At 38.7% G+C, this 115,252-nt stretch overlaps 3 protein-coding genes and 1 long non-coding RNA gene across 8 annotated transcripts; 1 reads left to right on the top strand and 3 right to left on the bottom strand.

Annotated features, from left to right (window-relative positions):
• The first annotated feature begins 18,042 nt into the window (after window positions 1-18,042).
• LOC110188919 (lethal (3) 80Fj) lies at window positions 18,043-88,976 on the top strand. Of its 2 annotated transcripts, XM_020958841.2 has the most exons (4): window positions 18,043-18,356; window positions 18,417-18,519; window positions 31,428-32,392; window positions 82,087-88,976. In XM_020958841.2, exons 1-4 carry the CDS (start codon window positions 18,342-18,344, stop codon window positions 88,900-88,902), a joined length of 7,899 nt encoding a protein of 2,632 aa, XP_020814500.2. In that variant the 5' UTR covers window positions 18,043-18,341; the 3' UTR covers window positions 88,903-88,976. The 2 variants fall into 2 exon arrangements, with proteins under 2 accessions (XP_020814500.2, XP_086682246.1); XM_086826120.1 differs by lacking the exons at window positions 31,428-32,392; window positions 82,087-88,976 and adding an exon at window positions 18,759-18,923 and having other exon boundaries at window positions 18,182-18,356.
• Window positions 26,936-30,693, bottom strand: LOC147644604 (uncharacterized). Its single transcript, XM_086826121.1, has one exon. It carries the CDS (start codon window positions 29,902-29,904, stop codon window positions 29,209-29,211), a length of 696 nt encoding a protein of 231 aa, XP_086682247.1. The 5' UTR covers window positions 29,905-30,693; the 3' UTR covers window positions 26,936-29,208.
• LOC147644603 (uncharacterized) lies at window positions 61,553-69,874 on the bottom strand. The gene is made up of 2 exons (XM_086826122.1): window positions 61,667-69,874; window positions 61,553-61,602 (listed from the first exon to the last, which is right to left on the bottom strand). The coding sequence occupies exon 1, from the start codon at window positions 63,013-63,015 to the stop codon at window positions 61,822-61,824; it is 1,194 nt and encodes a 397-aa protein (XP_086682248.1). The 5' UTR covers window positions 63,016-69,874; the 3' UTR covers window positions 61,553-61,602; window positions 61,667-61,821.
• Window positions 88,977-110,369: 21,393 nt separating the features above from the next.
• LOC110183733 (uncharacterized) lies at window positions 110,370-115,246 on the bottom strand. Of its 4 annotated transcripts, none has more exons than XR_015270213.1 (4): window positions 111,553-115,246; window positions 110,691-110,857; window positions 110,587-110,644; window positions 110,370-110,510 (listed from the first exon to the last, which is right to left on the bottom strand). It is a non-coding gene; the product is annotated as an uncharacterized LOC110183733 (long non-coding RNA). The 4 variants fall into 4 exon arrangements; XR_015270214.1 differs by having other exon boundaries at window positions 110,716-110,857; XR_015270211.1 differs by having other exon boundaries at window positions 110,587-110,857.
• Between the last annotated feature and the right edge of the window lie 6 nt (window positions 115,247-115,252).

The following is a 115,252-nucleotide window of genomic DNA, read 5'->3' as shown; positions in this document are numbered from 1 at the left end:
GCTCGGTATAAGATACTTTTTATTAGCGCCATCTGGTGGTGCACCCGTAGCAAGCGTAGGTCGGCTAGGGCACGAAAGATCGGGTGAGAGAGTAACAGAGGCATTTGTCAACGGTCTCCCCGTTTCCCCCACTTTCACATTGGGTTACCGCCACTTTTCCGGCGTCATCTTCCAGCATTCCATTTTTGGCTGCTGAAGTGTAGTGACTCCTATATTTGGCGACTGGCGACAAAATTTCGAAAAAGTAATCGCGAGTGTTCAAATTGCTGAGAATACAATTTTGCTTATTGGCCACTGAGCCACGAATAGAAAGGTGAGCGTACAGATAGGGAAAAGCATAGGCAGCTTGAACTTATTTATGAATTTTAAAGGCTGCAGTTTGTACCGCTCGAAGGCCCGAGGAGAGGCGAAGGGAAGGCAACGAAACGACGCCGGCGCAGCTTCTTGGATTCTTTTAAACGCCTGGATCTGAATTCTAGGAGGAGGACTTCCCCGTCGCCCCGCTCACTAGAGCTGGGGAAAATATTACTTTTTATATAATTTTATGGGGTTGAAGCATAATTAATCGCCGAATGCGGTAGAACGACCTTTGTCCCCTTGGCGAACTGCTCTAGAGAGCACAACTAAGCAGAGAATTCGGTAGCAGTCGTACGAGCTTTTATGCTAGAGTCGACGTAGGCGTAGGCTTCGGCAAAGCATTGCGATTAGTTTAATGTAATTCTTTCGGGCGTTTTGAACTCGCCGCCGCAATGCGATCCCGGCCAAAGTACATTTAATTCGAGCCCCATGCCTCATCGCGACGAACTATTGTAAAGAAAAAGGGAATTTTCGACCCCCATTTTGTTCCAGTGTCAGAGAAGATAATATGGAAAATTAGTGTAAGAAAAAATAGAAATTTTAAGTTAGGTTAAATTTCGGAAAAATTGCAAGGAAAAAAAAGAATGATGTGGAATGAACTTAGGCATATGTAAAGAGCAAGGTGCGGCAAAGAGAAATGTTAATTCGTTGCATTCCGGTGAAAATTAATGAGAAGATCGATTTAAATAGCGCGGGCCGTATGCGTCTTTTTTTTATAGTTTCCCCCCCCCCCCCACCTTCGTAATCTCTTTTAGGGATGTGAATTTCTTTTTTTGCATGTATCATTTTCATCCCAACTTTCAGCTAGCCTCCGAGGAAAGCGCTTTCATCGGTGGAGCTAAGAAAATGGTGAGTGGCGAAGTAATAATTTAAACAATTTCAAGTACAACAAAAAAAAAGAAATGAATTGAAAAGAAAGAAAATGTCCCAAATCTTGAGCCGTTAACGTAAAAGAAAGATCCAAAAGTTAACCGAACCAACGGCAGAAAACGAAGAGGGAAAAGAAAAAAAAGGAACGCTGATACATAAGGCTATTTAAGCTGAGGGCTATTATGCTTCTCCAATCCGAATTATTATTTTTGTTGTTGCAACATGTGGATTGAATCTCAGTCAGCGTAATTAACAATTTCCTCCAACTTGCCCAAAATTGTTTTGCCATTATTTTTATTTTTGCCCGAAGTCGAGTTGAAGGACGTATATTTATTTATCATTGGTATTCTAAGTTTTAATGTTTAATTGTCTATATACGGTTCTTCTTTTAAGTAATGAATTTATATTGTTCTAGTTTTAAATAAAATTATTATAATGTTAAATTTTCCTCAACTTTTATTTATGTGTTGTCTGTATCTCTGTCCCGGTTTAAGCTTGTTGTAGCACGCAGTTATTTCTGTTTAAAATTATGCAAAGGCAACCCGAGATCTGAGCAAGACCATCACTCCCGTAGCCGACGAGCCGAAGCCGGAAAAATATCTGGCGTGCGCTCCGATCTCGAGCTAACAACTTGCCTGTGACATTTGTTTTGAGTGTAGCGATTCGTTACATTTATAAATAATATGTTTATCTTTTTATAATTTTAATAAAATTGGCGTCCAACGTGGGGCCACATACATATAGGATTATCATTTATGATTATCAGTTCATAATTTTAATAAAATTGGCCAACGTGAAGGCCACATATATGTTCAATGTGACTCACACAGACACACACACAAATAATTGTTAAACTTTTCGTTCAGCCATGGGGTGGGCTAAGACTAGGTTGTGTTTACAGGTAGTCACCAAGCCACGGTTGCTCCAGCTGGTAGGAAGGCATGTCAATTCCCACTCACAGTTGTTCGGAAGCATAGGAACACGGAAGAAGATGACTCAGGTTTGAAGCATCAAGCCGGCCGCAGACGACAACAGAGGAATAGGGAGTAGACAAACTCGTGTATACTCTACACCGTGTAGCCCGAGTCGGTGCATATCACACGCATAGGACTAGCAGGTGCATTTGCTTTCAGAAGCGATCACTTGACCACGGATGATAGGCATAGGCAAAGGGACACAACAAATTTCATAGGGGCTTATTAATTTTGTTATTATTTGCATAGGACTTACTGAGCGTTTATCTTTCAGAAGAGAAACTCAGGCCACGGATATTAGCAGAAGGCATAGACCCAACATTGACGGAAGAGTAGAAGCGTGGCCCGATCGGATAGCAGACAGCGAAGCTTTCGTCTGACCACGGCAACACGCTCTGCAGTGTTGTTGTTATTGCCAAATAGCGATAAACAACGCTCGTCATATTTTTTTTGATTCTCTTTTGTGCTGAAACTTTTGTTTGTATATAAGTGCATTTTAATTACAAGCATTGCTATGCTTGCTGGCCAGACTTTTTGTATTGAGTTGTTGATTGTCGATTTTTGATTTGATTTGATTTTCGTTGCGAAACAAAATTTTGATTGCTTGTGTTTATATTTTTCTATATTTCAGGTGTTATCATTGTATTTCTTAAATATTATTATTATTATTAATTACATTTAATGAAGGGATTTGAGTTGAGGCTTCGATCTATATAGATTCCATAGCGATCTTAAGGTTCGGAACTTGGATAAATTCTTCATTATTTATGTTCAATTTTTTTTCTTGTATTAATTTTTAGACTAATTTCTACCTTGTTTATAATTTTTATATAGGGATATAGGATTTTAGAAATTTTTATTAGGCATATTTTGAATCCGGTTCGTTTTGACTTGTAGTCGTCCAGAATTTATTACTTTGCTTTGGTTTTATTTAAGAGTTTGCCATGGATCCAGAGGCTTCGGGATCCACGAAATGCATGCTCTGCGGAAAGGCTTTGTCACCAGATCAAGTAAGCCGTGGGAGTTGTGGGCATATATTCCACAAGGAATGCGCAGACGCGTTGGTCAAGAAGCAGGGCAGTTGTCCTGGTTGCGAGGCCAAGGGAAATTCCGCCAAGGCGAAGACCCCAGCTCCAAAAAAGCAAGCGATGAGCAGCATTGATGCTGAAGCGATCAGCGACATTGTAGCGCAACAGCTAAAGGCAGTGCAGCAAAATTTGCTAACCAAGCTTACGGAACAGATGGGCCAAATAATTCAGGCAAATTTCGCGGCGCAGATGCAGGAGCCGCCAAGGTCAAACGAATCTGTCCATAACTTCGGGACTCAATCAGTAGCAGGGGATATTGAAATCCCAGACAGGCCCACGTCAGCTTTTTCTAGCTCCAATTTAAGTAGTCGTCCGGATAAGGTTGGACAAATTATTAGCAGTTGGAAGCTGCGATTCAACGGGTCTCCAGACGGATTGAGCGTAGATAAATTTTTATATCGCGTGGAGGCGCTAACTCGACAAACCCTCAACTCGCGTTTTGATGTAATTTGTGGAAATGCCAGCGTACTGTTCGAGGGACAAGCGCGAGAGTTTTATTGGTGATTTCATAAAGAATCCGATAGTTCCAGGTGGGATTTGCTTACCGAGGCTTTACGAAAACAGTTCCGAGATACGCGTACGGATGTGGATCTGAGAGAGACAATTCGTGACAGAAAGCAGAGAGAGAGGGAAGGTTTTGACTCTTTTTACGATGCTGTGGTGCAGATCACAGACTGCCTAACAGTTCCCATGCCAGAGAAGGATCTGGTAGAAACTCTTCGCCGGAACTTGCGCCCGGAAATAAGGCACGAGCTGTTGAACGTGAGCATAGACTCAGTCCAAAAGCTTCGAGATATCTGCCGGCGTAGGGAAGGCTTCCTTGAAGATGTGAAGCGTACTTATGGTTATCAGAAACCTGTTCCTTTTCGGAAGCAAGTATCTGAACTTGTGCAGGAGTATCTGTCGGATGATGCAGCTGAATTCTCGGACGTTGAGCAGGTAGCAGAGGTAGATGCTCTAGCATTGGTATGCTGGAATTGTAGAAAGGAAGGGCACCGGTATCAGGATTGTGAGGAAAGACGGAAAATATTCTGTTACGGTTGCGGTACTCCTAATTCTTACAAGCCGTCCTGCCACAAATGCCAAAAAAACGGGAAGTTGAACACACGACCCCGACAACAGCCGTGTGTTCTCCGAAACAAGCCAGCGAATACCGATGTCAGCCAGCAATGAATACAAGCTTAGAGGAGGCAGCTGCTGATGCAACAGTTTTTTGGCATCAGCAAATACAGCACTTTAAGACCACCTATGGGAGTAGCACCAGAGTCCGCGAGGCCTTTCCAAAAACTTTACGTGAATTTTTTGGGCCCGTATCCTAGGTCAAAAGTGGAAATGTGGCCATATTTATCGTGCTAGATCACTACAGCAAGTTCGTTTTTCTGAAGGCGGTGAAGAAATTGACAGCGGACGTGGTTGTGAAATATATGCAGGATGATTTATTCCATACTTTCGGGGTCCCAGAGACCATTGTTTCAGATAATGGATCTCAATTTAAATCAGAAGTGTTCCAAAAGCTATTGAGGGAGTACAAAATTTCACACACTTTTACCGCCGTTTACTCGCCACAAGCTAATGCATCCGAGAGGGTAAATCGATCGGTGATAGCTGCCATACGATCGTATGTACGCAGCGACCAGAAGGATTGGGACGAGCAGCTAAGCAGCATCTGCTGTGCTCTCAGATCAGCGGTTCACTCTAGTTTAGGCACTTCACCCTATTATATGATTTTCGGGCAGCATTTCATCTCATCTGGTGCAACGTATAAGGTGTTGAGAGCTCTTAGTTTGCTTGAAGATAGGTCTTTGGCACTCACGAAAGAGGATTCTTTAGAACTTGCTCGCAGCAAAGCATCGGAGATAATGAAAAACCAATTCGAAAAGAATGAAAGAAGATATAATCGGCGATCAAAGGAAGTATCTTTTAGTAAAGGCCAAGAAGTGTATCGAAGGAATTTTAGGCAGAGCAATTTCGCAACTGGTTACAACGCAAAGTTGGGTCCGCCTTTCATAAAAGCTAGAGTAAGAGATAAGATCGGACAAGTTTACTATGATCTTGAAGATTTGCAGGGGCGTTATGTAGGCCGATTTCACGCCAAGGATATAAAGCAGTAGCCTCGCAAGCTGTTTATCAGTCTTGGAGTGTTGATCCCCAAGCCTGATCTTGCTAGGGGGGTATTTTGTAGCGCTTGCTCGGTATAAGATACTTTTTATTAGCGCCATCTGGTGGTCGATCATATGTCGAAAGGCGGCTTTGCCAGTGTAGCAAGCGTAGGTCGGCTAGGGCACGAAAGATCGGGTGAGAGAGTAACAGAGGCATTTGTCAACGGTCTCCCCGTTTCCCCCACTTTCACATTGGGTTACCGCCACTTTTCCGGCGTCATCTTCCAGCATTCCATTTTTGGCTGCTGAAGTGTAGTGACTCCTATATTTGGCGACTGGCGACAAAATTTCGAAAAAGTAATCGCGAGTGTTCAAATTGCTGAGAATACAATTTTGCTTATTGGCCACTGAGCCACGAATAGAAAGGTGAGCGTACAGATAGGGAAAAGCATAGGCAGCTTGAACTTATTTATGAATTTTAAAGGCTGCAGTTTGTACCGCTCGAAGGCCCGAGGAGAGGCGAAGGGAAGGCAACGAAACGACGCCGGCGCAGCTTCTTGGATTCTTTTAAACGCCTGGATCTGAATTCTAGGAGGAGGACTTCCCCGTCGCCCCGCTCACTAGAGCTGGGGAAAATATTACTTTTTATATAATTTTATGGGGTTGAAGCATAATTAATCGCCGAATGCGGTAGAACGACCTTTGTCCCCTTGGCGAACAGCTCTAGAGAGCACAACTAAGCAGAGAATTCGGTAGCAGTCGTACGAGCTTTTAAGCCAGAGTCGGCGTAGGCGTAGGCTTCGGCAAAGCATTGCGATTAGTTTAATGTAATTCTTTCGGGCGTTTTGAACTCGCCGCCGCAATGCGATCCCGGCCAAAGTACATTTAATTCGAGCCCCATGCCTCATCGCGACGAACTATTGTAAAGAAAAAGGGAATTTTCGACCCCCATTTTGTTCCAGTGTCAGAGAAGATAATATGGAAAATTAGTGTAAGAAAAAATAGAAATTTTAAGTTAGGTTAAATTTTGGAAAAATTGCAAGGAAAAAAAAGAATGATGTGGAATGAACTTAGGCATATGTAAAGAGCAAGGTGCGGCAAAGAGAAATGTTAATTCGTTGCATTCCGGTGAAAATTAATGAGAAGATCGATTTAAATAGCGCGGGCCGTATGCGTCTTTTTTTTATAGTTTCCCCCCCCCCCCACCTTCGTAATCTCTTTTAGGGATGTGAATTTCTTTTTTTGCATGTATCATTTTCATCCCAACTTTCAGCTAGCCTCCGAGGAAAGCGCTTTCATCGGTGGAGCTAAGAAAATGGTGAGTGGCGAAGTAATAATTTAAACAATTTCAAGTACAACAAAAAAAAAGAAATGAATTGAAAAGAAAGAAAATGTCCCAAATCTTGAGCCGTTAACGTAAAAGAAAGATCGAAAAGTTAACCGAACCAACGGCAGAAAACGAAGAGGGAAAAGAAAAAAAGGAACGCTGATACATAAGGCTATTTAAGCTGAGGGCTATTATGCTTCTCCAATCCGAATTATTATTTTTGTTGTTGCAACATGTGGATTGAATCTCAGTCAGCGTAATTAACAATTTCCTCCAACTTGTCCAAAATTGTTTTGCCATTATTTTTATTTTTGCCCGAAGTCGAGTTGAAGGACGTATATTTATTTATCATTGGTATTCTAAGTTTTAATGTTTAATTGTCTATATACGGTTCTTATTTTAAGTAATGAATTTATATTGTTCTAGTTTTAAATAAAATTATTATAATGTTTTAAAATGTCGAGTATTGGCCGCAGCTGGCATGCGTTGTGATGTAGGGTAGCACTTGTCGAAGGGGTCGCTCAAGCTATATAGCTTTGAGGATGGGAGCGACCATAGGAAGGGTGGGCAAACTAGAGCCTCCAGAACACCAGGAGTGCTAAAAAAGGAGGAGTAAGGCGAAGAGAGTTAAATTTTCCTCAACTTTTATTTATGTGTTGTCTGTATCTCTGTCCCGGTTTAAGCTTGTTGTAGCACGCAATTATTTCTGTTTAAAATTATGCAAAAGCAACCCGAGATCTGAGCAAGACCATCACTCCCGTAGCCGACGAGCCGAAGCCAGAAAAATATCTGGCGTGCGCTCCGATCTCGAGCTAACAACTTGCCTGTGACATTTGTTTTGAGTGTAGCGATTCGTTACACAGCGCGGTGTCCACCAACCGCTACTGTTCGAACTGTTTGGCCCACGAACATTCCCAAGGCAAGTGCCGCAGTGGTGACCGATGCAAGACGTGCAATCAGCTTCACCACATGCTCCTGCATATGCCTGGAAGTCCAGTTCCCGCACCCCGATCGCAGCATCGGAAGACTCCGTGCTCCCAATTCGCGTTATTTACTGACCGCTCTTCTAAATGATATATTTTTTCCAGTCCGCTTCGAGAAGATGCCACCGCTTCGCACCACGCGAACGCTCTGATCAGAGGTCCGATTCAACCGATTCCGAGGTTGCCACCGAACTTCATCCGCTATCGACGTCGACGTCATCTCTAGGATCCTGCGTCTCTCCCCGGCCCTCCTCAGCCACTCCACGGCCTTCGTCCACCGATCCTCCGCTGCACTCCGGTGCGAATAAGCAATTTCCGCCGCTAGCCAGGACACCCTGAAGAAAGCGGCAGTGCTAGACAGGACGAATATGTTGCAACCCGAGTGATTGCAAGGGGGGGGGGGGGGGAGAATGTTCACGTCAGGAGGCCCTTCGCGGCGCCGCCTCTGCCCACCGAGATTCCAAAGTTTTGCCGCTCTTGCACTCCCGCAAGTCGGCTCTTGGCGCACTGCTCATCGGGCCAGTCTAAGCGCTCCCGCGCCCACTCTTCGATGTTCGCGAACTCCCGCTCCCAAATTCCCGATCTTCGCTCGCTGCTAAGCGAGCTGAGGGACGGCTAGTTCGCGCTCCACTTCGCGGGCCCGCTCTCTCACTGTTAAGCTTAGCTTATCGGTCGGGAGCGCAGCCCTTACATTTAAGCTAATTAGTACCATGTATGCAGCGCAATAAAGCTGATTTTTGAATTGCCCACGACGCCCCCGCCTTACTCTTCACCTTCGCTTGCGACGTGGCAATTTTCACTTGGGCTACATTTTCCAGGATCTTTAGCGGCAGGATCGCCCCCTACAAACACTATCCAACAAATGGAATAAAGATAATCACAATAAAAGCCGTAGAGCCGCATCTGGATTGTCTTTCCGAGAGCGATCGAATCTCGAGGTAGTCAGTGTATCTGTTTTTTACATCGATTAAATACATAAATTCATATATATTTATAGACTTGAAAAGTTCTGAACCGTTTAAGCCCAAATTTTGACACAACATACGTTGAGGTTCCAGTTCGGTTATTGTCTACTTTTGATGTTGATAGCTTATCTGCGTTTGCGAATATATCAGTTTTTTTCTCGTTTTCCCGTCCCCCTACTGCTGCGCCCTCTACAGGCAGCAAGCTGAATCGAAGCATTTCCTGCCAAACATCCCAAAAATATTGAAAAAGAAATAGGAGACTAAAATTTTATTTTTTTGTTCAGTTTCAGTAAGAAACGAAGTCATGCCACCAAAGAAGTCGAGATTGGGTCGTCGTACTCGCAATACAGAAGCAAAAAGACGTAAGATTACGAATATGACTGACGAATAGCGGGCCTCCATACGAGATACTGAGCGGCTGAGAGCAATGCAGATGCAAAACGCGGAATCAGCAGAAAGACGAGCAGATAGGCTTAAGAGAAAACTGTTAAGAGTTAGGCAGTCGCGTTCTGCAGCAATCGATTTGATTCACTCTCAAAATAATGAACGCGACAGGGCAAGGGCAGCTGAAGCGCGTTTAAAGCTTGCAGAAGATCAAAACCTGCAATACAATCGTCTTGCATTCCGATATAATACAACTGTTGATTATAGCTCGAATCGCAATGTCGTTATTGGCCGGATGCATCAGGTGTGCGTATACCGTCAGGCTCTCAAATTCAAAAACGAACCAAAAGGATTGTGTTGCGCGGGAAAGTGGAATTGCCTCAACTTGAAGCACCACCAGAGCCTCTGCACTCTCTATTCGCTGGATCTACTGCAGAATCGAAGCATTTCCTGTCGAACATTAGGAAATACAACTTTTGCTTCCAAATGACGTCATTTGGTGCGGAAATTATAAATGCGCAACTCATGGTAACTTTTAAAATCAAAGGACAAATCTATCACAAAGCAGGTTCCCTGCTTCCGTTCCCAGACAGCGAACACAAATTTCTTCAAATGTACTTCATTGGTGATGATGGAGATGAAGTAGATGTACGTTGTGGAATCAATACCTCGCTGAAGAGACACATTACTTCGCAGCTACAGAAGCTTTTTCACGAAAGGAACAATTTGGTGCGTTTATTCAAAACAGCAATCGATATGATGCCTTCGGATACCCATAAAATTGTCATTCATGCAGACAAAACGCCTGCTGGATAACATATCAGGAGATATAATGCTCCAACTATAGACGAAGTGGCAATTGTCATAGTCGGGGATCAGTTCCAACCTCGAGGTATTATTCTCCATCGACGAAACGATCGATTGGTAAACGTCGCAGAAACTTACCGTTGTTACGCTGCTTTGCAGTATCCACTCATCTTCTGGGATGGTGCCGATGGATACAATTTCAATGTGAGGATGGTAAATCCAGTCAATGGTGTAGAAACGAATAAAAAGTGCAGCGCGATGAACTTTTACTCAGACCGATTAATGGTTCGGAGGACCGATGACAATCATATATTGAAATGTCGTCAGTTGTTTCATCAGTACATTGTCGACATGTATACAAAAATTGAAACAGAACGTTTGCTGTTCCTCCGATTGAATCAGACGAAACTTCGGTCAGAGGAATATATCCATTCGCGGGATGCTGTGATGAATGACCGTAATACAACCAACGTTGGAAAGCTCACAATTTTGCCATCCTCATACGTAGGTAGTCCACGCCACATGCAGGAATATGCTCAAGATGCTATGGCATATGTTCGTTGCTACGGCCGTTCAGACTTATTTATCACCTGCAATCCAGCTTGGGACGAGATAGTGCAGCTGATATTTCCTGGACAATCGTCTAGGGATAGGCATGACATCACAGCCCGTGTTTTCAGACAAAAGCTCAAGTCACTGATGGATTTCATTGTGAAACATGGAGTTTTTGGATCTGTGCGGTGCTGGATGTATTCAGTAGAATGGCAGAAGAGAGGATTGGCTGTATGATAAAATTACTCAAGACGAAATTGACGATGTGATATGTGCTAAGATTCCACGGGCAGAGGTTGATACGGATTTGCATGCAGTTGTCATCAAGAACATAATCCATGGCCCATGTAGTACCCTCAACCCAAGTTCTCCATGCATGGTAGACGGGAAGTGTTCCTAGCGATATCCTCGCGCATTTGCAGCCAACACCGTAACAGGGGACGATGGATATCCTCTGTATAGGAGACGGTCAACTGAAGATGGCGGGACTTCGGCAACTTTAAACATGAGAATTGGTGATATTGAGGTAGACAATCGTTGGGTGGTTCCATACTCACCCCTATTGTCAAAATCATACAAAGCGCACATCAACGTGGAATTCCGTGAAATCGATTAAATATATCTGCAAGTACGTGAATAAAGGCAGCGATATGGCAGTTTTTGGTGTTCAGGCAGAAAATGGTGACAGCAATGCAGTACGAGTTGTCGATGAAATCTCTCAATACCAGGCTGGAAGATACATAAGCAGCAACGAGGCTGCATGGCGAATTTTTTCGTTCCCAATTCATGAACTCTATCCAGCTGTAGTTTACTTGGCAGTCCATTTGGAGAATGGTCAACGTGTCTATTTCACAGAACTAAATGTGCAAGAAAAAATCATGAACCCGCCTGCGACAACTCTGACTGCCTTCTTCACCTTATGCCATGAAGATGCTTTTGCCAGAACCTTGATGTATTCAGAAGTGCCCTCTTATTACACGTGGAATGCCACTAACAAAGTGTTCGCGCGACGATAACGAGGCGAGCCCCTCGAAGGACAACCTGGCACCTTCAAAGAGAATACAATCGGTAGACTCTATACAGTGAATCCTAATCAAGATGAATGTTTCTTCCTTCGGATGCTTTTGGTGAATGTGGCCGGTGCCAGGTCTTTCCAGTATTTGAAAAATCTCAACGGCATCACGCATGCGTGAAACCACAATATACACCTGCCACGTGGCAGGGTACCTGCCACGTTTCTCTGTGGCATATTATGGTTAAGAGGGCACTTCTAAATACATCAAGGTTCTGGCAAAATCATCTTTCTGGCATAAGGTGAAGAAGGCAGTCAGAGTTGTCGCTGGCGGATTCAGGACTCTTTCTTGCACATTTCTTTCTGTGAAATAGACACGTTGACCATTCTCCAAATGGACCGCCAAGTGAACTAAATCTGGATAGCGTTCATGAATGGGGAACGAAAAAATTCTCCATGCAGCCTCGTTGCTGCTTATGTATCTTCCAGCCTGGTATTGAGATATTTCATCGACAACTCGTACTGCATTGTTGTCACCATTTTCTGCCTGAACACCAAAAACTGCCATATCGCTGCCTTTATTCACGTACTTGCAGATATATTTAATCGATTTCACGGAATTGCAATATTCTACGTTGATGTGCGCTTTGTATGATTTTGACAATAGTGGTGAGTATGGAACCACCCAACGATTGTCTACCTCAATATCACCAATTCTCATGTTTAAAGTTGCCGAAGTCCCTCCATCTTCAGTTGACCGTTTCCCATACAGAGGATATCCATCGTCCCCTGTTACGGTGTTGGCTGTAAATGCTCGACGATATCGCTTGGAACACTTCCCGTCTACCATGCATGGTGAACATGGGTTGAGGGTACCAATTGGGCCATGGATCATGTTCTTGATGACAACTTCATGTAAATCCGTATCAACCTCGGCCCGTGGAATCTCAGCGCATATAACATCGTCGATTTCATCTGGAGTAATTTTGATAAAAATCATACAGCCAAATCAGTGTGTGCGCATGCGGCAATCCTCTCTTCTGCCATTCTACTGAATACATCCAGCACCGCACAGATCCAAAAACTCCATGTTTCACAATGAAATCCATCAGTGACTTGAGCTTTTGTCTGAAAACACGGGCTGTGATGTCATGCCTATCCCTATACGATTGTCCAGGAAATAACAGCTGTACTATCTCGTCCCAAGCTGGATTGCATGTGAAGGTGATAAATAAGTCTGGACGGCCGTGGCAACGAACATATGCCATGGCATCTTGAGCATATTCCTTCATGTGGCGTGGACTACCTATGTATGAGGATGGCAAAATCGTGAGCTTTCCAACGTTGGTTGTATTACGGTCATTCATCACAGCATCCCGCAAATGTATATATTCATCGGACCGAAGTTTCGTCTGATTCAATCGGAGGAACAGCAAACGTTCTGTTTCAATTTTTGCATACATATCGACAATGTACTGATGAAACAACTGACGACATTTCAATATATGATTGCAATCGGTCCTCCGAACCATTAACCTGTATGAGTAAAAGTTCATCGCGCTGCACTTTTTATTCGTTTCTACACCATTGACTGGATCTACCATCTTCACATTGAAATGGTATCCATCGGCACCATCCCAGAAGATTAGTGGATACTGCAAAGCATCGTAACAACGGTGAGTTTCTGCGACGTTTACCAATCGATCTTTTCGTCGATGGAGAACAATATCTCGAGGTTGAAACTGATCCCCGACTATGACAATTGCCACTTCGTCTATAGTGGGAGCATTATATCTCCTGATATGTTCTCCAGCAGGCGTTTTGTCTGCATGAATGACAATTTTATGGGTATCCGAAGGCATCATATCGATTGCTGTTTTGAATAAACGCACCAAATTGTTCCTTTCGTGAAAAAGTTTCTGTAGCTGCGAAATAATGTGCCTCTTCAGCGTATTTAGGTATTGATTCCATAGCGTGCATCTACTTCATTTCCATCATCACCAAGAAGAAATTTGTGTTCGATGTCTGGGAACGGAAGCAGGGAACCGGCTTTATGATAGATTTGTCCTTTGATTTTAAAAGATGGCATGAATTGTGCAGTTATAATTTCCGCACCAAATGACGTCATTTGAAAGCAAGAGTTGTATTTCCTAATGTTCGACAGGAAATGCTTCGATTCTGCAGTAGATCCAGCGAATAGAGAGTGCAGAGGCTCTGGTGGTGCTTCAAGTTGAGGCAATTCCACTTTCCCGGAAGCGCAACACAATCCTTTTGGTTCGTTTTTGAATTTGAGAGCCTGACGGTATATGCAGACCTGATGCATTCGTCCAATAACGACATTCGATTCGAGCTGTAATCAATAGTTGGATTATATCTGAATGCAAGACGATTGTATTGCAGGTTTTGATCTTCTGCAAGCTGTAAACGCGCTTCAGCTACCCTTGCCCTGTCGCGTTCATTATTTTGAGAGTGAATCAAATCGATTGCTGCAGAACGCGACTGCCTAACTCTCAATCGTTTTCTCTCAAGCCTATCTTCTCGTCTTTCTGCTGATTCCTCGTTACTTACTTACTTACTGAACCTGAACAAAAAAATAAAATTTTTTTCTCCAATTCCTTATTTCAATTTTTTTTGAATGTTTGACATTAAATGCTTTGATTCAGCTGGCTGCCTGTAGAGGGCGCAGAAGTAGGGGCACGGGGAAACGCAAAAAAGTTATATATTCGCAAATGCAGATAAGCTATCAACATTAAAAGTAGACAATAACCGAGCTGGAACCTCAACGCATGTTGTCTAAAAATTTGGGCTTAAACGGTTCAGAACTTTTCAACTTTCTTCTTTCAATATGTTTTGAATGTTTGACAGGAAATGCTTTGATTCAGCTGGCTGCCTGTAGAGGGCGCAGCAGTAGGGGCACGGGGAAACGCTAAAAAATTGATATATTTGCAACCGCAGATAAACTATCAACATAAAAAGCAGTCAATAACCGAGCTGGAACCTCAACGCATGTTGTGTAAAAATTTGGGCTTAAACGGTTCAGAACTTTTCAAGTCTATGAAGGATGTAGACACGAACAGAGCATTTTTATATATATAGATATAAATAGTCGTCCGATCCGACCCGTTCCGACATAAATACGAGAGTAATTGAACAGTTTCATTCAGATAGCTTTGATACTGAGAGACTAGTTTGCGTAGACTCGGACCAACGGAGTGACGGACAAACAGACTGACGCACATATCTAGACCGACTCGGCTGTTGCTGCTGATTAAGAATATATATATTTTATATGGTCGGAGGTGCCTCCTTCACTGCGTTGCAAACTTCTGACTGAAATTATAATACCCTGCAAGGGTGTAAAAATATATAATGTTGTTATCTCATTTAGCCACAGCTAAATATAAATTATTGATTTACCCAAATTTGCTTTAATTTGCGTTAATATGATCAATCAAATCGATCGGAGACAGCGTCATCATAAACTACCCCGGTTACCGCAGACGGTGAATTTCATGATGCGTCCAGCACCGACTGCGGCATCATGAATTACACCGGTATGATTAAAAGGGAATGGTAAGTTTTCATTAACAGTATCCCCTGAGCAATTCAGTACGAAAAACACAATGATTCCATACAGAAAAGTCGGACTGGGTTAAGGAAAAGAATGAGATCTGTCCGCTCACTCACATATCTCCCTTTGTAATGATTCCATAATCGCGCTGGAGGGCGATGGACTTCCGTGATAATTATGCTGATTATCTTCGAGGCCTTCTTGTAGAACCTTTTGATTTGATTTTTTTTTTTTACAATCAATCATATTTCACGCTCACTTTACTTGATTTTGTTTATGTTCATCGACAAAGTATTGCTGGTATGTTTATGCCGAGTTCTTAGTAAAATGCACTCAATATATGTACATATAAATTAAAGAATGAATTCTAAGAGTGACTCACCTGTTTCGTTTATGTCGGGGCTTCCCATCACACAGTGGTGTGCATTTGGTTTGAAAACCACTTGTTGATCTCTCGGGATGGCTTCTATCAGGCTGCTTACTTCCTCCGGTAGGGATGTCCTGTCGTGTGCCACGTAGCAGGAAACTGCCAGAAGGCGCGTCTTTCCGCTCTCCAGCATCACATCAGTCAGGTCATCCGAGCTGTAATGAGGCATAAGGTTAGCGTGAAGACCCTTCCGTAAGAGTACGGTGATTCTTTGACCGTCCGTGAATCGTCCTCCATCCGTTAAAACATCGATTCGACGAGACGCGCGTGCACCATCTTTCACCGCGCTTCGGCCATCTTGCCGTTCGGGTCACTTCGGTTTATAAGTGCCTCACCTCACCTCCTGGTTTCGGCGAGCGGAGAATACTCCCTTCCTCATCTTTAGTGAGCTGCACTCTTTTCAGCTCCGAGTTTGTATCGACTACGGCACCCGTGCGGCATAGATTGCTCTGAGTGGTTGTGGTGGTGGCAGTAGTGGTCCAACTTGTATAATCCGCTCCCGTCATGCTAGAGGTTTGACCGCTAGCGACACTCAGAGATGATTGTTCCTCTCCGTACCCGCTGGTGGTAGTAGTCACGCCTTCCACCTACGTTTTGGGCTTACATCCCGGCCACTTTTTTGTTTCGTCCATTCGATTCGTTTCCGTTTTTGGCCTTCAGTCAGGCATCTCCAACCATGGCTAATAATTCATTTCCACAGGCTTTAGGCAGAAGGAATTGCATAGACCCAGTTGAATATCTATAACGGCCTAGATTACCAAAAAGTGCGAAAAAAAAACGACAAGCTGCATACACGACCACGACAACAGCGGTGTGTTCTTCGAAACAAACCAGCAAATTTCGTTGTTAGGACACAGCAGGACACTAGAAACTTATATACATATTGCATACAAATTAATTAGATGTTGAATCGTCGGACAAAACTGTGAATTGCCATCGGCAATTTAAATTCCTCCACGGATGGTCCCTCGAGGTTGGAGATATAAAGTTGGGGGCGGACAACAGGTCATTTGATTTCTTCTAGCCGGCTGGCCGTAGAATATCCAATTAGGTAGATTATGTTGGAGGGATGACTGTCCCTCTTTTTACTGCTGGCCTAGGGACTCAGACAGATTTGCAATGATAAGTGTTTAACGACGGATCGTCGGAGTTTGGTATAGGAGCAATGCCTCTTTATTTGACAAATATTAAATCAGAAATGAACTTGAAAGTTAACAAAACTGAAACTCATAGCGGCCACTCCAACGGGCAGTGCTTGCCGGCTCTGCACTAGTTTGAGCAATTTGGCCGAAGCGAGCTTTCGGACGATCGGTCATTGCCTTCGCCCGGTTAACTTAGTTAACTTACATATTGCAATGCACCTTGCTCTAAAGCCAGGTACTACGATAAGATAAATCCGATTAAAGAATGGTAGCGAAATCGTTATATATTATGCTTGGTAACTAGTGTGACCAAAGAAAATTAAGAAATTGTGCGAAAAATAAATGTTTCTTGTAAACAAACCTTATTAAGTGATATTAAAATGATTTCGAACAGATTAGATATTAGAAAAATATTTATTTATGTATTCGCCGCTATATAGCTGAAGGCAAATAACCAGAGCCACTTACCCCGACGACTCGCAATAAAAGATTATTTTTGTATTCTAACGGTCTTGTGTGAATTAAATGTCATATTATGGGCCTTCATTTTCCAACATTTTCGTCTTGGTTTGAAAAAAAATGGTTCCATGCGAACCAAATTTTTTCTTTAAATTTTCTTTCTATCATGCCTTTAAACAATATATACTATTTACTATTTCGCTCGCTTAATCACTACAGTTTCGTTTGTTAATCTGGCAACGCTTTACATTTTTCGCTCGCAAAGTTTATCCTATTTTAGCACAAGCCCGAGTTATGCATCTTTTTCTTCTTCTTCTTTTCGCTACCTTTTTTTATATGAAGTGTAGCCGCTTAAAGAATATTTATCTTATGTTAGTACCAGGCTTTATGCATGAAAATAGTTTTGCTTTGCGGTCTTTGATATGTGTTGGGAAAATGTAACCACAATGCGATCGCAAAAAGAGAGAAACAACATATAGCAGCCATACACCAACAAAATATTTAGAAATTAAATAAATACGATATTACATTTTTAAAATTTTTTCATTATTCAGAGGCAAAAACCCGGAAAAACTTCTACCAGAAAATTTTTCACACAATCGAGGAGACCACCCCAAAAAGCCTTACAACTCTGCGGTACTCCAATAAAGATCGCCACGTTTACAAGACAATTGACATAGACTTACCCAATGGGATGGGATGACTATTGTAATTATTACAATTGAACCTTTGTACTCTGCCCACCAACGTAGGAAAATAAGAAAAAATTTCTTTAAGGTAGAGTTCGATATTTTTCTTCACGCCTCATTTTCAAAAACTACCACATAAATATACATAGATGTTGATGACGGCACGCGAGGATTGACGTGGCTTTTTATTCAACTATAGTCACCAAACAGGATGCATTGCGTAGATCCCCCTGGTGATGGCTATTTACAGTAATCTCAAGTATTCTGTCCAATTAATTATTTATTGAAGCGTCACATTTTAAATATACACACGTCGTGTAAGTTTTTTTTTTTTTTTTTTTTTGAGCTGAACTTATTATTGTACGTTAATGTAGTGTACAATAGTGAGCGAACAATGTAAGTAGATTTGGCAGTGGAATCACTAACATTCAATATGTGATATATAGCAGTGGAATGGGGATATATAGAATAAAATATCGATAACAAAACCAGCTTGTGTATAAGGAATATAAATTGTATTTTAGTATAATTATTTCATATTCTATAAAGTCCCACAGGTCTGGGCACACTTTGCTGTAAATTCTTCGGGTTTCAATAACGTTAACATTTTCTGTGCTGTACACGTTTTGGAAAATATGGTTGACGAACAGGTTATTGAAAAAATATTGTATAAGAGTCAGTCCAACCATTTATAATAAATTATATTTCAGCTCTCAAGTGCTTTAAGGGACTTGCCCAGTAGGGCACTATGTGTGCCTGTGGAGGAACGGCAACTTCTTTTTAGAAATGTGTCAGCAGTTCTACGAAATCCCGGTAAGCAATAAATGTTCTTGTAATTTTATTTAGTGTTAATATATAAAGAACCTTTTAAAACCAAGGTAGGTAGCTGTTAATATGTAAACAACCTATTGAAAGCAAAGTAGTCAGTCTAATTATAGTATAGGAGACAATTGTATAATTTTTACAGCCATACCTAGAAGAGTTATACATTATTAAAATAAATTTGGATATCCCTACAGGGTATTATAATATTTTATTATTATTTTCCACAGCTGCGAAGGAATAATTTCTCAATAAAGTACATGTATGTACAGTGACGCACTAAACTGTTGGCAAAGTTGTAAACTTGAACTTTAAGTGCTATTTCCAGGCGTATTCAATATTTTATTGAAATTTTTTTTTAATACAGTTAAATTAAATAATTATGTATAAAATAACCCTTTTTTTTATTTTGCTTCATATATTTAAAACTATAGAAACTTTAAAAGAAAATTACCATATTTCGTGACATAAAAATCTTGGCACAGCTATTAGTTTTACTGGATTTATTTTAGATTTAAGGCCTTTATGTTCTTATTTTTTTAAGAAATGTTAAAAGGGATTTTTTTTAAGCACATGGCGTCACATAGTTTTCAAAAAAAGTTCAATTTATCTAAATTTTTTCTGCCATTTGCCTAAATTTTAAGAAAATTGAGAATAAGCGAAAAGAAACCAACGTAGCTCAAAGAAAAATTGTCCTTCATCTGCACAATGTAGTCAAATCGTATGTCGAAATAGCCAAAATTATGGAACTAGTCCGATTTTCCATTAGGAGCATCGTGCAATGCTACGAGGGAGTCGAAAGCTTGGAGAGCGCACCTAAATCTGGGCGTCCCAAGGCTTTAAGTCACCGGCAACGCAACGCGGTGATCCGAAAGGTCAAAGTGGACTCCAAAACATCATCCTCCCAGATCACCGCTGAAGTTAAAACCGAGTTTGGGAAAGATATTCATCCGATGACCGTAAAAAGTGCCCTACACAAAACCAACTTACATTGCCGTGCTGCTAGGCGAAAGCCGTTCATATCTGATATCAATATAAAAAGCGTTTGGCCTATGCTAAAGGATATCTTAGCAAGCCAATTGAATTTTGGGATCACGTACTCTTTTCGGAAGAAACCAAATTTAATATTTATCGCTCTGATGGCCGCCAGAACGTATAGAGAAAACCGAACACTGAGCTGGATAAAAGTGACTTGGCGCAAAAATCAAACACGGTGGCTGAGGCGTGATGGTATGAGGATCTATGTCATCCGCTGGTGTCAGTAACCTGGTGATCATCAAAGGCATCATGGATGAAGCATATTACCTCAATATTTTGAAAGAAAACTAAAAAAAAAACGGCCAACGTTCAAAATGCAAAAATTCGTCACATTTATGCAGGACAATGATCTGAAGCATTCTGCTCACGATGTGCGTATGTTGCTCACTCACTATAGAGCACATGTACCGCCACATCCATGCTGTCATCAACAACAATTAATCAACAATTCATAGATTATTAATCAACAATTCATCGATGTTTCATCAACAATTCATCGATGTTTCAACAACAATTCATCAATGCTTCATCAACAATTCATCGATGTCTCATCAACAAAATTCATCAATGGCCGGGCAATTTTACTGCCGACGACTGCCGTCTAGACTACCTTTGTTTTCCCTGAAATTTTCTTTATTGCGTAGGTTGATCTATGCAGAAGCGAGACAAAAAGGAATTCGAAAGTTAACGGTTCATAGAACAAGGCTATAAGTAAAAGAATAGATGCATCTGGAGAGTAATACTTACACATAATTTGTTTTCGTCTTAATTTGAATGCTATTAACATTTTATATTTTATTTAGTGACAATCTCATATTAAAAATAAATTGCGTATCGATGAAGGCTTTTAATTGAATGGAATTGAGTTTATTAAGCTATAAAAAATTTCATGGCAATCGGCTAACAACAACAAGAATAATAACAAAAATAAGTTTGGCGGTGAAAATAATTGTGAATTTGTGTAAATACTTTGACTACCCCTGTATATCAATGCAGAGATTGGCAGCGGTGCCTGGTTAAGCACTACAAGTATACTCGCTCAAAATGTGGTGGCGGTGCTACTAACAACGCATGCCCCTGTATATCAATGCAGAGATTGGCAGCGGTGCCTGGTTAAGCACTACAAGTATACTCGCTCAAAATGTGGTGGCGGTGCTGCTAACAACGCATGATATGCGGTTGGAGTGTTCTACACAATGAATCTAAATGTATACTAGTCGGCAAATATATTTTGTCATTGTATTCATTTGACCATAAGACTCTCTAACTAAGTACCGGTGCGTTGTTAGAACCAAAATCAAAGATGAAACAGAAGTGCAAATTAACAACTGTAAAAATGTAAAATATTTCGACAATTGTCCTTTGTTTTTTCGTCCTGCTGATAAGAATGCCAGCAAGCAACGATTTTTGCAGCGGCAAATATATTTTTTGTAATTGCGTGATTTAGTTGTTTCTAGGCAAGCTGAAAGTGTGTTCAAATATAATATTACAAGTTTTCATTAATATTGGATAAATTCGATTTTAAAATAATTAAAAGGTTAAAAAATCGGAGTTTAGCACCAAAATAAGATCAGAAATAGTGATCAAAAATAACTTGGGTGTTTCCGTAATAAATTGTAAATAATCGCTAAGGAACATAATTTGTCTCGTCAGACACTTATTATCAAATCAATAAATATAAATAATTAAATGATGTGATCAATGTTCGCCGTAATGGCAGAAATCTAAACCTGATGCAGACCGTCCAATCGTCCGTACTTTTAAAAAGGACCCTCTAAAAACACCAAAGGCCGTGTCCTTGGAGTGGAATGAGACTTCCATAAGTGAGAGCACAATAGGCAGGCGTTTGATAGAAGCAGATATGAAAACATATATTGTAAAGCCAATACCTTTTATAACCCCTAAAAATAAATTAAACCGGTTGGAGTTCGCGAAAAGGTACATTACCAAGCCCGCTTCATTTTGGCGTAATGTTCTGTGGACGAATGAGAGTAGATTTGAATTCTAAGCATCTCAAAAGAAAGTTTTTGTACGAATTAACAAGAATTGTCGTAAAAAAAATTGCTCAAAATTGTCAAAGAATAAGCCATGGGGGTGGAAGCGTAAAGTTCTGTGGTTCTGTTTCATATAATGGTGAGGGAGACTTTGTTCCCATAGACGGATTCATGAACCAGAACCGATATTTAGAAACCTTAAACGAATATGCGTTTCCCTATGGTGAAAGATTAATAAGGAGAGACTTTACTCTTCAACAGGACAACGCTCCTTGCAATAAGGCTAGAATGATTACTAGGTTTTTAAGAGATGTTCAGGTTGTAACCCTCGATTGGCTACCACAAAGCGAAGCACTGATCTGACCAGGACAAGAGAAGAAACCATCACTGAGTTCACAATGAATTGGAAAGAGATTTCTTTAAAATACCTTTAAACCTTGGTCGATTCCGTTCCTAATCGCTTTCAAAAGGTCATAGACACCAAGAGAGGCTATATTTTTTATTAATTTCAAGTTTAAAATAAATTTATAAAAATATTGGTCAGTTAAGATTTAAGCAACAAATTGTCAATATACTTATGCCACTTATGAAATTAATTAGTTTTTAGTTTTTATTTAATAAAAAATCAAAATCAATGTTATGAAGGAAAATTTGTTATATTTATAATTTAATATACTGTAACTAAATGAATTATGTACAACCCATAAATATTTTTCTCTTTAAAATACAAAAAAAAATTAGAAAGAAACTAAGGCATCGCTAGGACAAAATATATTTGCCGACCAGTGTACGTTATACATATATAAAACGACATGAATCCTTGACTATCCTTGAATAGTAAAAAACATTTTTTTTGTTATAATTTCAATATATATATTTCTAATAAAATAAAAACATCAATGAATTCAAAAAATTATTAATGACAATTCAAACGACACCAATAATGTTGGTTTTGTTGCCGCTCATATTTGGTACTGCATAGAAAGAGCACAGAAAAGAAACAAGTAAAAAAAGCACCACATCATTTTTCGATGCCGCTCTTCAAAATACATTGTGTGTAATGCCGATCTCTAGATCTAGATCCAAGTACTATATATACATTATCCATCAGTAAAAGCATTTCAGAAGTAATCTGAAAGTAACAGTGCAAAAATTTATTTTTTATAAATTGGAGCCACCGGCCCTATTGGTGAAGCAAAATTTTTAAAATTTTATGATGTATTTTATACTCAAAATTTAAATAACTTGACATTAACATAAATCATTCCATTCTGCAATTCCGTTTTGGTAAGCATCAACAGCTGAGTCGATCCAGCTATGTCCGTCTGTCTGTTCGTACGCAAACTAGTCTCTCAGTTTTGGAACTATTTGAATGGAATTTTGCAATTGGTTTCTATATACTAAAATAAAAAAAAAAAAACAATATTCTAAAATAATACATAACAGTCATATCTTGCAGTAAATGAAAATATGAAAATCGGCAAAGTTATACTTTACATACTCCTTGGCAGCTTTATAAAATAATGTCCGATCTGGCTTGTTTCGACAATAATATTAAGAAAGGAAGCTAACTTCGGCACACTGAAGTTTATTTACCCTTGCAAATAGAACTTCGATCACTAAGAATTAATATAATATAAATATATATATTTGTGTTAAAAAACAATGAAGTATTGCCTGCTTTCAATTCATTCACCTTTAGATATATAAACAGTTTTTTCCCCTCTAAATCTAACGATTATTTGTATGTAACCTATATAATTTAGTCGTGCGATCCGTCACGTTCCGAAATATGTACGAGTGAGAGTATATAGAAACTGCAAAGTTTCGTTTAGATAGCTTTAAAACTGAGAGACTAGTTTGAGTGCAGACGGACAGACGGACATGGCTAGATCGACTCGTCTGTTGATCCTGATTAAGAATATACATATATACTTTATATGGTCGGAGGTGACTTCTTCACTGCGTTGCAAACTTCTGGGTGAAGAGTATAAAAATAATACACAAAAACAAGAAAGGGAGCTAACTTTGGTAAACACAAGAACAAGCAAGTGCGTAAACAAACATTTTTTTCAAGCTTTTTTTTTGTTATTTGAATTGTTAATTGTATTTAATCATTTTTAACCATACTCATAAACTTTCTTTCTTATACGACCAACTGGGGATTGAGCCATTAACACTCCGGCCGCTTATACATCGCGCCACGTAGGCAACTTGAATTGCGTCGGCGATATACAAATTAATAACTTGTTTAAATCAATTCAGTCAGTGAGTGCCGGTCTTGCTCTTCATCTAGGTGGTTCCTCGTAGCTATAGATTCGCTGTGAGTTTGGGCTCCAAGTTCAATAATTGTTGGCCGTTTGCCGATGAATTCCCAATGCTGAATTAGGATGATTACGGTGGAAGGGTAACTGCCCTTCTTAAGCTGGTGGCCTAGGAACTCAGACAGTTTGTAAATGATAAAGTATTTACGGCGGTTTGCCGGACTTATTTAAACGAGCATTAGCACTTTATTCAGTGAATGTCAAATGAGAACTAAAAAAAAAGGGGACACGCCGAAGGGCAGTGCTTTCATTCAGATACCTTTAAATCTGAGAGACTGAGAGGCAGACGGACATGGCTAGATCGACTCGGAAGTTGATGCTGATCAAGAATATATATACTTTATATGGACGATGACCCTTTCACTTCGTTGCAAACTTCCGACTGAAATTATCATACTCTGCAAGGGTATAAACATGAATTCATGGCATTAATCGGACCAATTAGATATATGATCAACAGTTCAAAGACCGCCTTGTCAAAACGGAGGACTTTTTTGGCTGGACAATCAGATATATTCTGTAGATCAATCGCACCGACGGTAGGATGAAATATATTTGAAATTGTTTGAGGTCCAAATAACCCCAGGCATATTAAAATCACATAGGACGTCGTTAAGGGTGGGGTAAGGTCAAATAATGCGAAAAATTTCATGTTTTTGTGATTTTTTTTTTCAGTCGACACAGTTTAAATGTATTTCTTTAACGAATGGTACATTAAAGTATAACATTCAAAAAATGTCATACATTTTTTTTTAAGAATTATTAAAAAATATGGGAATGGTAGCCATTTTTCGGACGTGCCTCGAAAAAAGGTTGAATTACGGTGCCAATAATAAATACCTCGGTGCCTAATCATCGGAAATCAAAAAATCCAAATTCATTCGTTAGATTATAGAATACCCCAGGTAATGCTGTCGAGTTTTTTTTTTTAATTCCAAATTTTTAATTTTTTCGAAAACTTTAAAGAGAAAAACACAATTTTTTGGGAAAAAATCGACTAATTTGTCATTGCAAAATAAAAATTATGAACAAAAAAAAACTCGTTACCTCGCAAAAAATGTACAGAAATAGTGTTTAAAATTTCAAAAGGATCGGTGCAGTAGTTTTAAAGTTATGATTGGCAGACGAGAGCGGCGAAACAAATATAAGTTTTGTAGGTGGTGCTGGTACAGAGGCTAATGGCAAGACAGCGTGATTATTTATCGTGCTCTTTTCGACCGGCAGTCCCGGGCCTAAAATAACTCTACATGGTTTCCGACTTAACTTTTCCAGTTCAACTTACTTTCATCATATATAATATATAGCTATTTATGTATTATTCTAAAATTACGGTTTAAATTTGATGAAAATCGAGCCACTAATCATATAGCTGCCATAGGAACGATTAAAAATTATAACTTTTGTAGCCGCCTTTTAGTTTTAAACACTTCTTATTCTTTTCTTCTCTTATTAATATTTTCTTTATTATTTAATTTAGAACTTTTTATACCCTTGCAGGGTATTATAATTTCAGTCAGAAGTTTGCAACGCAGTGAAGGAGGCACCTCCGACCATATAAAGTATATATATTCTTGATCAGGATCAACAGCCGAGTCGATCTAGCCATGTCCGTCTGTTCGTCTGTCCTTCTGTCCGTCTGTCCGTCTGTCCGTTTCTACGCAAACTAGTCTCTCAGTTTTGAAGCTATCTGAATGAAACTTTGCAGTTAGCCTTCTTTATACTCTCACTCGTATATATGTCGGAACGGGCCGGATCGGACGACTATATCATATAGCTGCCATAGGAATGATCGGAAAATTTTTACAAAAAAAATTTTAACATTTTCAGTTTTCAATTGAATTGGATCAAATTTGAGATATAGCCATTTTACTATACTTTACAATTTTGTATAAAATTTTATGAAAATCGGACTACTATATCATATAGCTCCCATAGGAACGATCGAGAAATTAATACAATTAAAAATTATAACTTTTTCAGTTTTCAACAGATTTTCATTAAATTTGAGGTGTAGCCATTTTATATTAGTCTTAAATTTTGTGTCAAATTTCATGAAAATCGGAGGACTATATCATATAGGTGCCATACAAACTATTGTTTGATGTAGAAGAAAAATGGAAATCTGTGAATGAAAAGCTGCAAATATAATATGTATAGGTGAATGAAATGAAAGCAGGTATTACTTCATTGGTTTTTAACACAAATATATTTAATTTATATGGTATGGATTCCTAGTCATAGAATTTCTATCTGCAAGGGTATATAAACTTCGGCGTGCCGAAGTTAGCTTCCTTTCTTGTTATACTTGGTTTTATATTTTCTTCACACTTGTCTTTACACTTCTTGTCTTATTTGCGTCTACTCTCGTTCAGATCCTCTCACCAAGTGATCTGCCGCTCTCAGCAACCACTCAAACAACCCCCATTTTCAGCCAGTCGCTCTCTCATGCTCTCTCTTGAAAGAGCGTAACATCTCAATTAGAGTGGCCAGAGCATACTTATCTTAACTGGCCTGCTACAACTCGGCCGTCCTGACTTTGAGATAGCCCTCTATCTCTGCTTAGTGTTATAACTTAATTATAATTTACAATTTGTTTCTTTCATTTACAATTCAATTCTTAGTTTACTATCTTAATTATAATTTTAACCAATGTCTAATATTATTTGCACTCCAAACACCTTGATATGGATTGAGAGACAACTGAAACCCATCAATATCTTTAAGCAAATATCTGTCATTTTTTAACACTTTATCAATTACATAAGGACCTTTATTTTTTGGAATGAGTTTTCTCGAAGCTCCTACAGTGCTATCAAAATTCTTTACCATAACACAATCTCCATCTTTATATTCTGTAGCAATTTTCTTTTTTGCATTATAATATTTTTCATTCTTTATTTGAGACTTTTTTTTGTTCCTCTTCTGCTTCTTTTCTAACATCTTCTTAAGTTTTTCTAACATTTTCTACTTCATCTTTGTCTTCTAATCTTTCTTTTATATTATCCAAAACTTCTCCTCTCTCCCAAATAATGTTTCACTAGGACACTGCTTGGTACTATTATGAATCGTATTATTCATTGCATACTCTACTTTTTCCATAACTCTATCCCAATGTAATCACTTTTCCGGTTCTATCAATTTTGCTATCATAGGTCCTAGACTTCTATTGATTCGTTTAACTTGGCCATTAGCCTGCGGCGACCCCGTCGCTATTTTTATATGCTTCATAACTGCCCCGATCTGATACTATGCATCTAGGTATACTATAAGCTCGAAAATAATCTGTTAATGCACTTATCACCTCTTTTGTATTCGTAGTTTTTGTTGTGTACAACCTAACAAACTTTGTAAAAGCATCTACGACCACAATATATGTTTTTTTGCTCTGCTACTATCTACAGCCCATAATGATCTATATGAATGATCTCAAAAGGTTTGTTGCCTTTTGGTATGCTATGTAAATGTCCCTCTCCTCTACCTACTTTCGGAGCATACGCTATGCACTTTAAACAATTTTGAATGTGTTCTACGACTTTATCTTTCATGCGTGGAAACCAATAGCTCTTCCCAATATCTTCTAACATTTTGTCCCTCCCAATATGACCCAATTCATCATGATACTTGTATAGCACATGTTCCTCCACTCGATTCGGTACGTAAAATAATAATCTGTTTTCATTGCTTTTCCTATAGATCACACCATTTCTCATTTCATATAACTTATGCTCGCTACTTTCTAACATTTTCCTAATTTCCTGAACCTTTACATCTTTTGATTGACAAATTACTAAAATTGTTTCGAATGTATTTGCCTCCACTATCATAATATTGTTGCATCTACTCAATGCATCTACATGTTGCATTTGACTACCTGCTCTGTGCTTTAATTCATAATAATTCCTGCAGTTCTAGAGCCAACCTGCTATTGCTATTCTTGGGTTGAACTCAATCTTATTGAGGGTTAAAGTTAGAGAGTTACAGTCTGTTACAATTTTAAATCGTTTGGCTAGCAAATATATTCTAAATCTTCTTAACGCGTAAATTATAGCTAAAGTCTCCAATTCAAAACTGTGACACTTCGCTTCCGTTGAAGTTGATCTCTTCGAAAAATAGAAAATAGGATGTAACCGGCTGTCATCTTTTTTCTGAAGCCCCAAATCCTAAAGCACTTGCATCACAGTGAAGTTCGAAATCATCTCTGTAATCATATAAAGCTAACACTGGCGCTTCCATTAACTTCGCCTTTAAAAGCGAAAAACAATTCAACTCTTCTTCAAACCTAAAAAGCCTATCCTTTCTCAATAAATCATATAATGGTTTCGCTAATATAGAAAAATTCTTTATGAATCGTCGAAAATACGAACAAAGACCCAAAAAGCTTTGAACTGCTTGCACCTTGCCTGGAATCGGAAAATTTTGTATAGCTTCTAACCCCTTGCTATCAGCTTTAATCCCATCTTTTGAAATTAGAAAACCTAAATATTTGACCTTGTCTTGTACAAATTTGCATTTATCCATTCTCAATTTTAACTTGTTTTCTACTAACCTTCTAAATACTTCTTTTAAAACATCTAAGTGTTCTTCTAAACTTTGCTTGCAACTAAAATTTCGTCCATGTATATGATTACCTTCTTTTCTCTTATCATGTCCAAAAATATGTCATTGACGAATCTCTGGAATACCTGTGGGGCTGTTTTAAGACCCATGGGCATCCGTAGAAACCAGAGCTCGCAAATAACTCACCTAACCCTTTTGTACCTAAAGTTTGTTCCCGTATAACATATGTACCTAAATTATTTTCTATTAAACATTCACCTAAGCTTGTACATAAACCATTTTTTCCTAAATTTGTACCTAAACTGTTCTCACCAAAACTTGTACCTAGACTATTTTCTCCTAAACTTGTACCTACATCTTTTTGATCTAAATCTGTACTAAAACTACCTTTATCTAAATTTTTGTCCACTAAAATTTCACTTACTAAACTTTCGCAATATAATTCTCTATTCTCTCTCTAATCTCTCCCCAGCACAATGTTACAGAGCATAGATTCGCTAGCCACAACAATTAATTTAAACCAAATCTTTATTTAATTTTTTAATACAGAGCATAATATTTTTCCATAGCTTTTCAATAAGCTTTTGTTTAATCCAAAATAACTTTCTCTTAGAGGTTCTAACTTAATGTTTTTCGGTATACAAGGACGTTTTATGAGCGAAACTGGGCTTCCCGAATCTATTTGGCACTCTTTAATAATAGGCTGGTTCGTATTTTCCACACAAAAAATTTTGAATACTCTTACATAGTTGTTTTCCACCTCCTTCTTATTCTGGGGACATACAGCAATTCGGTGATGAACGATAATGATAATGATAACACGAACCAGTTTCTCGCTTTAGCTTGGTGCACTCCCACTTCCAGTGCCCCTTGCCGTTGCAGTTGAAACATCGAGTTTCATTATTCGTCGAAACCGCCTTTGCTGCCGACGCCTTCGCCTTCATTGACGCCCTTGCTGGCAGCTTGATGTCCGCAAACGCTCGCAACATTCTCCTCGGGGCATCAAAACATTGCATTTTAGCCTGCATTCGAAGACTTGGTAATGGAATGCCCTCTACGAGCCCATCCACCAGCTCATCTTCTTCTATCGCCAGATCCCGAGCCAATCTGCACTTCTCTTCAAAGTACATCGCAAATTGTTCATCCGGGGACCAGACGCGTGCCTCAAACTTGCGCCTTAATGCCGCTTTTGATTCAATGCCCCCAAAAGCTAGCTTAAGTTCTTCGATGAGCTCGTCCATCGGCTTCGCCAACCGTCCGGTCTCAGGATGCAGCCATTGTAAGGAATCTCCCTTAAGTTTGCTGATCAACAAAATTCGCCGCTGCATGTCTGTTAATCTATGAAGGGCCGAAATACTGTCCCACTGGTCAATCCACGATCGCACACACACCTTTCTGCCGAAGTCCATTAGCATTTCTCTGGCCATGTTAAAACCAGGTGATGCGAAACTGTCTGTTGCCATTTCGCCATCTCGCTGTACGTCGCCTCTGCCCTCGCCTCGTTGCGTGTTCTGGAAACTTCTGGTAGGTAGCTGTTCAAAGTTCTCGGATCTGGTGTTGTTGGCGTTGTTGTTTCGTCGCCCGCCACTGTCGCCAACTCCAACGTCTAGCTGTCCTGCCTTCTCGGAGCCATGCCGAATTCGAGCATTTTCGTCTCTTCCATTCCCGTCGTCTTCGTTGCTCTGGCTGCCGCCGACATTTGCGCCGATCTGGCGATTCAAATTTGCCAGAATTTTTCTCGCCTTGGCAGTTTCCTCGCGCAATTCTCAAAGAGTTTCTTTGGCGATCTCCAGCTCACCGTCGCTTTCCACGTCCGTGCCACCTAGCTTTTCCATCTCCACACACTCTTCCGGATCACTGCCTCGAATTCCAATCGGGACCTTGGCTAGCCTTGCGAACAGCTCCGCTTTTGTGCCCTTCGTGGGCAAATTAAACAGGTTCAACCACCGTTTTAATTGCACAACCGTTATATCCGCTGTGTTCAAATCCATTATTTTATTTTAGTTTTCCAAAAGATGAGAAAATTTTTGATTCCGAATCCCACTTCTGATGTTTGTAGCCGCCTTTTAGTTTTAAACACTTCTTAATCTTTTCTTCTCTTATTAATATTTTCTTTATTATTTAATTTAGAACTTTTTATACTTGGTTTTATATTTTCTTCACACTTGTCTTTACACTTCTTGTCTTATTTACGTCTACTCTCGTTCAGATCCTCTCACCAAGTGATCTGCCGCTCTCAGCATCTACTCAAACAACCCTCATTTTCAGCCAGTCGCTCTCTCATGCTCTCTCTTGAGAGAGCGTAACATCTCAATTAGAGTGGCCAGAGCATACTTATCTTAACTGGCCTTATCTAATTTGACAGCTATTTTATTATTATATATATATATTATTTCAGCATTTTAGTTTTAATTTTCTGAAAATCCGGTGACTATAGAGAAACTATTGTTAAATGTAAGGGAAAATGACAAACTGTGAAAGTTGAATTTGAAATACAATAAGTATAGGTGATTGTAATTAAAGCAGGCGATTCTTCGGTGTTTTTAAAACATATTTATTATTTATATTATATTAATTGTTAATGATCGAATTGCAAACGGCAACAGTATATGAACTTCGGCGTGCCGAAGTTAGCTTTTTTTCTTATTTTTCTTTTTATTGGACCAAAATGTATCGTTTCGTATTAATCTAATTTAAAACTGGAAAAGTAGTCAAACTTCGGCGTGCCGAAGTAACATTTCTTTTTTTTCATGTTTTCGGCCTGTAAATTATTATTTAAATGATGACAATGGTAATAGACAATATCCCTAATGATATGGTTCTCTTCAAACTAGTTTTAAATCAGACTTTTTGGTCATAAATATAATATGTCACACGAACAAAATGTATTTGTGCGTCTTTTCTAAATACCTAAATTAATAAAATAATAGTAATTAAGAACATAAGTTAAAAATTTAAATTAGTAATAGTATTTATTTTCTTATAGGTATAACTTCAGCAGTAATACGTGGCATATGTAAAGTCATAGCAACAACGATAACCAAATACAAGGATCTTCCATCTCAGCGAATAGTTCGGGAGCTCATTGTTGATCTCTTATGCGTTCATCATGATTTAACCATAGAACATATGCTAAACGTCTTTAAAGCCATTTTATTCAAAGAATTTGCGGGTGTTTCGCCTCAAAAGACATGCAAATCGGCTCTTATTGCTTTGGGATGGATTTGTCTCATAGAGAAATCAGCTAATCGGGACTCCAATATCTACAAGTCAGAAAAAAAAAGGTTAATTGAATATCAGTCATTGTTATTCCAAAGCACTTTACTGTCTTCGTACCAACGAATTACAGATGCAAGAACTAAAATATTATATGAATTATGGGAAAATATTACAATTTTTAATGAAACCTTGGACATTTTATTTCAAATGGAAGCTACGACCAACATTACTATTATTTTAATGACCATGGTTCAGTTTGAATCTAAAAACGAGAAGTCTTTTATTTTAAATAAATATACTGAAAAGTTATCTGAATACTTCGTCAAGAGTATGGTTTCATGCAAATATAAGCCAGATAATGCATTAATCAAGGCATGCCGTCCTCTATTGGAATCGCTTACCGAATCTGAGTTTGATTCATTTATATATCCCCCTTTGCAAAGGTCAATTTTACGCAGTCCCGAAAATACACTTGAAACTATTGGTCTAATATTTGACATGGTTAATTTTGACTGCAGCCCTTATGCCCAGAAAATGGGAAATATTCTAATAAAAAATTTATACAGTAACACGGATACAGCACGCCGCGAGTCCCTTGAATCATTAAAACGAATGTCCATGAAATGCTCCGATTGCATTATAGTAAAAGAGTTATTAGAGCATATCTTTTCTGTGTTAAATGGATCTGATGGAAAAATAAATGTTATTGAATATCGTCTGAATATATTACAGGTAAATAAAAACAAATTGTATCATATTTTACCGTATTGTCATTAAATTTAATTCTACCATTAATAATATACCATTAATACAATAATTTATTTGTCCCTACTTCTCAAAACAGGTCGATCATAAATTAGTGAAATAAATTGTTTAATAAAGTTACCGTGCACGTGTTCCTTCCTAGTTGTTGTTTCTGGTTTACTTTTTTAATTTAACTTACTTGAATCTTTTTGTTTAACAATTAATTATTACTCTATTGATTTTTTTTTGTTCAGTCGATTTCAATTGTGTGCCCTTAAATCTTGTTCAGTTTAATTTCTTTTTTTTTTTTTGTATTGTTTAAGTAAATGTATTTTCATTTAAATGTTTAATTTTGATCATTTAGTTTTTTGTTGCAGATACTTTTTTCCTTAACCACTGCAGAGTGCTGCTGATCACTACAAATAAAGATTTAAAACGCATCATAATTTTCAATTGAAAGTTTAATCATTTTTCATATTTAACTTATAAAAAACAAAAAAGGAAGGTAACTTCGGCATTCCGAAGTTTGTGTACTAGGGTGGGTCGATTTAAAAATCGCTTAGGCACATATGATTTCGGCTTCTGGGGATCAAAATAAGAAAAACAAGGGACATCAAAATTCCTTGTAGAGGTATGGTTTCCTGAGTAAATTTTCTTATTTTGATCCCTAGAATCCAAAAATCATATGTAATCGATTTTTTGACCCCCTAGAAATCGAGCCGCCCTATCGTATACCCTTGCACATTGCAATAGAATCTTCAATCATTAATACAATATAAATAATGTATATTTGTGTTAAAAAACAACAAAGTAATGTGTAATTTAATTATATTCCCCTATAAGTATTATATTTACAGTTTCACAGCTGCAGTTTTAAATTTACAGTTTTGCATTTTTCTCTGCATTTATATGTATTACAACGGCTGTATCTTAAGTTATAATTTTTTTCTAAGATGCTGTATGATATAGTCGTCCGATCTGACCTATTCCGACTTATACAGAAGACTTACTGCAAAGTTACTTTTAGATAAAGCATTTTAGCCTTAAATTTAAGGGGCTAGTTTGCATAAAATCGGACAAACGGACATTAAATCGGCAAATGCAACGGTTATTAATTTTCGGCTTATCTGAACACCTCAGGTAAATAAGTATATGTGTATGATAATTTTTACTGCTTGTGAACTAATATTATATTTTATACCATATTCTTCTCTTGCGTGCAAAATTCTTATATGCTCATAATTCTTAGCACTGCCGGTTTAGAGTTCTTCTGAAAGAACGATATGTGAATCATTAGTTTGTGCGCAATTGTCAATTAGATTGATATTTTTTTTCAGCAAATTGGTGCAATTTGAATGTTTTTTTAAATATTAATTGCGCGGTTTTCTTATGGGATTTAGAGAAAGTGACGGAAACATTTTAGAAATATCTTGCCAAGTCTCAAGACAGCTAAATACGGTTGCAAATGTCATGGAATCTTATGGGAAAGCCGAACGCAGTGGCAGACCGAACCGCAGTTGACGAGAGGTGAAAACGCAAGATTAAGGGGTTATGGTAGGTAGGTTAAAGTGGTGAGGCCCATTGCTGGGGCCTCCAATTAGAGCTAAGCTCCTATTTGTTCCACTCCCTCTGTTTTTTTTTGTTATTCACTATCAGTACCATCTAGAGTCAGCAAGGAAACCTAGGATTGCTGAAATTTTCAGCTTTCCTATGTTTCTCAGTGACTCCATCTGGTAGGCACCGAAGTGGCGAAATCTGATGTGGTTTAACGCTGGGCAGAAGCAGAGCAGATGTTCCGGTGTCTTTTGCTCTGTAGGTTGCTTACAGCTTCTACAGGTTGCGTTGTATGGCAGTCCCAACTTCATTGCGTGCGAACCGATCGCCCATTGTCCCGTGGTGAGTGCCGTGAACCTGCTGATATCCCGCTTGCTGTTGGATAGCAGTTCCCTGGTTCGTTTCTTGTCGTACCTCGGCCAACATTCCCTTGACCCTCTGTGATCGCTCTTTCTTTGTCATTCTTTATTAGCTATCTGTCTAAAGTGGTCATGGATCCTTGTCTGGATCGCGTTTAGGGAGATTGGTAATTCGAAGTCAGAACTTAGCCCCGCCGAGCCTGCACGGGCTAGTTCGTCTGCCTTCTCATTACCTGGGATCTCGTTGTGTCCCGGTACCCATGTTACTTGTACCTTATTTTTGTCGGCAAGTCTATTAAGGGCCTTTTTGCATTCTACCACTAGTCGTGAGTTCGTTTTCAAGGCAGATAGGGATTTTATAGCCGCTTGGCTATCCGAGTAGATTCGAACTCTTTTGCCCCTGAGGTCCTGCCTTAAGGAAAGTTCGACTGCTTTCCTTATGGCTAGTAGCTCAGCCCGAAAGACCGTTGCTGAGTTAGAGAGATTGAAAGCCTTTTCAATTCCCCAATTTTCAGCGAAGATCCCAGCCCCTACGCCGGAGCTCATTTTTGAGCCATCGGTGTAGAGGGACACCTCGTTCTCCACTACTACTCTGCCCCTACTCCAGTCATCCCTTGATGGGTATGATGTCGAGAATGCGTTCCCGAATTTCATTTCCGCGATCATGTAGTCGGTCTTAACGTTTGTGTTAATTAGAATTAGAATTGGCCGTACCAATGCAGAGTGAGCCATTAAATTATCTTTGGGTGCAGTCCCCAATTGTTCCCAAACATTTTCCTGCAGGAGTAGAATGCAATGCTTGCTTTCCTTACTCTTTCTGCAATGTTATCTTTTCATGAGAGCTTTTTATCCAGAATAACTCCTAGATACTTCGCTCGCTCCGATAGTTTTAGCTCCATGCCGCTAATGCTGGGCATGTTGAAGGGTGGTATCTTAGTTCTTCGTGTAAAGAGCATAAGTTCCGTTTTAGTGGGGTTGATACCTAGTCCGCATGTTTCTGCCCATTTGTTTAAGCGACCTAGCGCACCCTCATTATTTCGCTAATAACGTCAGGGTATGGTCCTGATACTAGCAGTACTACGTCGTCCGCGTATGCAACTGCTTTGACTCTACCCGTATTAAGATCTGTCAATATGGCGTTCATATTTGTGAGCCAGAGTAGGGGCGATAGTACCCCGCCCTGAGGTGTGCCTCTCTTCACAGTCCGCGTGAGGTGAGTGCCACTCAGTTCGGCTGTGATCGTTCTGCTCTTTAGCATCACCCCGATCCACTCTCTGATGCCTCTCTCAATACCTAGCAAGTTGAGGGAGCCCAGGATAGAGTCGGGGTTCACGTTATTGAACGCGCCTTCGATGTCTAGGAAGGCTGCCATCGTGTATTGTTTGTGTTGTAATGTCTTCTCGACATGATGTACAACTACGTGTAGCGCTGTTTCCGTTGATTTTCCCCTGCGATACGCATGCTGCGCATCTGAGAGTTGATGTCCTTCTAGAGACTCTCGGATGTGGACGTCCAGGAGTCTCTCTAGTGTCTTTAGGGTGAAGGAGGTGAGACTTATCGGCCTGTAATCCTTTGCTAAGATGTGCCCCCTTCTGCCCGGTTTCGGCATAAAAATGACTTTAGCCTCTCTCCCTCACAGCAGTGGGACGTGCGTTAGTCTTAAACAAGCTTCGTAAATGGCTTTTAGCCATTTGCAAATACCATCCATAGCTGATTTTAGCATTGCCGGTATTAAGCCGTCTGGGCCCGGGCTTTTATACTTATCGAAAGAATCTATTGCCCACTGAATGATGTCTTTCGTAGGTGTGTCCATTTGAGAGTTCGTTCCCTCTTCGGGTTCCGAGCTCACTCTTAGGCTTCCTGGGAAATGGGTGTCAACTAGTAGCTCTAGTGACTCCTCAATTGTCGTCGTAGCAGAGCCGTCTGTCCTGTTGATGAGGGTAGGGCTTATGTGCCCTTTGGCGAGAATTTTGCTTACTCTTGCCGTGTCCTTTATACGTTCCAGTCACTCGCAGTAGTTTTGCCACGACTCTTTTTTGGCCTTGTATACTGCCTTCTTGTAAATTTTTTGTGCCTCTTTGTATGTTCCCCAATCCCGGGTTACATAGCTGTGGTTAAAGGACTTTCTCGCACTCTTCCTGAGCTCGCTTAATTCCTTTGTCCACAACGGTGGGTATTGCTTCTTCGAGAATGTTAGCTTACAAGTCTCTTTGAAGGCGTTGTTCAGAATATTTGTTAGTTCCTAAACCTCCTTGTCGAGTACCTTTGCAGTGGATATTGTCTTGATCCTCCTGCCGTTTACTTTAGATTGGACAATTTCGCTGAAATTGTTCCAATCCGTCTTACGGGGGTTTCTTCTTGGCACCTTTTTCTTATCTGGTGTCGTTATTTCAAAGAAAATGTATCTATGGTCTGAGAAGGAGTGTTCTGTTGATACCCTTCAGTTCTCGACCCTGTAATTATTTTGTTCTATATGTAATGTGAGGTCTAACACCTCTTCCCAACCTTGAAAATTTTTCGTGCTCGGAAAGATAAAGCTCGGGGTATTACCCTTATTGCATATCGTTACGTTCCTACATATAAGATTGTCAAAGAGTGACTCACCTCTTTCGTTAGTCTCCGAACTACCCCAGAGCGTGTGCCTCGCGTTCGCATCACACCCGAGCACCAGGGTCGCCTTCGTCGCTTCCGCCCATTGCAGCAGCTTGACTACCGGCTCAGGCGGGGCCGGCTCGTCATGGGCCATGTACGCAGATGATATGGTGACTCCGCTCCCATCCGCCGCCACGAATCTGGCCACTGCTAGGTCAGGTGTGCTGAGATTGGGACAGAGAAAAGCGTTAAAATGATTCTTGATTACAATGCAAGCTCTCGACCTACCATTCGAGTTTGTGCACAGTAGTGTGTATCCTTGGATTCTCAGTCCAGCGACTTGCCCGTCCCTGGTCCAAGGCTCCTGTATCAGACCGATGTCGATGCCGATGTCCCTTAGAAGAATCGTGAGATTAGCTGAAGCGTGCGAGCTGCGCTTCAGGTTAATCTGCACGATTCTCGACATCGATGTTGGTGGGGGTGGCGTCAGGAGATTTGTCGTCGATGACCATGTCGTCCAACAATTTGTTAGTGTTCCTGATGCCGTACCGGACCTTGTGGTCGTTTGCCTCCAGCTGGGGCAGACAGTGTTGGTTAATCAGCAGGACGAAAGGCTGGCTCGCCTTCATTTCCTGCTCTGCCCTGAGGATGGTCCAGTCCTCTGTATGTATATCTGGGTTCTGGGCCTTCAGACAGGCAATCACCCTTGCATGGTCAGTTTGGCCCTTAGGTAACCAGATGCGAGCTCTGGGTCTCGATGGGATCTCCCTTGCGTGGACTAGCCTAATCTTAAGGCCAGCCCATGTGTCGCTAATCTTAGCCACACACTCCGCCAGGAAGCTTCGGGAGAACCCGTCGTCGCACCTGATGACCCGGTGCCCTCTGTCCACGTCTGTGGGTCCTTCGCTCTCTTAGGTGCGCTTTCGCTCACTTCCTGTGAGCGAATTCGCTTTGCCTTCGAGGGCTGGAACGCCGCCGGGTTTGCCGCTTTGTACTGCTCATATTCCGCGATCTCCGCAAGGAATTTGGCCTTGTCCTCGGCATCCCGAAGGTCAGTTTTGCCCTCAACCTCGTTCTTTGCTATCTTGCCGAGAACGAAGCGAGCTCTGTTGACTCTCGCTCGTCTCTGATGGTGAGACATTTTCGCCATCTCTGAGGTGGTGCTCAGCTGAGCCCCACCTGTGTGTTTCGATTGGGGAGTGCTACAATGTGAGATGCAGCGCCCAGTCTCGGCCTCTGCATCTCCTTCTCGTCCTTCGTTGACATTGTTTGGGGTTTATCCTCTCCCGGGAGTTCCGAAGCTCGGTTTGTAAGGAATGTACCGAAAAGAAACTGCACACTTTGTTTCTACTATAACTTTCATGTTTTTGATTCGATTTCAATTTTTCTTTTTGTTCTTTTTATAGCCAAACTTAAACTTTCAATTTTTATAAACAGAATTAAAAAAAAAATTAACTTCTTATTTTTAAGCGAATTTTTCGCTTAACTCCTCTCATCAGGTTCTGCACACCCTCCTTGGTGACCTTGCCGGCTGCACGCATCCAGTTTTTTTTTCATTTCTTTGTTATTTTGGGAGAGACTACCATTTTTTATTAAATTTCGCTTAACGATGGCCCAATATCTCTCAATGGGTCGCAGCTCTGGGCAATTTGGTGGGTTCTCCTCTTTTGAAACAAACTTGATGTTCTCCGCCTCAAGGAGCGCCAATGTTGACCGGGCATAGTGCGCTGACGCTAAGTCTGGCCAAAATATTGTCGACACGTTGTGCTTTCTATAAAACGGTATTAAACGTTTTTTAATGCACTCTTTTTGGTAAACCTCTGCGTTTATTGTGCCATTTGTGAAAAATGGGCTGGTTTTTAGGCCACATGTGCAAATTGCCTGCCATATCAGGACTTTCTCCCCAAATTTGTCCACTTCTATTTTGGTGTCCGAGTCGCTAATTGTTTCACCTTTGGCTTTTGTGTAAAATTGGGGGCCTGGTAATGTTTTTGAGTCCAATTTTACATATATTTCGTCGTCCATTACGACGCATTCCACTGCATCAGTGAGCAAGCGATCATAAAGTTTGCGTACTCTCGTTTTGCCGACTTCTCGTTGGCGCAAACTTTTTTTTGGCACTTTTTGTTTTTTATAAGTCTTTAGGCCCTGCCGTTGTTTTATGCGCTGCACCATACTTACACTCGTTCGCGCTTTTTTGGCCAAATCTCGAACTGACGTCGTGGGATTTTTCTCAATTAAAGCTAGCACCTTCTTATCGACGCTGGCATCCCTTGGACCTTTTTTTCTGCCAGTTTTTGGCAAATCTTTTAGAGAACACGTCTTCCCAAATTTGATAATAATATTCTTAACACTATTAACGCTTACTTTATAGCGTTTGGCTAAGTTTCGGTACGAAACACCGTTTTCTGTGCAGTAATTGTGCACAATTTTTTGACGGACGTGTTCTTCAATACGAGGCATTGCGAAATGTGCAAAACAAATAGTGAAAAGAGAACATGCAAACAACGCAGAATTAATAGAGCTTTCTAACGGTGCACCGCATGGCATGATCGACAGCTCCCACTGGGAGCTTTTCACAATTGAAAGTGTGCAGTTTCTTTTCGGTACATTCCTTAGAGGTCATTTCAATACATAAGCGCCCACTTTGCTCGACCTGGCAAGCGCAGCGGGCCAGAGGGGGTTTGGAGCTTTGAAGATAGGTCGACCGCAGCTTCGCCCCAAAACTGCGGCAAGGCCACTTACGACCCAGGGTTGCCTGGCCCTGGGAAGGCTCCGTGCAGACACACCTGGCTTAACCCCTCAGCTGCGAACCTGGAAGTCAGTGTGCACGGGTCGCATCACACACCTGACTTGAGGGGAGGCTGATTAAAGACTGCCTAAGTCCGCCCGACTACAATTGGTCAGTATCCCCGGTCGAGCCTCGACTGGGGACCTGCTAGTGGTCACCTCAAAACCTCGTTTTTAAGAGGAGTTCCCGGAGTACAGGTGTAACTCTTCCATATAAATATTTTTAATAGTTCTAAGTCTTAAAACACAGTTAAAAGATACATTAATATGTGTGTAAATTTATGGATCAATAAATTTAAACTTTATATAACCCTTTAAGGGTCAAGCTGTTATCAAGCAAATGTCTTTTGACGATATTAAGCTTCATTCGAAACTCAAAGTATCCAGAAGAAGGGTTCATCAGCTTTAGGCTGAAAATACAACCGTTAAATATAGTTCACTGGTGTCTGTATCAATACAATCACTACGTCACATAAGGACACGTTAGTCACTTGCCGAAAAATACAAATTTTGGTCCGATAAATTCCGTAGTGTTATGTTTTCGGATGAGAAAAAGGGAATTTAAACGGCCCAGATGGGTGAAATACAAAAGAAACTTTGGCGGCGATCACTGATGGTTTGGGCTGCTTTTGGATGTGCTGAAAAGTTCTGCATTGTTTTATTTAAACCAAAACAAATTCCGACATATATGTATACCCAGTTGCTATTCAATACAATCACTACGTCACATAAGGACACGTTAGTCACTTGCCGAAAAATACAAATTTTGGTCCGATAAATTCCGTAGTGTTATGTTTTCGGATGAGAAAAAGGGAATTTTAACGGCCCAGATGGGTGAAATACAAAAGAAACTTTGGCGGCGATCACTGATGGTTTGGGCTGCTTTTGGATGTGCTGAAAAGTTCTGCATTGTTTTATTTAAACCAAAACAAATTCCGACATATATGTATACCCAGTTGCTATAAGAAGAATTAATAGGCTTTGCAACAGAGCTATTCGCTGATAACTTGTCTTTTCAGCAGGACAACCCTACATCCATACCTCAAGTGCTAAAAAAGCATTTATTTTTTCTCAAAATGTAAACCAGTTTTAGAGTGACCAGCGATCAGTCCGGGCTTAAACACTGCTGAGGATCTCTGCGGAATTTTTAAAAATATTTGACTATGTTAGATAATTAAATGACGCTTTGATTGCAGAATGGGAGCTAATAAGCATTAAAACACTTCAAAGTCTAGCAGACTTTATGTCACATCGCATTCATTGGCTTTTTATACTACTTCTTACTAATACAGAAATATTTAAATACAGAAATAACTTCTAATATTAAGAGAAGAAAATTAAAAAAAAAAACAAGAAAGGAAGCTAACTTCGGCACGCCGAAGTTTATATACCCTTGCAGATAGAACTTCTATGAATTGGAATCCATACAATATAAATTATATATATTTGTGTTAAAAAACAATGAAGTAATACCTGCTTTCATTTCATTCACCTATACATTTTATATTTGCAGTTTTACATTCACTGATTTGCATTTTTCCTCCACATCAAACAATCGTTTGTATGGCACCTATATGATATAGTCGTCCGATTTTCATGAAATTTGACACAAAATTTAAGACTAATACAAAATGGCTATACCTCAAATTTGATGAAAATCAGCTGAAAACTGAAAAAGTTATAAATTTAATTGTATTAATTTCTTGATTGTTCCTATGGGAGCTATATTAAATAGTAGTCCGATTTTCATAAAATTTTATGCAAAATTGTAGAGTATAGTAAAATGGCTATATCTCACATTTGATCCAATTCTATTGAAAACTGAAAAAGTTAAAAATTTTTTTTTGTAAAAATTTTCCGATCATTCCTATGGCAGCTATATGATATAGTTGTCCGATCCGGCCCGTTTCGACATATATACGAGTGAGAGTATATAAAAGGCTAACTAAAAAGTTTCATTTAGATAGCTTCAAAACTGAGAGCCTAGTTTGCGTAGAAACGGACAGACGGACAGAAGGACAGAAGGACAGACGGACAGACGGACATGGCTAGATCTACTCGGCTGTTGATCCTGATCAAGAATATATATATATATATATATTGTGCAAGTACAAGTCAAGTGCAAGTACAAGTGCAAGAGAACTGAAAAAACTACCAACGGTACAAGTCAGAGTCGTAGGGATGAGAGACTCCCCCGACCCCGACCCAGCAAATGCTGTAACAACTGGACAGCTCCTGAAATCCCCAGGACCTAAATATCTAATTGTCTCCAGATCTGACCCCGGCCTTGACCTCAACAACGTCAACCCTTTCCTCTTTAAAAAACAAATTGATTTTGCCTGTGGTGGAGAAATTGAAGAGTGCAAGAAACTCCGCAACGGATCACTGTTCATAAAAACAAAAACAAATGTACAAGCGTTGAAACTCATGCAGCTCAAAGCTTTCGCTCCCACCATAAACGTCACAGTCACACTACACAGCTCTCTTAACTGCACCAAAGGTGTAATATACTCCAACGACTTAAGAGGAATTGAAGAGAACACCATAATACAAGAACTAGCGGCACAACAAGTAACTGACGTCCGGAAGATATTAAAACGAGACAACGGCTCTCTTAAAGAGAATGGACTTATTATTGTCACCTTTACACACACAACCTTCCCGACTTCATCATGATTGGCTACCAGAGAACTGCGGTTAGGACCTATATCCCTCTGCCGCTAAGATGTAACAATTGCTACAAATTCGGTCACCTTAACAAATTCAGCAATAACAACAAAATTTGTTACAACTGCGGATCACTGCAACACCTAGACCCATCTACAAACGAAAAATGCACAAGACCCCAGAAATGCACCAATAGTAACGAAGAGCAACAACAAACAAGCCACAACTCTAGCAGAAAATGCCGAGTATTTCTCACGCAACAAGAACTTTAAGCCATAAAAACGACACACAAATGCGACAACAAAACAGCCCACGCAATCCTCAAGGCCCGCACCTCAGATAACACACCGCACTCCTACTCATCTGTCATCAAGAACCAAAATTCCCAGCAAAGCCGGAACGCAGATGGACCTCAACAACTCAAAGGACCCGGACCCAACAACCACGAAATAACCAGATCACCGCCTATATCATACGCCGACATCTACCCCAGCTCCAGTAACAACTTAACCAATAAGATTACACCCTCCACAACCACTAAATCCACAAACAAATCCATAAAAATACTACCCCTAAACACACCTAAAAGATTACTTGCTTCTATGAAAAAAGATGCTAAAAAAACCTAAGCCAAACACCAAAATTAACTCTGACGCATCTAGCGACTCAGAACAAATCAAACAACTAGTCAAACCATGTTAAAAATACTACAATGGAATATCAAAGTCTACAAAAACAACTACCCAGAATTACAAATCCTCATTAAACATCACCACCCCCAAATCATAGCGCTCCAAGAAACCCACCTCACCAATACATCTTTCCTACCAATCCCCATAACCTTCTCCCTATACTGCAGTGACAGCACCAACGCTTTCGGAGGAGCTGCACTATTGATGCATAACTCCATCTCACACTCCAATAAAACCCTCAGCCCAGACTTTGAAGCCACTTGCGTCACAATTAATTGAAAAAGAAAAATAGATCTCATATCCACATACATTTCCCCTGCCAAACAATTCAACATTAAAAACTTAGAAAATGTTCTAACCCCGACATCCCCCTCTACTATCGTACTAGAAGACTTTAACAGCTGGCATCCATATTGGGGCTCCCCTAGATCCAACTCCAGAGGCAACACAATTGCAAAATACATTGACAGATTCAACTACACATTACTAAATGACAAATCACCAATACACTACTCGACACACAACACATTTACGCACATTGACCTCTCTCTCGCCACAGCCAATATCTCCCCAGAAATCTACTGGAGAGTCCTCAATGATCTACACGGAAGTGATCACTTCCCTATTCTAATCTCAATATTCCCTTCACTTTCATCCCCAACGCTCACATCCAAACCCTCCTTCAATCTTAAAAATGCCAATGGGGACCTTTTTAGATCGCATATTTCCAAACACTCCACTCATACCCAACCCAGTAGCAATTCAAACAAAGAAGCAGCTACACTTAAAAAAGTCCTAATCCATATGCCCACCTATCCATTCCTCAGAACACCACCTTCTCCCTCCCCCACACTGTTCCCTGGTGGAACAAAAACCTTGCACTCCTGAAAAAAATAAAAACCTCAAATGGCGAACTTTAAAAAACAACATCAGCATTGAAATCATAATAGAATATATAAAAGCTAATGCCATATTCAGAAAATCCATTAGGGAAGCCAAAAAATCCTCTATCTCAAAATTCACCTGTGAAATCCACACATATTCCGACCCAAATAAAATGTGGGCAAACATCAAACGTCTCTGTGGAATGTACCCTTCTAAACACATACATAGCATCCACAACCCCACCTCCCTAAAAACTACTGTAGATCCAACCGAAATAGGCAACACACTTGGAGACCTATGGTCAAAAGAGGCAATGGACTCCAACTTCCCTGCCGAATTCTGCACTAACAAAACTCTCCTTACACCACCCTGTCCCTACCCCTTATCCCCAACAGCCCTTGAAATTGAAAAAAAAAACATTACACTTACTGAATTTAACGTAGCCATAAACTCTCTAAAAGGACACACACCTGGCCTAGACCGCATCTCCTACCCAATGATAAAAAATGCACCCATATCCTTTAAGCTTCGAATCCTCCACCACTTCAACAACATCCTAGACTCTCACATCCCCCAATCCTATAAAATCAGCCTCGTACTGCCCATCCTCAAGCCCAATAAACCCCAAACCAATCCCAACTCCTACAGCCCCATCTCACTCAACCTTTGCATGGCCAAAGTTCTCGACAAAATCCTAGCGAAAAGGTTATGGTGGTTTGTTTTAACAAACAAACTCATACATAACAACCAATTCGGCTTCAAGAGAGGCAAACCTGTTCTAGATAGTCTATTTTACGTAGACCATCTTGCAACCAGATCCTTGTCACTAAAAAAACACTTAACTCTACTTTCTCTCGACTTCGCTAAAGCTTTCGATAAAATTGGCATCCACACCCTTATCCGCCAGTTGGAGGAATGGAAACTAGGCCCCCGCATAATAAAATACGTCCACAACTTTATGTCTAACCGGAAAATGATAATAAAAAACGGCACATGCCTCTCCCATAGCTTCCCTCTCGATAACGGCATCCCTCAAGGTTCCCCTATCTCAGTCATCCTTTTCCTAATTTCCTATAATTCCCTTACCAATATTATCTCCCTTTCAAAACAAGTCAAGTTCACTGCGTGCGCCGACGACTTCCATCTTATCATCCAACACAACCGGAACAGAAACCCCCAAAACTATCTTACAACCCTATTCCAGCAAATCCGTGAATGGTGTTCTTCCTCTGGATCATCCCTCTCTCTTGAGAAATGTCAAGTCCTACACATATGCCGTAAAAGAAACTGCACAGCAAAAATAGTCACTGGCTCAATCAACATTCCGACTCTACAAAAATCCTTGACCTGACAATCAACAACCGGTACAACTGGTATTCTCACATAAACAACCTAAAAACATCCTTCTCCCGTCCCCTTAACATCATTAAACACCTCTCCTCAAGAAAATACAATTGCAACACCGCCTCCCTCATCCAAATCACAAACTCCTTCCTCATATAAGGGCAGCTCTTGGTGCCTTCAGAACAACACCAACATATAATTTGCTGACTGAATCAAAAATAAGCCCTATTCTAATCAGACAAAAATACCACACTGGCAAACTAGCAACTAAACTGATCCACTCGCATGACTCCCCAATCGGCAAATTCCTCAAACCAACAATAAAATAATACAGGTACCCCAGCACAATTGATACAATAATTGACTCCTGCAAAACCCTATCCCTCCATCTCTCCCCTGCTAAAAACTACCCATCCAAAAAATACAACCCAGAAATAATCATAAAAACCACAAACACATCCCTATCCCACTACAACAAAAACACCACACCCCCTATAACCTTCCACCAACTTTTCCACTCTATAAAAAACTCCCTCCCCAACCATCAATTCCTCTACACTGACGGCTCAAAGACTAACGACATTGTTAGCTTTAGCATAACAAATGACCACAATACCATTAAAACCGGACTCCTACCCCAATACTCCTCTGTCCTCACAATCGAAGCTATAGCAATTCTTGAAGCGGTCCAAATCTGCAGCAAAAACTCTGGGAAATTCGATATATGCTCTGATTCCCTATCCTCCTTAAGCAATAACCAACTCCAACAACCACTCATACTACCCCGCCACAATCCGATACATAATCACCAAACTCTTCCCTAAAATTATACTTCTCTGGATCCCAAGCCACATAGGCATAAAAGGGAACGAGAGCGGACAGAACAGCCAGGAAGCTTACAATTATCCACTCATTCTTACCAAAAACCTCAACTCCAAAGATATCACGCAACACCTCAGAAATTACTACAATCACATACAAAAAGATCTGCAAAACCAATGGAACCATTGGTACAAACATATTGCACTCAACACCCCTTCAAACTACTCCCTCAAAACCACAAACCTTAGCAGACAACAACAAATAATAATCAATAGACTACGTCTAGGCCACACACAAATCACACGCCCACTATATGAATAGAACGGTGCAAAACACTTGCCCTTTATGCAACAATGCGACAATAGATATAAAACACATATTAATCGACTGCACTGCACTTTCCCAACACAGAACCTCATCCTTCTCCCACGAAAACCCAACCCAACTCCTCGAAAACCCAACAGAAAACTCAATGAAAATCCTCTCCTTTCTCCACAAAGCCAACCTCATTCACAAAATCTAGCTATTAAGTCCTTTGTATAATATTAAAATCTGTATATATTTAATCGAGCGGTAGGCCACAGCAGCCAATGCTCATTATCCTAAGTTAGCCTTTAGTTTACAACCAACCGCTAGCTTTATATAAATAAATAAATAAATTATATATATTTATGTTAAAAACAATGAAGTAATACCTGCTTTCATTTGGTTCACCTATACATATTAAACTTAAATTTTTACATTCACAGATTTGCATTTTTCATCTATATCTAACGATCGTTCGTATCGCACCAGTATGATACAGTCGTCCGATTTTCATAAAATTTGACACAAAATTGTAGAATATAAAATAGCTATAACTATATTTAATGGCTTTGAAACTGAGAAACAAGTTTGGATAAAAACGGGCAGCCGGACAGATCGACTGGGCTATTGATGCTGATCAAAAATATATATACTTTATATGGTCGGAGATGACTTCCTTCCATAAAAATTTCAAACTTTAGAAAATTATAGTTATTTTTTTATGATATCTGTTATCTGTTATCGAATAATTCTTTGGCAAATATTGCATATCCAGCATTACTGCTAAACTTTGCAACTTGCACCGCACATGCCAAGACTGCCAAGCACAAGTCTTTATCATATTCATATATAGTACTAGCAAACCCAACGAACTCCGTTTCGCCAGATGGCTTCGTTTTATGTAACATTTCGTTTAAAAGATGAAAAATATATTTTTTTATTTTATATTTGAAAAGAAAAAAATTGTATTTCATTTTACAACTGTAATGTAAGGCCAGCATTCAATTCATCTGCAGGCGTTCCACTTGGAATTACTGGCAACATCTGCCTAAAAACGCCTGCCAACAATATCATCAAGCCGCCAAAGATCCTTCAGTGTGAAGTTAAGTGCTTAAAGTGATTTCTTATCTGCCATTGTGCACTAATCCCAAACAAAGAACTTGCATTGCATCAACAATTTTCCCATTGCACTGGATCGGGAAATACTGCATGTTTGAGTATCAATTGTGTTTAAATAGAGTGGCAACTTAAGGGCAGAATGTGGAATACGACCGCCAGACCTAGAAGAGTCGCCGTATTTCCAGATGATGCTAACGCCAAAGTTAGTTGCCAAAATCAATGATATGAGAATGTTTTCCCAGTTTTACGGTCCACTGCTTGCATTAATGTTTCGTATACTTGTTTTTGCTGTTTATTCAGCAACTGCACATTATTTCAAACAAATTTCTGCAATGTATCAACATTTATTGCAGCTCTCGATTTCTTGGTTAAATGCATCGTGCATCGATCGATTTGGCGCAATCAATTCTACTTCAGTAATCAGTAGCTTGCTTAGAAAAGTCAAGCGTTGATCCTCACTCAGAATCAATCATTCATTGTAGATCTCATCGGTGATTTGTATGTCAGGATTATTCGTTTGAATGCGCAAGCGATGCAAGATACCTTCACATATGTCGTCTTTGTATTTGTTTCATAACGGAATTGGTTGTGAAGGAAAACATTTTGTGATGATAATTGCAAACAGCGTTCGTATTTGGTACGCATTTGATAAAACAACTTAATCCTCAAGTGTTAAATCCCAATGAGAATCGTTCTCCAGCAAACCCAATAGTTGACACGGTTCTCGATATGTTTGGCATTGGTGGCCATTCACAGTTATCAAATGCACGAAGGATTTTGGTCTACGTACATTTACCAACAGCAGTCGTAAGTAAAAACATTAATCATTTCTCGGATGAACAGTATACATGCATCAGTGGAAAACAACGTATATCATCGTTGCCTTGAAATTATGTGCTTCACACATTGCAAAGAAGCTAGTTAATGTTGTCGATGGTGGTCTCTCAGCTCGTTGTACCGCATTAGCCTCAGTGAAGTAAACTCTTTAACCATTTTCCAAATGCACTTCATACATGCTTTGTACCAGAGATGGCGCTGTATGTAAAAAAGATTTTCCCGCATTTCTGTTAAAATTTTTCTTTAATTTTTTTTCCTTTTAACCTAACGGACCTCGGGATCTTTCCAACGAATTCAAAACCGGAAATTGGTTCGTGCGCTCTGGAGTTATAGCGTCAGGAAGGAAAACCCCGACTTATTTTTATACCCTTGCAGGGTATTATAATTTCAGTCAGAAGTTTGCAACGCAGTGAAGGAAGCACTTCCTACCATATACAGTACTCGTATACATATATATTCTTGATCAGGATCAACAGCCGAGTAGATCTAGCCATGTCCGTCTGTCCGTTTCTGCACAAACTAGTTTCTCAGTTTTGAAGCTATCTGAATGAAACTTTGTAGTTAGCCTTCTATATACTCTCACTAGTATATATGTCGGAACAGGCCGGATCGTGCGCTTATATCATATAGCTGATATAGGAATGATCGGATCATTTTTACAATAAAAATTATAACACTTTTAGTTTTCAATAAAATTGGATAAATTTTAAAATATAGCCATTTTATTATACTTTATAATTTTGTGTAAAATTATATGAAAACCGGACTACTATATCAGATAGCTCCCATAGGAACGATCGAGAAATTAATACAATTAAATTTATAACTTTTTCAGTTTTCAGCTGATTTTCATCAAATTTAAGTTATAGCCATTTTATATTAGTCTTAAATTCTGTGTCAAATTTCATGAAAATCGGACGATTACATCATGTAGTGCCATACAAACGATCGTTGGATGTAGAGGAAGAATGCAAATCTGTGAATGTAAAGCTGTAAATATAATATGTATATGTATATGTGAATGAAATGAAAGCAGGTATTACCTTATTGTTTTTTAATCATCCGATCATTCATATGGCAGCTATATTATTTAGTCGTCCGATCAGGCCCTTTCCGATTCATACACGAGTGAGAGTATATAGATGACCAAAATTTCATTCAGATAGCTTCAAAACTGAGAGACTAGTTTGCGTAGAAACGTACAGAGGGACAGAAGGACATGGCTAGATCGACTCGGCTGTTGATCCTAATCAAGAATATATATACTTTCTATGGTTGGAGGTGCCTCCTTCACTGCGTTGCAAACTTCTGACTGAAATTATAATACCCTTGCAAGGGTATTTTCACCATTGATAGTGACATGACTCGGTAGTGCTACCCATGGTTCTCTACCTGTAATGTGCAGCCACTTACACCCACGCATGCTAAACTTGTGCACATAAACATTACCGTCCAGAAAAAATTCTCCGTAAACAGTGAAATTGGGAGTGAAATTTATGTTGAATGTGGGGAAAAAGGGAATCTTTAATAAAGACTAGCCGGTGTTTTGGGAGTTTTCCCTGTTCGCCGAACAGTCCACCGCTGCCTCGAAATTTTTACTAGTGTGAGCCTTTTTCATTTATCATTTTTCTGTTCATAACATTTTAATACAGTCCACTCTTCGACTCTTATGCCAATACGTGCGCTTACACATACAATTACGCACTAAACTGTTGGCACAGTTGTAAACGTGAACTTTAAGTGCCAATTCCAGACTTTTCAGATATTTTGATGTCTATTTTTTTAACATTGTCAAATTAAACATTTCTTTATTTAAAGGCACCATTTGTTTTTTTTTTTTTATTAACGTACTAAAAACTATTTTAATTTAAACAAAAACAAAACAAATTTCGTGAAACAAAAGTCTTGGCACACCTAATCTATTTTTTTAAATTTAAAATAACAGTTAATATTTCGTCGGTAGTCCTTTCTTTTTAATCACGTCCGCAAAACGTCTGGGCATAGAATGCACCAATTTTTTAGTAACTTCAACTAAAATAATCAGCCATTTTTCCAATAATGCCTTTTTAAAGTAATTTTTTGATGAAATGTTGTTTTTTCATTCGTCTATCGAGTTCCTCCCACGAATGCTCGATCGGATTTAGGTCCGGTGACTTTGGTGGATTTGGCAGTACATGTGCTCTATAGTGAGTGAGCAACATACGCACTTCGTGAGCACAATGCTTCAGATCATTGTCCTGCATAAATGTGACGAACTTTTGCATTTTGAACTTTGAGGGTTTTTTTTTTAAGTTTTCCTTCAAAATATATGACTTTAGCGCCAAGTCACTTTTATCCAGCTCAGTATTCGGTTTTCTCTATACGTGCTAGCGGCCATCAGAGCGGTAAATATTAAATTTGGGTTCTTCCGAAAATAGTACGTGATCCCGAAATTCAATTGGCTTGCTCAGATACCCTTTAGCATAGACCAAACGCTTTTTCTATTGACATCAGATATGAACGGCTTTCGACTAGCAGCACGGCAATGTAAGTTGGTTTCGTGCAGGACACTTTTTACGGTCATCGGATGAATATCCTTACCAAACTTGGTTTTAACTTCAGCGGTGATCTGGGAGGATGATGTTTTGGAGTCCACTTTGACCTTTCGGATCACCGCGTTGCGTTGCCGGTGACTTAAAGCCTTGGGACGCCCAGATTTAGGTGCGCTCTCCAAGCTTTCGACTCCCTCGTAGCATTGCACGATGCTCCTAATGGAAAATCGGCCTAGTTCCATATTTCGGCTATTTCGCCATACGATTTGACTTCAATGGCAGAAGAGCACTTTGAAAAAGGAAAACTTTTTTTCGACGAAATTTTTGTCTTACAAATTTATAACTTTAAAACAAAAAATCATATCGAAAAAATCCTACGTCATGCCATAGAGGGCGTTATATAGCAGCTGTGTAAAAAATTGTAAAATAATCGGTCTAGCGGTTTTTGAGAAATCATGTACACCGTTTCAAAAAACGTAGTTTTGAGAAAAACTAAAAAAAAAAGAAAAAGAAAGTACTCTAAGGTATACCGGTAGCGCTCACTTCTAATGGCTGTAGAATCCACAAGTAATGAGATATTTTTAAGCCCGATGTCTTAAAATGACCGTAAGAATATTGGCATCAACATTAAGTAAAAAAAAATACGATTTTTAAAAAATGTCAGGGTGGTCTACCCCCTTAACTGAACGCTTAGTTCTTTTGGTTTTTTTGCCGTCGACATTAGCCAGTTAGCTTTTTCTCCTCGAACAAGAATCAAGGGTTTAAACTTCACATTTCCGGCCTTGAAATAATTAAATATTTACGGCTGATAGTTTTATAAATTAATTAGCGTCAATAAGAAGTATAAGCATATAAAAACCAAATAATCAAGATAAATACATAAATAATAAAATCTTAAATTAATACATACAAGTCCGTACTTCCGTCCATTTATAATTATATACTATTGCTCTGAATTTAATAATTTTGTTCGTAAGTATAAATTATTATTTTCTTTTTAGTTCGGTAATTTATAAAAGCGTGTTTTTTTAGTTTTTTTAAATTATTATTTATTTTTATTAAAAATTTATTTCTATGTCTTACATATTGGCAATTGTACATAAAGGTCAACCGCGGTCAAAAACTTAAAATTGCTTAAAAACGAGTATTTTTAACATGGTTACATAAAAAATTGGTCAGATTGATCAAGACTAATTTTTTATTTTCTAATAAATATAATAAATAAAAAATAATAATAAATTTAAAAAAAATCGATGTCAAACACGCATAAACGCAAATAATGTTGTGTTTATCAAAAAAGTAATAAAAAATGTCATGTTTTGTTTTGATGCCAATCTCTTTAACAAAAGGATTTGCTTTGACTTTTGCCTTTTAATATCACACAGAGAATGCAAAGAGTCAATATAAAATGCAAAAGAACGTATGCGATTATCAATATTCGTACAGTTTTAACTTAAATTATCGGCGAGCGACCGGGACTAAAAATTGATTTAATAAATAACTGGTTGATATTTTAAAGTCAAACAAAATACATTATTGAGATAATTCATTGCATAATTCATTAAAACTTATTGTATTACAATTTTTCATAACGCTTCGCTGAAATCAGAGCTTATACTGGTTTCTTGCAAATGTAACTTCTGTTTTGTCGCGTGAGAATGCAGTACATATTTGTGAATATCTTGAAAATAAACAAGGGCCCGAAATCGATCTTTGCACCAATTATAGTGCTAACCAAGAGCTATACGTTTCAATTTTTGTAAAATTAAAGTAAAGTCTTGGCACATGTTTTTTATACCCTTGCAGGGTATTATAATAATAACCTCCGACTATATAAAGTATATATATTCTTGATCAGGATCAACAGCCGTGTCGATCTAGCCATGTCCGTCTGTCCGTTTGTCCGTTTCTACGCAAACTAGTTTCTCAGTTTTGAAGCTATCTGAATGAAACTTTGCAGTTAGTCTTCTATATACTCTCTCTCGTATATGATATATGTCGGAACGGAAATTAAAAAAAAAATTATAACATTTTTAGTTTTCAACAGAATTTGATCACTTGATAATTTCATATTATTCTACAATTTTGTGTAAAATTTTATAAAAATTGGACGACTATATCATATAGCTCCCATAGGAACGATCGAGAAATTAATTCAATTAAAAAGTATAACATTTTCAGTTTTCAACAGATTTTCATTAAATTTGAGATATAGCCGTTTCATACTATTTTACAATTTTGTGTAAAATTTTATGAAAATCGGACTAATATATCATATAGCTCCCATAGGAACGATCGAGAAATTTGAGAGGAATGAGAATGGCGGTGGCAGTTGTCGGAAGACTGACAATCGCGGTGGCGATAACATTTTTAGTTTTCAAAAGAATTTAATCAAATTTAAGATATAGCCATTTCATATTATTCTACAATTTTGTGTAAAATTTTATGAAAATTTGACGACTATATCATATAGCTCCCATAGGAACGATCGAGAAATTAATTCAATTAAAAAGTATAACATTTTCAGTTTTCAACAGATTTTTATCAAATTTGATACATAGCAATTTTATAAGAAATAAAAGAAATTAATAAAATTAAAGATTATAACTTCTTCAGTTTTCACCAGATTTTCATCAAATTTTATAAAAAACAAGAAAGGAAGCTAAATTCGGCACGCCTTGCAGATAGAACTTCTATGAATAAAAAACCATACAATACAAATTATATATCTTTGTGTTAAAAAAACAATGAAGTAATACCTGCTTTCATTTCATTCACCTATACATATTATATTTGCAGTTTTACATTCACTGATTTGCATTTTTCCTCCACATCAAACGATCGTTTGTATGGCACCTATATGATATAGTCGTCCGATTTTCATGAAATTTACCACAAAATTAAAGACTTAAATTAAATGCCTATACCTAAAATTTGATTAAAATCAGTTGAAAACTGAAAAGGTTATAAATTTAATTGTATTAATTTCTCGATCTTTCCTATGGGAGCTATATGATATAGTAGTCCGATTTTCATAAAATTTTATGCAAAATTGTAGAGTATAGTAAAATAGCTATATCTCAAATTTGATCCAATTCTATTGAAAACTGAAAAAGTTAAAAATTTTGTTGTAAAAATTTTCCGATCATTCCTATGGCAGCTATATGATATAGTTGTCCGATCCGGCCCGTTCCGACATATATACGAGTGAGAGTATATAGAAGGCTAACTACAAAGTTTCATTCAGATAGCTTCAAAACTGAGAGACTAGTTTGCGTAGAAACGGACAGACGGACAGACGGACAGAAGGACAGACGGACAGACGGACATGGCTAGATCGACTCGGCTGTTGAGGTGCCTCCTTCACTGCGTTGCAAACTTCTGACTGAAATTATAATACCCTGCAAGGGTATAAAAAACGGACTACTATATAACATAGCTACCATAGGAACGATCAAAAAATGAATACAATTAAAAATTATAACGTTTTCAGCAGATTTTCATTAAATTTGAGATATAGCCATTTTATATCAGTCTTAAATTTTGTGTCAAATTTTATAAAAATCGGACGACTATATAACATAGGTGCCATACAAACGATCGTTAGATGTGGAGCAAAAAGGCAAATCTGTGAATGTAAAACTGAAAATATAATATGTATAGGTGAATGAAATGAAAGCAGGTATTACTTCATTGTTTTTTAATATTAATATATATATTTTATATTGTATGGATTCCTAGTCATCGAAGTTCTATCTGCAAGGGTATATAAACTTCAGCGTGCCAAAGTTAGCTTCCTTTTTTGTTTTTAGTTTGAATGCTTACGAATGTCGCATTCGACACCAGAGAATTGTCCATATACATATATGTATGTATATATAAAAGAAAGTCTTATCGGTTACACCACTTTCAGCTATAATTGGCACAAATCGTTTTTATTGTTTATATTTATTATAAATGAATGTATGTAATGTAATCCACCTAGAAGAAATATTTTTACTGTAAATATATACTGGACTTATTCACTTTAGGGTGTACTATTAAGTGTCCCGTTATATTAATCATCTTTCCTTAAATTTTCAATTTTGTTCAATTCACATAATTGGCACACTTTGATCACAATTCATTGTTTTATTTAAAAACGAAATTTTTTAGATTTTTTGATCTTTTTATGTCATTTGATATTTAATTTATGTTACTTGCAATACATTTGAGCTTAAATAAGTACGAGAAAAATTTTACTTTGACAGAAGAAAGGATTATATATAATCTAAAGGAATTGTTCTAAAAATCGAGTAAAATCATTGGTTGTTTTTGAAAAATGCAAAACTATGCAATTGCATTTTTTTGACCCAGCAGGATATTCGAAAGCAAAGGCCTCGAAAACGACTAAGGGATTGGAAAGGACTCTAGTTCGAAAGAGAAAAAATTACCCTTTTTAGTCTGCTCGTAAAATAAAGCTTGAAATCTTAGATAAATCCAATTAGAAACTATTCAGGAAACTTGTTTCAAGAAAAATAAATGAAACTGGACTCTAGGATACAAAGGAAGAAGGATACAGCTCCTATCAAAGGCAAATATTAAAAAGCGTTGGTTCTCTGCACAGACACAAACTGAGAGTCACTTCATTTTGGAAAAAAAATTTATAAAGTTATGAAAATAAGTTAAATAGGGTGGGACCCAATGGGAAAATTTTTTTTTGGAAATCTAAAAGGCTTAATCTTTAATCCGAGACACCTAACAAAATCAGTTGAGCATGGGGAAGGCAAAATAAAGGATTGGGCTGCAATTTCTAGGCTTGGTATGGTCCTGATCGTCCGAGTAAATGGGATTAAAGATTTATTTTAGTATTTAGACTTATAAAAGAATATTATGGATCAGGAATCTGCAAAGTGGATCCGTATGAGGGATTACGATCCAAATCATTCATCAAGGTTATAGAAGAGGTTTCGGAACAAGCACAAGGTTCAGACCTGAACCGTATCAAGAACTATTAGAATGATGTACTAGTGGTTTTTGGCCAGAAAAATTAAAAATAAAAATGATTTGTGGACTGGGGCTCAAAAAGCCTGATACTCCATCCCAAACGAACATTACCAAAATCTGGTGGAGTTTATAAGTCATATACTTAAAAGCTTTTTATAATAGTGATTACAGTAATTAATAGTATTTCAGTGTTACATTTTTTCATTGAAAATCCTTATAGTTGATCTATAATAACCGTTAAAATGAACTTGTGCCAATTATGTGAACACGCTATTTTTTACATTTTTGTATATTTTTGAAAATAACTCAAAAATTTGATTTTTCTTTGAAATCTTTTTTATGTTTTAAAAAGTTTACTAAACAGTCCACAATATTAGCTTTCCCTTTTTTATTAATATTAAATTAGAAAAACATATTTTAGCTGAAGAAATTTTTTTTGCCAACTATATGACCATAGCTGTATAACTCAAGAACGGCAGAACTTAAAGATACTTTTTATCCCGTTCGACAGCATTCCCGATAAAGCCGTAATGCAAAAAAATACGAAGAAGAACAAGAAATTGCATGCGAACATCGCCGCGATAGTATATTCTCGACTTCGTGCATCTCAATTACGAGATCAAAGTGAAGCAGCCCGTAAAACATATCGGTGGCAATGCGGAATCGTCGAGCGAAAAACAAAGGTCAACAAATAGATAATTTTCGACGCAGGACAAGATATTTATCAAGTGCTGATTTAAATCGAGCATCGTTTTGAAACGATTTCAGCAATGATTACAGCTAGCACCCTAGCGTTTGCATTGGGCAATTGGACGTTGTTTGTGAGTATTGTGGTGCATTAAAGTTTTCCGGAGAAACGGCTGGATTATATTGCCTTAATGGTAAAGTGAAATTGCTGTTGTTGACCTCTCCACATGCCATTGTATTCATTGCTTTGTCGCGAAACACAAGAATAACGCCACTTTTTTGCAAACACTTAAAAATACAATGGTTGTTTCCAAATGACGTCATTTGGGGCAGATATTATCGAAGAACGCTATTTATTTATGTAAAAGAAAGTCGTGTTAACTCAAGAACGGCAAAACAGATTTGGGTGAAAATCGATAGGGAGGTAGCTTAGAGCCAGGAGACGGACATACTTTTTATCCCGTTGACAGAAAAGCGGGAAATCCATCGCAGATATATAGCATTTACTATAAACCAATATATCAAATAAATTAAGTTGTCAAAAAAGTCTTGTGGTATTTTCGCTAGTTGTCGCTGCAAGCGCATACCTTATACCTTTTTAGATAGCTCTTTTCACACGCAAAACGTTTTTGATTGATTGTTAATTCAAACGTAGAGCAGAATAAAGAGAAAATACGGCATATTTTACAGTAGTACTACGATAAAGGCGATAATTCATCTCTATCCGCTTATAAAATTTGTGCCGTTTATGAACCTGACACAGTTTCTATTTCCACCGCACAACCATGGTTTCAAAGTTTTCGTGTAGGTGCTCGAAGACGCACCACGCTCTGGAAGGCCTGTCGTGGAAAATCGCGATAAAATAGCTGAATTGGTCGAAAGAGATCGGCATAGTAACAGCTGGGTATGAGTCATCAAACCGTAATAAACCATTTAAAGAAGCTTTTAGTCACTATGAAGCTCGATGTAAGGGTGCCACACGAATTAACTCAAAAATACATCTTTAAACGTATCGATGCATGCGAAACGCTTCTGAATCGCAACAAAACCGACCCATTTTTGAAGCGTATGGTGACTGGCGATGAAAAGTGGATCACTTACGACAACGTAAGTCGCAAACGGTCGTTGTCGAAAATCGGTGAAGCGGCTCAGACGGCGGCTGACCCTGGATTGACGGCGAAGGAAGGCTCTTCTGTTTGTTTGGTGGGATTGGCAGGGAATCATCCACTGTGAGCTGGATCCAACAATTGGATCCGTCTCTCCGTCTGGCATTCCAATGTGATCCCACTGAGAACTACGGTGATGATGAAAATTTAGATATTGAACCAATAACGACTATATGCCGATACTGCAATGCGTTAAAGTTCAAAAAAACCAAACAAAAAAAAAAACAAAAAAAACGGCTGGATTATGCTGCGCAAGTGGAAAATTTAAACTGGATTAATTACTTTTTAAATATAAAACAAAAAAAATGTTTCTTTATTTTTAATCACCAAACAAAATACATAAAACGAAGCCATCTGGTGGCGTTACGGAGTTAGCCGGATTTCCTAGCTATAAGATAAAAAGACTATGGTAGGTAGGTTGCAGTGGTGAGGCCCAAGGCTGGGGCCTCCAATTAGAGCTTAGCTCCTTTTTGATCCACACCCTCTGTTTCTTTTTTTGTTGTAATACACTATCAGTACCATCCAGAGTCAGCAAGGAAACCTAGGATTGCCGAAACTTTCAGCTTTCCTATGTTTCTCAGTGACTCCATCTGGTAGGCACCGAAGTGGCGAAATCTGATGTGGTTTAGCGCTGGGCAGAAGCATAGCAGATGTTCCGGTGTCTCTTGCTCTGTAGGTTGCTTACAGCTTCTACAGATTGCGTTGTATGGCAGTCCCAGCTTCATTGCGTGCGAACCGATCGCCCAATGTCCCGTGGTGAGTGCCGTGAACCTACTGATATCCCGCTTGCTGTTGGATAGCAGTTCCCTGGTTCGTTTTTCGTCGTACCTCGGCCAGCATTCCCTTGACCTTCTGTGATCACTGTTGCTTTGCCATTCTTTATTGGCTATCTGCCTAAAGTGGTCATGGATCCTCGTCTGGATCGCGTTTAGGGAGATCGGTAATTCGAAGTCAGAACTTAGCCCTGCCGAGCCTGCACGGGCTAGTTCGTCCGCCTTCTCATTTCCTGGGATCTCGTTGTGTCCCGGTACCCAAGTTACTTGTACCTTATTTTTGTCGGCAAGTCTATTAAGGGCCTTCTTGCATTCTGCCACAAGTCGTGAATTCGTTTTCACGGCAGATAGGGATTTTATAGCCGCTTGGCTATCCGAGTAGATTCGAACTCTATTGCCCCTGAGGTCCTGCCTTAAGGAAAGTTCGACTGCTTCCCTTATGGCTAGTAACTCAGCCTGAAAGACCGTCGCTGAGTTAGAGAGATTGAAGGCCTGTTCAATTCTCCAATTTTCAGCGAAGATCCCAGCCCCTACGCCGCAGCTCATTTTTGAGCCATCGGTGTAGAGGGACACCTCGTTCTCCTCTACCACTCTGCCCCTACTCCAGTCTTCCCTTGATGGGTATGATGTCGAGAATGCATTCCCGAATTTCATTTCCGCGATCATGTAGTCGGTCTTAACGTCTGTGTTAATGCCACTGTTTGCAAGGATCTTGCCGTGCCCGGCGCCGTAGTCCCTCCAGCAATTGCTCGCCTTCAGTCTTACTGCGCTCTGTGCCGCAGTGTCCTTCACGAACAGCTCTATCGGCATTATATGCAGGATGGCGTTGAGAGCAGCCGCGGGGCATGAGCGCATTGCACCCACTGCCCCCGCACTCGCTGCCCGTTGCATCCGTGTCAGCTTCGTTCTGTTGTAAGCCCTAGTTAGTGCCGGCCACCATACTAGGGCTCCGTATGTAAGAATTGGTCTTACCACTGCAGTGTAGAGCCATAAAATTATCTTTGGGTGCAGTCCCCATTTGTTTCCAAACATTTTCCTGCAGGAGTAGAATGCGATGCTTGCTTTCCTTACTCTTTCTGCAATGTTATCTTTCCATAAGAGCTTTTTATCCAGGATAACTCCTAGATACTTCGCTCGCTCCGATAGTTTCAGCTCCATGCCATTAATACTGGGCATGTTGAAGGGTGGTATCTTAGTTCTTCGCGTGAAGAGCATAAGTTCCGTTTTAGTGGGGTTGATACCTAGTCCGCAGGTTTTTGCCCATTTGTTTAATCGACCTAGCGCACCCGTCATTATTTCGCTAATAACGTCAGGGTATGGTCCTGAAACGAGCAGTACTACGTCGTCCGCGTAGGCAACTGCTTTGACTCCACCCGTATTGAGGTCTGTCAATATGGCGTTCATATTTGTGAGCCAGAGTAGGGGCGATAGTACCCCGCCCTGAGGTGTGCCTCTCTTCACAGTCCGTGTGAGGTGAGTGCCACTCAGTTCGGCTGTGATCGTCCTGCTCTTTAGCATGACTCCGATCCACTCTCTGATGCCTCTCTCAATACCTAGCAAGTTGAGGGAGTCCAGGATAGAGTCGGGGTTCACGTTATTGAACGCGCCTTCTATGTCTAGGAAGGCTGCCATCGTATATTGTTTGTGTTGTAATGTCTTCTCGACATGATGTACAACTACGTGTAGCGCTGTTTCCGTTGATTTTCCTCTGCGGTACGCATGCTGCGCGTCCGAGAGTTGATGTCCTTCTAGAGATTCTCGGATGTGGACGTCCAGCAGTCTCTCTAGTGTCTTCAGGGCGAAGGAGGTGAGACTTATCGGTCTATAATCCTTTGCTAGGATATGCCCCCTTCTGCCCGGTTTGGGTATGAAAATGACTTTAGCCTCTCTCCACAACAGTGGGATGTGCGTCAGTCTTAAACATGCTTCGTAAATGGCTTTTAGCCATTTGCAGATGCTATCCTTGGCTGATTGTAGCATTGCCGGTATTAAGCCGTCTGGGCCCGGGTTTTTAAATTTATCGAAAGAATCTATTGCCCACTGAATTCGCTCCGTGGTAATGATGTCTTTCGTAGGTGTATCCATTTGAGAGTTCGTTCCCCCCTCGGGTTCCGAGATCACTCTTAGGTTTCCTGGGAAGTGGGTGTCAACTAGTAGCTCTAGTGACTCCTCAATTGTTGACGTAGCAGAGCCGTCTGCTCTGTTGATCAAGGTAGGGCTTATGTGCCCCTTGGCGAGGATTTTGCTTACTCTCGCCGTGTCCTTTATGCCTTCCAGTGACTCGCAGTATTTCTGCCAGGACTCTTTCTTGGCCTTGTATACTGCCTTCTTGTAAATTTTTTGTGCTTCTTTGTATGTTCCCCAGTCCCGGGTTACATAGCTGTGGTTAAAGGCCTTTCTCGCGCTCTTCCTGAGCTCGCTTAATTCCTTTGTCCACCACGGTGGGTATTGCCTCTTCGAGAATGTTAGCTTACAAGTCTCTTTGAAGGCGTTGTTCAGAATGTTAGTTAGGCCCTCGACTTCCTTGTCGAGTGCCTTTGCAGTGGATATGGTCTTGATCCTTCTGCCGTTAACTTTAGATCGGACAATCTCGCTGAAATTGTTCCAATCCGTCTTATGGGGGTTCCTTCTTGGCACCTGTTTCTTAACTGGTGTCGTTAATTCAAAGAAAATGTACCTATGCTCTGAGAAGGAGTGTTCTGTCGATACCCTCCAGTTCTCGACCCTGTAATTGTCCTGCTCTATATGTAATGTGAGGTCTAACACCTCTTCCCAACCTTGAAAATTTTCCGTACTCGGAAAGATGAAGGTCGGCGTATTGCCCTTATTACATATTGTTACGTTTCTACAGATAATATTATCAAAGAGTGACTCACCTCTTTCGTTAGTCTCCGAACTCCCCCAGAGCGTGTGTCTTGCGTTCGCATCACACCCGAGCACCAGGGTCGTCTTCGTCACTTCCGCCCATTGCAGCAGCTTGACTACCGGCTCAGGCGGGGCCGGCTCGTCATGGGCCATGTACGCCGATGATATGGTGACTCCGCTCCCATCCGCCGCCACGAATCTGGCCACTGCTAGGTCAGGTGTGCTGAGGTTGGGACAGAGAAAAGCATTAAAGTGATTCTTAATTACAATGCAAGCTCTCGACCTACCATTCGAGTTTGCGCACAGTAGTGTGTATCCTTGGATTCTCAGTCCAGCGACTTGCCCGTCCCTGGTCCAAGGCTCCTGTATCAGACCGATGTCGATATCCTTCTCCCTTAGAAGGATCGTGAGATTAGCTGAAGCGTGCGAGCTGCGCTTCAGGTTAATCTGCACGATTCTCGACATCGATGTTGGTGGGGGTGGCGTCGGGAGATTTGTCGTCGATGACCATGTCGTCCAACAATTTGTTGGTGTCATCGACCTCCTCCAGAATCTCGTCCGGCTCGGCCAAGAAGACCTTGATCTTGGCCTTCCTGATGCCGTACCTGACCTTGTGGTCCATTGCCTCCAGCTGGGGCAGACAGCGTTGGTTGATCAGCAGGAGGAAAGGCTGACTCGCCTTCATCTCCTGCTCTGCTCTGAGGATGGTCCAGTCCTCTGTATGGATATCTGGGTTCTGGGCCTTCAGACAGGCGATCACCCTTGCATGGTCAGTTTGGCCCTTAGGTAACCAGATGCGAGCTCTGGGTCTCCTTGGGATCTCCCTGGCGTGGACTAGCCTAATCTTAAGGCCAGCCCATGTGTCGCTAATCTTTGCCACACACTCCGCCAGGAAGCTTCGGGAGAACCCGTCGTCGCACCTGATGACCCGGTGCCCTCTGACCACGTCTGAGGAGTCGAAGGAGGGGATGGGGCCGGTCGGCATGCTGACCAACCTGTCGGTCACCATGTCGGCCAACTTGGCCTCAATCTCCTCCCACTTCTCCGACAGCAGGCGACCGTCGTCATGAAGCTCGTCCACCAGTGCCATAGCCAGACTGTCTCTGGCCACCTCGCTGAACTTCTTTGCCTGGCTGACAAAGTTCGTCGCACGCGGCTTGCCCTGTGGGTCCTTCGCTCTCTTAGGCGCGCTTTCGCTCACTTCCTGTGAGCGAATTCGCTTCGCCTTCGAGGGCTGGAACGCCGCCGGGTTTGCCGCTTTGTAGTTCTCGTATTCCGCGATCTCCGCAAGGAATTTGGCTTTGTCCTCGGCATCCCGAGGGTCGGTTTTGCCCTCAGCCTCGTTCTTGGCTATCTTGCCGAGAACGAAGCGGGCTCTGTTAACCCTCGCTCGTCTCTGATGGTGAGACAATTTCGCAATCTCTGAGGTGGTGCTCAGCTGAGCCCCACCTGTGTGTTTCGGTTGGGGAGTGCTACTCGCTCTCCCCTCGGATTGCGACTCTTCTTCGTCGGTCTCCGATACAATGTGAGATGCAGCGACCAGTCTCGGCCTCTGCATCTCCTTCTCGTCCTTCGTTGACAGTTTTTGGGGTTTATCCTCTCCCAGGAGTTCCGAAGCTCGGTTTGTAGAAGTCATAGCATGTCATGATCGCCCGCTTTGCTCGACCTGGCAAGCGCAGCGGGCCAGAGGGGGTTTGGGGCTTTGAAAAGAGGTCGACCGCAGCTTCGCCCCAAAACTGCGGCAAGGCCACTTACGACCCAGGGTTGCCTGGCCCTGGGAAGGCTCCGTGCAGACACAGCTTGGAATTACCCCTCAGCTGCGAACCTGGAAGTCAGTGTGCACGGGTCGCATCACACACCTGACTTGAGGGGAGGCTTGATTAAAGACTGCCTAAGTCCGCCCGACTACAATTGGTCAGCATCCCCGGTCGAGCCTCGACTGGGGACCTGCTTCCAGCCGCCCTCGCTTGGAGAGTATAGTCGCACTACCGATGGTGTACACAGTTACGGCAGATGACACAGTCATCCGTTGATCCCCCTGTGCACCCTATCGGCTGACGGCCAAAAAAAGACTATACTCTGTCGTTTACTCCGTCTTCAGTACTTTAAGTAAAAAGACAAACCGAACGCTTTTAATAACTTTTCTGCTCCGACATATGCACTCCATTGGCAACAATTTAAATGGGTTGTGCCGCCACAACTCATTTGTATTTATTTCGGGATTCTGTTTTTTTTATTTTTTTTTTATTTTACTTATTTTTTTTCTCTATCTCCTTCGAGTCTGTAGGCTTGAAGAGATCCCAATAAGCAACTCCGCCGCCGAGTCCGCTGACTTCAAAGCCCATTATTTTTTATTCCACTGGCAACTAGCGAGAATTCCGTGAATACTATTTCAGTCACTTCTTCGAGACTCAATAAATAATAAATAATATTAAATAATAAAAAGTTTCATTAATGTATTTTATTTTTTATATGAAAAAAAAAAAATTATTGAAATAAGGCCGTTTTTTGCCCGAAGAAACCTATGCAACCCCTTAAGGAAGTTCTTTGCCATACCTGACCGAGGGAATCACTTTGAGGCACACATTTACACTCCTGACTCTTCGGAATCTGAATATTTTATTCCCTACATGTGCCATCGCGGTCAGATGCTTGCTCTGTGGGAAAAGGTGGAAAAGAGCTATGAGTTGCTACGAACTTCTTTCCGTGTCCATTTGTGACAGTTTGTCGTCGTTTGGGTAGCTTCGAGATAGCCAAGATCCGTTTCAGAAATTTATTTTTGTTCTGGTGTGGTTGCTGTAGAGGTTCTAACTTGATTTCTCAACGAGAATACTGTGGATTTATCCAGTAAAGAGTCTTTTAAGTAGTTTTTTTGATCGTATTCGTTACAAAAAAAAACGTGAAGACAGAGACGTGGTTCCGGGGTTCGGTTTGCTCGTCGTGGCTCATCGTTGTGGGATCTGGTCGTCGTCACGTTTCTGTCGGAGGAAGGGATGAATAACTCAAATGCGGGCTATTCCTGGTGTCGGCTACGGACACGATACCTTGTTGTGGTCGGACTCTAAGGACATCCTCGAGAGCAGTTATATTGGGACTTGGAAGTCACCCCAGAGAGAAGTTATTTCTGGAGTCGAAAGTCATCCACTAGAACAGTTATTGTTGTTGAACTCAAAAGAGACCGTTTCGAGAATCGGTCGTTGATGGTCAACAGCCAGTTGAAAATCGTCTTTAACATCCCCAAGAGAACGGATTCGCTCTGAAAGAGCTGCAAGGCACCATCAAAAGTTGCCTGATGTGTCCTCCATTTAAGTTGAGGCTTGGGACTGCCTCCTCGTGTATATGATTTCCTCCAAGCTTTCAAAGATCACACTTCCATATGGGAGAAATCTATCCACAAAGCGCGAAACACCAATATGGAAAGAGTTAGACGCGTTTGTGGTACAGCGCCATCGTACGCTGGAGACCATCGACAAAGTCGGGCGAAGCGGCTCGTGGAATTTTCCGCCAAGGTCGGCCACTGCGAGAGCCCTAGAGTGCCGGCTAAATTTTTCTGACGGCAAGCTGGCTACAGCACACAAAGAGTGCGACCTTTTTTCCAGGAACAATTACCTCGTGCATATATGCGATCAAATCTCGTCCGAAGAAAGCAAATCACTTAAATTGTTTGGCAGGAGGCCACCAGCAATGGGATTGCTCTAGTGCCTACTCCTGCACTTCAGGCACTCATTTCTACCGTTGCCGAGTCTATAGCGGAATCCACCCGCTTCGGAAATGCCAACAGTTCCTCAGGCTAAGTGCTGAGAAGAGGCTCATCAACCTTAATCGTTCCAACTGTTTGGTCCACGAACATTTCCAAGGCAAGTGCCGCAATTGTGACCGATGCAAGACTTCTCATCAGCATCACCACAAGCTCCTGCATATGCTGTTTCCGCACCCCGATCGCAGCATCGGGTCTTTCCGTATTCCTAATTCGCACCATTACTGACCACTCATATAACTGCTATATTTTTGCAATCCGCTCCAAAAAGATATCGCCACTTCACGAACCGCGAATGCTCTGGAGGGCATACGTACCTGAGGTACTTAGTCCTACCAATGCCGAGTGTGCCCCAAAATCCTTCTGCTACGGACGTCGATGTCAGTTTTTTCGGTATCTACGCTTCTTCAGTCAATTCACGGCATTTCTCAACCTCTTCCGGCATTGGTCCATCGCTTTCAACAATCGTCCACCGCGCCTAGGCAATTTTTCGCCGCTTCTTCCGACTGCTCTGGTGTGGATTAACACCTGAACTAAAATTTGTAAGAGGCACGAATATGTTGCATCCCGACTCATTGTGGGGAGAATATTTCGCCAGGAGGCCCTTTGCGTGCGGAGCTTCTGCCCACCGAGCTTCCAAAAGCTCAGCCGCTCTTGCCGTGCCGTATGTCGGACTTTCGTGCAGTGGTCGTCGACGTTCTCCCATTCGCCTCTCTTCGGTATTCGCGATCGCACGTTTCCGTGTTCCCGAGCTTCGCTGCCTCTTAAGCGAGCCGAGGGACGGGTCCGCGCTGTTTTTTAACATCAGTAAGTTATATGTACCGGGTCCGGCACTCGAAGTATAACCAACTTAGCAGGTATCAGCTGCCCAAAAATTAGCTAAATGACAGTTAAGAGTATTGTTTATATACGCAAAGCATTTTTCCAAAATTGAACGCAAAAAATAAATTAGTGATGGAATTCAAACGTAACAGTGTGATTCTTGGTGGGCTCAAACACCTCCAAGTGAATAAAGTTATTGTTTACCGCACCATAACTCTCTACAACGGTACTGGTATCATCAACAAACGTCATGAAGGTGGTCGTCAAAAGGCTGCAAAGTCACGTGATATGGTTCGAAAAGTGAAAAACCTTACAAGATCCAAACTACACTTGATCTCACACCAAAGCAGCAACAAGATAGACTTCAGAGAGCCACAGAGTTGCTTCGCTTGGCCGAAAGCGGCCAGTTCACAAACATTGTGTTTTCTGACGAAGAAAATGATTGCGCAATTCGTTTACTCTCAAAACGATAGTATTTACTTGACCGAACGTTCTTACGAGAATTTGAATCATCAATTGGCCACCAGAAGACAGCACCAGATAATGATTTGGGCTGCTGTAACTGCAGATGGGCGCTCTCCAATCCATTTCATAGAGCCTGCGCCAAGGTCAATGCGAAATATTATCAGGAAAGTATTCTGGACGCTGCTTTAAAGCCGTAGGCAATTAAAAAGTTTGGTGGCAGACCGTGGGACTTGGCACCGTCTCACAAAATTCAAGTGAACCAAGAATGACTGAAAAACAACGTTCTCGAATTCACCAGACACAAATCCAATGGATTTTTCACTTTGGGCCATTTTGGAGAGCAAGGTCCAAACTAAAAAATACACCAGTCTGTAGGCGCTGAAATAAATTATTGTCCGCGAGTGGGCCAAAATACCTGCAGGTCACATTCGGGCAATGCGATTCGTTTTCTTTTTATCGTCTTATCATATCGAGCAAAAGTGATTTGTTTCGAAACTTTCACCTAAAAAACCTGTACCTAAAAAACCTGTTTAGTTTTAACAACTTAACGCCAAGTCAAGCATTTGGGGAAATAGTTAACCAGTTGCCAGAGGGAGAAGTTTGGGAAATGCCCTTTTAAGCTCGGGACTCTAGTACATATAGACTATAAGTACATATAATAAGATTTACAAAAAATTAATTTGACATCAAAACAAACTAGGAAGGAAGCTGAATTCAGCATGCCAGAGTTTGTATACCCCTGGAGATTCGATCATTGATAATTACAATAAAATATTAACTATTTTATTTTGTGTTAAAAAACAACGAAGTAATTCCTACTTTAATTTCGGCCACCTTTACTTATTACAATTACAGTTTTACAGTTACAATTTTACAGTTACCGTTTTACAGTTACAGTTTTACATTCAAAGTTTGACATTTATTTTGACGAATATTACTATACCTCAAATATGATAAAAATCTGTTAAGAACTGTAAAGGTTATAATATTTTTTGTAAAAATTTTCCGATCGTTCTTAAGACAGCTATATGATATAGTGTCCGATCGGCCCGTTCCGACATATGTATATTCGAGTGAGAGTATATAGAAGACTTACTACAAAGTTTCATTCAGATAGCTTTAAAACTGAGAGACTAGTTTGTTTAGAAACGGACTTACAGGCAGATGGACCTGGCTATATCGACTCAGTTGTTGATGCTAATCAAGAATATATCTACTTTATGCGGTCGAACTTTTGACCGATATTATAAGAAGTATAAGAACGATTATTGTGAAAAACTCTTTATAGTACGATATGGCAGTACGCAAAATAATTATAAAACTGATTTACATACAGATGTTATTGTTATAAATAATAGTAAAAAACGAACTATTTTTAAAACATGTTATGTAATTTTAACAAATTTTCTGATGATATTTCGAATCCCTAATCTTCAAAAGGTACTTGTCAAAAAATAAAGTCACTCAAACTCTTAAAAACAAATAAAACCTTCTAGAACTGTAATTTCAGACTCTGAAAATATACATACTCTTAACCACATAGCCACAAGTCCTGGACACTACAGAATGCTCAGCGATATTTTTTTGTTACGTCATATTACATATTTATACCCTGCAGTACCAAAGGTCATCAATAGGCCAATGTCAACAACAATTCATCAGCGTGTCGGCTGCGTTTTCTACCGAGACGACGCTCTCAGTCGGTAAAATTGACAAAAAATTCTCTCTCGCGCTCTCATTTTCTCTCGAAACACATTGGCCTGTCATCAGCAAAACTACGTTTTACCTTTACAAGGAGTTAGAAGTAATATATTTTATCTAGCAATGGTGAAAGAAGGGTTAAATTTTATAAAATTCAAATCATCGCGTGAGAGCTTTAAGTACAGCAGTAAGTCCATATGATAAATATTGGAAATATTTAAAACAGTAAAATTATAGAGTAAGCTGTAGAATTATATAAAAAATAGTGGAATTTATTTTTTTTAAGTAGGGAAACGGTAAAAACGCAACATATAATTGACCGTGTGAAAAGCAATCTGCATCCAAATCTAGACCACACAACTCCATAGATTGATCTTGAGCTTTATTAATGGTCATTGTGAACGCCAAACGGATGGGAAACTGCAATCTTTTGAACTGGAACGGTGTATCAGTCGGGATTAGAGGAATCCTAGGAATGAGGACATCTTCACCTTTGAAAGGACCAGTTATGATCATTGCTTCTACTACGTTGTTCATTAATTTCAATTGATTGCGAGTCGCGTACCGTTGCAGAGTTTCGGCTGATTTATATTCCGGAGCATGAAAATCGGCACACCTATTTTTAATTTCAATATGTGTGGTGGCACTCCAGGCAGATCAAGTGAGTTTAGAAATTCCGTAGGGTAATTAACTGCTTCCTCTGCCTCCACAACGGGGTCTATCGACTTATATGTAATTACGTCAGTTTCTATGCTGTATTGGATTACATGATTGAGCTGGTAGACATCTTTGTTCTTGGCAGCGAGAATCGCTCGTCCACTGAGCCAATCGTGATTCCTATAATTTATTCGGATATCGGGGAACACTTTTTGGATAAGTCCTTCCTTCGATGCAACTAAATTACATAAATTCTCGGGCAATACTGTAATTCTGTAACTGGACACGAATATTCGTCTTCAACTGTAATATACGTACATGTTGCCACAATATAGAATATTTCAGGCAAGCATTTATCTCGTCAGCTGGTGTCGATCGGGAAATCACAGGTAACGTTTGCCTGAAATCCCCTGCGAGCAATATTAACGCATTCCCAAATGGTTGGACAGCTCCACGCAAATCCCGCAATGATCGATCGAGAGCCTCCAGCGATTTTTTGTGTGCCATTGTGCATTCATCCCAAACAATGAGTTTACATCTTTGCAATACTTTTCCCATGCCAGATGCTCTGGAAATGTTGCACGTAGGAGTCTCGATGATTTGCATGTTCAACGGCAACTTCAGCGCTGAATGTGCAGTCCTCCCACCAGTCCTCCCAGGTGTCGCAGGTATTCCAGATGAAGCAAGAGCTAAAGCTATGTCCTTGTTAGCTTGAACCGTAGCCAGAATCAATGTAATGAATGTTTTCCCCGTTCCTCCTGGTGCATCCAAAAAGAAGATGGCTCCAGCCCCAATATTTATCTTTTGCATGACATGATCATAAACCATTCTTTGTTCATGGTTTAATTGGACATATAACTGGAGATCATGACTGTTGTAATTCTGCTCACTGCGCAAATCGACATCAAATGCTGCAGTCGCAGTTCGGGCAGGTGCTGGCATTCCCAATTGACTTAGCACTTTATTTGCAATAGCTAAGCAATTGTCTTCAATCCTTATCAAAGTTTCATTGTAAATTCCTTCTGTCAATTCCATGGTCATGTCAGAATTTTCTAGACGTACTCTGTGCAAAATATAATCAGCCATATGCGAACGATATCTTTCCCATAACTCTCTTGGAGATGAAGGGAAGCAAGCAGTCAATGTGATTGCAAACAATGAGCGAATTTGGTCCGGATGTGCCGTGTTGCACGCATCATGAATGCAGATATCCCACTGTTGGTCGTTCTCCAACAAATTTAAGGCTTGGCACGCACTGCGGAAGGTGGCATGCGTGATGCCGTTGAGATTTTTCAAATACTGGAAAGACCTGGGACCGGCCACATTCACCAACAGCATGCGAAGGAAGAAACATTCATCTTGATTAGGATGCACTGTATAGAGTCTACCGATTGTATTCTCTTTGAAGATTGTCCTTCGACGGGCTCGCCTCGTTATCGTCGCGCGAACATTTTTTTAGTGGCATTCCACGTGTAATAAGAGGGCACTTCTGAATACATCAAGGTTCTGGCAAAAGCATCTTCCTGGCATAAGGCGAAGAAGGCAGTCAGAGTTGTCGCAGGCGGATTCAGGACTCTTTCTGGCACATTTAGTTCTGTGAAATAGACACGTTGACCATTCTCCAAATGGAGTGCCAAGTGAACTCCAACTGGATAGCGTTCATGAATTGGGAACGAAAAAATTCGCCATGCAGCCTCGTTGCTGCTTATGTATCTTCCAGCCTGGTATTGAGAGATTTCATCGACAACTCGTACTGTCACCATTTTCTGCCTGAACACCAAAAACTGCCATATCGCTGCCTTTATTCACGTACTTGCAGATATATTTAATCGATTTCACGGAATTCTACGTTGATGTGCGCTTTGTATGATTTTGACAATAGGGGTGAGTATGGAACCACCCAACGATTGTCTACCTCAATATCACCAATTCTCATGTTTAAAGTTGCCGAAGTCCCGCCATCTTCAGTTGACCGTCTCCTATATACAGAGGATAACCATCGTCCCCTGTTACGGTGTTGGCTGCAAATGCTCGAGGATATCGCTAGTAACACTTCCCGTCTACCATGCATGGAGAACTTGGGTTGAGGGCACCACATGGGCCATGGATCATGTTCTTGATGACAACTGCATGCTAATCCGTATCAACCTCTGCCCGTGGAATCTCAGCGCATATCACATCGTCAATTTCGTCTGGGGTAATTTTATCATACAGCCAAATCAGTATGTGCGCATGCGGCAATCCTCTCTTCTGCCATTCTACTGAATACATCCAGCACCGCACAGATCCAAAAACTCCATGTTTCACAATGAAAAGGTGAAAAAGGTGATAAATAAGTCTGAACGGCCGTAGCAACGAACATATGCCATGGCATCTTGAGCATATTGCTGCATGTGGCGTGGACTACCTATGTATGAGGATGGCAAAATCGTGAGCTTTCCAACGTTGGTCGTATTACGGTCATTCATCACAGCATCCCGCAAATGGATATATTCCTCGGACCGAAGTTTCTTCTGATTCAATCGGAGGAACAGGAAACGTTCTGTTTAAATTTTTGCATACATATCCTTCAGCTTTTCCAAAGCCTTTGCATAATTTTCTCCAGTGACCGGGAAGGCTGCGACAGCTTCCAATGCAGGTCCCCTTAAACAATTGCGGAGATGGTTAAATTTGTCTATATTCGAGATTTCATCACGGTTCACCAGTTGCTGGACCGACTTATACGCTCTTATAGTCCGTATGATTTCCGTCAAAGCTAGGCAGTGCCAAACTTGGCAGTCGAGACTGCGCGCTGTAGCTTGGTGCCGCGAGATGGTCGCGCACTGTGCTGTGAAGTTCTTCTCCAAAAAGTTGCTGAATTGACAATTTTGTGGTTATGTAACTGTCCTCCAGGTTGGCACGACCATTATCTGCGGGCTCCAAGGTTTCAATTTCAGATTGCACGGAGAGGGCTTGCTTAAAATAGGACTCCAAGATTCCCAAACGGCACTGCAGTTCAGCTGGCGATTTCCTCTCTTCTTCTTGCTTGGTATCGACCATTCCCTTTATGCGTGTAATATTTCTTTTAATGTTCGAGCGCTGCCGTTTAAGTGTTTCCAACGTAGTTGTTGCCATTGCTGCGACAAGGGTGCAAGTGCCGAAAAGCTTGAGTTAAAGTGCAGCAACCAGACCTAGCAAGAGCGAAGCGGTGACGAAAAGTGGCTAACTGGCAATTCCGAGGCGTGACTCCAAAGGTAGCAAAGATAACTAGAAAACTGTACCAGCGGCTGCAGTTTGCGAATCAAACAAAAACAACACTTCGTTGGGCGGAATAACAGAGCGAAGGAAACTGAGCGATCGACGACGAGCTTCAAGACCGGGCTACACGCACACACATCAACGACGAGAAATGCGAAGAAGAAAAGCGAATAGTTCCGTTGTGTGAGCGTGTCGTTGGCGTTAGAAATTTGCGATTAGTTGACTTTATTTTTATATTTTTGTATTTATTATAAACTTGCGATGATGCACTTGTGGGGTATCAGTGTTCACTATGAATGCGATTATTACGATGTTGAACTGTGATGAGCGGGCCAAGCCAATGATTTGCGGGTGATAAATCGACAATTGTTTATTAGTCAATAAATTGTTAATAATTTGTTTATACACAGCCCCACGTTGGGCACCAAAATGTTTAATGCACAAAGCGTTTTTTGTGCTGCATGAGATATCAGGTTGGGAGGTGCATAAACTAATTTCACTTTATTAACCAAAGACCAAAAGATATCCGTTTCTAGCAATCTAACATCAGCAACTGATTTTTATTAACAGCAGCATAACTAGAGAACAGATATTTGGTAACTTCATGTTATTGAGCTTTTGCTTACATTGTATATTCTAAGAGAAAAGGGAGATGCGAATTTAAAGAGTTTGACCGAACACCTAATGTTCGACAGGAAATGCTTCGATTCAGCAGTAGATCCAGAGAATTGAGAGTGCAGAGGCTCTGGTGGTGCTTCAAGTTGAGGCAATTTCACTTTCCCGAAAGCACAACACAATCCTTTTGGTTCGTTTTTGAATTTGAGAGCCTGACAGTATGTGCACACCTGATGCATCCGGCCAATAACGACATTGCGATTCGAGCTATAATCAACAGTTGTATTATATCAGTTGTATTATATCGTATTCTGTCCTATATTTTCCATCGCGCCTACTAACACCTAACACAAACAGGCACGTGCATGGTGTCATACGGGCCACTTGAATGTACTGACCTTAGTGTATCAACGTCCAAGAGATAGTCGTGCACCAAGCTGATGCATCCGCTCGAGTACCATCCGGCCAATAACGACATATTAAGTCTATAAAGGAAGTAGACACGAACAGAGCATTTTTATATATATAGATTAATTAATATTGGCTAAATATCAATGATCTGATCTGCAACTGTGTAATAAGATAACTATGGATTCCGTACGGAGGCCTCCAAACGCAAGATCCATATTATATGAAAGGACAAACTAATGAAATATGTAAGAATTAAGTAACTAAGGGATCGTTAAATTCCTTAGATCATCGTTTAATAAATCCACGGACGACGTGGCTCTATTCACCTTAGGCGAAATATGATAATTAAAGACAGGTTAAGGGTCCAATGGGACGCCCAAATCATCAACTGAATTAATTATTGCCATAAAGCACCAGTTCAGCGTGAAAATTGCAAGCTTGGGAACGACAATATCATTAGTATGCATTTAGAGCCGTTTAACTTTAACAAGCTTACGCTACACCATGTTTTGAAATTTTTAAGATCTGTTTGTAAATCCGACTGGCAGGCGACGTTCTTGTATTGTAAATAAAGCTTGACTTCACCAGCGTAAGTACTCTGGAGTTAGTCAAGACTTTGGGCAGCTTATTTATAAATAATGTAAACAATAAGAGACCCAAATGGCTCCCCTCCCGGATGCCAGAAGTAACCCTTAGAACATTAGATAAATTAATCTTAAAGAGGACCTTTTGCGCCCTGCCATTCAGATAACTTGAGATCCAATTAAGATCAACGGAAAACCCATTAAATCGAGTTTCCTAACGAGGAGAGAATGGTTAACATAGTCAAATGCTTTGATGAAATAAAAAAAAAATTATTATGGAAGCCCTTTATAATATAGGAAGAGAGCTCCAAAAGAATTGTTGTGGTTGATCTTCGCTTAATAAAACCATGTTGACATGGAGAAATAACTGGCCTACACAGGTGATCGAAATAAGGAGTAATTACGTCTTCGAAAAGTCTTTAATTGTTGACATCCGATTTGCTACCTCTTTGTGGAAAGGAATAATAAACGATTCCTTCCAAATAAGGAGAAAGTGGGAAGTTTCTAAGGATAAAGTCAACAATTTCAAAAGGGGATAACATAGGGCGTCGGCACAATACCTGAGCACACAGCCAGGAAGCTTGACACGATTAAGGTCTTAAAGAAGAGAGTTTTCGTTTAAGCTAGGACTGAAGATTCATTTCGATTTGGGTAAGACGTAGGACTAAGTCTGATGTACATTGAAATGTTTAAATAAGTTGTTTGAAAAAACGGCAAAAATAGATTGGCTATTGCCTGATCATTATTTGCGGTATTTTCAATAAAAGCGACGAAGGATTTGTTTTAGGCTTTCATTTAGTGTTAAAAAAATTATAAAAATGTTTTGGGTCGTGTGAGAACTGAACCCTGAACCTGAACGAGTTAAACAGTTTATATAACACTGCGCGTTCATCACGGTAAAGTTTGACCGATCTAATAAATAAGAGGAAAGGGCTGATTGAGGGGTTATTATTTTATCCCCACGGAACAAAATGGATATCACCGGCGACCCGGTCACTTCAAGCGCTCAATCTCAGCGTTCTTTGAATTAATACTGCGGTTGAGGGCTGTGCCAAAGGAGACTCCTGCTGAGTGCCCGTTGCGGATTTTTGAGATCTGCCTACATCCTGCCCTCCAATTGTGGTTTTTGTACGCCTGGGAAAGTCATTTTTAGCATAGAGCTATAAATTGGCTTTCCAGCGCCAAGAAAATATAAAACCGCTCTTGGTTTTCCGTATGAGGGAGAACATCTCCACCACCAAAAATTCACCCGAAATATTAATATACGTATTTACCTGCAATGATCCATCTACCTATAAGTTTTTAAACCAATTGTAAGAAATTGGTGATGTTTTACCGAACAACTTTTGTACAATTGCGCAATTTATAGATGAACTAATTGTATTTTCTTCAAAATCATAGAAATCACGATTGGTTCAGAGAACGCACAATTTAAACACCGAAGAACATTCATATTAATGTCAAACATTTTCAAATTCAATCGAAACTATCAGGTGTAGTCCCGACACATAAATCAATTAACAGTGCTATAATTCAAGATGAGGCAATATTTTATCCAGTTGAATATTAAGCCGGCTGGCACCGCATTGCTTGAATCTGAAAGTTGGTTTTTATTATTTTTATTATTGCGAAATATTATTCCACCGAAACTGTGTAATGGCACCAGATTGGCAGTGAACGTTTTTTTTTCAAATTTAATTAAGGCTACTATCTTAGCTGCTAAATACAAAGAAGAACTTTGTTTCATACCACGTATTCCTAATATTTCAACTGATATGCCATTTAAGTTGAAGCGATTCCAGTATCATTCATTCATTTATAATTTGCGATGTCTATCAACAAGGCCCAAGGGCACACAATTTACGATTTTGGTGTGAAATTTGAAGAACTAGCCCCCAACCGTTAATTTATTCATGCTAGCAAATGTAAAAACAAACAAGAAAGGAAGCTAACTTCGGCACGCCGAAGTTTATATACCCTTGCAGATAGAACTTCTATGAATAGGAATCCATACAATATAAATTATATATATTTGTGTTAAAAAATAATGAAGTAATACCTGCATTCATTTCATTCACCTATACATATTATATTTGCAGTTTTACATTCACAAATTTGCATTTTTCCTCTACATCAAACGATCGTTTGTATGGCACCTATACGATATAGTCGTCCGATTTTCATGAAATTTGACACAAAATTTATTACTAATATAAAATGGCTATACCTCAAATTTGATGAAAATCTGTTAAAAACCGAAAAAGTTATAATTTTTAATTTGATTAATTTCTCGATCGTTCCTATGGGAGCTATATGACATAGTTGTCCGATTTTCATAAAATTTGACGCAAAATTGTAGAGTATAATAAAATGGCTATATCTCAAATTTGATCCAATTCTATTAAAAACTGAAAAAGTTAAAATTTTTTTTGTAAAAATGTTCCGATCATTCTTATGGCAGCTATATGATATAGTCGTCCGATTCGGCCCGTTCCGACATATATACGAGTGAGAGTATATAGAAGGCTAACTACAAAGTTTCATTCAGATAGCTTCAAAACTGAGAGACTAGTTTGCGTAGAAACGGACAGACGGACAGACGGACAGAAGGACATACGGACAGACGGACATGGCTTGATCGACTCGGCTGTTGATCCTGATCAAGAATATATATACTTTATATAGTCGGAGGTGCCTCCTTCACTGCGTTGCAAACTTCTGACTGAAATTATAATACCCTGCAAGGGTATAAAAATGTGGTTTACCAAGGTGCACTTCAATGAAACGGATAATGTGCGGACACGTATAACGCTTCGATTCAGTATTTACTTTGGATTCACTTTCATTTACTTAGAGAAGTTTATTTCTGTAATCGAAATGAATTCATTTTCTTTTTAAATATAAAACAAAAAAAAATTTTAATATTTTTTTTATCATAAAACGATATGTTACATAAAACGAAGCCATCTGGTGGCGAAACGGAGTTCGCCGAGTTTGGTAGTTAAATATATTTATTCTTGATCGCATCAACAGCCGCGTCGATCTAGCCATGTCCGTCTGCCCGCCCGTTTGTCCGTTTATTCTTAAACTAGTCTCTCAGAAAATAAACCGGAACATATAACTTTCATAGAAACGATCGAAACATATCTAGAAAAACCTGTTTTCAACAGCGAAAAAGTTTATGGTTTTGAAGTGTGACAGTTTTTGGATGGCAAATGTTATGGTCATAGTTTGTTGACCTAGCTCCTTTGTAAAGAAAGAAAAAGAATATGGTTTTGGGTTGAAAGTTCAATGGCTGAAATCTGTTTTCAATTTCCATTTAATAAGGATAATAAGATTTTAAACACATTTATTTTCTTACACTTGTGGTTTTGCGGATCTTAAATTTTACAAAGCAGTGGTAACTAAATATAAAAATTAGTCAAATACCGTCGAATCCCGATAATTCGTTCCTCGCTAAATCAAAAATCGCGATAATACTTAAAAAATCCTGTCCCCTTGAAAAAAACTCGTTAATTCGTAAAAATTCCATACATTTGCCGCCTTTATGTCGCTATGCATTATGAATTTTGTGTTTCTCTCGCTGTTTTCTTTTAGTTTGCTGATTTTTTTTTCGGAGAGTAACATCGTTCTGTGAAAATGTCACAAAAACGTACGCAAAAGACGTTATCAATAGCGCAAAAACAAAGCATTATTTCGGCGATTGATAATGGAACAAAGAAAATTGAGGTGGCAAAACAATTCGATGTCGCTCCGTCAACAATAACATCAATTCTACAGAAAAAGGAGTTTATAATGCAAGCCAATTTTGGAAGAAGTTTTGCCCAACAATTCTGAAAGTGACGAGGATGATGACGCCGATGGAGAAGAAATTTTAACGAATTTACAAGCCAGAGCATTAATTCCTCAATTTAAACATTATTTTCGACCCATGACGTGCCAAAAAGTGTCTTTGACAACCTAAAAGGCTTAGAAAACGCAATGGAAAAAATAAAAGAAAAAAAACACCGAGCAATCAAAAATTACCAATTATTTAAAGCTTGAATTTTTGTTTTTTATAATTTAATGTTTCTAATTAATTGTTTAATTTTTTGTTACTATAATTTTATGTTATTGTTTTATTTTCCTTTAATTTGAAAAACGTACAAATGAATGTACATACTTATAATGTTTGTTTAATTCTAATTTTAATTAAAAACCCCGTTTATTCGACTCTTTCATTTTTGAGCCCCGTTAAATAGAAATCTCGATAAATCCAATTCCTGTCTAATTCATAAAAAAAGTGATCCCCTTGCCATTTCGAACTCGACTGTATAAAAAGCTGTTTCATAAGTTCAGTACAAATTTAAACAAAACAGTTTTCTTACTAAAAGTACCGACAACTAGCTCGTGGCTGCGCCACCTTCGTTAGCCTCGTAACATTCCCCACCTCGTAATTCTTCTTTGTGGTTACGGTGGGTATTGTCAGTTGTGCGAACTAAAGACAAGTGAAGTAAAGACAAGTGTCATTTTCGGATATTATCGCAAAAGTTATTCCGGTGCCTGACAGCATCTTAACTTGTACGCCTCGGCGAGCGGTGAACCGTTTCTAAGCCACCAGGAGTGAGTCTTTAGAAAAAGATATACGGATCTCCAAATGGAGAGCACGAACTGTTAAACAGATGAATAACAGTCCCCATCTTTTCGACCGTCGTCTTTAAACGACAATTTCCATTGTTCAGAAATAAACCATCAAGACGTTCCTTCGGTAAATTTTCCATTGTTGTTAGTCTCAGACCTAGTATCCAATAGTTGCCGAATTTCGTTTACAACAATCTCTCCGTGAAGATGATGACATTTGACTTGCCAATACTCTACTATTAGATTCGTTACTCGGTGGTTTCGTGGAAGGATGATCGGATGATTGACGTTCACACCCAAGTTTTCAATAGCTTCGATTCGACCTTAAATTCGAACCAATCCGGCTGGGTCAATAAATGGCGAATGATTGAAATAAGGCTTTTCCGGCTAGTTATGCAGTTCCTTTCCCTGGACCTATCGGCTGAAAGCACAGCATACGGTTGATCCGTAAAGCTCCTTTTTTCGCGTAGAGCTTATCACCTAGCTTACTTTTTGTCTGCCGCACACACTGTATGCTGTACTGATTAAGCTTAAACTTAAGGGCCGCGTTCCCTATCTAACTAACGGTTTAACAGTGCCAGAGCGGGGTCCGAGAGGTATAGCACGAACTAGCTGTCCCCCAGCCGTCTCTTACCGTGGAGAGGAGAGCGGGTGCTCGTGAATTTGTGTGCGCGAAGAGCGCAAGAGCGGCAAAGCTTTTAGAAGATCGGTGGGCAGAGGCAGCGTAGCGGCCGTCGCAAAGGGCTGAAGAGAACAATGGATGACATCCCGTTAAAGAAATAAATAAAAAATATATACGTACACAACAAAAAATTCTTGTGGGTTGAATCTACAATTTTTTTTTGGGTTGAATTGACAATCAAATACCGTCACCCTTACGTATTATTACGTATCAGATTATGCGTGTTTTTTTTGTTGTTGGCTTTTCGAACTGCAAATGACTGTCAACTGCAGTGGGGTTACTGAAGGTTTTACGTACAAAATGTAGAAGAGTAGAAGAGTATTTCTTGTTCTTGTTTGGTCTAGGGTATATATTTGTATTCCCTAGGTAAGTATTAAATAAATTACTTACCAGAGACATAAATTTAAACAATTTTTTAATTTTTAATTTAAATCCAAAACTTTTTCTGCCTACTACGATAAATTCTAGTATATTTATGGCCAATTATTGGTATTTTAATTGGTTTCCTTAATAGCTTTAAGGCAGTCAGTCTTAGCTCTTTCGCAACATTTCGGAAACTTTACTTGTGGAAATATGAATAAAAGTTAAATAAAATGAAGTGAAAAATATTTTAACTCAGTGATTGCAACGGTCAGGAAGCGGATTTCTATGATGTATTTGAGAAGTGGAAATATGGCCACTTTTTCCAGGTAAGTACCATTTTATGCAAGTTTCTGTGAGTACGATGCGCAATACATATGTACATATGTATGTACCCTGCAGCACCTGAATTCATCAACAAATTCATCAACAATTCATCGATGTTTCGTCAACGATTCATCGGTGTTTCATCCACAAAATTCATCGACGGCCGGGTTATGGTACTGCCGACTACTGCCGTCTAGACTACCGCCGTAACTATATCGTGGGCAGAGCGTCGTAGTAGAAGTCGAAGTCGGCAGAGCGTCGACTCGGTAGAAGTCGCAGTCGGCAGAGCGTCGCCTCGATAGAAGTTGTAGTCGGCGCGTTGATGACGGTCGATGATGACATGCGGTACTGCAGGGTACATAACAAACATATATGTATGTTAGTAGCCGTTGATGAATTGTTAATGAATTGTTGATGATTAATTGATAAATTGTTGATTAATTATTGATGATTTATCGATGAATTGTTGATAAATTTGTTCATTAATTGTTGATGATTCATTGATGAATTGTTGTTGATGAAGGCCTAGGACATGTCCATGTTAAATTCATCAACAATTTGTATGGCCATTAACCGATGAATAAACAACAACACCGCCTTGACTGTGGATGAATCGTTGATTAATTACTTTTGAATAGTACTGCAGCGTTAATATATGTACATATGTATGAGCACATATGTTTACAAACAGTCAACTTCAGTATATTTATAAAAATTTGTATATATTTGGTTTTAAATGTTTTTTAACTAGTTGAATGTTGTCTATTTTATTTTCAGTGGATTTACATTGGATATACCAACTCTTCGAGACAATAAGGACCTGAAGCAATTATTTGAGACTTAACATATTTAAAACTAGAAAGGAAGCTAACTTCGGCACGCCGAAGTTTATATACCCTTGCAGATAGAACTTCGATTACTAGGAATCCATACAATATTAATAATATATATTTTTGATAAAAAACAATGAATTAATACGTGTTTTCATTTCATTCACCTATACATATTATATTTTCAGTTTTACATTCGAGATTTGCATGTTTGCTCCACATCTAACGTATGGCACCTATATGATATAGTCGTCCGATTTTCATAAAATAAAATGATGTTAAAAACTTAATATGTTATATTTTTTTTTTTTAATTTTCCGATCATTCCTATGGCAGCTATATGATTTAGTCGTCCGATCCGGTCCGTTCCGACATATATACGAGTGAGAGTATATAGAAGGCTAACTATAAAGTTTCATTCAGATAGCTTCAAAACTGAGAGATTAGTTTGCGGAGAAACGGACAGACGGACATGGCTAAATCGACTCGACTGTTGATCCTGATCAAGAATATATATAGTTTATATAGTCGCAGGTGCCTTCATTTAGTGCGTTGCAGACTTCTGACTGAAATTATAATACCCTGCAAGGGTATAAAAATAGCAATTTAATTTTTAGAAAATAAAAAAAATTATATATATTTTAAACGTTTTTTCTTTTTATTTGGGTGTAAATTTTTACTGTATATATGGTATTTAACAGTATTCTGCGGTTATCTTCAGTTAAACTGTTAAAAACTGTAATTAGCTGTAATAGCTCACAGTGAATCAAGATTTTGGGATGAGGATATTTAACTGCAGAATTGATTCGATTTACTGCAGGAATTTTTTCTGTGTATGATTAAAAAGTCTTATCACATACAGATTTAAATACTTTTGGATTTACTCGGTTTGCCTCAATCGTGACCACAATTAAATCTCAAAAATAAACATAAATAAAAAATAATTTATGATAAAAAGTTCAGATTTATATATAATTTTAATCACCCAGAGTAACCACGGCATGATTCCTTTAAATAAGCTTGGTCAGCTGCTAAAAAAACAAATTTGGTTGTTTGATTAAACAGAGCGGAGAGGAGCTCAAAACTTATAAGCTGTTGTTTTAACAAAGTTAGCAGGAAAACTCTTGAACACTTTAATTTTTGTTCAGCTAAAAAAGATTTTGGAAGTATGAAGAATTTTTTGCGTTGTCCAGCTAACTAACTATCAACTAAGCAGGAAAATTTTTTGTTGTTAAAGGATAATAATAAAAACTTCCAGGAGTTGCCCTGCAAACTTCATATCAGCTTAGCATGACCTGAACAAATTTAACGGCAAATTGTTCTTTCTATTAATAAGTAAAGGATAATTAAGTCCATGACATGATCAGTTTTTACATTTTTAGCAACGAATATTTATGTTACATTCTGGATGCAGCAAATGTCAAAACTTAAAAATGCAAATTAAACGAGTATGAAAATTCTCTGCCTATGCCTGTGTGGCTAACTAACACTTTAACCTAACTTTTCGAATCGCAATACTAACAATCTAAGTTTTAAAAGTGTGCATACTATAGGAAAACATGTACATATATTTAATACCTATTTGCCCAATCACAAATTTTAAATTTAATATACATATATTTATTTGTTTTTTTTTCAGGGTGCTGGCTTTTTGAGCTTCAACAACATAGACCAGAATAATTTGCCCCATATTTTAAATCAAGCTGTGACCTTGTTTCGGAAAGCCCTGGAAGTTGAGACCCAGGATAAAGTTATTTGCTGCATTTTGGAAATGTTTGCCTTGTGGACTCAAAAGTTCAGAAACGAATTACCTATTGTCATTATAAACATTTTTAAAAGTGGTATCAAGCAAAAACACTCAAATCAAATAAGGCAAAGTTATCTTGAATGGTTTCTGCTGTCGGTAAAAAATACAAAGATGGCCAACCCTAGCTGTATAGTACCAGATCTAATATCTTTATATACTAAAGCATTACAAAATTCATCTCAGTTTAGTAACTTGTCTGAAGCAGCCTGCATTGCCTGTATACTGCTTATATTGGAAGAGCCAAACGAAAGCGAATTTTTTTTTTGGTCTACAGTTTTTGATATGAACAAAAAATACTTCTTTAACGAAAAATTTATTGCAACAGCTTCAATTGAGACACTGTGTAATTTATCATTGATGAGTAAAATATTGCTAAATTCCTATTCTGAAAAAATTAAAGGAGACTTGTGTCCCTTAATTCGTGCTCTAATTTATAACTTGTGCAATAATTCTTTGAAGGTTAGAACATTTACAATGTTGGAGATTCGACAGATAATAAATAGTTCAAAAGGAGTAGAGTTCATAAAGTTAGCTTTATCTGAATTTGATAAACGAATTAATTCGATCACCATTCAAAATGATGGTGATATTTCGATCGATCAATTCGGAACACCGACGCAAGCATATGTTGATGCTTTACAAGTTTTAACAAGTTTAACGCAAATTAAGCATCATGAATCTATTGCAGTTGCTGAAGATCTATTACTTATTTCAAATCATCCTGCAATCGTGTTAAATAATCAGCATTTATGGGAAAACACAATCGAACAGAACTTTAAAATATGTCCTCAAGACTTCATATTAGAAAAAAAAATATATATCCTTGATAAATATATCGAAAATTTTAAACCTTCGGCGTCATACGAAAATACCATATCAGCACTTGTTCGTATTTCTCCCAGTGTAATAATTCCCTTAGTAGTTCTGCATTTAAAAAACTATCTATGTAATTCAAAACATTATGACGCTTCCAATGAGGAATACTTAACATATTTGACTCCTGAAGGCGAGTTATATGATAAGAGCGTAATTCCTCACATAGACTCACAGTATGATACTGTTCGTATTAAACGAGAAAACAAAGTATATAGCTACAAAGAACAATTGGAAGAGATCCAACTGCGACGTGAAATTGATGAGAAAAGGCAGAAGGAAGGAAAATCAAAAACTATCAAACTTACTCAAAAACAAGAGGAACAAATAAAAAATCAAGCAGAAAAGGAGCTACGCATAAGATTGCGCTTAAGCCAATTACATGAAAAACTGATTTCAAAAATACACTTGCTTAAATCATCATGTAATGGAAATGGTAAACAGCTCGCACTACATTTTTATACTTTGTTAAATGATATTTTAAAAGCTTCGAAAAGCCCTTTAAGTGCAAAGCTCCTTACAGATCTATATTTATTTCTGCATACTATGTGCTTTAAACTGCACCCAAAGCTTGGTCGTACTATTGCGCTAGCCACAATAAAACTTCAGAATCCGTCATGTCTATTAGGAGAGGAATATGAAGAATTAAATTTACATAACGCTATCCCAGATATTATTCTTGATCTTGACAATTATGTGAAATCCAGTCTTTTGGACTCGCCATCATTTTCGTATGCATTTGAATTTATAAAGCGGGCAATATTGTTTTTGAACATTGATTCAAATACTGAACTTATTTCGAAATGCATTCAAATAATAGCTTCACATACCGTGGAAAGTGCTGTAACTAATTGTAACCCGAAATTTATGCCTAGATTGGGCATGTTTGAAATTTTGCTATATCTATTTAAAAACAATGCAAAACTGAGAGAACAAACCGCATCTGCTGTTATAGACGTTGCAAGATATTCATATGAAGATGCTTTTTGTGTTGAGACATATAACCAAATTATAAGTATATTTTTAGAAGTCTTGCAATATAACGTAGATCCTGTCAGAAATCTTGCATTACAAGCATTAGAAATAATGGTAGAACCAATAAAAAGACATATACAAATTGATGATAGTCTTAAACAAGAAATTACAAATAGATTCTGGATAGCAAAATTTGATTCAGCTGAAGCAAATAGGGATCTTGCCATCGATATCTGGAATAAGGCAAAATTATCTTCACCAAAATTTAGTGATGTTATTTATGATATTAAACACCCAGAACAGTGTATACAAAAATCAGCTTCAGAATCCCTTATGCCACTCATATCTGGTGATGAAATTTTAACGAAATGCGCAATAAAAACATTGTTTGCTATTTACAATGAAATGTTAACCCTTATACCACCTGTATTAGATAAATTCAACCGTGAAATCGAACCCTCTACGGATCAGTGGAAACCACGAAGAGGTGTGGCTATTGCTTTCTCTACACTCGCGCCTATTTTATGTATTGAAGATATTAATGATATAATGAATTTTATGGTGTCCCAGGGACTTGGAGACCGGAAGGATGTCGTTCACAAAGAAATGCTAGCAGCCGCATTACAAATCGTTGATATACACGGTAACAGGATAATAGTATACTTATTGCCAGTTTTTGAAGATTTCCTTGATAAAGCGCCGAAATCTCAAAGTTATGACAACATTCGGCAGGCAGTTGTTATATTAATGGGTTCGTTGGCTCGACATTTAGAAAAGAACGACAAAAGAATTGATCCTATAGTAAAGAGACTTTTAACAGCACTATCAACGCCATCCCAACAAGTCCAGGAAGCTGTATCAAATTGTTTACCGCATCTTATGTCTTCTGTAAAAGATGAAGCCCCTGCCATGATAAAAAAACTTTTACATTCTTTGGCCAAATCTGATAAATACGGTGAAAGGCGTGGAGCTGCGTATGGCATTGCTGGAATAGTTAAAGGTCTTGGAATTTTGTCCTTAAAACAACTTGATATAATGTCCAAGCTGACAACTTACATACAAGAAAAAAAAAATTATAAGTCACGCGAGGGAGCTTTATTTGCCTTTGAGGTATTATGTACTACACTAGGTCGTTTGTTCGAGCCGTATATAGTTCATGTATTACCACACCTTCTTCAGTGCTTTGGGGATTCATCACAATATGTTAGACAAGCAGCGGATGATACAGCCAAAGTTGTTATGGGTAAATTGTCCGCACATGGAGTTAAACTAGTACTTCCGTCACTTTTAGAAGCCCTTGATGAAGATTCCTGGAGAACGAAAACGGCATCTGTTGAATTGTTAGGAGCTATGGCATTTTGTGCACCAAAACAACTATCATCTTGTTTACCTAGTATAGTTCCAAAATTAATAGAAGTGTTGGGAGACTCCCACACAAAAGTACAGGAATCTGGCGCGGAAGCTCTTAAAGTAATCGGGTCTGTTATTAAAAATCCCGAGATCCAGGCCATTGTTCCTGTGCTCTTGGATGCATTAGAAGATCCCTCTAATAATACATCTACTTGCTTGCAAAGCTTACTGAAAACTAAATTCGTTCACTTTATTGACGCTCCTTCCTTAGCCCTTATCATGCCAGTGGTGCAACGTGCTTTTATGGACCGTTCTACAGAAACTAGAAAAATGGCTGCACAAATTATAGGAAATATGTATTCACTAACAGACCAAAAAGATTTAGCACCGTACCTACCTAGTATAATTCCTGGTCTAAAATCATCTTTATTAGACCCAGTGCCTGAAGTGAGAGCTGTATCTGCTCGTGCACTTGGAGCAATGGTTAAGGGTTTGGGCGAAGGTTCATTTGAAAATTTATTGCCATGGCTAATGGAAACTTTAACTTCAGAGTCAAGCAGTGTGGATCGCAGTGGAGCAGCACAAGGCCTTTCTGAGGTAGTTGGAGGACTTGGAGTCGAGAAAATGCATAAACTTATGCCGGAAATTATTACGACTGCTGAAAGAATCGATATTGCTCCACACGTAAAAGATGGATATATAATGATGTTTATATACATGCCAGGAGCTTTTCCAGAAGAATTTACGCCATATATCGGTCAAATTATAAATCCAATTTTAAAAGCATTAGCAGACGAAAGCGAATATGTGAGGGAAACAGCACTAAAGGCTGGTCAGCGAATTGTTAACTTATATGCTGAGACAGCAGTGGCCCTTTTACTTCCTGAACTTGAAAAAGGATTATTTGATGATAATTGGCGCATCAGATATAGCTCAGTGCAATTACTAGGAGATTTGTTATATCGTATTTCAGGAGTATCTGGAAAGATGACTACAGAAACAGCAAGCGAAGACGATAATTTCGGAACTGAACATTCACACACTGCTATTATTCGATTTTTAGGCGATGAACGTAGGAACCGGGTATTATCCGGACTTTACATGGGTCGTAGTGACGTTTCGTTAATGGTCCGACAAGCTGCGCTACATGTATGGAAGGTAGTTGTGACAAATACTCCAAGAACACTGCGCGAAATTCTTCCCACATTGTTTGGTTTACTTTTGGGATGTTTGGCAAGTACCAGCTTTGACAAAAGACAAGTGGCCGCACGAACATTGGGCGATTTAGTTCGAAAACTAGGTGAAAGAGTTTTACCCGAAATTATTCCTATTCTTGAAAATGGATTAAACTCTGATCACCCAGATCAACGACAAGGGGTATGTATAGGCTTATCGGAAATAATGGGATCTACATCAAAAGAAATGGTTTTCACATTTGTGAATAGTTTGGTTCCTACAGTACGCAAGGCCTTGTGCGACCCCTTACCAGAAGTTAGAGAAGCTGCCGCAAAAACATTTGAATCCTTGCATAGTACAGTTGGCTCACGTGCATTAGATGACATTCTGCCGTATATGTTAGAAGGCCTGTCCGACCCGGACCCCTTAGTTGCCGAGAATACATTAGATGGTCTGAGACAGGTAATGTCCATTAAATCAAGGGTAGTACTACCATATCTTGTACCACAGTTAACTTCCAAACCTGTTAATACAAAAGCATTATCTATTCTGGTATCTGTTGCGGGTGACGCATTAACCAAGTACTTGCCTAAAATATTAGCTGCTCTATTAGAAGCATTATCAGAGTCTTATGGATCCCCACATGAGCAGCAAGAGATTGATTATTGCCAAACTGTCATATTATCGGTTACGGATGAAACTGGTATTAGAACAATTATGGATATATTACTTATTTCTGCAAATTCGAATGAGCTTTGCACACGGAAATCATCAGCAGGTTTGCTGTCTGCATTTTGTATTCACTCGCAAGGAAATTACTCACAATACATCCCGCAACTGTTACGATGCTTAGTTAGATTAATGGTTGACAACGATAAGGATATATTACAGAAGTCATGGGAAGCTCTTAACGCTGTTATTAAAGGTCTAAATTCAGTACAACAAATTAATCACGTATCTGATGTTCGTCAGGCAGTGAGGTTTGCAGCTAGTGAGTTAAAAGGCCCAGAGCTACCAGGTTTCTGTTTGCCTAAGGGAATTACTCCTCTTTTGCCGGTTTTCCGAGAAGCTATTTTAAATGGTTTGCCAGAGGAAAAAGAAAACGCAGCACAAGGTTTAGGTGAAGTAATTTTTCTAACTAATGCACAATCTCTTCAACCCTCTGTCGTGCATATAACTGGCCCGCTAATAAGAATATTAGGGGACCGTTTTAATGCTGCAGTTAAAGCAGCTGTATTAGAAACATTGGCCATATTGCTTAATAAAGTTGGAGTTATATTAAAACAATTTTTACCACAGCTCCAGACCACTTTTCTGAAAGCGCTGCATGATCAAAACAGAAACGTAAGAATGAAAGCTGGAAAAGCAATCTCAGAGTTAGTTGCGATTCACTCAAGAGCAGATCCATTATTTAATGAAATTCATAATGGCATAAAAAATTCAGATGATTCCTCTATTAGAGAAACAATGTTACATGCTCTTCGAAGTATTCTGAGTCCTTTTGGAGATAAAATGACTGAGCCGATAAAAAAACAGATTTATTTTACCTTATTAAGTATGATCGGTCATCAAGAAGACGTCACTCGAAAATGTGTTGCTGGATGCCTGGGAGCCATGTTAAAGTACATAACGGCAGTGCAAGTGGATAATTTATTTAATACTTTAATACTACCTGATAATACAGATGATATATTAGTTAAACATGGATATACTGTAGTTTTGTTCGTTGCTTTAAAAGAATGCCCCAATGAAGTGCTTACGACAAACCTAAAAGAAAAAGTAACTTTATATGTTCTGGCCAATATTTTATCAGACAAAGTGCTGATTGCTTGCAATGCTATCAGAGCTGCCACCTACTATGTGGAGTATTTTATAGTTAATGATTATAAACCTCCAATTAATGTGATAGTTGCACTAGCAAGAGCTATGAATCATAGCAGTAATGATGTCAAACAATTGGTCCCGAAAAGTTGTACTTATCTTTCCAAAAGTTTAATAACCTACCAATTTAATCTCGATGTTTTGAAGTGTCTGGTACCTATGTTAGTAAATGGCACTAAGGAAAAGAATGGATATGTGAAATCGAATTCTGAGCTTGCATTAATATCTATTTTAAGATTACGAACTGATGACTCCACTCTTACGAAAATTTCAGATATCTTAGATTCGGGTGCTAAAGACTCGTTAAATGACGTTGTAACAAAAGTCTTAAAACGCACAGCGTCCCAGGCAACAGTTAAAGAAGAAGAATTAGATGATACATTACTAACATAATGATTAAACTTTTGAATTGTAATACATAAAATTTGATAAAAATAAATGTTAAAACTATTGAAATATTTTGAAAATATACTATTTTTATATTATACTTGATCTTATGTATTTACGTAATGTCTTTTAAGGGATTACACCTAGTTAAAGTTTGTAATTTAAATGTTTTTCTTTGCATGGTCTTATAAACTTAATCAGAAATTGGCAACGCAATGAAGGAGTCGTTTCGGATCCCATTAGGTATATATATTTTGGATTCACTTAGGTATCTAAATGGAACCTTGTATATGAGCATCATCCTATCGGATGTAGTATATACATCGGAACCGGTGACTATATCATAGAGCTGCCATAATAACGATCGGGAAATTTATTAAGATATTAATATTTTGTATTCTAGAATCTGTTTTTTTTTTCCTACTACTATATTATACAAATTTTAACGTCGATTAAAAACATTTTTGTCATCTATTCTGAAATATGAACGGTTTATTATTTGTTTAATTTGGGATTTTAATTAATTTATAAGAAGTTTATGGTCAGGGTCTTTACAGTATATAATTATATATTATCAAGATCCTGAGCCCTTTCCTGTCGTTGGTGTTTGATATCTGGGAAAATTGATGCAACAAATATTTATGAAGACGATTCTGATTATAGTTTCAAATGCCTTCTCTCCATAAGTTTGATTAAGTTTTCTTTTCCATGGCTTGCCACCACACTAAGACTCCATAACCAAAGTCGAACTCACCACCGATATGCATTGCATTAGAGCGGGTGAGCGACCCTATTTGCTACTAAGCATCTTTGATGCGTATGGCGCTATGGTGGCCTTTTGCACCATCTCTAGTACATTGGGTTTCCATGCTAGCTTCGAGATATTTGACTTATGTTTTCGGGATCAGCCTGGTTGTTTTCCTGATAAAACGGCAGCTGAGAAATTCCAATTTCTCAAAATTCCTGAAAATTTTCCATCCGCGTTCTTTTTTTGTGCACAGCCATATTACTCAGTGAGATTTTTTTTAGCGAACAAGAAACAACTGCATTTAATTTCACCCTTACGGCGTTGAAATAATTAAACATTTGATAATTTTTGGTACTAACAATTAGGTCAATAACCGTCAATAGATCCTGAATATGAATTTAAGCCTACACGGGTGCGACTGCGATTGTTTTTTGTCCACGGCCGTGTTGTTGTTCTTGTCGTTTGGTTCTTTTGAGTTCCGCACATACACGCTGCTTCGCCGACTGTAAAACAAACATACTTTTTTCTACCGAACAAAAGCCAAGGGTTTATTTCCACCTTTCCGGGTCCGTTATAAATAAAACTGAGACTTATTTATTACGTGCTATTAATAATTTCCTAAATTAGTAATTCATTAATTTTTTATTACGGGATAAATCCAAAACTCGGAAAGTTTTACTATAAATTTCCATATAAGATAAAGAGACTACTACGTCGGTTCCTCCGTCTTTTTCTTATTTATTTCAGGGGTTTTGTTATTTTTTTACATTTGCAGGGTAATATGTCAGAAGTTTGCAACGCAGTAAAGGAGGCATCTCCGACCATATAAGCTATGTCCGTCTGTCCGTTTCTACGCAAACTAGTCTCTCAGTTTTGAAGCTATCTGAATGAAACTTTGTAGTTAGTTCTTTATACTTTCACTCGTATATACATATGTCGGAACGGGCCGGATCGGACGACTATATCATATAGCTTCTATAGAAATAATCAGAAAATTTGTACAAAAAAACAATAGAATTTAATCAAATTTGAGATATATATATTTTTTATAATTCTACAGTTTTGTATAAAATTGTATGAAAATCGAACTACTATATCATATAGCTTCCATAGGAGTGATCGAGAAATTAATAAATTAAAAATTATAACTTCAGTTTTCAACAGATTTTCATCATTTTTTATTATTCTACAAGTTTGTGTCAAAATTTATGGAAATCGGACGACTATATCATATAAGTGCCATACAAACGATCGTTAAATATAGAGGAAAAATGCAAATCTGTGAATTTAAAACTGTAAATATAATATTTGTGGATGAATTAAATGAAAGCAGGTATTACTTCATTGTTTTTTGACGAAGTTAGCTTCCTTTCTAGTTTTTTATATTTTATTAAACTAAGGCTAACCTCTTGGCCAAATCTCTCCACCTGCTCTGGTGTGAGCGTATTCGTTTATGTTCTAATTTCTTCGAGTCTGTAGACAAATCTGAGAAACCATTAAAGACGATAAGAAACCACAGCCGATTCCATCAATCCGCCCCGTCAATTGTCCCTCTCTGCCGAAATCAAAGTCTACCGCTTTTCGCTCTTGGGCAAGCAGAGACAGTTCTTTAAATATTAGCCCAGGTTCATCGTCAAGGCTCACTCAGTCGACCACAAAAATGGATCAGACCGCCATCGACATTGTTTTGATGAAGTTCATTGCGTGTGAGTCAATTTGAGGCCAATATTCACACCAGATACGGGCACCCTGGGAAAGGGATTACGAAAATTGTTCAGAACTTATGTCGAAGCTTGGGACTGTCTACTTGTGTACTTGGTTTCCTCGAAACTTACCAAGCTGACACTTTCCATGTGGGAGCAATCCATTTATAACAAGGCCGAGATTCCAACCTGGAACGAGTTAGACGCGTTTCTGACAGAGCGCAATCGTACGCTGGAGGCCATCGTCGACATGACGCCTACCGGCTCAGGGCATTTTCCGCCACGGTCGGCAACTCCGAGCGGCCCAGAGCGCCGCATCCATTCTTTCGAAGTCAGGGTGGCTTCAGCACCCAGAGGGTGTGACTTTTGTCCCAGAAAAAACCCCCCCTTACGTTTATATCCCCGGTTTCTCGAAATGACTGTATTCGAGCGGTCAGATTTTGTCCGAAGATCGCAGCTTTGCTTACATTTTTTGGCACGAGGCCACCAGCAGCGGGATAGCTCTAATGCCCATTCTTGCCTTACACCTCTGCATCCCAGCAACTCTTCTTCTTGTTTTCAGTTTCGTCCTGAACCTTCGAGCCCAGTATCCGCATCTAACTAACCGATTTTTTCGTTCTCTGCTCGAGTTGAAACGTCAACTACTGGGTCCCATGTAACGACAACAAAAGCAGGCGTTCCACAGGCACTCACTCCTACCGTTGCCAAGTCTGCATCAAAATCCATCCGCTCCGAAAATGCGAAAATGCCAAAATGCCATCCTAAGCCTCAGTGCGGCGACGAAGCTCAGCGCGGTGGTAACCAACTGTATGGCACACGAACATTTCCAAGGCAAGTGCCTCAGTGGTGAGCGATACAAGGCGGGCAATCAGCATCACCATAGGCTCCTGCATATGCCTGGAAGTGATGGAACACCCCGTTTACGGCATGGGGTCCTTTCGTATTCCTGGTTCTCACCATTACTAATCATCATATAAGTGCTATATTTTTTCAGTCCGCTCCGAAAAGATGTCACCACTTCATGTACCGCGAACGCTCTAAAGGTCAGACGTACCAGAGGTTTTCAATCTTACCAATGCCGAGTCTGCCCGAAATCCATCTACTACAGATGTAGACGAAGCCGTCGCTTCGTTTTCGTCGTCTCTTTTGCAGCGAGTTTGTAAAGGGGACGGATATGTTGGAATCCGACTGATTGAAAAGGAGGACGGGCTAGTTCGCGCTCCACCTCTCGGGTCACGCTCTACCACTGTTAAGCTTAACTTATTGGTAGGGAGCGCGGTCCTTATGATTAAGCGTAGTCAGTTCTATGTGTGCAGCGAAAAAAAGCTGAAGCTCCGATTCTCCTACGACGCCCCCGACTTTTTTTCACCTACGGCTTTCGTTTGCGACGCGGTTTTCCTAGGCATTTTCCAAGGATTTTTTAGCGGCAGGATCGTATAAGTTGAGGCGATAACCTACACAGAAAAAAATTCTGCAGTAAATCCAATCAAATCTGTAGTTAAATGTCCTCAACCCAAAATCTTGGGTTGGATTTACTTTGAGCTGCAGTAAAAACGACGTAACGCATTCGAAGCGAATATTCAGTTCCGATCACCCTTGCCCGGTTGCGGAATGATTGCTTTTGTTCAAACGTGTTGTGTGAATTGCAAAGAATGATCGAGACTGCTCCTTGCATTCAGGCCGATCACAATCATTTATTTTGGTCAAACCTGGTTTGATTCAATCCGATTATTCCATGAAGAAGAAATTGTGTTCCTTAGAGTTTTAGGCATACTATTTGTTGAATTTTAGCTTTTAGAATATAAAATGACAAATAAATGAAGTTAATCTGTTTCAGTTAATTCTATTCATCGCAACTTCTTTTCTGCGTACATATAATTATGTACATATTTTCGGTCTGATCGGTCACCGATCATACTTAATGCAGTTCTCTGGTATGTATATAAAAATTTTTATAAACCCTTTAGTACCAAAGTTCCTTTCCTGTCCGATTTCTGGTGTCATTTTCTAAAAAGAAAAACAAATCTCATGGGTTTCGGTAAGAGAACTCCGAAACGAAGTAGGCAATGAATATTCTACTTGTGTTCGGATACTGCCAAACAATTAATTGTTATTTTAATATGGATTCGGATCAGCGGTTCCAAAATTAGATTGAGATTATGAATAATATTATTTAACGAAAAAAAAAGAATCGATAGTCTCGTTAGTGAAATCGACTTTTTGACAGCTCTAATGACAGCTGAAGTATTCACAAGTGTTTTGCAATGTAACCCTTTAGTACCATTCCTTTAGGATTCAGGTCTGAATCAGGTTGGAACCCTTCAGTACCATTCCTTTAGGATTCAGGTCTGAATCAGGTTGGAATGGACAGGGCTCCATCTTAAATCATTAGGGATCTTTTATACAAGCCATCCATACAGCAAACCTGAATTCGGACTACCCGAGGAATTTTAAGGGAATCATAAAGGAATCCTGCTAGGAATTTGACGTAAATTTCAGCACGAATTCCCCCCTGAATCAGAAAGGAATTTCGGAAGGGATTCTGAACAGAATCATACAGGAATTTGAGACGGAATCAGGCAGTAATCGTAGGGGAATTCAGAATAGAATCAGGTAGGACTTTCAAAGGCGTACCAGGCGGAATCACCAAGGAATCGTAGGGGAATTTAGAGTAGAATCAGATAGGAATCCCAGAGGAAAACGTGTAGAAGATCCCCGGAACCCCACGCCCCATAAGTAGTAGAAACGGGATTTTCGGGACCTTTGATGTCGGCAAAAGGGGTAATAAAAATGCAATTAATGGGTTAGCTGTCAAAACATTTAATTGCTTTGAGTAATAAAAATGCAATTAATGAGGGTTAGCTGTCAACCTGTCAATGGATGGGGGTAATAAAGATGCAATTAATTAGGGTCAGTGTATGTAAAAGGACACTTGTGAACAAGTGTTCAAGCGCCCCAACAAGGATGTGGATACGAGTGCGAAAGGGAGGGGAGCGATCCCGAGCGATCCCGGAGCGCACGTGTACGTTCCCACGACCCTCACTTAAAGAAAGGGACGGGGGAGGCAATTGAAAAGGTCGCACCGCAGCGATCCTGGGCCGCATCGATCCCGTTCACGCACGTGGACGTTGACCCACAATCCTCACTTAAAAAAGGGACGGGGGTGGAATGGGAGAAGGGTGCTAACGGAAAATCCACGCTCTGCTCGATCCTTGAGCACACTTGGACGTTGACCCTCAATCCTCACTTAAAAAAGGGATGGGGGTGGAATGGAAGAAGGGTGCTAACGGAAAATTCCACGCCCACGCTCTACTCGATCCTCGAGCGCACTTGGACGATCACCCACGATCCTCACTTAAGAAAGGGACGGGGGTGGAATTGAAGAAGGGTACATGTTTGGAACGGAAAATCCACGCTCTACTCGATCCTGGAGCGCACTTGGACATTCACCCACGACCCTCACTTAAAAAAGGGACGGGGGTGGAATTGAAGAAGGGTACATGTTTGGAACGGAAAATCCACGCTCTACTCGATCCTGGAGCGCACTTGGACGATCACCCACGACCCTCACTTAAAAAAGGGACGGGGGTGGAATTGAAGAAGGCTACATGTCATGTAACAGAATAACCAAAGTACAACCATATGAATGACGCACACCACGAGCGTGGATTTTCCCTGTGAGATAGTACATGCTTACACACACCACCACCCCATCCTTTCACAAATTCGAGGAAGGATCACCCTCACCACCCTTTCTTTCATTGACCAAAAGATGTGCCCTTCTTTGGTATGGAATTGTGTCTTTTAAGTGATAGAGTAAATCTGAAAAATAAATACTGAAAAAAAAAATCCCCAAGCCCTTTTTTCCCAATAAAAAATGGATATATATTTATTTATATATTATATTTTTATTTATCAAATATAAATATCAGAAGCGATGTTCTAAATTAACATACATTTTCATAATTTTTAATGATTTTTGAGAGCGAACACTAAAAAAATGACAGGCGCACGTATCGAGACCATTGTTGACATTATCATTCGTCCAAGAGCAAGATGTGAAATGTTGTTCATGTATATTTGAAACCAGCGGTGTATCAGGCATCCTCTGATGGAAATATTTTAATGAATCCTCCAGATATTGCACGTGTTCGGGGAAAATTTTATTCTTATACATTTTCATGAAATTATTTATTCTAATTACAAGTTGATGTATTGTAAAAGAGGTTGTGGATTTAGTTTTGTTTTCCAATGACATCATTTTTGATTGCTCCGTGGACGTCTACTCCCCTCCAGATATTGCACGTGTTCGGGGAAAATTTTATTCTTATACATTTTCATGAAATTATTTATTCTAATTACAAGTTGATGTATTGTAAAAGAGGTTGTGGATTTAGTTTTGTTTTCCAATGACATCATTTTTGATTGCTCCGTGGACGTCTACTCCCAATGATTATAAAAATTGAATGATCTTATCCTCTAAATATTTTTAGACGATACGTTGAACTAATCCACTCAATGGTGTATATTCAACTAGTCGATCATGGATGAGAAGGCAATATACCTTTGTATTCATATCACTCGCCACACTTAGCTCTGTAGACATTTTTACATCAATCGGTTGTGATTTTACAGACTCATTCTGGTATGAGAGATCAACAACAACGACAGGAGCCTTCCTTATAAACTCGATGGGTGATAGAAGTGCCCATGGTTCTCGATTGTAGTAGCTCTCTTGGAATTTTGTATACATGTCGTACAAAACGGCAAACCGATTCTCATTATATTTAATATTCAAATCCTCATAGGGATAGACTTCAGAATTTAGATATACTTTTGCATTTCTCAAATTGTTTGTAATTAGCTGTCCATTTAACGTAAATGCAATGACAGCAAAACGTGGGCGTTCCCTATTTGCAGACAACTTTACATTCCAGATATGATGTGTTCCCTGTACCAATGTTGGATTAATATAACAATCCCAACTCCGGAATGCGAGTGGGAGAGTAGCTCCACTTTTCACTACATTAAACATTTTAATTTTAGCACTGTCACTTGGAACGATGTGGGGAATCTTCCAACATATGTTATGTATAGCAATATTGTGTGTTTTTCCATCAACTGTTTTAATATACATATCATCAGTGTTTTTTGTAAGCAAGAGAACGAGCTCATGTTTACAATTTAACACTACTTTCTTGTAGTCTTCAGCGAATCCTATCAACATTTTTAAAGGTACAGAAAAGCTGAAATGTCCTCCCGAAGGAATATTGTCTCCACCACTTCACCCGGCATTACGACAAAGAACTCCTTATTGTTGGCCGACTGAGAGAAAGTTCTTAATAGTTGTTGTAATTCCAGTAAACCGTGTCCTATCCAATTCACACCCGTTTAACTCATATCTTATTTCATCTAGAAAATAGGCCATGCAATTATTTTTAAGCATCCCAGTAACTCCATTTGTCGAAGTCGTTCCTGTATTTGTGTCAATAATTTTGCTAAGTGTTCCCTCAAAGTGGAGAAAACTTTCACATGGAAGGACATACAAATCTTGGTTCTGTATTGTGATACGAACTTCATCATTTGGCTTGAAGTTTTGTTGATATGGATAATAAGTATGTAGTTCTTTTTTAACAATGCTTTCATCATTGACGGGTTTTTCTTGAACATAACAAATCTCATTCATTTGAATTATTTATTTAATATTAAATCCCAATGATTTTAAAATCAATTTATTTTTTAATGTGAGAGTCGGCCGTTGATTTGAAGGACCTCGGGTTGATGATGATGATTTTGAAGATGATGATGCTTTCACTTCAACTGTAATAATGTTATCAAAGGAGCTATGTAACGTCTTTTTATTATAAATAATCATTCTGTTGATCGTAAGTGAAGACGAATTGATACAGTTTCTCCGCGCAAATTAATTAATTATCCGTTTTGATCAGTTATCCGTACTTCGAGTGTGCTTATTTCTCTGGTGTTGACAGGTAAATACATCAAGTTGTGTGGTGTAATGTTCATTTTATATCCAGGCGGAACATTGATTCCAAATTCATGAAGCAAATGATTTGGTTTATTCCCCACATATGATCCACTAACAATGTTACACTCCAATCTAACAGAATTTATTTTTAAAATATTTACAGGGTTATCCGAGACGTAAATTTCATTATCATTTGGTCTTAATTTACGCTTATTAAATCCAAATAATCGTCCAATTGATCGTTCATGATTAAAATATACTGTCTCTTTTTTACTAACAACTTGAACTTGTAAAGTATTGGTGTTACATTCAATTGTTACACTATTGTGAAGTTCATATTCCTTGAGCTTATTAAAAATATATTTTATTATATCCTCAAACTCATATGAGCCTATAGGTATTTCTATGACTTTGTTTCCAATATGAAATAGATTATTTCCCTTATCTACATTCGGTATAGAATTGAATGTATAAAAGTCGATTAGAGCACATTCATAATTACGATTTAACTCAATTTGAGGAAAAAAATGTTCGCTTAGTACAGATGTGTTTCCATTTAAAGCAATTGTTAGCGATGTACTCATTATGAAGCTTAATCGTGAACTGTATGTTTTTTTATTAACTTCATTATACTTATATTATTATTTATTCGAGAATAATAAACTGATCGAATCCTTTTCTGTATCGTCCAGTTTTCATATCATCATCCTTAGAGATTAGAAGAAATCCAAATTTATCTTCCCAACACCTTCTTGATATATTCATGAATGAATTATAATCCATATCGCTGTTAACATGATCTCGATATATACGACGCATGTTTAAGTCATCCTGTTTGAACATTATAATAAAATTCGCGTTGTCTCGAATTAAATGTTTCGGAATATGTGTATACGTTTGAGATAAATAGAATGAATCAATCTTCCTATGTCGTCCCATACAAAAATAATCTCGAATATTATCTTGTTTTTCGGATGCGACATCATCAAATATCATAATGGAATTGTTTTTTGCTTCTTCTGGTGACAAAACACTATCATTTGACGAAAATGTGTAATATCCCATTCCTCGTATTGGCTTCACAAGATTTTCCAAATACTCATATTTTGGTTGATATAAACTCTTTGAAAATACGTAAATATTTTCAAATTTTAAGCCATTTGGACTTTCGATAGGACTTATCATCACATTGGTTTTTGCACAATTGGATGGTCCAACAATTAAAGCTCTAATTGTGTTTGGTAACAATGAACTGTGTCGTGAATGAGTAATTTCACCATGCACACCACCTTCAATGTTTCTTACTGTGATACTTTTATTTTGTCTTAATAAACGCATGATTTGAAGATAAGTACTTCATTCGAGGACAATCATTCGTTAATTGAGGTTGATATAAAATGGGGAAACATTTTTATAATATAATCAGTCATAAATCAAACAGTGAAAACAGTGAAACAGGGAACTGGTATCATAAATAATTTAATAAACACTTTACCCTTTGAGGCTCATATACCTGGGTACAATTACTGTGGACCTGGCACAAACCTTGAGAAACGATTACTTCGTGGTGACCGAGGGATCAATGGTTTAGATGAGGCTTGTCGGGAACACGACATAGCATATTCAAATAGCAAGGACTTGAGTGAACGACATAAAGCAGATTCCATCTTAATTGATAGGGCTCGGGATCGTGTAAAAGCATTGAATAGCAGCATTAGTGGCTCTTTCAGCATATTTTGTGAGCAACGTGATGAAGCTAAAGAAAAAATTTGGGATGGGAACAAAGCAGCAGAAAAAGAAAGTTGTAAAAAAAACTCTTGCCTCAATCATCAGAAAGGCAACAATCGAATTGCGAAAGAATAAACTTGACTTATTGAATGCAGTAAAGTGGCTCGCTCTGCAGTATCTAACTCTATGGGGTGTAGGAAAAATGTTGTAATTCCACGGGTTATAGCAGTCCCTAAAATTGGTGGTTTTTTACCATTGGTACCTATTTTAACAGCCCTTAGCGCTGTGGGAAGTTTAGCATCAGGTAGCGCTGCAATTGTAAAGTCTATTAACAATGCAAAGATGGCAAAGGCACAACTTGAGGAAAACCAGAGGCATAATAGAAAAATGGAATCGGTAGCGTTAGGCAAGGGATTGTATTTACATCCATACAAGAAAGGTTACGGTATATCATTTACAAAAAATAATAATACCAACAAACAAAAACGCAATCAAAAAAACTACTAAATGAGCTACCTAATAGAGCGTTATCGAATTTTGATATATTGAAGTTTGCCTTTAAAAATATTCCTCATTTTCGAGGAGTTTATATGAAAGATGAAATACCGAAATTTCCTCATCATTGTGAATGTGGAATAATAAATTTAGCAGACTCGACATCAGAAGGAACGCATTGGGTAGCCTATTTTAAGAAGGGAACACACTCGTTTTACTTTGATAGTTTTGGGAATTTACAACCTCCATTAGAAGTAATAAGATATTTGGGTAAAAATATAAAATATAATTACAATTGTTCCCAAAAATTTGGTACTTTTAACTGTGGGCATTTATGTATCAAATTTTTACTAGAGTGCAATTCAAGCCATGTCCTGCCTAACCTTCACTTTACATGAAGTGGACAATATGAGTCGATAGACGTTTCTTAGAATCCCCTCCCATTCCACACATGCTGTGTAGTCGGAGGAGGAGAAATGTTCTCCTCGTCGGGTATAAAATCAGGGACCTCGTCTAGGAAAAATATCATTCAGCGAAGAACAACCGCCAAGACCAGCCACCAGCCACCAGCCACCAGCTCAACACCAGCCACAACATGAAGATGTTCACCAGCTCCACCGCCACCATCTCCACCGCCTCCACCAGCTCCACCGGCACCATCACCAACTCCACCACCATCACCAATTTACCCGAAGGGGTATCAGAGGAGGACCTCAATGCCCTGATGAGGGACATTGAACAGGATCCGCTGATGCTTGCCCTTAACGAATGTAGGGTTAAGGGTAAGCTCAGCTTTAGCAAACTCCCTGTCAACATGGAGTTTGACATTTTTTCAGCGAGGAGGGTAGCTGGCAAGTTTGGGCAAAATATAATGCTCGAACTTGCCAATGTATTGATCTATCTTCCTGATAGATATAATGCTATTGAAGATAGCCTTATTTATTTTTTTAATTCTAAATGCTACACCCTTATCAAAAGGGGTGATGGCAATATTGATTTTAATCTCGAATAGTTTTTAAAAAATAAATAAATAAATAAAATAATCAATTTTTAAACTCAAATCATAAACTTTTGTAATATTGGGAAATGGGTATTGGGGATCTTTTTTTTCAGCATTTTAATTTTTCAGAACTTAAAAAATTTAAAATATAAATAAAAATAAAAATTAAAAAATGTAAACTAAAATCAAATTTTTTTTTTAATATTGGGAAATGGGAATTGGGGTTCTTTTTTCAGCATTTATTTTTCAGATTCTTTAAAATTAAAAAAAAAAAAAAAAAAAAAAAATTATCATAATAAATTAAATTAAATAAAATTCAAAATTTTTATTATTGGGAAATGAAATTGGGTATATTTTTTTCACAATTTTAGTTTAAGCTCTCTTCATCAGGTCAGGTCTGTTTATCAGATCCGATCAGGTCGTACAACCAGGTCTGTTTATCAGATCAGATCAGGTCGTACAACCAGGTCTATTTATCAGACCTGTTAATACCAGGTCTGTTTATCAGATCAGATCAGGTCGTACAACCAGGTCTATTTATCAGACCTGTTAATACCAGGCCTGTTTATCAGATCAGATCAGGTCGTACAACCAGGTCTGTTTATCAGATCAGATCAGGTCGTACAACCAGGTCTATTTATCAGACCTGTTAATACCGGGTCTGTTTATCAGATCAGATCAGGTCGTACAACCAGGTCTGTTTATCAGACCTGTTAATACCAGGCCTGTTTATCAGATCAGATCAGGTCGTACAACCAGGTCTGTTTATCAGATCAGATCAGGTCGTACAACCAGGTCTATTTATCAGACCTGTTAATACCGGGTCTGTTTATCAGATCAGATCAGGTCGTACAACCAGGTCTGTTTATCAGACCTGTTAATACCAGGCCTGTTTATCAGATCAGATCAGGTCGTACAACCAGGTCTGTTTATCAGACCTATTAATACCAGGTCTGATTATTACATCAGATAATACCACACCTCTTTATATATATGATTAATAAATTTTTTCTCAGTACATTCCCAACCCCAAGACTGAAATAACCACTCTTACTATTCGAATTTAAATATTTTCAAATTACATCACAATGAACCAAAATATTTTATCACAATTAAATAAAACTCGAAATGCTTTGAAAAAAAAGTTTTCAGAGTTAAAACAATTTAAGACCCAGAATATTATGGGTTTGGAAGAAACATTTAAACCCATAACTGATCCATTAAATGAACTTGTTAATAATAATAATAATATTAACAAAAAATTCCTGTCCAATACAGAGGGAGACAATCAAAATGATCAATTTGAATTTGACAAAGAGAATAAAACTCCGCTTATGAAAAAAAGGAAACTAACATTTTACACTGCAGCTACAAAAAATTCAAAACCCAAATATGATGCATACAAACCAATGGATTGGAGATTAAAAAGTGATGATGATTATGATAATATTTCTGGTGAGGATGAGGTGGACGAGAACGATCAATTTTTTTCCCCATCAGCTATAGATGATGATTCTTCATTCTCACCACCGGATCATCACTCACATCAATCATCACCAGTATTATCAAATCAAGCAACTGCTCACACAACTCAAACCTCCCCCCATACATCACCATTGATGAGATCTCCACCCTCAGTGCTTGAAGAGAGTTCAAAAAATTTTAATGTTAGTGAACTAGCACGAGATCATATTTTGGATAAAACATATGGACCATACAAAAATGACTCTGGTCAATTAATGTTGGGGAATAATCAAATAAATGTATCAAATAATACAATTGAGTTTAAGTATGGGCAAAACTGGAAACTCACTAGCGGATTATATTCTTTAATATTCCATCATCTTCCAAAAAATTATAATACAGATGATCTGGAGCTATATAGAGAAATTTTACAAAAAACTAATGCCTACCGAAGAAATTTTCTACCAAACGGACAAGTGAAAGGAACGAGAGCATTAAAATATTCTCAAATTATCAAACCACTTTTAGCTAATTTACCCGTCACCAAGTCTACACCCAAACGCAATAAAGAAAACGTAACCGGGTCTGGTTTCATGTCACTTGAAAGGAATAAACCTAATTATGTATACTGGGACGATCCAAATGAGTTAGTGGAACGACTTCAACTCTTAATAGCTTCGGAAACAGCTGGAAATACAAATCACACAAACGAAATTACATCGATAATTGAAGAGCCATGAAAAGCAGAACACAAATAATTTAAAACGATATGAGAAAACTGAGACGGGACTCTACCTAGATACTGATGGAAACTTTAATATACAAAAAAGGCGTATAAAAAATGGTGGCTTCCCAAAAGAAAACGCAGACATCGTCATCAAAGAATATGTTGATAAAGCTATTCATGAGTTGAGCGTATCCTTAACATCAGTGATTACAAAATTTCAAGAAGCAATTGGTCAAAGTTTTGATGGTGTTACGGCAATCGATACTGATACAGAGGGTAATTTTAATATTCAACGTGAAAAAAATGTTGGGATTCCCAAAGAAGCTATAGATATAGCGAACAATATGTCGACAAGTCTGTAAAGAAGCTGAGGGATTCTATTATTTCACATCAACAAGATTTAATTGTTAGTATTCCTGATGAGAAAACTGCAGATATTGAAGATCGAATAGAGAGACTTGAGGTTGTTGTCTCATCTATTATTGAAAAAATAAGATTTTCGAAATAATTGAATAGTCTTTTACCTGATAATGAGTAGGCGAGGAATTATTAATGAATTACACGCTCCTGCGCGCAAACATTTTCTACGTCGGAGGGTTATTACAAAGGGAATAAATTCGTTATGGCAGGCTGATCTGGTGGAAATGGGAAAGTACTCTGCCTCGAATAATGGATATCGCTTCCTACTAACAGTAATTGACACATTCTCGAAATTTGCGTGGGGTGAGTCTAAGTCTAAGTCTGCAAAAGATGTTGTTGAAGCAATGGAGAAAAAAATTAAATCTGGGCGTGGAGTACCAAAACATCTACAAACAGATGACGGAAAAGAGTTTTTTAACGAACAATTTAAGTCTTTGATGAAACGACATCAAATAAATCAATATTCAACATTTAGTACTTTAAAGGCTTCAATTGTTGAGAGATTCAACAGAACATTAAAATAACTTATGTGGAAAGAGTTTTCTTACAACGGGAGCTATAAATGGGTTGAAATCTATAAAAAATGAATTAACTTTTACAACAACAAAATACACAGGACTATAAAAATGGCTCCTATCGATGTGAATGTTGAGAATGAGAAACACATCTTGGGAACGGTATACAATAATATAAAAATGTTTACAGGTAGCAAACTGAAAATTGTTGATAATGTTCGAATTTCAAAATATAAGGGATTATTTGAGAAATCGTACACACCTAATTGGAATGTTGAAATTTTTAGGATATACAAAGTTCAAAATACATATCCAACCACATATCTATTAGAAGACTTGAATGAAAATCCTATTAAGGGTGGATTCTATAAGGAAGAGCTAAAAAAAAACTAGATTTGCCAATACCTACCTAGTTAAGAAGGTACTTAAAAGAGAGGGAAAAAGATGTCTTGTACGTTGGTTGGGTTTCCCGAAAACCGACGACAGCTGGATAAATAACTCTGCAATTTTATAGTGAAATAAAGACACAAGCAGTTTTATGTTTTCATTTGGATATTTATTTATTTATATATTTTTTTGTATTTTTTTTTTTTTCATTGACTCAATTTTATTCTAATCTTAATATTATATACACATAGATTTAATTTATTTTTAGTCTTAAAGTAAGTATTTTTAAATAAATTATTATACTAGAAATACAAAATAAATGATGTTTTTATTTAAATAAAATTTTTGGATCTCTCATTTTATCCATTGAAATATGATGCCAAATTAAATTTTCTTCGAATTCGTCGAGCGCACTTTCGGTATCTTCTAATTTTCTTTTAAGAGTTCCTCTCTCACCCTCATTATTTGGGGTGTTTCCTAGAGCAGACATTCGGCTAAGCCAAACCCTTGAATCTGCTTCTAGAGCTGCCATACAGGCTTCAATTTCCCTACGAACTGTTTTATAATGACCTATTGCTAGAGTGGATATTCCATCATCACATATAACTCTTTTGTCATCCTTATTATCTAAAGTTATTTTTGTAATTTTTAATGTACTAATTTCATGCCCTCTCGACCTAAACATGTACATGCTATCACTTTCTTGTTGTCCTGTGAACAAACAATTTTTATAATTGTTAAAAGTAATCTTCTCCAAACAACTTCGCTTCACTCCCTTATTTTTTTTAACACATGTTTCAGGCTCGCTACCTACACCCGCTGCTGTGTAGGCATACATTTTTGAGCGAAGACCCACAAACTCAGTCATTGACCTACCCTGCAGTTCGTCTTTGAAGAACCCTAAGCGCTTCTTATTATACTGCAGGAAATTATATAGCCTAGCCAATTGATCTGGATATTCAGATGTATCAAATTTTAAAGCAACATCTTCACGAATGTCACTATATAAATCCTCTGTTTTAATAGAGTAGATAAATGAATCTGTATCCATATAGTTTAATTTAAGTGCATTCTGAAATTTGGGTTTCATATATGAGTAGTGAAAATCATACGTCTTCCATTTGGATAACTCCAACACTACAAAACCCAGGTATGTTGGCTTATCACAAACGTTATGAAGTCTATTCATTTGAATTGCATACATGTTTTCACTAAACTTTGTTGCACTATGAAAATTGGATCTGGCTATTAAGTCCCTTGCACATAATCTAGGACGCCCACCTTTGGGACCCACAGGTGGGGCTTCCCATTCTGTTACTAGGCGAATGTCCTTGCGCTTTAAGCTATTCTCCATCGTCTTCCCGTAGACACTGTTGTTTAAAACTTTAAAAAAGTCTTTCTCAAAATTACTTTTAGCCCTAGTCCTATGCTCTGTGTTAATATCAATATATTTCTTAAGCCAAGGTTTTTGCTTGAATTCGAGGATACTATGTACCTTTTCAAGTTCTAAACCATTATCTATACACTGCTTTAAAGTTTTATAGTGTATGATATATTTGGTTTTATTACAAAGATCGGCTATTAATTTTGGAGTCTTTGAGGTTTTTGAAGGGAGTCTGTTGCCAGGACAGAAAGGCAGGTCATTGTGTTCATCGTGAAGCGAGTATGGATATTTCAAGTCTACCTCTAAAATATATCCATACTCGCTTTCATCACAAATAGAATTATAGAATAGAATAGAATAGAATTGAACATTTCTATTTCTGGTTGATTTAACCATTTAAAATTTCCATAAGGGAGTGCTTCTGACATTGCCCATCCATATAAATTATTAGCATCCACATACATTAAATATTCTGACTCCTTACTCGGGTCAAAATCTTGAAGATATTTGTGGTTTGCTTTGGTATATCTATGACTACTTTGAACAAGTCCCCCTCGAATTCCAGATTGAATATATGTTATCATATCAATATCAGTCAGTAATTCGAGGGATATTCCTGTAGTTTTCAACATCGCATCCCATGACAAGCCTGGAGTTGTATAATAATGGGCAGGATCGAGTTGGTAGATATTTGAACAAATAGCCCTAAAGTTCTGAAAAACGTCTGTGAGCAACAAAACATCTGTCTTTAAGTAGAGTTCCAAATAATCTCTAAGTGTTTGACACTTGAAGTGACTCCAAACCTGAACGGCATGAAGATAATCAGCTTCAGAGCATTCGGAGTCTGTTAATTTACTATAAAAATTTTCTCGAGGTGGGAGAGAGGTTTCTAATAATTTTTTATCAGAATCCAAGTATTCATATGGGAATACACCTTTCCTACGAAGTAGAGAGAAATCTTTTATGTCTGGAAATTGATTTCGAAGAACTTTGAAATCCCCTTCATTTAAATTTCCTGCAAGTTTGTCTAGGCTAGAGGGCATGAAGCGAATGGTATCTAAAAATCTAATTTCCATCTTATTTTTCCCTAATGGAATATATTTTGAAATGGAAATATATAATTCCTTATTCAAAGGAATTATTTTAATTTCTCCATCAATCTCCCCAAGTTCTTTCACAAACAAGTGTGAATCGTATTTGGATAGATTGTGGAAGAAAACAGGTATAAAATCTCCTGTCTTATATTTAAGGTTGCACTCACTATGTGCTGCACCTCGAAATTGTCCAGTAAAATGGCAGTGATCCCTGACTCTATCGCTACCTAAAATTCCCTTACATATGTGACAATTGAGGGCCTCGTCAATATCATATGAATCCTGTGCACTCATTTAGAGTGGTACTACATAATTGATGTAGTTTTGGTAAATAGCGGACAAATCGGATGTTAAACTATCTACAAAAGTGCGCCCGACATTTAATCCGGTCTTAGATACAAATTATCTATTCTAAAGAGGGGTCGAATGAACATTTTATATAGTATGCAGAGGCTATCGGGACATGCTTATTTACTAATTGGGTTTTGTCACTATTGTTGTGGGCTCGAGTATGCATTCGAAGTCTGCATACACAGCGAAGGGCACCTCCAGCTGGCGATGGACATTCTTAAATTTGACCTCATTTTCCCCTTCCTTCGGTTGTTGAGTCACAATGTTGCTGCAACTTTCAGAGTACCTGTGAGCCCTTTCCTCACTCGTTGAAAAGGATAGGCATTTGTTGCAGAACCATCGCCTATTTCCTTTTTTTCCTAACTGTAAAGATAGGAGGCTGGAATTTAACAATTAAAAATTGAGTTAGTCAATTATCATCATACCATATATTTATATATTTTTTTATTTTTTGTTTTATTATTATTTATTTTATTTATTTATTTATGTATTTTTTTGAGTGTGCTTACCCGGAAATATTTTTGATCCACACATAATGTCCGTGAATATCGGTGGTTGGTCCATCCAGATATAGTCCAAAAATAGTGTCCTTATCTTCGTCATACCCAAACACATTAAGACTTATGAGGGTTTTGTTGGACGAATACATTTATTTTATCTGTTTTCATTGGGAATGTCAACCCAGTGAAATTGATCCTGATGTTGTTTGTGTGTATGATGCTTGATTTGATATCAACATCATACACACAACACCGCTCTCCCTTTTCCTTTGGGTTTAATGCGGATACCATTGCCCACTTAAAATAGAAAACATCCTTGTTCTGTACATTGACGCATGCTCTACGGGCTTTAAGGCGTGCAGGTAGATCGAAATATTCCGATCCTTTGAGAGGAACACATTGAAGCATGTTCAACTCCACCCTAAGTATGCGTGTTAGGGTCCATCCACTGTCCTTCTCTTGGAACTGATCCATTTTCGATTTTATACTATCCGTATGGGGTTCGTATAAATCAAATAAGTTGGATGATATCGTAACCAAACTCATCTTACTTTGGAACGATTTAATTTCCACTTGCGTTTCATGTTCTTTTACTAACATGTACTCCGCAAACAGCTCAAAATTTATTTTTGAAGCTGTATGGAAACTGAGGACTCTTTCAATATGAGGGAGCAGCGCCTGGCCCGCTTCATGCAAAAATTCACCAGGAATCCTTAGAGCTGCTCCCTCATTCGTAAACATATATTGAAGGATACGTCCCTTGTATCCATCAATAATTTGTTTTACTTGTCCATCTAGGGGTCGGGTAGCAAAATATTTTTGCTGTTCTGTGCGAACATGGTGATGCCATTGCACATTAATTGGAAGGTTCTGCTGACAGGAGTTACAGAAAATTCCTAGCATGTTGTTGAAGTTGTTGTTGTTGTTGGCATACATTTTGGTACTGATGGTGTTGATGATGAAGATGATGAAGATGATGAAGATGATGAAGATGATGAAGATGATGAAGATGATGAAGATGATGAAGATGATGAAGATGATGAAGATGATGAAGATGATGAAGATGAATGAAGATGATGAAGATGATGAAGATGATGAAGATGATGAAGATGATGAAGATGATGAAGATGATGAAGATGATGAAGATGATGAAGATGATGAAGATGATGAAGATGATGAAGATGATGAAGATGATGAAGATGATGAAGATGATGAAGATGATGAAGATGATGAAGATGATGAAGATGATGAAGATGATGAAGATGATGAAGATGATGAAGATGATGAAGATGATGAAGATGATGAAGATGATGAAGATGATGAAGATGATGAAGATGATGAAGATGATGAAGATGATGAAGATGATGAAGATGATGAAGATGATGAAGATGATGAAGATGATGAAGATGATGAAGATGATGAAGATGATGAAGATGATGAAGATGATGAAGATGATGAAGATGATGAAGATGATGAAGATGATGAAGATGATGAAGATGATGAAGATGATGAAGATGATGAAGATGATGAAGATGATGAAGATGATGAAGATGATGAAGATGATGAAGATGATGAAGATGATGAAGATGATGAAGATGATGAAGATGATGAAGATGATGAAGATGATGAAGATGATGAAGATGATGAAGATGATGAAGATGATGAAGATGATGAAGATGATGAAGATGATGAAGATGATGAAGATGATGAAGATGATGAAGATGATGAAGATGATGAAGATGATGAAGATGATGAAGATGATGAAGATGATGAAGATGATGAAGATGATGAAGATGATGAAGATGATGAAGATGATGAAGATGATGAAGATGATGAAGATGATGAAGATGATGAAGATGATGAAGATGATGAAGATGATGAAGATGATGAAGATGATGAAGATGATGAAGATGATGAAGATGATGAAGATGATGAAGATGATGAAGATGATGAAGATGATGAAGATGATGAAGATGATGAAGATGATGAAGATGATGAAGATGATGAAGATGATGAAGATGATGAAGATGATGAAGATGATGAAGATGATGAAGATGATGAAGATGATGAAGATGATGAAGATGATGAAGATGATGAAGATGATGAAGATGATGAAGATGATGAAGATGATGAAGATGATGAAGATGATGAAGATGATGAAGATGATGAAGATGATGAAGATGATGAAGATGATGAAGATGATGAAGATGATGAAGATGAAGATGAAGATGAAGATGAAGATGAAGATGAAGATGACGATGAAGATGAAGATGACGATGAAGATGAAGATGATGATGATGATGAAGATGATGATGATGATGAAGATGATGATGATGATGAAGATGATGATGATGATGAAGATGATGATGATGATGAAGATGACGATGATGATGAAGATGAAGATGATGATGACGATGACGATGACGATGACGATGACGATGACGATGACGATGACGATGACGATGACGATGACGATGACGATGACGATGACGATGACGATGACGATGACGATGACGATGAAGATGAAGATGATGATGAAGATGACGATGAAGATGAAGATGAAGATGAAGATGAAGATGAAGATGAAGATGAAGATGAAGATGAAGATGAAGATGAAGATGAAGATGAAGATGAAGATGACGATGAAGATGAAGATGAAGATGAAGATGAAGATGAAGATGAAGATGAAGATGAAGATGAAGATGAAGATGAAGATGAAGATGACGATGACGATGACGATGACGATGACGATGACGATGACGATGAAGATGAAGATGAAGATGAAGATGAAGATGAAGATGAAGATGAAGATGAAGATGAAGATGAAGATGAATGATTTATTACTCAAAGCAATTAAATGTTTTGACAGCTAACCCATTAATTGCATTTTTATCACCCCTTTTGCCGACATCAAAGGTCCGGAAATTCTCGTTTCTATACTATTCCCATAGTAAATATCTGACGCAATTTATAATACAGTTTTTATTTATTTATTCATTTACAAAACTTTATAATTTGTTCAATGATTACCATAATTTTTCTTAGCATAACTTCTTGCATTTCTCCTAAAAGTATGTTACGAGTCTTTCCTTCCGGCTGTTGTCTCGTCAATCTATAATTAAAATACATATGTATATACATATGTATGTTAGAATCAAATGGAAAATATTTTCCATAAATATACACACCAATTAAGAAGAAAAATTCTGGATACCGTTTAAAAAGAGTCCAGATTGAAAAGCAATTCTGGAAATGAATTAATTTATTAACTGAATACAAATAAGTCACTTACCCTTTAACAATATTTAATAAATTACATTGCAAAACACTTGTGAATACTTTGGCTGTCATTAGAGCTGTGAAAAAATCGATTTCAACAACGAGACCATCCATTCTTTTTTTCGTTAAATAATATTTTTCATCATCTCAATCTAATTTCGGAACCGCTGCTCCGAATTCCTTAAAAAAAAAAAACAATTAATTGTTTTTCAGTATCCGAACATAGGCAGAATTTTCATTGCCTACTTTGTTTCGGAGTTGTCTTACCGAAGCCCATGAGATTTGTTTTTGTTTTTAGAACATGACACCAGGAATCGGACAGGAAAGGAATTTTGGTACTGAAGGGTAACGATCGTTTGTATCATGTCATATTCATATCATATATGATATAAATATATATAATTATAAATATAAATATAATAATATATAAATATAAATTAAAACAAAAATTCTAATATATTACAAAATAGGTATATCTTAAATAATATGAAAATTATTTTAAAAGTAAAAAGTGGTAGTTTTTAATTGTACTATGCCAATTATTTGATATAGTAGTTTGTTTTTCATACAATTTTAAACAAAATTGTAGAATAATAATAAAAGGCTATACTTCGGCCCGTTCCGACGAGTGGAGTATAAAAGAGTAACTTCGAAGTTTAATTCAGATAGCTTCAAAACTAGAGACTAGTTTGCGTAGAAACGGACAGACGGCCGGACAGACTGACAAACGGACATGGACATAGACTCGGTTGTTGATGCTGATCAAGAATATATATACTCTATATGGTCAGAGATAACTCCTTCACTGCGATGCAAACTTCAGACTAAAATATCGATAAGTATCTATTCAAAGAATGTGAATATTTTAAGCTTACCTATGATAGATTGTTGATTAGATTTTATAATTCCATTGCAAAAGCCTCGGCTTCCTGTAGATGGTTTCCTTTCTTGTTTAACTGATTTGTCATAAAGCCATTTTGTATTATTTCAGAATTTGGGTTTCCTTTGTTTTAGTTTTTTTTTTTTAAATTGGACAACTATATCAATATCGGTACTTCGCTTTCACCCATTCTATGATACCTTCGGGTTATCTTAGGGCATCACCCATCTCCCGCATAACGGAGTCTATTCCATCCCCGACTATAAATTTTCTATTCAGCGTTCTATGATTTTTAATATGCATTTTTAGCAAACACAACATAATCACTGATCCCTGCTGGATTTCATACGAAAGTTCTGCTGAACGAGTACGATTACCGATCATGAATAAGATTTTTTCCATCATGATCAACAAAAAAAATGCGTAAACATAGAACTTTTTCCTGCTTTATACCAAGCTCACGCTTGCTCCTATCTCTTCTCGCTCTCCCTCCTTCCAGTCGGTAACTAGATAACTTAATCTTAAGCAATAAAGTAGATAACATTTGTGAAGCTCGAACCCAACGCCGATTTGTTTTATTTTTACGTGCATCACTGCAACACTAGGCCGGAGAAGTTCACCCCCAAGCAATTCTATTTCTCCAGTCGGATCTATCCTGATCCTTTCAGTCCTCCTTTTTTGGATTCCAAGATAAGTCCGAGTATTAAAAGTCCAGAGTGCGATTGGTCCATCTTCCATTTCCAAGTAAAAGTACTTATGCTTCTTTTAATGCTTTTCTTATCAGAGTTCGAATTTTGTTAAAAAAATATGTTCTCACAGCAAGTTGATGGGCAAAGAAAAATAACTTCGACTGAGTCTGCATCTAGGGTTTAGGAATTAGTCGGAGTAAAAGCAAGTCTTCCAATTATTCGTCGTACAATCAGAAATACAGATCACCTAAAGCGACTAAAAATGAAGAAAAAAGACCCTCTGAATGCAACACGCAAAGAAAAACGGCTTCAATTCGAAAAAGAATTAATTTTGTTTGTCAAGTTTGGAAATATTTGTTATTGTATTTTATAGTTAGCAACTTAAACAATAGATTGGGTAAAGATTACATTACTGTTCAATCTGACACTCGACTTAATGATGTCTTGTCTTTCAATGGTATCACGATTTGCTCAAAGAAGAGTCATATTTAAGTATCCACCACAGTGTCGTTTTATAAACTAAATGATTTGATTTTTATCAATCATAAGATGAACCGCGATAATTTTAAAACGTTATTTGAGTTCAAAACATTCCGTAAACATATTAACATCGTTACGTAATTAAAAATGTTTGGGGTTGTCTAATACGAAGGAGAATAGCAATACGAATATATATATTAAACGTGTTTGGAGGAACATTTATTTGAATTCCTTCTATCATCCTATTATTATTACTAACAAATTACAATTTATTTTTCTTATATTTGTTTTGTTCTTATAATTACGATATGAACACTAAATATAAGGTTAGTAAAATACAAATTTTTTCTATAAAAAATCAAGAAGTCTTAGTTGACCTACTGAGGCCCAAGCCTAAAGCCTCCAATTGGAGCTAAGCTTTATTTTGCTTCACTCCCTCTGTTTACTATTTGTGGTCCCCATTACTCTGTACCATCCCGAGTCAGTAAGGAAGCCTAGGATTGCCGAGACCTTCAGCTTTCCTATGCTTCCCCGTAACTCCGTTTTGTAGGTACAAAAGTGGTGAGCTCTGGTGAGATTTAGCTCTGGGCAGAAGCAGAGCAGATGTTCCGGTGTCTCTTGTTCTGTAGTTTGCTTGCAGCTTCTACATATTGTATTCTGCGGCGGTCCCATATTTATTGCATGTGATTCAATCGCCCAATGTCCAGTGGTGACTGCCCTGATCCTGCTGATATCCCGTTTTCTGTTGGATAGCAGTAAACTGGTTCGTTTTTTGTCGTATTTCGGCCAACATTCCTTTGACCTCCTGCTCTCGCTCTTTCTTAACCATTCCTTTTTGGAAATGGGTATGGATCCTTGTCTGGATCGCGTTTAGGGTGATCGGTAGTTCAATGTCCGTACTTAGCCCTGCCGAACCTGCACGGGCTAGTTCGTCCGTCTTTTCGTTCCCTGCGATATCGTTATGATCCGGGACCCAGGTTACTTGTACCTCATTTTTCTCAGCAAGTCTATTAAAGGTCTTCTTGCATTCTGCCGCTAGCCGTTAGGTTGTTTTCGGCAGCTAGGGATTTTATAGCCGCTCGGCTATCCGAGTAGATCGGTCATTGGTGTTTCTGAGCTTTCGCCGTAAGCCGAATCCGGCTACTTCAGAAAATTGAATGCCTTTTCAATTCCCCAATTTACAGCTCATCTTAGAGCCTGTCGCCGGTGGTAGCTCAAAGGGTTGAGACGACAAACACTGGAACCCGTAGCACTGCCGGTCCGGGTTCGAGTCCCGGTAGTAAGTAGCATGGTCACCCCCGGACCTTCCTTCCATTTTCCATTGAACTTCTCCCCTCACTATTGTAAAAAAGTTGCTATACTACAGTAATTGTACAATAATAAAATTCAGCTCAATAAATAAGCATTTAAAAAAAAAAAAAAATCTTAGAGCCATCGGTGTAGAGGAACATTTCGTTCTCTACTGCTACTTTGTCCCTGCTCCCCTGTTCCCTTGTTGTGTATGAGGTCGAGAATGCGTTCGAGAAGTTCAACTCCGTGGTCCGCTTTTTCGTTTGTCTGTATTTTGATGCTTTCAAGTATCTTACCGTTCCTGGCGCCGTTTTCCTTCCAAGCAATTGTCTCAGTCTTACTGCGCTCTGTACTGTAATCTCCTTTTCGAACAATGTCATGCTAGGTATGAGCGCATTGCTCCCACGGCCCCCGAACTCGTTGCTCGTTGCATCCGTGTCAGCTTCGATCTCTTGTATGCTCTAGTTGGAGCCGGTCACCATACAAGGGCCCCGTATAATAATAATTTAAATAAGAAATATTTTAACACCTACTTTTACAGCAGGATTTGGGGTGACTTTTAGGACCTCCGGTGTGATTTTGTCGGCCCATGGGGCCTTTTTCCTTTTAAAGTTTTTGCCGCTTTCAGTAGCTCGTCCACTGTGAAGAGTTCGATCTCTTCTGCTATTGTTGGAGTAGTTCTCGCTTTGATAATATAATTATATAATATATAATTTGACTATAAGGTCCATTTGTTCTTCTTCGAGTTCTGGTGTTGTGCTTCTTGTTCTTAGCTTCTTCATCACGATTTTATACCCTAGCCCCCATGGGTCAGAGTTGACGTCGTTGTAGAGACGTTGCCATTTCGCCTGTTCACCAATACGCTTCCTATCCTTGTCTGCGAGGATTGCCCATTTTTGGCATTGGAGCGTTGCAGTCCTGTTTTATGGTTGCCAGGTTGTTGCTAACTGCGTTACCGCCGGTCTGTCGGTTCTGTCTTGCGTCAATTTCTTGTATCAGCCTTGCCTTGTCTAGTCGGTTAACGTTGCATCATTTTCTCGTTGGTCTCGAGTCACTTCGTTTTCTGCTATGTTAAACGTTATATAGTTATGGTCACTTCCGTTGTAGGTGTCGAGGACTTTCCCACCGGCGATCTTGTGCGCGCAGTTTTCTGCCACTAGGGTTATGTCGGGGATTGTGCCCTCGTTCCCTACTCGATGGAATGTCGGTATTGCTCCTACATTTGCTGTTAGCATT

The sequence above is a fragment of the Drosophila serrata genome, unplaced genomic scaffold (assembly GCF_035046125.1).
Source record: "Drosophila serrata isolate PLE 108 unplaced genomic scaffold, ASM3504612v1 contig_134, whole genome shotgun sequence".
In the NCBI taxonomy this organism is placed as follows: Eukaryota; Metazoa; Arthropoda; class Insecta; order Diptera; family Drosophilidae; genus Drosophila; species Drosophila serrata.
This window is presented reverse-complemented; position numbering and strand designations above follow the sequence as displayed.

Bases quoted from the DNA above. Each gene is read 5' to 3' on its own strand.
- LOC110188919 (XM_020958841.2), top strand. The intron at 18,520-31,427 runs GTAAGCAATAAA...ATTTTCTTATAG, and splicing joins AGCAGTTCTACGAAATCCCG to GTATAACTTCAGCAGTAATA. The intron at 32,393-82,086 runs GTAAATAAAAAC...TTTTTTTTTCAG, and splicing joins ATCGTCTGAATATATTACAG to GGTGCTGGCTTTTTGAGCTT.
- LOC147644603 (XM_086826122.1), bottom strand. From the start codon at position 63,015: ATGACTTCTACAAACCGAGCTTCGGAACTCCTGGGAGAGGATAAACCC.
- LOC147644604 (XM_086826121.1), bottom strand. From the start codon at position 29,904: ATGGCAACAGACAGTTTCGCATCACCTGGTTTTAACATGGCCAGAGAA.